Source organism: Anastrepha ludens, chromosome 6 (assembly GCF_028408465.1).
Source record: "Anastrepha ludens isolate Willacy chromosome 6, idAnaLude1.1, whole genome shotgun sequence".
In the NCBI taxonomy this organism is placed as follows: Eukaryota; Metazoa; Arthropoda; class Insecta; order Diptera; family Tephritidae; genus Anastrepha; species Anastrepha ludens.
The window spans coordinates 109,711,759-109,832,605 of record NC_071502.1 but is presented as its reverse complement, the minus strand read 5'-3'; the positions used below and the strand labels follow the sequence as shown (position 1 = coordinate 109,832,605).

Genomic DNA, 120,847 nt, shown 5'->3' with positions numbered 1-120,847 from the left:
GAATGCATCCAGGTCAAGGATAACAGATTACCAGGTTCGATGACAATCGCTTACCCATAACAGTCGGTTCTAAGTTACCGGATCGACCCGGATGTAAATCTGGCCAAAGAATGTCGCTTCAGCAGCATTCCTCGTGAATTTATGTATGAGGAATACACAATTTGTGCTGCTACAACAACAATAACAACTAGGTTTGGTCTTCAGCTATGGTCAAAAACGAAATCGAATTCTTTCCGCTCATTTCACATCTATTTAAACATACACCCAAGCAGTCGCTTTTCCAACGGCAACGAAGCAATATGAGTCTTCACTTATTGTATTGATTTTTTTTGTGTATACCACCTACCCAATCTCAATTTTTTCCTAACCAAACTGCCGTCATGACCCACGTTTATGTTAATCAAACAGCTGATTCTTACGAATTTGCTGAGAGCCGATTAAGGGTCAGCTTTTGGCTGGGTCTCTAAAATTTTTTCACCTTGCATCCCGGCGATGAGTTCTTCAGCATTGTGAGTTCCCTAATCTGGCATTCAAGCAGCGATAAATGTGCTTCTCAGTGTTTGTCATTCTTTGTTGCTTACTCTATTTTAGAATACTTTTGTGCCAAAATGCTTTGGCTTCCAGTGCTGAGAAGTTCCAGGAAATTATTTCCTAAAAAAGTACCTTGTAAAGTAAGTAAAAAAGTAGTGCTAATAAATGTACTTCATACATTAAGGTTCGTTATTTTTACGTAAAAATTTTTACGACAGTAAATTCTACATTCACATATGATTTCTTTCAAAATGTTTCGCCTCACTAACTACAACATAAGTGTGGCATAATAATTCTGCTTGAGGCTTTAATGTGATAAAAAGATTGTCATTATTATTTTTTGTTGTTGTTGTTTTTTTTGTTTTTCTAGTTTTTTATCTGTTATTCGAGTATTTTTTTTTTTTGAATTTCAATACGTATGACACCTATACTTTCGTATGATATTTGTTTAAAGTATTTATATTTTGTTCTATATTCATTTTTCTTTAATAATTTCAATATACACATATTTTAATACTTGTAAATGATTTCAATTCTATTAATGCGTTTGTTTTTTCATATCACATAAAACTGAAATTATATCTACCGAAAAAAGCAATCTTAATTCGGATATTTGTATTTTTTATCGCAAAATATGACACTTAGATTTGTATCTTAAATAAAATACAAATACAATTAAATGCAGCTCACTTATTACATGTGTGCACAGTGTGAACCCACCATAAGATATGAAGAGCGGCAGAGCAGACTTATGAGTGACCGAGAGAGAGCAAAATCCACATATAGTAAAGAAACAAAGAGTTGGAGTGATAGAAGAGGAATTAAGGCTAGTGCCTGCAACAATTTTAATCCTTTTCTTTAACATTATTTTTGAACTCTATTCCAAACCTTTAAAAAGTGAAGAAATGCCAAGAAATTTAAGAAGACATTCACGTTACAGATGGTTTTGATAAATTTGTTAAGGCCTTTAGACTGGTTATCAGACTTTGGTGAGCACGCCGATAAATGGCTTTATTTAAAAATGAAATCGCTGACATTTATTATTCAACATTACATTGAGACCCATTGTAAGATTACTACATTTACATCTAATAATCGAATATCTTCGTGTGTATTTACGAATTATCAAAATATTGTTATAATTTTGAAGTAACCTTCTGACGATTTTGTTAACTTATTTGCTTACGCAAAAAAAAATTAGGTGTATAATGTGATTGTATGAAAAAAATATGCTTTATGAATATATTTTAGGATAACTTTCGTTTTTTACAATACATTTATATAATATTCATTTATTTTCAAATTTTTTCTCTTAAGGAAATAATTTTTACTTTCATGTAATTTTTATTTGGTTTTTCTAAATTTTTTTTTAAACTTCTGTGTTTTTAAACCCAATCTGAAACTATTATCATCGCTACTATTCATCGACTAATCGATACACTCTAAAACGTTTGCACCGATTGTTTAATGCAGGGGCAAACATTACAATCGTCAAACGTTTATAGACACATTTCCTAAAGTACTTGGTTAGAAATTCTGCTTTGATGTTTTATGTGATATTCTTTCTTTTAAAATATTTTCCTGTCTTTCAAGTGGTTTCATGTTGCTATATTTACCACTTACACTTACTTCTGCTCTCACAAATTTATAATTTTTAATTTTATAATTATTATTCAATATTGGAATGTGATATATTTACCTTTATTTTACTTTATTTTTTCTGTAATTTTTTTTTTATTTTTTATGCTACATTTTCTAGTATATATGTTTTTTTTTTGCTTCGAGAAAATTCGGAGATGATCACAATAATATTCGAAATGTAGTGCAGGAAAAAGTGAACAGGAGTGAGGAAATCGGTAGCTTGAGGAAGACCAAAATAGTTAATATAGATGGAACAATGAAGAAAAAAGTTTGTTTTCTATGCAGCAAAAAAATATTTAAGTCCAATAAACAAAATTCCTACTAGAAGTAGAACCACTTATTGCTGCTTTAACAGATGTTATTGCTTTTGAATTAAAAAATAAGTTTTAAAACATTTTTTTCAATAGAAAATAATAGAAACCCATATAAATCTTAAAACATGAATCGTGGAAGGAGTAAGGTCACGTTTACACGTAGAGGCATGAGCAGTTTAAATCTTAAGTTGTTATTGCTTTTAAAGCAAAGTGACAAATTTGAGAGCGAGAGTGGAATTAGGTTTTCAGTGAATGCCCAAGTCAAAAATTATTTATGTTATAAAAGTAAGAAAAATGTAACTCCTCACCAAAAATGGTTTAACTGTTACTTTAAAGAGTTATGCTCAAAGAGCGACAGTGAGATGAGCATAAAAAGTTTAATATAAAAGTGACCGGATATCATAATGAGGCTTGTGTAAACTCGTACAACATTCGATTTAATTACAATTGATAAAAAGTAATAGTGTGAACCAATAAGCACTGAAGGGTTATTAAAAGTGTCACTTAGACTGACTGAACGAGTTGATTAATTTGAACAAGAAAAAAATCTTAAGTCAAGTAGTGACTGGTCACAATTCTCTTTAAAGACATAACAACAGATTTCTTCACCTAAAATATATTTTGGAGATATGTAAATTGAGCAATGCTTTAGCTTAAAATGTATTGCTTTATAGTCCTTTTTTTTCAGAAAAAGTTTTCATGCCTATCAATTGAATTTTTGTTGAAAATTTAAGAATCCTTCACATCACTATGTAGTTTCCGAAGGTATTTCCGTTAACGACCAACAATTTAATGAGAAATTGTAATGGCAATTCGATAACTCGATAACTTGATTTTCGATAAGTGTTATTTCGAAACTCCAAACCATTATTCCTGGTAATTAGCTGTGAGTGCCGCGAGAATAAATCTTCAAATTATAGTTTATCGCTACAAAAATGCATGCAGTTCTAAAAGTTTTATATTAGATAGCAGCATAGATTTCGACATTTGAATATTTAAAGTATAATTTGTAAAATTTGTCAGTGCACTCGTAAATAAAATTAAAAACAGAAAAGATATGTTTCAAAATATTGAAAAATCCATGTTTTAGTACGATAGTTTTAGATTATCGATCAACGATATTCAAATTTCGTATTTTTGTTTTAGTTTTCGATGAAAATATGCTGAAAATTTAAAATTTGAGTTCCCAATCTTTCTTTAACTTTAGCGCTATTGTTCATAAATAGACAAATGTTTTGAAAATGCTTAAAAATTAGCGGTCTGATACATTGAAATTGTGATGATAAATATTAATATTTTTGAAGAACGTTTTTTTGAGCTTTTAAAAAAATTGTTATTAATAAAAATTTATTGCATTCCATTTTTTTATTTATTTTTTTATCTAGTGTCTTTTCTCTGGAAATAAATTTTTTTTAATTATTTGTGTATTAAAAAAAATATTTATGCTGTAAAAAATTTTTCATAAAAACAAAACTATTTATATTTCAATGAAAAAATGTATTTGAAAAATTAAAATTTTGTACTCTGAGCATTTAAAAAATATTAAAGGTCCACTATAAATTTAAAAATTCTATCTTAATTCATGTAACTATATTCATGCTATTATTGAAAAACGATTTTTTGAGCTTTTAAAAAAATTATTATCTAATAAAAATTTATTGCATATAATTTTTTTCATTTATCTACTATCTTTTCTTCGGAAATAAATTTTTTTAATTATTTTTGTATTTAAAAAGATACTTTTGTATTTAAGTTGTAAAAAAATTTTCATAAAAACAAAAAAAAACATATTATAATAAAAAAAATATATATTTAAAAAAATTAAAATTTGTACTCTGAGCATTTCAAAAATATCAAAGGTCCACTAAAAATTTAAAAATTCGAACTTAATTCATGTTATTATTGAAAAACGTTTTTTGAGCTTTTAAAAAAATTATTATCTAATAAAAATGTTAGCACACATTTTTTTTTATCTTCTGTCTTTTCTTTGGAAATAAACTTTTAATTATTTTTGCAATAAAAAAATTATTTATGCTGTAAACAATTTTTCATAAAAATAAAATTTATATTTCAATAAAAAAAATTTATTTAAAAAATTGAAATTAGTATATAATATTCAGTGTATTTGTAAAAATATTAAATGTCCATTTAAAATTTAGAAATTCCGTATAAATTCTTGACATTGTATTAAATTTCTGAAAAACGAGCGAGTAAGAGCCCGCATTTGTCTGACGAATCAAATATTATACGCATCAGTAGGGCGTGAATAAAAAAACTGCCTGCTCCAGAATACGTAACGTAAATCAGCAATTCTACATTTTTATTATGAGTTGGATATTGAAGCTATTAAATTTAGTTCTTTACTTTGTTCCATAACTTTAGGCTATAAGCAATAAATGTTTGCAAAGAAATGCAGACAATTTTTTGGAGAAGTCAGGAAATTTGAATTCGTGATTAACGACTTAATGCGGAATTATCTTAGGAATTAAGTGCAACTAATGCGGATTGACAATTATACTTAATTCTCTTAATTTAAGCGGATTAGGGAAATTTTCGATAGCAACGTTGCCGAAAAATGACAGTTAATATCTATGGTGAATGAAAAATAATGCGGCTTTTAAAGAGAAGAACAAGAAAGACTAGATGCAATGCTAGTTTGCACTGACACGTTCGAAATTACTTTAATTGTTTTTATATTTCGGAGTAGCTTGAGAAATTGCAATGAAATTTTTTTTAAAATAAATAATTATTTCTCAGTATCAGGGCAACTAATACCCGTATTTGTTACCTGCGGTCCATCATTCACTGACAAAAATATGCAATAAACAAATCAGCTGTTCCCTAATCCGCGTAGCAACCGCCTGTTACACTACAATTTTAATCAGAATTAACTGAGCCGGTAATCCCGATTAACCCAGCCGTCTGCCTAGGCTAAATATAAGGCTATTAATTCAGTTTTATGTGGCGTCCCAGAAGTATGCAGTGTGTTATGCTTAGTTTCAATTCAGGTGCATACTTTTAGGGCTTTCAGGAAAACTAAACTTTTCCGTCATAGTTTTGTTCCTTTTATTATATTTTTTTCCTTTTGAACACACTGTACTGGTGCATACAGTAGTACAACAAGTCCGGCAAAAAACTTTTTATGTCTTAAAACTCTTTTATAAGTTTTTTTCTACTTAGTATGGGTGTGAGCACCTTCAAAGTTATCTTCCCAGGTTTTATAAAAAATAGTATAAAATAAAAAAAGAAAAAAAAGCCTAAAAAATATAAATGTATGACAAAAATTACTTAATTTTTTTTGAAAAAAAATAAATAAAAAATTAAAAACAAACATTTCTTAATTTTTTCTTTTGAATTTTTTTGAATTTTTTTTATTTTATTACTATTTTTATGAGCTCATACGAAAGAAAACAAATTATTTTTACATGCTGTGTCTTAAATAATATTTTTATTGCATAATTTCAATTATTTAAAAGTGGTTTAGTCAATTATTTAAATAGCCTAGCAATAAACACCTTTGTTATTGTACTAAAACAAATACACTCGATTTTCTTAATAGAAATATTATGACTAAGCGAATGTACGCAATTTTACTTATAAGCAAAGTGGAATTTTCTAAAACTTATTTTATAACTATTTTCGGTTTTTTTAATAATAGATTACTAAACTTAACTACAACGAATACAAAGCAACAACAAATAATAAGAATAATATTACGCAGGTATAATACATTTGCTTTCAAAACGACAGTATTGCTTTTCATAAAGTTTTTTTTTGAATGAAAAATTAAAAAACAGTAAGTTTTGTAAACGCACAATAAATTTCAATAAAAATTAGTTAACAGAGTTTGAACAAAAAGATTTTTAAAGTATATATATTTTACTTGTCTTTTCTTCAATCTTTCTATGTAGCGTTTTTTCAATCTTAAAGCAGAAAAACAGAAAAAAAAAGATTAACAACGTTCGAAAAAAATTTGCATTTCACATTTTTTTCTCTAATTTTCCATTTGTAGTATGGATTTCCAAATTTCCTGCAATGACGCTTTAAATTGCGCAAAAATTTATAAACTACTCAATATTCACACACACACGCACACGCCTACAAGTATGCATCTCTCCTGAGAGTATGTACGCGTGTGTGTTTCTTCGCTTTTTTTTTTTGGAAATTATTCTGAAAATGTTTATAATGGCACGCTGTTCACACGTTCGCACAGTGCGGTTGAAAAAAAACCATCTATACCAACACTCACACATCCAACAACATCGCAGCAACTAGACGCTTCATTTTCTGCTTCCCTTCTTTGCCTCTTTCACACGGTGTTCCGTACCTCTCTTTCTCTCTTGTACCCTTCATCTATCAGTTCCTGTGCCACTCCCACGCTGCTGCGCTTACCAAGTGCTGGCATGTATGTTTGTTTATTTTAACTGTACTTAAACAGGCACTGCATAGTCCGGATTCACGTAGGAGAAGCCAACAAATTCCGTTTGATCCAAATTCATCATGAATACTTTATCCGTTGGTGTCAGATCCGTTTTCTCCGACGTGAATTGCTTATCGAAGTTCGAGACATCCTTACGATGTTTCTGCACGCATGCAAGTGTATGTGTTCATGTGCGTGAGAATTTTAATTACGCATACATTAAAAGTATTTGCATATTAATTTGACACAAGTGCGCAGCAGCAGTTGATGAGAACATATGAAAGAAAAAAAATTGAGGGAAATAAATAAAAAAAAATAATAATTAAATATGCATATTTTAAAAAATTTCCATTTATATGCTTTTGGTTGAGTTTACTCACAATCTTCGGCTTAAATGGTGGCTGCACTTCACGATTCTCAATTTTCTCCCAATCGATTCGTCGGAAGAATGGATGAATGCGCACATCCGCTTCACCGGTGGGCCCACAGCCGAGCCGTTTGGTAGGCTGTTTGGTGAGGAACTGCAAGGAGAAAATGGTAAAAAAGTCAATGATATAAAAAGGTATACAACGCAGCTAGGTAGGTGTAGTTGCCTGCACTTTTTGCGGCGCATAAAGTAATAAGGAATCAGGTATAAACTGAGTATAATGCAAGTCCCTGCAGATTAGAGGTTTGACCGCAACAAACACGCAGGTAATATGGGCCTTCAGATGTGGCCCCAGAGGCTGTATGGTTTTGCCTAGTAATATGAGTTTCATATGTCTTTCAGAGTTTCTATCTGGAAACCTAGTAGAGTTTCAAGTACCGATTAGCATCAGAAGCTCTCTTCGAAATGTTGCGGTGGCATCAGGGTATGAAACCTTTATATTTATATTATAACCACAGGAAATACTTAGAGGAAGGAGCTAGTGAGAAATTTGAAAGTATCCTATAAACCGTCTATCATAAGGTAATATGATTTGGTAAAGTAATAAGAAATAAGGATCCTCTGAAATTACAAAACCGAACAGATTTCGTTAAAGTAATGTTAAATCTTCGTTAAAGTTAAATGTTAAATTTATCGAAGGAATAAGCAAAATAAATTTTTTTGACAAAATGGCGGTTCCTCAAAAAAAAAAAAAAATTTATCGATTTTTGACCAATATTTCGGCCTTTAATTGTTTACAAAAAAAAATATTTATCTGTGAGAAAAAATCTTCGATTAATTACTAAAAAATATATTTAAGAAGCTCGTGTTAAAATTTGAGACTAACCAGTTTAGCCGTTTTTGAGTAATGTTGGTCACCAACTTTGAAAATACCATTTTGAGATAAAAAGCGTTTAAAGCTAAAAGTAAGCGCTGCACCTCCGGCCTTGTACTTTCAAGCACTCTGAAACGCCTTTTCAAATTTGCGTGTAACTTAGAAAATATTCACGGGAAAGATATTCAATTTTCTGTGTGTATTCTTAAATATATGGGCATTAAAAAAAATTGATTTTTTGAAAATTCTAACCCCTTAGTATAACCCCTTAATCAGAATTTGAGAACATTTTCAAGTATGCAGTTTAACAGCCCATTGAGTTTTGGTATACTAGATAGTGCCAGTTGAAAGTTTAAAGTGGCTCAAAATTTGCGTTGATTTTTGATATTTTTTGTTTATAAAAGCATTTTCATCTAACTCAAATTCATTGTGAGCCTTAATAATCTTTCATCGTTTATTATAACAAAATATCTCTCAATATCTTGAAAATTAAACTTTTTATTAGGGCTTCAGACATAAGAAATTCATAAATTGCATTCGATTTGATCCGTGGTGCTGTTGACTGCCCCGTGCTTCTTGAGAGTATTTTCTTTAACATTCCAGGAAAAACTCTTCCTAGTTCAGAGCGTTTCTATGTTGGTCTCTCAAAATCTCTTTAAGCTCGAAATGCTCCTAGTACTAGAGTCCATATTGAGTTTAATAAAATCTTTAAAATTATTGAGATAGATTTTACTGATTAATTGCTTTCACAAACCATCGGCACGCATGATTTAATTACTTTGTGAATGGAAAAAAAAATATAGGTATATACGAGGGGTGCCTTTTATATGTCGGGATTAGAGAACAAAAACAAATTTTAATCATCGAAAATCACTTTGTTGTTTTTCAAAATATACTCTATGAAGATCTGTACACTTTTGCATGCGTTTGAACCAATTGTCGAAGCACTTTTGCCACTCTGAATGAGGTACCTCCAAAACATGCATTCTGAATGCTGCAACCGCTTCTTCAGGTGTCGAAAAACATTGACCTTTCAGTTTGTTTTTTACGTACGGGAATAAAAAGAAGCCATTCGGTGCCAAGTCAGGACTATACGGCGGATGACCCATTAATTCGATGTTTTGGGTGCTCAAAAATGCAGTTGTTTGAGCCGATGTGTGAGAGTTCGCATTGTCATGGTGAAGAGTGATCCGTCTTTGGCGATTGGTTTTCTAATTTCTTGGAAGACAACTGGCAAACAAATGGTTGTGTACCACTCAGAATTTACTGTTCTGCGTTGTTCTAGTTGTACGGTTGCGACATGTCCAGTTCTTCCGAAAAAACAGGCGACCATTTGCTTGGAAGTGCTTCGTCGCGAACAACTTTTGTTGGATTTGGCTCATCTTGAAACACCCATACAGTCGACTGCTGTTTACTTTCGGGCTCATACGCGTAAATCCATGATTCATCACCTGTCACGATGTCATAGACGTGTTTCGAAGCCCCGAGATCGTATTTTTTGAGCATTTCCCTCGACCAATCGACACGAGCCTTTTTTTGAGCGATTGACAAATTGTGTCGGATCCAACGCGAACAAATTTTTTTGACAGTCAAATGTTTATGCAATATTGAATGTATGCTGGTCCCACTAATGCCTAAGATTGCTTCAATCTCACGATAGGTCAGATGACGATCTTGCAATATCAGTTCGCGCACAGCATCAATGGTTTTCGAAACAACAACTGATTTTGGACGACCTTCACGAAATTCGTCTTGGAGTGAACTACGACCAAGATTGAATTCACCATACCATCGATAAACACTGGTCCTTGATGGAGCTTCATCGCCAAAAAATGAATTAAGTTCATCCATGCAATGTTGCTGAGTTAATCCACATCGAAAGTTGTAAAAAATAATCGCACGAAAATGTTCACGATTTAATTCCATTTTTGGACCGAGATGAATCTTTTAAGTTACTGTAAACAACACAAATAGCTCTGGTATTTCAAAACGTTCTGAGTACGTAAAAGCCAAAAAATTTCAAACTTTGCGATACTGCTGTCTGTTGCCAGATTGCAACACCAGGGTTGCCAAATCCCGACATATAAAAGGCACCCCTCGTATATTGGCGGATTGAAAATTATCGCGTTCGAAAGTAAGGGATATGCGCACCGTTTCTGGGCACCTTGCTTCCATTCGTATGATTTAGGAAATCCCAGATGAACACCACGCTGGATATTTAGCACACTAAGCAAGCATGGATTGAAATTTACAACCACTTAATTTTGCTCATCGCATTTGAAATAATAAAGGATTGTAATGAATAAATAACTTTTATTCGAATTTTTATCCAAGGATTTTGCGATTTCGGTACAAAGCGGATACAATTTTGTTTTTTTTTTCACTTAAGTGCGGCGTTTTAGTTATTAACATTTTAGCGAATATCTGCTTTTGTGTAACTACATGTGATTTACAACTCACAGGGAGACTCAGAAGCTCAATATTTTTTAAAGATATTTTTATGAACTTACGATTGTATGACACCTTGTGAACTATTAAAATATTTTATTTTATTTATATTAATATATTATTTTATTATTTTAGTTTTTCTTAGTTTTTAGAATCATTCACTAAAATATAAACCAAGGTAAAAAGTATACCCCCAATTAACTGTGTTTGTGTTTTATATATTGTAATATACATATATATATATATATACATATATATGCGGTAGAGCCTTCACAGGGTTAAGCTATCTACTCTCTAAATTTTGTGTTTATAATTATGGAATTTTTTTTATTAAATTTTTAAAAATTTTTTAAAAAAAATTTGCTATTTGAAAATATTATTTCTTTCATTGCAAACAAAATTATTTGCAAATAAATATAATAAATGACCGCGATTTGTATACATTTTACTTTTTTGCATTTTTCTCGAGTGAGTTATTATCATCGTGTTGTCGAACAAATGCTTTTTATTTTTAAATTTCGGCCGTAAAATTTTATTAAAACTAATGTAATTTCATTGTTTAAATTTTCTATTTCGTTTTGATAAAAAACTAGTAAGAAATTCTCTGGATTATGGTCATTCTCTTTTCATACAGTAAGCCGCTTAATCTACGACCAAGCGACGCGTGAATTATTTCGAAACTTAATTTTGCATCAGCATTAAATTTGTGGCCAATAATTTCTTAATCTACATACATATAATGAAAAAAAAACACAAAAACAAAAAAAACACACACACAAATACTATACTTAACAACTACTAAACCTACGCTTAACCTTGGAAATTCTCTATATCCGTAACATGCAAATTTTGGGACTTAAATTTTAGTGAACTGAAAAGTATACAAAGAGGATATAAAAAAAAGAACAATGAATATCTGGTACACACTTCCCATGTGTAAATTTTATATTGTGTCTGTATAATGCATTATTTATTTACGCCTGTGTGTGTGCGTAACTTTGCAGGACATTTAAAATTAATTTATGCCCAGCAACACATGTGTGCATAATTAAGGATGCCCAGCTTCAGCAACAGACTTCAGAACAAAACCAAAAAAAAAACAACAAAAAATGCATAAAAGAGCATTTGACAGCTTAAGGTCGTACACTTGCGTGTGCCAGCCTCTTCTTGCACAAAGTAAAGGCTGGTGTTAATTCAGAAAATTTAATTTTAAATAAATTCAACTCACCCCTTTGCACGCCTCCTTTGCCTCCTTGCTCAGACTCTTCGGATAGGAGACATTGTGATCGGTGATGGCAGCAAACAATTCCTCTTCATCTTCACCATCGAAAGGCGGCTGACCGACGAGCATTTCGTAAAGTAAAACGCCATAGGCCCACCAATCAACCGATTTACCATAGGGCTGATACAGGATGATCTGTTGAGGGGCGACGAAAATATACAAATTATTATATTAAAGAAAGTAAGAAAAGAAGAACGAGTAAACTTTTGTATTGCATTTTACTCATGAAGTAGGTATTGAACTAAAAGGGAGTAGAAATTTAGAAAAATATGTATGAGTGAGTGGTGCTTAAGGCCGGCGGGCCAATTAAAAGGTCAAAAAAATCGATTTTTTTTTTTTTCCTGAAATCAATAGCTTAGATATTCAAGAACATGAGACACAAATTTTCAGAGTTAAATTCCAAGTATTTGCAGAGCTACAGAGCCGAGCGTAGTGTGGCGTCGAGCAACCGTGCGCTTATTGTTGTAGTGTATTGTTTCTGTGTACGTCTCTGTAAGTGTTTGTTTCTCGGCTTTTCATTTTCACGATTTTACCTAATTTATGTACACGATTGCAAAAAAACTAAACGAGCTATCCATTTCATTCAAATTGCGTTATCTTCAGTATTATTTTCTCTTCTATGTGAACTAAAAAAACATATAAAAACTTTTTTTAAGCGACTTTTTTACCCAGTTGAAGAGTTTTTTTTTTCCTCGAAAAACCACTTTTTTTTTCTACCTTCCCCAAAAATTCGAATTTTACGTGTTTCTCCCAATTTTCTTAGTTCACATCGAAGATAATTACATCAAAATTAATAATCTTTTTTTTTTTGTTTTCAGATGAAAATTGCAAGTTGTATCTTGTACAGAAGTTGGATACTTCGGTGGCAAGGCGCTCTGGGAATCTATTGATAACTCGGCTTACAATATATTGTTGGAGATTGTACAAATTTTTTTTTTTAGTTCAAATATATATTAAACTATCCCCAAAACTTCATTTGGCTAATTGTTTTTTTTCTCATCCTACAACGCTTCGCGAAAACTACAGAATTTAGGACATCTAATTGGCCCGCCGGCCTTAAGTAAGCAGAAATTCGCGCTTGCTTAAACACTTGCAATTTCATTTGGCGAGCACAAGTCTGGACTTCTCAAAAGGCTTATGAAACGGTAAATTGCAAGCGTATACTGCGTACGCACGCCATTTTGTCTTGTATGAATTTGAGAATTGAAATGAAGGGACCTACAGTTCTATGCTTTTTCAGGATGGAAATACACTAGGAGGTTTGCTATTGCCTTCCGAGGTTAGATCGCTACTAGAAAAAACATTTCCAATCACTTCGTGTTTCATGCCTACAGTGGGACTCGAACCGGAACCCTACCGAATGGTAGCCACGCGCTAACCTCTCGGCTATGGCGGCCGCCAGTGAGTCCAGTATTCAGCTGCAGATCTTGGCGAGAAAAAATAACGCTATTCGAATATTTCTTGCCATTCCTAAAATTCTTTATGTCTAACCGTCAGCTGAACTTTTCCTTGAACCAGAGTAAAAAAAGTTCTAAATTTGACTTCTTTTAAATATCCCAGACCAGCTCTGCGACAAGCTAATCTAATACTGAAACAGAAAGTAATCTAGGTTTTCCTGTTGTTATCCAGAGGCTAGCTTATACTGGCCGGCTTGAAGCCACACATAGACTTTTTGACACCAGGTGGCATACATGAATTAGTAGTTATTTGTATTTGTTACTTAGGAGTTTTGTATAATTCGCTCTTATCTGTTTGGTTAACTACTTGCAGCTCGCAACAAATGATAGCACATCAATATTTTGCTACATTTTCACAATTTTTCTTTTTTTTTAACCCTCATTACTTTGTAACTTTAAAATATATTTCTTTCTTTCACAAAAGCCATATAAAATCATTTTTTAAATTTCATGAAGATATTAGAAAAAAACCCACAATTGATTTTTTTAGGCTTTTTTAAAAAAGTATTAATTTTTTTATATAGAAAGGATGCACAACATATTGCGATTTATTGTATATTACTAAAATTTAATAAGCTTAAAAGTTGCTTACCAAAAAACCTATATTATATAGAAATTTTAATTAAAAATGATTTTTATATGGAGAAAATGCGCAACATCGCAAAACGGAGAAATTATAAAAAAAAAATACCAGTAAATTTTAAGGGGTTGGGGTAGTCAGAATTTTCAAAAAGTTGATCTTTTTTTGTAATTTTCTTAAAGTATAATACCCTAAAAAAATTGTGAGAAAATTTGAAGTGAATCCGACAAATACTTTTCGAGTTATTCAACAATTAACAGAGGGCGCTCGGGCTCTACATAAATCGTTAGCAAAACTTTAAATGCGTTTTTCTCAAAACTATGTTTTTTGAACTGGTGATCACTGTAACTTAAAACCGCTTGGTAGATTTCAATAAAATGTGTGCTGCTTCTGGAAAACATAAAAAACTAGTGCCGGATCGAAGGATTTTTTTTTTCAAAAATTTTGATTTTTTTTAACAATTTGACAATTAGTCAGTTTTTTCTTGAAAATCTGAAAAATATTTCTGAGACTGCCATATTGTTAATTAAAAAAAACATCGATCAGGCACAAAGTTATCTATTAATAAAACTGATTTCCCTTGTCCGATTGATTTTAGATGAGTCTCCAAGGACTTGTAATGATCTCTGTAAGGGGCTGTTGGAGAAACGGGATCCACATAAAAAGCGATAACTTTTACTATTGTTTTTTTAATTTAAATTTTGCTAAAGTCGTGTTTTATTCTTATTTTATTCTGTGCAGACAACCACATGGAGACGGCGAAAGGAAAAAAATAAGGCAGCTGATAGATTCACCTTGGCTTTTATTATATAAAAATATAATAATTCAAAGAAGAAGAAGAAAAGTGGTGAAAACTTTTCAATATATTGACGTTCTATCGTTTTGTCGCCGAGGTACATCAAATCTATAATAAACCGGTTAAGAATTACAGGCAAACTCTGAATGATGAATGAAATCAAGTGCTTGTGAAGCAGTTTATTTTGAAACACATGGCATATTCTACCCTAAAAGTAGTAACAGAATACTCTAACCCTTACCAAATTGGAATTTAGATAAGAATTTTACTTAATCACAAAATCCTTTGCAAACCCTCTATCATTTTAAATTATACTTCCACACAAATGGCCCACTAGTCTCACCCACCTTGTGCGCATTTAGGTCACATTTTTCAACTAAATTGTTTTGCAGATTAAATGCACTTCGCACAAATCCACATATTGCCAACCATGGGTCGGTCGGAACTAATTAGTGTCACCAGAGCAACACACTCTGATATTTTCTTTCAAGCACACTTAGGGTAAATTTTGTTTATCTTTAAATTGAAATCGAAATTTGCTACCCATTTTGGTAGCTGCAAGTCACAATACAACAAACGCCTATAAACTTTCGTTCTGCTCGCTAAGTATTTATACGGGTATATCGAGTTTACTCACCTCGGGTGCTATGTAGTCGGGTGTGCCGCAAAATGTCTTTGTTGTCTTATCGCCAATAATATTCTCCTTGCACATGCCAAAGTCGGCAATTTTAACATGACCATCCGCATCCAATAGGACATTGTCCAATTTCAAATCACGATACAAAATGCCTTTGCTGTGTAGAAAAAAGAGGCCGGCGGCAATTTCAGCGGCGTAGAAGCTAATAGGAAAGTAGATAAGAAAAAGAAAATATAAATTCGAGAAAAAAAACTGGTTAAATTAAAAGAATGTGAGGACCAAAAAATGAGTGTAAATAATAGACTGCTGAGATTGGCCACTTCAAAAAAGTCAATTCATACGCACAAAAGTCGATTAACAGAGGTCAGTAAATACACAGAAATGGTCAGCTGTGATTGTATGTGAGTGTTTGCGTGTGCGTGTGCTTGGAAAATTAAGTATTTCCTTTTGCTATTTGCTTTCTCAATACTTACACAGCGACTGGCTCCTTGAATTTTCCGAATTGTTGTATTTGAAACATCAAATCACCACCATTGACGTACTCCATGACAAAGAAGAGGCGGTCTAGCGTTTGGAAGCACGAGTGCAACTGCACCAGGAATGGTGGCTTCTCGCCCAGCGCCAGCACGCGCTTCTCAATCATTGTACACTCGACATCATCATCCTGTATGATGACATCCTTTTTGAGTATTTTGATGGCGTAGAGATCTTCGCTGCCTTTGCGTTCGGCCAACATGACCTGAGGGTAGAAATAATAAAAAATACCCAAAAAAAAAATGTGATATTGTTGCAAAAAACTAGATTGAATTATATACTTGTATGTGTTTACATACATACATACACACATACATATATGAATTTAAAAAAAAATGATTTAAAATTTAGGAATTGTTGATAGAAAATAAATAATGCATAGCAATAAATAATATATGAGCTATTCACACACAAACATACAGTATTTCGCTAACACCAACATTTCCTTATATAATATATCCAACAATAACAATATCAAGAAATGTATTCCATTCTACTTTACTTCCATTCTTTTCTCCTCCTACCTTTCCAAATGAACCTTTGCCCAGCACTTTGATAAAATTAAAATCTGTAGCACGTATCATATCCTTTTTGGATTGTGTCTGTGTATTTGTATCGCTGCGCATCACCAGCGGTTTCTTCTGCGATGATTTCTATGAAAAAATGCGATATAATACAAAAAATATAAATGTAAGCAATAATATATCAATTTTTCTTCTTCGACTTGGCTGCTTGCTTATTTTTCTTTTAATTTACCCGCATTTGACTTTTGAGTTTAAGCAGATCCTGCGTGGCATCAGCGCATGGCACGTTGTAATATTCACCCTCCTCTTGTGTGAGTAATTTGAACCAACCATTGGCGGGATTCTAGAAAGATTTTAAGTGTTGTTTGAAAAAGGAAAAGAAAAAAAAAAATGAAAATTCTATACAGCAAGAAGGGACTAAAGTTAAATATTGTATTCGGCTGAGTTGTAGGCTGAGAACACCGCATGCAAATATCTATCAGCCCTGTTTTCCATTCCAATTTGGGTTGAAAAGCTTGCTCCTTACCAAGTTCGAATGGATTTACTTTATTCCAGTGATTTAAGGCAATCATTTTGAACCCAAAAAGTGGATTCAGTGCCAACTCAATCAAAACCGAAATAATATTTTTTACGAGGAAGTATAAGCTTCCTACTTTCCAGTCACCCTCTTCGAATGTAGTTCAGCTCAAACTTTTTACCGAAGTCAAATACCTCGGCATGATTCTCGCTACGAAGCTAAAGTGATATGAAAAATGAGAGATCGTTCGAGGAAAGTTTTGGAAAAGTTAAAGTCTGCAGCTGTGCATGGAATCTGGCTATCCGATCCATCCTTTTCTAAGCAGCCACTGTGAATAGCCCACATTAGTAGTAATGACATTTAGAAACAAAATAGAAACGGCGAAATGGGGGTGCTCCTGCTTTTTTCCGGCTTCACTTCGCTTCACCACACCGAGCCTGACAAGCCACAGGGTAACTACGCAACTAGGTTGGGTTAGGTTAGTCAGGCTGCTTGTCTAAGACCACTGCATTTCATTTCCATCCGCTAACTAACCTTAACCACTAACTAAGCTTAAACCACTCCCCACTCCCTTCAGTGAGACATATTGTAATTTTTTCAGGCCTTCAAAAAAATTAAACGCCAAGATATTCGGCACGGTTTCTCTGAGGAAGTGTTGTACCGATTCAATTTCTTCTTCATCTCCACACCTCCTGCAGAAGCCATTGTGAAGTACACCCATCCTATTGGCACTGGCTAGGGTGCTAATGCGCAGTAACTCGTTATAACACCTGTGAGAACGCGGGTAGTTGATATGTTGAATCCAACGAGACTGTTTGTCTCTGGAGACCCTGCAGTTAGTAGTCACAGAGTACCTTCTATTGGTTTCCGCGATTACGCTTAAGTCAAACGCAGTGTATAGTTCGTTTAAAGGAATGATTATGTCCTCTACCACTCGCTGAAGGTCAAGCTCAGAGCCTTTTCTTTTACACTCATCCGTTCTTTCATTTCAAACGCAACTAGATTGACCGCAACTTCCGAATGGAGGGAGTTTCTTTACTTTTTTCGGTGAGCTGGTTTATCGAAATTTTTTCTCGAATATGTTCTCCACAAGAATCTCTGAATTAAAGGGTTCTACCACAATCTACAAGGGTCGCGAAGGCAGACAAAATGGTTGGAAGAGGAATTTAGTCAAAAGAGCTCTCTCTGAGCTGCGGCCCACGGATCACCGATCATTGTAGATTCCTTTAGGCTGAGCAGGGAGAAAGTTCTCATAATTTAATTTCACAACCAGACTGCAATCAAATCGATGCTTTGCGATACTATTTTGCGACACTACTTTGAGATAGCTTTTGAGTGCAAGATCGTCTTAAAAGCGCTGCCTGTGAATTATGCTACGAATGTGGCACACAGGAATATCACTCAGAACTATGGCGCCGATGCAGTAGTAAGGAAGGGAGCCATGGTATAGTTAACAAACTCTGCGTATAGTGCAGACGTTCTTTTTTCGTGCAAGCTCCTGCCCGGACTAGCTTCTATTCAAATGCAGACAAATGACAGCCGGGTCGGAAATCCACGGGCTGGATATTAAGTCAGATCTAGGCAAGATTCCAAAAAATAAGACCTGAAGTGATATTTTTACTTGACCATTCCGCATTCGTGCTGTACTGAGCACTAAAATTGGAAAATACTCTTTGCCACCCACATCAGCCGAATGGACTTCCCCACAAATGAATTTTGCCGTAGCTGCAGAGCTTTGCAGAAGACGAGAAGCGTTGCAACCTATCTTTTCCAATGTCTCGCTCTAACAAAAACATGAATATGCGACATCTCCATCTTAGCAAGTATTTCTTTGAATTCTTAGAGCAGACTTGGAGCTAATAGACATTCGGAATCTTCAAAGCTTCTTAAAAGAAACTCAGCGGTTACATAACAAGGGAAATTAAAGGAATTTAATTAAAAACCGCTTGCCTGTTAGCACCTTTCCACACAGAAATGGTTGGTCTAAGTGTGCTTATCTGCATTCTGAGAAAAGTGGCAGCCAAAAACGCCAAACCTAGCCCTACTAACGGAGTGGCATAGAGAACAAAAAATAAATCGGAAACATAGCGCGAAGCAGACGTTCATTATTTTCCGCTCAGTTTTAAAGCTACATCATTATTTTTATCTGAACCTGCCTATAAATTATTACTAATCAAGCCGAAAATAATTTAAAAGAGTTTTTGATAAAAATTTAAAGAATGAATGAAAAAAAATTCTATAGAATCTCATTCAAAGCTATAGACCACTGTAAACGTAAACAACAATGCAAAAGATTGAGGTCGAACAAACATCAGAACCTTGAAAGTATTTCGTAATAAATTCATAAAGATGCTATATCATCTCAAGCAAAACTAACTCCAACTCAAAAAAAAATATTGCAATAAGAACCAATAAAGAAATTTTTGCCTTATTTGTTTACTCACCTTAATAATTTCGGATATGCCAAAGGATAACGCGCCCATAAAATCATTGCGCGATGTACGATCCCAATCCCACACCTCGATCAGTACACGACGATCTTTGTCTTCTGGTTTGAGATCACTAAAAGTACAAAAAGAAAAAATGTATGTTGTACAAAAAATATGAATAGAAAAGAATAAGTAGTTCGAGAGCAAAGTAGAGATAAAAAATAAACTAAGAAAGCCCCACAGCAGTTGAGAAAGCTTTTACTTTAAAACAAACTAAATATTACAATAATTTAACTTTTTCTCTTAGATTGCGTGTGAAGACTTCTTTTAGAAATCGTATGTAAATTGCATAACTTCTTAAAAGTCTCATTTCACTTGAACTTTTGTAAGATGGAGTTTAAACAGGTAGTGTGAAATTTTTCATATCAATTTAAAGCTTTCGAAAAGTGAAATCGTGTTAAAAATAATATCTATATTTTCAAATGAGTTTCATAATATGCCATTCAAAAATGTTAAATTAATTAGATTGCTCTCAAAGCATTAATAAACGTAATTTTCAGCAAAATTTGCAAACTTGAAATAATAGAATTATAAATGAGTTTTTTACATTATTGTCCTACCGAAAAGCTTGTCTTCATTTTCAAAAGCTTTCGCTTCAAGCAAAACAGCTTTCACATTGCAGCGTAAGCTTTCAGGGTTTCAAATAATTATTTAATAATGATAATAATTTCTAATATAATTAAAAGGTAGTGCGTAATTTTAAAAAATTTTCCATATTTAAAAAATAGTTTTTATTATTAAATAATTACTCACTATTTGATGGTCTCGTTCCACACAGGATTCAGACATGCCTTAATGGTGCGCGTCTTTTTCTTTGACTTTTCGTGCTCATCTGGAATTAGTTTGACTTTGACATATGGATCGCTGAGACCATTTGGATCCATTGGAATGAGATTGCGGCCTTCTTTGACTGAAGTTGAAAAAATAATATATTTTTTTTGTGCAAAAATATATTTTATGCGATGAATAATTGAAATTAGACTAAGATTAGAAAGAGAAATAAAATTTAATTATCCCAGGACTAATTAAAATATATTTTTTGATTAAAAAACCATATCCTAAATTGAGGTGAATCAATTTTGGTATACAAAAAATTTTTGAACAAATAGTTTCAGTAACTTCCATAGACTCCAAATTTTTTGTAAACATTTATTTGAAATTTAAATTGTAACATTTGTAGAATGAAAATTAAGAAATTTTTCAATTAGAATTTATATATATATGTATATACTAGCAAACCCCGCCCGCTTCGCTGGGCACACTAAAATAGAATAGATATGGTTTAGAACAGAAAAGATATGGTTTTCATATTATTTATTTCTTTATTCTTTATTCAAGCGCTTTGGCATAAACAATATTTTTTGTTTTTCTATTTTTTTTTTGAGTAAATATATAATGCTGTTGGCTTCCCAACACGTGAACAGCCAACGTATAGTTGACCATGGGTGAATACTGGTTCTTCTAAATTCATCCCGCATATTTCTAAAGTTTGCCCTTGTGATTTATTGATAGTTATTGCAAATACTAAACGAATGGGTAGTTGCAAACGCTTGAATTCAAATCGCAATTCAGGTGGAATCATTGGAATTCTCGGTCTTAGAACGTCTTCATTCTTGAATTTGCCAATTAAAATAGTTGCTTCGATAACATTATTCATCAATCGTTTGACTACAAGTCTAGTTCCGTTACATAGCAGCTTTGTTCAAATTGACGTCTCTTGGTCGATTTGATCTGGACCGTGCCATTCGTTGCCGATTTGCTTCATTTTCTTCTTGACGTTCTTCTGATGTCGCGTTATTCCGAGCATTTCTCATGCGCCTATTATTATTTGTCGAGCGACTAATATGAATACGCGATTGTCTTGGCATTTGTACTGTAATAAACATTATTGTAATTATGGTATTCTGAAATTTTGTGGATTATATTTTTTGTTTTTTTATTTTTTTTTTATCATTTGATTCACTCATGGTGCAACGTAGTATATCACGTATGAACCGAAAAAATAAATCTAATTTGATGAAAACTTACATTAATTAATTCCAATTTACCACGTGAAAATTCCTAAACGTATAAGAAAAACATAAGCACGTGAGCGATTGAAAAAATAATAAATTTCTTTTTTCTTTTTGACGATTGTTTCTTAGTTATTCATTTGCGTTGATTTGAAATTAAAAAAAAATCTTCTTTTTTCATGATCATCAAGTGTTAATAATGTGTGTAAGTTTGGTTTAATTCGGCGCAAAGACACGGCGGGTCCACGTTTTGGCATATATTTCGAGACCCTAGTCATCAATAGGTATGAAAATTACCCCGTATTAAAGCACTTATCGACAGCTTTCATTTGATGCCCATATTGTACATACACAACCAAAGGTTACCCGGGTCCACGTTTTTTTTTTATTTTATTTTTTTATTTATTTATTTATTGTCTTTGAATGGATACATTCTTACAGACTATATTAAGCTAATGTACAATAGTTTATTAGTTACTAAGAAAAGAACGATTTAAGATGATTGACTAAGATGCCATACGGCCATGTAAAATCAGCACCAGAAGAATTGAAAAACATATTTAAATCTGAACATGCCCTAGGAATCGGAGCATTCATCCCATAGTTGGTTCTCGAGAAGCCAATTTTAAAGGTTTCGTACTGTCGGAGCCTCATATTGGGTATATTAAATTGAATTTTACTTAAGAGGGAAGGACAATCAATAGATCCAGAAATAATACGAATAATAAATGAGCACGATAGAATAGACCGTCTGCTATCAAGTGGTTTTAAGTCAATTAGTAAACATCGAGAGCGGTACGATGGTACAGGTTCAGAAAAGTTTAAAGATCGGAGCGCAAAACGAAGAAAGACTTTCTGCACTCTCTCAATCCGATTAGACAGACCTATTTGGTACGGTCTCCAAATAATAGCGGCATACTCTAATCTTGATCTAACAAAAGCACAATACAATGTTTTGAGAGTGTGTGGGTTGGTAAATGCAGAACAATTTCGGCGAACGAATGCTAGCATCGCATATGATCGTCTTATGACGTGGTTAACATGGCTGGTGAAATTCAGCTTAGAGTCGAAAATAACGCCTAAGTCTTTAATTTCCTCAACGGATTGCAAAGGTAAGCCAGCAATATTATACGAAGTATGCAAAGTGTTGTTTGATTTAGCATATTTTACGTGAAAGCATTTGCTAATATTTAGTGACAGATGGTTTAAATAGCACCAGTTCCGGACATTGTGCAAGTCGGTTTGCAACTTTTCAGAGTCCCTAACACTGTTAATCACCGCAAATATTTTAAGATCATCAGCATACAACAAGTGTTCTGCAAATGAAAAGCAAGAACCAATATCGTTAATAAAGAGTATAAAGAGGAGGGGTCCTAGAATACTTCCCTGTGGGACACCGGAGGATGCAATAAATGCACGGGATGTCGTATTATCGACGGCTACAACGCAGTGTCTGTTGGACAAATATGATTTGATCCAAGACAAAAAAGTGGAGTGTATACCCAATGATGCAAGCTTCGACAAGAGTATTCGGTGCGATACTTTGTCAAACGCTTTAGAGAAGTCTGTATAAATTGCATCAACTTGAGATCTGTTCTGGAAGGCTGAAATGCAGTAATCATTGAAAATAGACAAGTTAGTGACAGTGGAGCGACTTGCAACGAAACCATGTTGGTTGGTAGATATTAGGCCTTTGACAGCAAAATATAACTTATCATTTACTGTTATCTCAAAAAGTTTTGAGACAGACGAAAGCTTCGAAATCGGTCTGTAATTGCTAACATCGTTTTTATTTCCACTCTTTTGACCTATATCTCGAGACCCCAGTCACGGAGCGGCATGAAGAATACTCTGTACTAAAGCATTCACCAACAGCTTCAATTTGATATCCATATTGTACAAACACATTCCAGGCTCCACGTTTTGGTCTCTATCTCGAGACCCTAGTCACGGAGCGGCATGAAAAATACTCTGTACTAAAGCATTCACCAACAGCTTTAATTTGATATCCATATTGTACAAACACATTCTAGGCTCCACGTTTTGGTCTCTATCTCGAGACCCTAGTCACGGAGCGGCATGAAAAATACTCTGTACTAAAGCATTCACCAACAGCTTCAATTTGATATCCATATTGCACAAACACATTCTAGGGTCCACGTGTTGGTCTCTATCTCGAGACCCTAGTCACGGAGCGGCATGAAAAATACTGTGAACTAAAGCATTCACCAACAGCTTCCATCTGATACCCATATTGTACATACACATCCGAAGGTTACCCGGGTCCACGTTTTGACCTATATCTCGAGCCCTATCCACCAATAGGCATCCAAACTATACGTAAACCATCTTCAATACCTACCTAACAATGTGTGTAAGTTTGGTTTAATTCGGTGCAAAGACACGGCCGGTTAGCGAACACACACAAAAAGTTGACTTTATTTTATATATAAGATATAACTGGCGCGTACACCCTTTTTGGGTGTTTGGCCGAGCTCCTCCTCCTTTTTGTGGTCTTGTGCGTCTTGATGTTGTTCCACAAGTGCAGGGACCTACAGTTTCAAGCTGACTCCGAACGGCAGATATTTTTTATGAGGAGCTTTTTCATGACAGAAATCCACTCGGAGGGTTGCCATTGCCTGCCGACGGGCGACCGCTATTAGAATTTTTTTTTCTTAATTTTGGTGTTTCGCCGAGATCCGAACCTACGTTCTCTCTGTGAATTCCGAATGGTAGTCGCGCACCAACCCATTCGGCTATGGCGGCCGAAATTAGAAATTACGCGGTATTTAAAAAATATTAAGATAATTACAGTCTGGGTTTTTAAGAAAACTCACAAACATTGTTTTAATAAACAATTTTAGTAATTTAAAGAGTTACTGATTTTTTGCAGACTGAGCTTTTTACAAAACTTGAATTTGATAATTTTTTACATGAATAAATTTAGTAATGCCAAAGAAACCTAAGCAAATTATTAAAACTTTTACTCAAAAATGCCAATCAAAATGAAACGGCATTCTTTTTCGATAAACAAAAATAGAATAGAATAGAAAAATAACCTTTTCTCCCAGAAAAAGCCTGAAGCTTAGAAGCGCAAAGCTTAAAGCTTTAAGGAGCTTGTAAGCAAGGCACATATTTGCGGAGGAAATTTTAATAAAACTTGTAAAAGGAATATTGTATTCACTACAAAATTTAGAGCTTGCGAAAATTGTCAATTGCATTGACAGGAAGTGCTTAAACGGCTGAAAAGAAAGCTCAGCCTCAACTCCAGAATATTAAAAACTCATTCAAATATTTACAAAGTTGGCTATTTGAAGTTTTTAATTTTCATACCAAAGTGCTAAATAATATTAAATTTAATAATAAAGTATTAAATAATAATAAACTAATTTTTTTTCAAAATTTCGAAAACTAAAAATTAAATTTGTATACACATTTGAAAAAACAAAAACAAAAAAAAAATAATAATGAAATTAAAATGAAAATATTTTATTTTTAGAAGTTTGAAAATTAAAAGCGAAATTTGTATTCTCATTTAAACAAATTCAGAAACACCTAAAAATGTGTACCGCATTTAAATAATTAAATTAGCCCACTTTTGAAGCGTTTTATATATATTTATTTTTTCTTACTTAATTATTTATTATTTCATTTAGATTTTTATCCACTTTTGAAGCTTTTAATTTCTATTTTTATTTAACTAAAACATTAAAACGCTTCACAAGTGGGTTCAAATTTTAATTAGTTTAATTGAAAAATTGTTGTAATTTAATTGAAAAACTGAAACTAAATTTTTTTTAAAACATTGAAATGAATTAGCTCCATTTTTTCAAATAAAACATTTTCAGACAATCCAACAAAACCAAAACGAACCAATAATCAGTGTGGTAACCAATACCCAATTCAGCTAAGGAACATAATTTTTGCTAATATTTTGCAAAACTTAAACACACTTCTGGCATTATTCGAGCAAAAATATTAACATATTTTGCCATCCAATCTAAATATTCTAGCGTACTATAAGTTTTTATTTAATTTACTTACTTTGCACCGTCAACAAATTCTCCTTCACATTCAACTCCAAATTGATGCGCCCTCGTCGTTCGGTATGATCGCAACCGCATAAGCTCGGCACATTCTCCTTGCATCGGGCATGAACATTCATGTCGCATGCTGCAGCATAGATGCGTAGGTGTGTGAAAGTTGTAAAAAAAATTATTGAAAAAAAAAGTAATTAAAAATACTATTACTGTGCTTGACATGGAGACTACAAACTTTTATGTAGTTGCAATAAAATTAAACTTCATTTGGACGAAGCAGAGCGCCAAGTAAAAGTGTAAAAGTAATACCAGAAAAGAACATAAAAACAAACATCCGCACGCACACAATAACGCAAGTACACAATAAATAAAAAGACGCACACCTAACGAACAATACTTGGAAAGACTGCAATTCTAGGGTGATTCTTGAACACTCACTCGTAGGTTGAATAATAAAATGTTTTGATGCAAAGGTCTAAAGTTTTATTAGTCTTACCTGTGAATTTTCATTCAAGCTGCTGGGAGTTCGTTGTTTCTTTTGGGAAAACAATATGAACTACATGTACAGTTATTTACTGAAATATGGATTCAAAAGTTCATACTACCTTCCAAGTGAATTTTAAAGTGACACTTTTAACACCTTTTCGTACATTTTTTTAATCACGTTAACATTTTTAACACTCTAGTCAGCGCACTAAACGTACCTTATTCTGAGAAAGCAGCTTTAAGTTCAAATAGGTCACAGCTTCATAGTTTTTAAAGATAGTCAATTTACTTTAAGGTAAGATTTCTGCGAATATCTTTTTTGTTTCTTGTGTTTTTTTTTTGTCAAGTAGCTTAGCTCGCTCGTATAATCTAGATTCATAGGTATAGGTGCAGCAGATGATTTTGTATAGCATACAGTGCTTAGTTTGATAGGCTTTTTGAAAGCGTTTTCCTAGTGAAACTCTGGTGGCTTCAAAATTCTCGAAAAAGTAGCGAAAATACTTCTCTCAACCACAGATTCTGTTCTTTATTAAAGGCAGAAAGGTAGAAAAGACATTAATTGCAAAACAACCTGAGTTAAAGGTCATTTAATTTCCCCCTGATAACTTTTCCATATCGATTCCCAGCTTGACATAATTACCAATCAATTTGCAATCGGCAAACTCTCCAATAATTTTCACTCAACGCGGAAATTAAACCGAAATGCAGTAAATTAGGCTGACGATTGCTCCGCGCTTCTGTATTTAACACTCAACCAGCTGGTTTATGCCATCACGATTTGCTATTATAAATCAATAGCAAATAAACTACATGAAATGCTCAGCAGGGGAATTTCATTTAAATGGCAAACGGAAATTATAATTCTAGTCAAGTTGGTTGGTTGGTGAGGAAATGCTGATATTATAAGTGAAATTTGTTTGCTGCAAAGATATTGCTGTTATTGTGCTATGAATTTGTGGCATTATTGCAATAGTATTTATATCAGTCCACAAGTGGGGTTGTTGCTATCGTTGCAACCGACATGAGCAGCAACAATCCTTTGGACATGCAACACGCTTTTGCCATCCGCTAAGGCAAGCCAAACCAAGCCAAACCGAAACGAGCTTTTGCTCAGGCTCGTTGCATTGCAATTCAATTGTCTGCTCGTTTCAATTCATTGCGACTTGATTAGTTGCCGTGCAATGAATTGGAATTTCGTGCGGAAATTGAAAACTCAATGAAAGCACACGCTATGCGTACTAAGCGAACATGAATGTGTTAGAGGTAGCTCTGCTTTGCAAAGTCATATGTGGGCGGAGGATTTGCAACAGGTCGCGCACGTATTCAGACTACATAAAAATCAGTTTTACCTTGTTTTAAATGCCTTGCACTACAGCTGTGCATTCATGTATTGTCATCCGACTTTTTATTATCAACCAAACAGAAGAAAAGAAATAAAATTAAATGTATAGAAAAATATATTTTCTTTCAGTAGCTTTTAGCTGAAGTTATTAGAGCGTGTCTAATGCGCATTCAATGCCGCTCGAGCCACATCACTGGCAGCTATGAAAAACACTTTGTGTATAGTTATAATCAGAATGTAAACTAGCCAGAATGACCGCTGTTGCGGTGAGAAGAAGAGTGCAAGAGAAAATTCTGTCACAAAAGGCACAAAGTAGTGGCAGCATAAATAGTTGCTAAATAGCGTGCACATAATGGACATCGTTGAGATGCTACGTAAAGTCCATCAAACGAGTGGCTTTTCACGCGACTAAGCAGAATACCATCGGACGCATAATGCAAGGAAGTGGTGGTAAAAAAATGTGGTATAATAGGAGTAAATAGTAATACAAAATGAGTTGTTGGAGAGTAGATCAAAGACGTGTATAGTGCGAAATTTAAGCAAAGGGTTAGACTGTTGGGTTTAAAAGAGGTACGAGTTTAAAAGAAATAATAATAAATTTTCTTATTATGTCTGCATAAATAATTGGCGGGTACATCCTTTGCTAGGTGTTAGCTAGAGCTCATCCTACAATTAGTGGTGCTGGTCTGAATGCTGTTCCTTAAATGAAAGAATCTGCTGTTGTATCCCTACCAAATGCTGGCTACTCACAAACTCATTCAGCTACGGCGACCGCCAAAGATAATTATATATATATTAATTGATTCCATTGTTTTTTGAATTCCATGGTTGAAAGCTCAACAACGATTATTGAATTTATACTCTTTTAACGCACACCACAAAAAGAAGGAGGCGATCGGCCAAATTTCTAACGGAAGTGTACGCACCATTTATTTATTCATTTTTATTAAATTCCACAAAAAAACAAAAAAAAGAACGAAATTCTGCATTATCCTAATTTACATCATACACCTTTATAAAAATGATGAAAAATTGAGTAATAAATTGTTTAACTCATTTTTATACCAGTTTTCTTGTAAAATTTATACCAGTTATATATCAGTGCAAGAGCGGAAATTTAGTTCAGCATTTTTGGTTGAACTATTATGATTTATTAAAACTTATACCAGATTTTATACCAGTTTCTTTTTTTTAATTTCTGATAAAGTTTTGATGAAAAAAAAAACTCACTATTTATTAAGCTCTCACCAGTTTTCAATAACTTTGCATACAGCTTTGATACTTGTAATATACATATTTAATTACATAGTTAGGTATATTCATGAAAAAAAACCTACCAGTTCTTACACAATTTAAGAGATTTAAAAAAATACTTTTATTCAATGCTTACTATCTTATATCTTTGGTGTTTTGCAGTAAATAAAATTATAAGTTTTAGACTAGTTTTCTGAAAGATTTTTGATTACAAAATTTCAATTATTTATCCATTTAGGAAATAATTCAGTGACTTGAGGAAAGACGCATTTCTGGGTAATTAAAAAGAGGGTTTACTTTAGGTGCAGGCATATTTATATATCAGATTTTACAATCGTTATTAAAATTATAAAGTTACTTGATCTGCAAATGCAGGTGCATAATTGGTTTATACCAAATTTGATTTTTATACCAGTTTATTTGATTTTGCACCAGTCTTCATGCTGCATTTACATAGTTTACAAGTATGTCCAGTGATGTATTTTCTGATAATACTTTTTATTAAATTTGGGCTTTTATACCAGTTTAAAAATAATGTATATACTAGTTCTCATGCTGATTCAAATAAATTTAAATAGTTTTCAAGTACAGTCACAAATTTTTCGATAATGTTAGATACTTCATACCAAATTTTGGGGTTTTATACCAGTTTCAAAAACACGTTTAGCAGCTTTCATGCTGCATTTACATAGTTTTCAAGCACACTTACGTATTTTTTGCTATTGTTTGATATTTTATACCAAATTTTGAGTTTTATACCAATTTCAAAAAACACATACATAAGCTTTCATGATGCATTTACATACTTTTTAAATACAATTATTATTATATTATATTATACATATTTTCTGCTGATGCTCGACATTTTATACCAGTTTTAAGACAAAACTATCAGTTTTAGTGTCGGTTTAAAGTAAATTAAATAATTTCCAGGTCAAGTTGCTGTATACCAGATTTGTAATTTTATACCAATCCCAAATCTTTATATCAAATCACAAATAACATAGTTTTCAAGTATTGCCATATTTTTTCTATGATGTTTGTTATTTATACCAGTTGTAAAGTGAAACATTTACCAGCGTTCATTCCGTTTTACAATAAATTAAATAACTTTCAAGTCAAGCTGCTTTATACCGGATTCTGAATTTTATACCAGCTGACAAATCAAACTTATAGCACTTTTCACGCTGATTAAAACTACATTACATAATTTTTAAGTGAAATTGGATATATTTTTATACTAAATTTTCACGTTCGTGCCAGTTTAAAATTAAACATATACCAGTTTTAAGGTCACTCAAAAACTAATTAAGCTTTGAAGTAAAGTTGCTAAATTCCCTTATACCAGTTGCGGATTAAAACCTATACAAGTTTTATACCAGTTTGAATGCGGATTTTATGCCAATATCAAAATACAACATTTAAAAGTTTTCATGGTGGCTTATATACTTTTTTCCCCCCTTCCATCCACTAGAATTTCTAAAAAATGTTGCTAACATTTTATGGGTTTTATATCAGTTTTTTATATTTTTAAGTAAAAAACTGAATACTACATATACAGGCAACAAGCATTACATTATGGTTTCATACATTCTAAATGCGCATTCTGAGAAAAACTCCTCCTAAATTATAAATAGAAGAAGGCCCTAACCACTGAACTTGAAATTGTTGCGAATCTGAAGAGTTTAGTAAAGATTTACAATGACTGAATATTACATACATATAATTTGAATTTACTCGTACTTCAAACCACATCTCCTGGCCTTTATTACCATATACTTAATATTAAATATTTATGAGTATATAAATATTTATAAATAAAACCAATACTTAAGTAAATATTCACTTATGCCTGTATCAACATACCTATGACCAGCATGCAAATCGAAGGACCCCACTTTGATTTTGACTTAACTCAATAGAAAAAGCAATCAAATCAACGTACCATCATCGCCCCTACTCTCTTACTTTCCCACTGACCCTACATATGTATCATACATCTGTATATCTATTTTTGCCCAAACTCACATCATTGCTCTATGGTTTTTCTGACTTTCCTAAGTTTTTGTTGCCTTTTTGCCTGCTGGCTATATTTAAAATGAATTGTTACATACCCACACATCGATGTATGTGCATATTTGTTGGCATATAGGTCATATTAGCGAAATTTCCTAGCCATGCGCAAAATTAGGTTCGTCATATAATGCCACGATTTGTAACGATGATGAGGTTGTTTGTGAGTGAAGGGAAATATCAGAACGAGCAACAGTGTTTCTTTATTTAACCCTGCTTTGTGTGAGGCAAACTGAAGCACCCGATGAGCCATATATGTACACATGTAGTTAGGTAGGCAGTAGTTTGAGGGGCAAAGTGCAAAAATGAGCAGATCTCTTTGACCAAAATGCTTGGGGCAACTTACTAACCAACCAAACCAACAGATGCCACCCGACGGGCATGCCACACAAACAAAGCAGCTAAATTGAAAGACTCTACCAACAAATAAACCCCTTAACTAACCGCCAACAACACAACATCGCTATGCTAACGGGTATGTCATCAAACCGAAATTTCAAACAACAAAGCACAGCGCCTGCCAACTAAACGAGGCTCATCAGTCGCTTGCATGTTCCGAAATCACCTCACCCTGGAATGAAAGCAAATAGGCAATGCAAATATTACTGCTGAGAAAGGACACGCAAGGAAGGCAGGTTGGGTATTGTGGTTATCAGCGTGACAACTCACCAGTCAGCTAGGGGGAACTTGCCAGTGCAAGAAATTCCTCTTGTTTGTTGCCAGTTTTGCCTGGCATTCATGCCATTTGAAGCATTTCGCCATTTGTTGAGCTCTTAGATTGTTGTGCGCAGTTTATAAATGTGTTGACAAAAGGCTTGAATTGTAAAAACACGCTACTGTCAAGGTATCTACCCATACATACAAAATATCATACCTTGAACCAGTAGAATAGTTGGAAAAGAATAGTAAAAGGTTGGTGTACCAGTAAAAACAAATTTGTATAACAATGGAAGCAAATCAGAAGTAATTTGCTGAAAAAAATAAATATAAAAAAATATAAATAAAAAATATAATAACTAAGGCGAAATTAGGTACATAACTATTTTTCGAACTGGTATAAACTCGTGCAAATCTAGTCTAAATTAGAGTAAGTATTTTTACCTGTGAATTGTGCTTCAAGGAAAGAAGTTTTTAACCATAGATGGTGGCTTTAGTAAAAAGTGATTGAGAATAAATAAAATTGGTATAAATGTATTAAAAACCTGGTCTAGATATGCATAATAATATAAGTGACAATGAAACTTTGTAAAAATTAGACACCAGAAAATGTCGGTTTAAAGTTACTTTAAAATCTTTTAAGAACACAATAAAACTGGTATAAAAGTAGAGAAAGTAAAATTTGTAAAAACCGGTTTACTAATATGAGCGATATTATACCATGAATTAGTGTTTCAGTTAATTATAAAATATTTTATATACTTATATGAAAACTGGTATAAAAATGAAAATCGTATAAAATTTACATAAAAAGTTATAATAACATAAACTTTCTAAAAGTCCAGTAAAAGGGAGAATTGTCATAACTTAACACAAATTTGTATTGAATATTGCATTAAGCGGGTATAAAATCTGGTATAAAAACTGGTAAATGGTGACAAATAAAAAAATTTGCTAATAAAAAAATTTGAAATTATTCCCCTAAAATAAATGAAATTCATGAGACAATTGCAAATCCTTTCGTTAAAACTAAAAAAAAGAATTGCCTAAAGCGCGACTAAATCCGATTGTTGCATGCTTGTACTTTCAAATTTTCTCACACTCTTTTTCCTTCATATTTTCTTATTAAATTTTCAACACATGCTACAGGTTCTTTGCTGGGCTCAGAAACGGAATTTGTATTGTCCTCAAAAGCGGAGAACAGAGAATGCCTGGAGGGTTCCAAATGTATTCCCATGCGTTTGAATGCGAACTCCAATGAACACTCATACGTGAAGGTATCTACTTGTACCTACAACTATAAGCCAATACAAATGCAAATGTATGCTTCCCTTTGTTTCTTCTTTCTGCACACACATTGACATACCTTTCAGTACTTGCTTAACGCATTACAGCTGTAAAATATACGTTTTGTTATTCCCCTAGCCAACTTTCAGGACGGTGCTCAAATGTGCAGACAAATTCTGAACGAACCTCTGTGCCTATTTTCAGCGTTTTTGTCATTACAAAAATATATTTAATATAGTTGTATAAAAATAAAAAAAAAAATGTATGCGAGTATGTATTTTTAGTGTCAGTTTTGCGCAATTTGTTCCTTGTAACGTTGACGATTTTCTCTCATATTTGCCGATTTTTTTTTACATTTACATGAAATATTATTTGCATGCAACATTTGTAAGCAAATTGTGGTTATTTCATAAAAATTGAATGTGTGCTTGCTCACTTGGGTCAGCTGTTTCTAGTTTTCTTGCTTTTGTGTTTTGATTAATTTTGCAGTAATATGTATTGAAAACGTTTTTTCAACTAACAAAAAAAGCTATAAATGGCTTAGAATTGCCTTTGAGTAATCGATATGAGGCAAGCATTTCAATTGCTTCGTATGCTAAAAGTGGTGATTTATCATACGCCGTGTGGCACCAGTTGGTTTCTATGTTTCGGGAAAATTGCAAGTTATTGCCTTTCAGTGTAGAATAAAATACTTGTAATTTATTAAAAACAGCTGTAAGCTATTTTCTTAGTCAATTGGCGAATATTCGGTGACATGAAAAATTTATTTGATATACTTTCAGAAAGTTTGGAATAAATTCTAGCATAAAATTAATATTGCTACTCAATTGCGAGGAAACGGAATTGCCGGCGGCACATAATATTATATCAAACAACTTGTTGTCGCAGGTTTGGCATAAACATAGAATTCTCTTCGTTAGGTTTCTAAAGTTATTTGAAGGGTAAAATGTCACGTATACGCCCCCGGCTTGATAGGAGTACATACGGAGAAGTTCTTTAATGTAAACGCTTGCTGGCCTGTTGCATTGTTTGTTTTTTTTTTTTTTTGAAGTTATAAAAGTGCGCACAAATTAAAATATTCCCAAGGGTGTGTTCGTGCGTATATATAATCAGAGGGAGCTGTATAATAAATGAACGAAGGCTTTAAGGTGAAGGTTGTGAAAAACTACGTGCTAAGCTGCGTTTTTCTTTCTTCCAAAATACCTTTATTGCAATAATTTTAATAGAAGCGCTATTACAGAGAATATTTCGTGAATATATCGTTATTGTTATTGAAATATTTTTTTCTTATTTAGGGATTTCCTTATATTTTTTGTACCACGATTTCCTTTACAGAACTTTATTTTAGCAAATATTAAAAGGATTTTATTTATTACTTGAAAAAAAAACTATACAATTCTTATATTATTGCACTTTACAACAAAATTCAAAAAATAAATAAATAAATAAGGAAATACGCCTCTGGTTCACGGAATATGGTTAAGTGAAACCAAGGAGAAAATCTGTCATACATCGTTTTTAAAGTTTACATTTGAGGTGCTTTTTAGTCAAGTCAGAATGTACTTCTTCTTGCGGTAAATCGGCATACAAAATTAGAGGATTTTTGCCCTTGAAGTACAAAATATGTTGAAGAATTTTATGTGGAAAAAAAAAAATTATTTATTGGCGCCTACACTTCTGTTGGGTGTTTGGTTCAGCTCCTTTTCCTATTTGTGGCGCGCGTTTTGATGTTATTCCACAAATAGAGGGACTTACAATTTTAAGCCGATTCCGAATGGCAGATATTTTTTATGAGAATCTTTTTCATGACAGAAATACACTTTGTTATTGCCGGCCTTTAAATATTAGAAAACAACTTTTTCATTTTGTTTCACGCACAGAGATTCGAAACTGCGTTATCCTATTGGTACTCACGCATCAACCCATATTGCGAGGATAATTTGTTTTTGAAAATAGTGGCAGCATAAAACATTTCTTTAAGATTTTGGAGGCAGGTTGTAAGAAGATAAAACTTGGGCTGGTCGTTCCGGTGTATTAGAACCGACAGTGGGACTTATTTGTTTCTCAAAAATTAAAAACTGCATAAAACTTTAAAATATGATAAAAAATGGTTAGGTATGCAATTTCAGCTCATAGTTCTAACTCCACTCGACTACTGAAAGTGTGAATGAATCTGAAGTGAACAGTTAATTGAAATATATCCCTAAGCCAGTCGTGCCGATTAGAATTTACTGAAAAAAGTTCTGAAAAGTACTATTTCACGCCAATAAGTGTAGGATTAATTAATTTCTTCAAATCATGAGTAGATTTTTTTGCAGAAAGCCTTTAAAAAGAGGGGAGAGCCTTTGAAAAAGAGTTGGAATTTTCTTGTTACCTTTCTACTTTTCTTTTTCCACAAACATTTATGTTCATTTCTTTTAAACTGCTGCAATTTTATAAGTCAGTCGCAATCTATGACTTGGTTTTAGGGCAATGATTTGTAGCAAAAATTTGATTTCAAAGGAAATATTTTTCTTAATAGCTGCTAAAAACATTTTGGCTGTTGTAGGAACTTTTTGTACAATAAAAGGTTTTGAATTTTTTTCTCAGCAGCTTTAGCAAATTTTTCACTTTCTAACTGGCAACACAATGCCTTTAGATACACATCATCATCATAGCATCCCAGTCCGGTGTGAACCATTGCTTCCATTACAATTCACCTCCACGTCACTCGATCGTTAGCTTTGCGTTTGATATCAGATATGCCTCCTATGCCATCTCTCCATCGTTTTCCCGGCAGACCTCTTCTTCTGTCGCCTTGTGGATTCGTTTCGAATATCTTTTTTAGAGTTCTAACGTTGCTCATTCCATTTGTGGAACAACATCGAGACACACACCACAAATAGGAGGAGGAGCAACGACCATATATACCATATATATAGCGTTGCTCATTCATAAAATGTGACCATACCCGTAAAATCTGATCATGCCATCGAATCCTTTGCGCTTTGATGTATCTCATTACATTTGAACCCCTGAGAAATCTATCTAACTCGTCGTTTTACCGAATGCGGTAAGTACCGTCTTCAAGTCGTACAGGTCCATATATTTTTCTTAGAATCTTTCTTTCTTAGGTCTTATGACAGGCTTGAAAATTCGTAGTTTCTTGGTTCTAGAAAGTAATCTCGACTGCATTAACTTTGCCTGCGCGAAGTAAGACTTATTTGTCGTTTGTATCCTGTCTTGAATGGCAATAGATGTATCTTTCTGTCCAAGATACTTAAAGTCATTGACCATTTCAAAGCCATAGCTGCCGATTTCTGAGTTTTCATCGATGTTTTCGAAATTTTCTCTAATATCAAAAGTGTTTGAATGGAATCTACGAAAAAAAAAATTTCACGCTATTAGCTGCAGCAGTATTGGTACCATAACCCCCATAAACCCCATTCACAATTTCAATTTATGACTGTGATCTACTGAAAAAATGAGATTTTCCACATAGATATATTGACTTCAGCGCCACCTAGCGTATACAATTGCTGCAAATATTTTTCTTCTGCTGTAATAACTAACAAACATTTTCAGACATTTTTTTGTGTTTTTTTAAGTGTGCACTAAATTGGATCATAAATATGGGGATTTCGACACATCTTAGCTCCAGTACCACCTAGCGGGTGTACTTTACGCAAAAGTATTTCTTCACAACGAAACATTTCTAGTGAGAAGTAAGTCGGACTATAAATGCGTTTTTACAAACACTTCTACTACAGCACCACCTGATGGCGACTATTTGGTATCTTAAAGAGGTGTGTGGCAAAAATAAAGTCCATCTGTTAATTTAATCAACCGTTTATTATCTATTTAGCAAAGCGCAAATATTTGATTCTCCGTCAGCTAGAAACTAAATGCTTACCTGATCTGGAAATTACCAGCGCATCATTCCTAAAATAACGAAAATATAATTCGCTTAAACTAAGCTGTGAGCCGCTGTCAGTCTCACTAATTCATTGCATTGTGCTACTTTGAAAATTTCTTTAATTTTAAATGGACTTAACGACGATCGAATAATGTCTTGAGTACAAACGAAATGTGTGAATTACAATACGTAAAAGTTTTAAGTAGAAACTGTGGCAGTGTGGGAAAGAGGAAAAAGTAGTAGACAAGACAGTAGTAAGTAGTTAAGTAGTCAATATAAGAACAGCAACCAAATAGAAAGTGATTGTGCGTAGCGAAAAATAAGTGCATAGTAAAGAGTAATAGAAATAGTTTAAGTAGAGTAAGAAGAAGAAAGTTTTAACAAGAAATCAAGAAATTGCTACAAGAACAAAGTTCACGCAGAAAAGCATTACAAATAAAAGGAAAAGAAGTGGAAATTAAGTAACTACCAAACGAAAGAAAACACAAAACAGTAAGTATTGTAGTAGGAAAAAAGCAGCGCCCGCCAGCTGCACACAAGTAATTTTAAATATCGTGCATATTTGGCTGGGGCAGCCACACTTTACCTCGACACTTGAGCCCTTTGTGGGTGATGCCATGCAACAGCGAGCCGCAATGATCGCAAAACATCGGTGACAGGAAGGAGATGTGCTGCCATTTGTGCGGCATCTGATGGGCCTGGGAATAGGTGAGAAAACTGATGGAAAATTAACATAAAGCTTAGCGGAAGTAAACGAACAAAAAAATGCATTGGAAGGTTCTTAATAGTCAGAAGGCAGGTGTTGTACTATAAGTAAATGGGGGAGAATCAAAACAAAATCATAATAATAGTAATAATAATAATTGAATATATTTAGTAGGTATGGCATATAAAACAGGTGGAGGTGGAGGTGAAGGTTCAATGAGCGCTAAGAGAGCATGAATGAGAAATTGAGGAAGGCACTACTTGAATGTGGAAAAATATATAAAAAATATTTCTTTGTAATTTTTAAGTTCAGGTATTCTTGAACTACACCATATTTGTTTTTTTTTTTGCTCATGACTACATACTTTTACAGTTGCATTTTCTTAGTGTTTGCTTATCATCATCTGACGTGAAAACTAAGTGTGCCTTTTCACTAGTTTATGTTAATATTTAAGCTATTTCCTGCCACATTTTTTGAGCTCTAATTTTTTGTACATTTTTTCTTTGAATTTCCTTACTAAGCACTTAACTTCGAAAATACTAGAGTTGTTGGCACTTTTTTTACCTACAAGTAAGAAAAATGAAAAAAAAAAATGAAAATAATACATGCAGTTCACATATTTTCCATGCTTTCTTCTTATTTTTTACTTGCCTTTTACTTCTACCGTATTTTTCTACTGTTTTCACTTCTTTTCTACGTTATTTTTTGCCTTGGAAAACATGACAGCTGGTTGAGTGTTTTTTATGTTTTAATGTAAACGTTTACTTTAACATTTAAAATACAGATGTAACGAATATTACGCGAAAATTAACGCCATTCACGCGCTTTGCACTAAGAGAAGCGCACCAATGCGCACATAAAGCTGCCAATACAGTTGCCCATATACATACAAATAGATATATATATATATATACAGACATATACACTCAGACATACGAATGGATGTTTGAAAAATGGCTGAAGTGATAAGAGAAAATCTACAATGGTTTTTGTTTTAATGGCGGGAAAAATGTAAGATTACATTTCTTCTAATGTTGCGTATACGCCACGGTGCCCACTGAGAGTTGATGCTGATGGAATTGGTAATTTGTGTGAAATACACTTAAATTCGATTGTGTTTGCTTATTTTGATAAATATATTTTTTGTATAAAAAATATTTCACCGTCAAGGCGGAAAATGAGGATTTTCTCAATTACTCCAACTTATTTTTTGAATAAATATTTTTAGAATAAAAGCTTTCACCCATATGCAGACGGTCCTGCTATTTTAGTGAAAAATAACGAGAAACATTTTTGTTTAACATTCCAATCCTCTAACTCTGCAATAGGTGTGTGGTTTTAGTCTCTTTTGCAGTAAAGGGCAAAAAATACTCATAACTGAGGAATATAGCGGGTTAAAATATACAACAAAAATATTTTCCATACAATATTGTTGTAAGACTCTTAACGCGCAAAAGTTGAAAATTCAACTTAAATACCAGAAATAAGTCAACACTTTTTTTCCATTCCGCATCCAAAAATTTTGTTATTTTGAAAAGGATTGATTGCTTTTGTCGTACAGAGTAATAAATTATAGTTGGATCACTAAAAGAAAAAAAAAAAAAAACTAAAAACTGAATTTATGTTGTTTACGTATGGCTCGGATTGGGACGGAAGAGTTGGTGGGTGCGTATTCTGTGAGCAGCTCCCCATCAAGCTAAAATTAAGGCTTCCGGACCACTATAGTGTTTTCCAAACAGAGGTAGCCGTAATTAATAAAGCAGTGGATTGTTTGCTCACTTCTGTAATTATTGTAAAAGTATTTACATCTACTCCGACAGTCAAGTGTCAATTAGAGCTCGTCGTTTATGCGTTTGAAATTAGTCGGGCCCCAGTCAAAGCGGCATAGAGGGATGCTGGGCTGATGAGCTGCCCAGACAGAGGGCGGTGAAGATAGTTTTATCGCAAAATGAAGAGATTGGGGTTTCATTGAGAACCTGTGGTCTGCTTCTGGAAAGATGGGCCTCGCGTTAAATCAGCGAGCGTAGGGCTAGTGCACAAACATGCAAAGTCGTGAGATCCTTCTATCCACTGACAGATCGGAGGTGCTTCTAAGGGAACTTCTAAGACTACCAAAGCAGCAACTCTCGAATTTGGTAAGCATCCTTACCGGACACTGTTCCTTAGGTGTCCATGCGGTGAGACTTACGATTGCTTTAAGTCCCTTCTACAGAAGCTGTCTGGAGGACGAAGTGGAATCATCTCAGCATTTTCTTCTCACCTGCCCTGCTTTCGTCGGGAAAAGTTTTAGACATCTGGGGCCTCACTTTTTCGCTACACCAGCGGATATTCCTGCTTTAAATATTACACATCTGAGAAAGTTCCTCAGTAGCTTGAAGCGGCTAATACGAACGTAAATAGCCCCTGTTGGTCGTCATCCTCTAATTCCAAAGCCCCTTCTTCTTTTTTTCGCCTGTCTAGTTCGTTTCCTTCTCCTTTCCCTTTGCAACGGACGAATTTTGAATATTTGTTCAAGTGGGTCCCTTGCGAGGGCAACCATTTATCCTAATAATAATCCATATTTAGTGGTTTAATATCGCAAAATGACGAATTCTTTATTTCCAAGGAATTGCAATTTTTGTTACAATAAGTTTACCAAAGATTGTACGTTTTGATGTAGTCTAGTGTTGATCATAAAATAAAACAGAGAAACAAAATTTATATTCATCAACTCTTAAAACACAAGAAGAATACGCTGTTATGAAACTTAAATGCCATTTATAAAAAAGCGAAGGTGGAAGCACATTTTTCCCCTTAGAAGGCTTACTTTGAAAAGTAAGGCCAAAGTAAAGAAAATGAATAACCACTTTGAGAACGAAAAAATACGAATTCACGCATTAATAATTAAAGCCAGACGTTTGTGGCATACACACATAAATACATACGCACATAAAGAGATTCCTGAAATCGTAAATACTATGCTTAGTGAAAGAATGATTGCAAAAATACTGAGCGAGCTGGTATGAAAATGTGTAGTTAGCCGTCTGCCTGGCCGACGACACAAGCCTTAAGTACTATAAATAGTTTGTGTCGCCGGAAAATCAAAAAAAAAAAAAATCATACAAATACAAAAATTCACATTCATAACATGCGCGTATACTGGCACATACCTACATAAATTAATGTGTGTTTGTGTATTAAAAATCGCGAACTATATCGTCCCCTTAGTATTAAAATAGCCTATAAATTTTTTGATGTTTTGAGAAAATGAATTTCAAACTTTTTGTCAAAAGTAGCTCTCACTCAAATCTCGTTATGTCTGTAAATATTTATTATTTTTTGACTGACGTTTTGACCCACTTTGTGGAACTAGAATTTGACAAAATTTTGACCACATATAAAATCGACGATGGAGAATCCAAAAATTCAATAAAAAAATAATAGCCTATGAGCACATAGGCTATTGTTATACTAAGGAGACGATATGTTGCATGCACACACTCATGTACACATTCTGATATTTATTCTGCCTGCCTGCGCTTTGACCTCATCGATATTGACATTGGCCCACCGTTTCCAACGTTTTCAACGTCTGATGAGCTGACTTTCGCCAGTACGCCTACAATAACCGCTTCATTGCCTACTAATCTTCATATTGCAAATGTCCTCGCCGTCGAGGCGAAGGTAAAAGAAAAGGCACGGACAAAACGAAAGGAATAATAAATCCAAATGCTTACTTTCTTACAGACTTGCATTTGCGTGGGTGTGTCCGTTGAAGTGTTTGTCTGCCGTATTAGGCGCCATTGGAAGCATTTATGAATGAGCGCTGACCCTTCAACTTAGTATAGGCCAAATATACTTCATATATTATTTTATTAATGTAGTACACAATTGCTTATGTAACAATGTATTCAGTGGAATGAATGTGTGTATATACAAAATATATCAGTTGAAAGAAGTAGATGTAAATATATAAAGCTGCGACAAAAGGGTTGAACACCAGTAACAGAAAGGCAACTTAAATGCCAACTTGAATTGGTATTTTTGCTGTACTTTTCTGCGTGAATATACGTTTAGCGATATTTGAATTTAATAGATAATCGAATTTTTGTTTGTTTGTTGTTTTTTTGTCGGGACAATAAGCAGGTACAACTCTTAGACAACATTAAGTCCATTGTACTGCACCCGGGTTCCCTTCTTAATTATCTTTAAATCTACCTGACCTCCGAAGAAATCTGAGTAGATATTTTGGTGTCAAGGAGCCAAGGTGGCCAGTGCCACAGACTTCAAGCCTGATTCGAGCCACAGACTTCAAGCCTGATTCGACGCATAGAAAGTGGTCTGCCGTCTTAACCTCCCCCACACGTGTTGGCCAGAGTGCATTGTCTGAGATGCCTACCGTTTAAATATCCTTCGCTGCAGACATCCATACAGATCTGCCACTCCACCTATTTTCTACAACAAATTTCATTGAATAATAGATAATCTTGTTTTTGAATGACTTTTTAATAAATTAACAAAAAAAAAGATTTTGAGTGATGCAATTTTTTTATTAATTTTGAGCTTTACGCACTCCTTTGCTTTGTCTGTTTGAATACTGTAGCTGTCTGGTTCACAAGTGTCAAATATTATTGCAAAAATCATGAATCTTCCAGTTCGGTGATTAATTTTGCGCCATATCAGATTTGTAACCAGTGTTGCGGATTCCTCGTATTTTTATAGTAATAATATTGAGAGAAGCATGCTGTTCCTATAATTCGTCTGAATCAAGCCTTTTGAATAATGATCTTGAACTTACAAACATTTTTTTTTTTTTTTATTTAAAAAAATTTCCAAAAAATTAAAAAAAATTTCCAAAAATTCAAAATGATCTTTAATTTACAAACATTTTCTTTACAAAAAGTTTAAAAAAAAATTCCAAAAAATTCAGAATCATTTTTAATTAAAATAATTTGTGTTTTCGAAAAGTTTAGAACAACTTTCAAAAAATTCATAATGATTATTAATTTACAATATTTTGTTTTTTCGAAAAGTTTACAACAATTTTCAAAAAATTCAACATGATCTTTAATTTACAAAAAATTTTTTTAATTCAAAATGGTCTATAATTTATAAATTCGTTTTTTTCCAAAAAGTTTCAAACAATTTCCAAAAAGTTCAAAAACATCTTTAATTTAGAAAAAACATTTTTTTGTTTTAAAAAAGTTTAAAACAATTTCCGAAAGATTAAAAATGATCTTTAATTTACAAACTTTTTTTTTTTTAAATTTCTAAAAAGTTCGAAATGATCTCTAATTTATTATAAATTTTTGTTTGGAAAAAGTTAAAAACCATTTTCAGAAAATTCAAAAATTCCTTAAATTACAATTTTTTTTTCAAAAAATTTCCAAAAAATTCAAATGATGTTTAATTTACAATACATTTTTTTTTTGAAAAAGGTTAAAACAATTTCCAGGAAATTCAAAATGACCTTTAATTTACAACTTTGTTTTTCAAAAATTAAAAAAAAACGCCAAAAAATTCAAATTTTGTATTTAATTTACAATACATACATTTTTTTTTCAAAAAATTTTAAATTTCTTTTTCTAATTCAAGAAAACTTTGCGAAAAAATTAAAAAAAATATACTTGTAAAGTAGTCTTTAAAAATTCAAAAAAATACGCTCTTAGCGTAAGCATTTGGCAGAAGGCAATATTGTAGCGCACTTGGCATGCCCCTTTCTTTTATCTCAGTTAAAGCCTCTACCTAAACTGCAGCAAAATTGCGTTTCATGAGCTTAGATCGATACCTAAAAAACTAGTCTTCCAACAAACAAAAGAACAAAAAAAGATTTGACTGTAATAAATGCTCAGAAGTTTAAGCTCTTTACCGCATTTGTGCCACAGCTTCAAATAATCTTGACTTAAAGCTTCACAACAAACTCTGGCTGGTTAGCTGGAATCCGCACCGAGGGTATTAGGAATAGCCTATACTTTTCTTTTAGGGCATATGTAATGGTCATCCAAGTAAATAAGTATTCCGCAAACACAAAGAGATTAAAAAAGCGACAATAAAATCAAAAAGTATATCAGTTAAGCAGTTAAAATATTCCACAAAATTCTCGTGAAGTTCTACTGTTCATATAAAATTTACAATAAAATTTTAGAAATCGCTTTATAACACTTTTTACGTGCAAGATAAAGATTTTTATAACCAAAAATTTTGGCAACTTTTTTCAACGTGGTAGACAATGACTTTGTCACTTTTCTGCTCCTACCAAAAAACTTAAATTCCTTTGTACCAATTTACACTTTATAATTATAACTGGAACATAAGCAAATATAAGTAAATCAAACTAACAGAACCAAATTTCAAAATAATCTCTTTCTCTCCTCTTGCGCCTAAGTGGGATGAAAAAAGACAAGCAAAACAAATATAAAAAAGGGCGACCTGTAGAATAATGGACCTCCCGCCGTTTTGTTCCTAGGCGTCACAATTTTTCGGCAGTGCATTGAAGTTATCCAAAATTGGTCTCAAGTTGATCTAAGTCATATGAAAAAATGAGTATAAAATTTCATTCGCCTTGGATATAGACTTCAAAAGTCAATGATAAAATTTAATATCTCTTCAATATCTCTTGCAAGTATGCGTCATTTCGACCTTTCTTTTTTTAAATTTGAAAAATATTAAGTGCTTTGGGCCGATGGAGGATTAAAATGTTCCATATAAATATTCCTTGGAGAATTTTCATAGGGGTCTTCTCTGACGAATAAAAGAACACTAGTACGGGTTGGAGTTGTTCAGTAGGAATACCGCTTTGTTGACTTCTCCGCTGCTTAATCAACTGTGTTTCTCGATCTGGTTGTACGACCAGTTTTGTGAATGTCTAACTGCCAATTAAATTTCTGACATGGCATGATTGTATATTTCAGTGTCAAAGTTGAGCATGTCGTAGGTCCGAAATACGCCCATGGAAAGCACAATTTCACAACTACACACACATAACCTAATGAAATATCACACAATGTGCAAAGCGAGCTAATGATCCTGCCAAGTTGAGCACTTCTAACACTGGTAACTACTTCCTATACCTCGCTGCTATACAAGAAGAAAAAGAAAACAAAAATGGCTTATACTTCGAATTTTCTTCTACCAGACACTTGCGAAACACTTTTGTTGCGCTCCAACTTCACATAAATCATTGCGTTAACACATCAATAAAATACACAGTACGAATTTCAAGTTGCTTTTAGCACAGCTGCGCCGAAATCCTTGAAACATTAGGCCCAGGCCAGTGGCTTTCAAACTTGAACAATGCAATGACAGTATACAGGCAAATAAATATTTTGAAATATGTTCTAAAAGTAGTGAACAGACAGATTTTGACCGAGCTTTTATGCCTGTGTATACATACATATGTACGGGTATACGAATGTTCTTGTTGCCAAAATTGCGACTTCAACGCACTTGTGGTCTTTGGTGGCTTTGTTGGTGCCTTTGCTTGTTTACTACCTTTGCTGCTTCACTAAGGCTTGATTGTTTGAAATACTTGGTTGGCATTGTGCCACCGGCATGTTGCGCGAAACAGAAGCGCTCATTCTACCGCCAGTGGTACGCTATTGTGTCTTATTTGAATGTTCGTTTTGTCACTGTTGTTTGGCCCCTTTGTTATTGAGTGGAAATTCAGTAGCGCAGAGTCGTTGTTGCTGCCTCCATTGTGTGGTTTGAAGTTACTCTTTCGAAGTTTCGTACTAAGTTTTATTGTTTGAATTTTATGTACATACTTACACACAATACTTGTTGCTTTAATTTTTGTTGCGCGCATGGCTTTTACTTCCATGTGGATTTGGCATTTAATTGAGCGATTTTACTGTTGCTTTGTTTCAACATTTTGTTGCTGTTGCTGTTTCAGTTAACGTTCATACTCTTCTTCTGCTACACTTTTGAGTTAATATTGGAAAAGTTTTGTGCTGCATGTGCGATTTCAACGTACTTTGATTTCTTCTTCGTTTTTCCATTTCAATGTTTTTCTTCACCTTTTCCTTGCTTTTATTGCTATTTTGTTAAAGTTTCCTTTTTATTTGTTGTTATTGCCTTTCGTGCTCCTCCAATTTCCCCATTAACTCTGGCACATTTTTCTTTCGAAATTACAATCGCAGTTCTTGTTATTTTTGTTCACTTTTCGTTGTTCCTGCTGCTGCTCGCGGCTTTTCTATAAGCGTGAAAATTTCAATAACCATTAACTCAATTGAAATTTGATTTTTCATTCATACTTTTTCAATTGGCATTATGCTGCTCTTTGGGTTTCTCGTGCAACTTTGCTTCGATAATTTCTTTTCAAGTTTATTTGGACGAAATTGTTTGCAATTCGTTTGCAGTCTGATAAATTTCTGGCGCCGAATATTCGTCTTGAAAATTCAGTAAATTCAGAGTAACCCAAAAAAGAAAATTAATAAAACGTACAATTATTTTTTATAAATATTTAATTTAATAACTTAGCGCAATTTACTCAGCTTACCGATGAAGTGGGCCCTACTAATCAAGTCGTTAAATTATTTTTAACTTAAAGTGCGCCCTACTGCATGGTCCAAAATTTCATAAGGTGAAAAGGTGAAAACAATTTTTGCAACCAAAATTCATTTTATTCTTCAACATAGGTCCCTTCTAGGGCGATACACTTTTCCCAACGGTCTTTTAACATTTTGATGCCTTTCGAAAAATGATCGATAGAAAGTCCTTCAAAATATGCGTCTGTTTCCCATTCAACTTCTTCATTTGATCGAAATCTCTTTCCCTGAAGTTTGGAAACAGCCAATAGTCGCTGGGGGCTAAATCTGGAGAATACGGTGGTTGGGGAAGCAATTCGCTATGCAATTCGTGCAATTTTGCCATGACAATCGTTGATTTGTGAGCCAGTGCATTGTCTTGGTGGAACAACACTTTTTTCTTTGCCGTTGAGGCCGTTTTTGTTTTTTGGTTTCGTCGTTCAAACGGTCCAACAAGCTAGAATAATACTCGCCGGTGACCGTTTTACCCTTTTCAAGATAGTCGATGAAGATTACACCGCAAGCATCCCATAAATTATAAATAAATAAATATAGATTAACTTTTATTTTATAATTTAAATACCAGATATTTTTTTGTTTAATTTTTATGTTTAACCCTATAATTTCCAAGTCAAACTGGTTCAAAAAAATTATTTCTACTTGCGCATTTGATGACAGAAAGTAATTAAGCAGGAAATTTAAAAAAATTTTTTAATAGATTAATAAAAAAAAATAAATAATTTTTTAAGCCTTCACCACCTGTGGGGAACACTGAAAATTAGCAGTTAATTTGTAATGCAGATGCCTGCATATATTAGTAATGTCGGCCATCGGCATCTCTCTGACTGTTGTTTTAAGGGGGTATTGCACAACTTATTTCTCAGCAAAGCGCAGGAAAGATGGAGCTCGATTTCTTTATGTGCTATTTTGAAAACTCAGCGGCCTCAGTACAATAGATGGATGACTCAGAAAGTCCCGAGAACTCCACGCCATTCAGTTTTCAAACTCGTAGCTGTGATTACCCGCAACTGCATGCTCGACCCATACGCGGAAAAGCCAGGTTAAGCATTTAATCTCCAATGCAGAAGCTGTGGTGACCTTTCAGAGAAAGAGGCTGTAGAGCTTTTTCTCTGTAAATGTCCGGGTGTGGTAGCTAGACGATTCAGGTCACTGGGTGCTCCTTTCTTCGACAGGCTGGCGCAGTGCACTAGCATAAATCCCATCAATCTGCTCCATGGCATCAACAGCTCTGGATGGCTGCAGATTTCTTCCTGTATTGTGTGCTACTGCTGTATTTAGTGCTACTTGGGGAGTGCCAGAGTGGTACTTCAACTATTTCACCTAACTGACAAATTTAAAAATATTTTTTTTAATATATACAAATTTTGAAATTCAAAGCGAAAAGTTCATTTATGGTTTTTAATTTTTAATTAATACATTTTATTTCTTAATGTATAAATAATTTCTTTTTTAAATTGTGTAATATTAACATATTTTTAATCTAAAATATTTTCATATACGAATATCAATTCTAATTTTTTGTTTTTAATGTTTAATTGCAAAATAACAAACCTGTACAATATTAAGTTTATCAAAACTAATTTATTTAAATTTTTTTTAATGTACATAATTTTCAATTTCATAATTTTATTTCAAATTTGGGAATTAATTTTTTGATGCTATTGCTTTAGACATTAATTTAAAAACACAATTTTCAGTTTTAATGTTTAAACATTTTTAAATTGCCATTTTAAAGGCCATTTTGTTTTTTAATTTGAATTTTTTTTTTTTTATTCTAAACTAAAAAGTTAAATATTTTGTTTATTCATAAAAATTTGAAATTCAAAATCGCAATGCTTAAGCTTTTTAATTTTTAAAATTTTGAAGTACTAATGCCTGGCCGCCGTAGCCGAATGGGTTGGTGCATGACTACCATTCGGAATTCACAGGGAGAACGTAGGTTCGAATTTCGGTGAACCACCAAAATTAAGAAAAACCTTTTTCTAATAGCGGTCGCCCTCGGCAGGCAATGACAAACCTCCGAGTGTTTTTCTGCTATGAAAAAAGCTCCTCATAAAAAATATTTGCCGTTCGTAGGTCCCTCTATTTGTGGAACTACATCAAGATGCACACCACAAATAGGAGGAGGAAATCGGCCAAACAGCCAAAAAGGGTATATATATATATATAATGCCTGGAAATCTGTGGAATATTTTCAATTTTAAAATAATTCGTTTCTTATAATTTCTAACATTTTGAAGTACTAATTTTCAGTGCTCAGCTTCTTTTGATTTTTAGTATTTAATTTGCATGTTTATTGTTAGAAAATCTGTGTAATGTTTGTAAATTTAAAACACATTTTTTTGTAATTTTTTTTCCACTTTAAAAAATAATGCATATTTGGGATATTCTACTGCAAAATAACAAAAAATTAAGTTTTCAAGCTCACAAAAAAATTTTTGATTTTTTAATAATAATAAAATAATAATCAAAACAAATATTCTTTCACCACAGACGGAGTTTTAATATCGGTGAAATGTTCAAATTGAAACCGAGAAATTATTTTACAAATTTTAAATATTTTCTTTTATAAAAATCATTTGATATGAACTCATCATGAAATTATTAGGGCGATTTAGAATAAACTGAATACTCATTGAGAATAAACAAATTATCATCATCATCGGTTCCTGTTTCCCCCACTGGAGCATAGGGCCTCAGTAAAAAACCTCTGATTCTATTTTTGCAAGAAGCTTGAATTCGTTCCAAGCTTTTTCTGACGTTTCAACTTCCTTCTGGACAGTTCTCCTCCAAAATATTTTTGGACGGCCAACCGTGCGAGCACGTTGTGGTTCCAATCCCGTGTTTGACGACAGATTTCCTTTGCGTCCTTGCGAAGCATATGCCCAATCCAACTCTACTTTCGCAGTTTTATCATGTGAGGTACGGACTGGATTTCACACCTCTCGAATAGAGCCAAATTATGATGGTCTTTTTTGCTCTGTTACCATCGAAATTTATATCTGCCAATATGCCAGGTTTTTTGCACTTAATGGTGAACTGCCCTATTACAATTTACAATTCACGGTTTTGAACCATTACCAGCTATATATTTTCAATATTCTAAACTTGCATCTTTTTTAACATTCCAAATATATATTTCTAGAATTATTCCCTCGCCACTCATTCAGTACCGTTTGAGCGGCGCCTTTTCACATTTTCTTAAATACCGCTTTATATCTTATCGATTGATTGCCATCATTTCATCTTCACCTCTATTTTGATTATTTGACAGTATTTGAACAATACTTGATTTCATTTATTCCATCAGCTTTTGTGCCCATGAACGAATGAATGCCTACTGCAGCCATTCACTGAGAGTTTTTCGTCTGTTTGTTAAATTGATTCAAATTGTTGTTGATTTGCGTAGAAAAAATAACAGGTTCAGATCAAATTTATATGATTCGTCTGTCGTATTTCACTTTTGAACTTTTAGGTGTAAGCAGTTGTAAAAAGTTACTATGGCAATCTGATTGAATTGGAAAAAGGCACAGAGAAAAGCAACAACAATATTTATGTGGAGAAATTTAATACGGGAGTAAGCGCACATCATCATTAAATTGCCATCAAATGCAGACTACTTGGAAGTGGGAGTGCATATAATTTCTGCTGAGAACATAAGAGGGTTTAACTGCAGTTATAGTGAGTTAATGAACTTAAAAAGTAAAATTGCATGCCATTTGTTGAAATTGTTGAGAAAAATATCTCTACAGCGGGCTGAAAAGCGAGATTCTTGAATTGATTTTTGAATTATAAAGTATTTTGAAAACAAAAAATGTAATAAAAAAATAATAATAAGGAAGTGTATGGCTTGCAATAACATTGGCAAAAAAAAGTTTATTTATCCGAACGACATGCAAGCGGACAAGTCCGTAGTCATAGTAGCGAAATCCCAAAAAGGGTAAGAATTCTTCCCTCATTCACCATTTGCTTAGATGTGGCAGCTGCAGCATTTTTTTCCATATTTAAGGCAAGCGTTCAGCGGTAGAAGATTTGGGTTAACTCAAGATCCTGAGCATAAAGCAAATGTCTGTTTCGAAAAGCTTAAAGAATGTGTGCTACTTGAAAAGCATACAAAAATTGGTTAATCGTTGAATAAAGTACAAAGTAAATATTTACTCAGTCCTCAGGTCAGTGACGGTGCATTCGAAACTGCCCAGGGAAAGCCTGGCCTCACTTTCGACTGCTTCCGAATTCTTTGACATAAGCCTCATCTGGGTTCCTAGTCGCAGCGACATTGCGGGAAACTGTGAGGCGGATGAGCTGGCCAGACAAGGGACTTGTGAGGCGATTTCCCCGTGAAGGGAGAGAATTGAGATCCCCTTACTACCTGCGGTCTACTCCTCGAAAGATGGGCTTCGCGCTAACTCATTGAGCAATTTTGCAATCTTGTAAGGTTGCAAAATCCTTCTGGCCACGTGTGATTAGGTTGACAAAATGTCAGCTCTCGAATCTCGTGGGTTTTCTCACAGAACACAATGCTCAAGGAATGTATGCTGTAAGACTTGGAGTTATCTTGAGTCTTTTTGCATCGGTTGTATGGAAGATGAGGTGGAATCATCTCAGCACTTTCTCCATAGCTGCCCTGCTCTGGCGGGGTTAAGATCTAGGAATCTTGGCTCTTACTTCTTTGCTACGCCTGCTGATATAGCTGGCGTCGACAATAAAAATCTGGTGAATTTAATCAGCAGCACAAAACGGTTCACGCAAACGCAGCACAGGCATCGTTCATAATCTCCACACTCTAAACCCATCCTCCTAACCATCCCACCACCACTTCTCCGCGCCCTCTCCTTTCATTCCATCGGTTTCCTTGTTCTCTCCACCTCCTTCACAATGGTATCACAAAGGACGAATCTAACCTAACCTAACTTGGATAAAGTACATCGAGCTAAAGGAGGTTATGTCAAAAATTAAACTACTTTTTTGCTGCATAAAGTAGCACTTACTTTGAATTTCATGACCCAGCCTCTTGATTCTATTGCTCTTCAGTTTGAATTTGAGTCTTGCTCATCTTGCGGAAAATCTGAAGATTTCTTGCTCTGGCACCTGCTATGACTCGTTTTTTTTAACTATAAGGCAAAGAAACTATAGTCGAGGATTACTTTATAAAAGTCAGTAGTTTATTAATGTGTTATACAGTTAACAGTAGTGCGGTCATTAAAATAAAAACATCCCCCTTATTTTAAGGCTTCTACATGGTAAATATTAAAAAATAAAAAAAATTCTATTTTTTTATCAACCATTTCTTGCATTAATGTTAATTATCTGCTATTGCTTTGCTGGCCTTGAAAGTTAATGGCAACTCGACTAAAACTGCTAATACCACTCTTTCGTAGGCTTGCAAGCTGTTCCAGAATTTAAGGATAAGTTCGACTGGTGGTTAATGAAAAAATACTTAAGCTTGGATAGTCTGACTTAAATGCTTCGAAAATCTAGCGATGTTAATTAGTTCTTCAGCGTCTACAAGTGGGGTATGAACCCGAACTCAGTTCAGTGATGTAGACTTATACTAGAGAAAAGGATTTTGGTGGGTAGAGGTATCCATTTGATGCCCTGAGCTGGCTTATTGAGCTCTAAGATACTTTTATAATTTTTTGGGAAACGTAACCAAAACATAAAAAAAAAAAAATTGTATATAAATACGTAAATAAAAAATTATGAAGGCATGACATGGACAACCAAATGGAAATCAATTTATAAATATAAACCGGATTCCATGCTACCGGATTTTTTGCTAAATTTTCTTCCAATTGTTTCATTCCATTTATTGCATGTCAGTTGCATGCCACACAAATGATTGCCAACTCAGCTTACAATAATTATGTTACATGGCAATTTTGAGTTTTGACATGTTCATTTGCCAATAAGCACCAGAAAAAATATCAAATAATAAATAAGTTAACAGAAAAGGCAAAAAAACGTAGCAAATTGCCATATTAACGTCGGTATCTATAGTCAGTGAGTTTTACAATTTCGCTGTTAGTTACTCATACGCCACGTATGCGCATTTACTTGCCCTGTAGGTAAAACCGGGAGTCGTGAAAGCAGCTCCTTGTTCAGAACTGGTGCAATTTTTTCAAAAAAAAAAAAATATTAATAAGAGAAACATTTTTAAATTTTCAATATTTTAAATATTAAATATAAATAATTATTTTTAAATATTAAATATTAAACATTAATATTTTTAAATATTAAAACTAATATTTGTAAATTTCAAAACTAACATTTTAAACATTGTGCTCCATGAACCGAGCGCAGGCACTGCTACATGGTATGCCAGTACTCCACTGAGTGACTAACGTAACTGCGCCGGCATTGTCAATTAGAATATAATTTATGTTTCAAATTTATCTATATATTCATTCCAATTTTTAACTAATTGAGATGCTTCGCATAGTACACTTGCTCTTGTTTGTCCTGTTTGACACTAGTTTTGTACTAATGAAAAAGGGTGCATGAAGTGGAGCACAATTTTCACTCCCCACATTCCAAATACGTTGAATGTATACTTTTACATACATATATTCGTAAATTGAGCTTAATAAAGCGCACTCAACAATACAGTTTCATAAAAAATTCAAAACGCCAAAGGCAACTAAAAAAGCTAACGTTGAGTGGCAAACACAAAAACAGTTAGTTGGTCGGCCCGACATCTTGTTTGCCTAGAAGGCTCGTAGACATGTCTTTATACGCTTCTTGCTTTCTACCTGACTTCAATTGTTGCTTTTGGGTTTGTGATTTTGTGTGTTGCTGTTTAGTTTTATGTGCAACCAGTTGGAGAGCTGAGGACTTTGTTGACTGTCATTTTGTTATGTTTTTTTTCCACACTTATATGCTTTTTTCTTCTACTTGCACACACTTCTATAAAATTTTCATGCGCTTAACAACAAAAATTTACATCCATAAATATTTGATGAGCATTTTGTACGCCATTTAGCTTTTGTACATTTACTAGTTGTCGGTCTCACTGACATAAGTATAAGTAAATTGAGTGGACTATGGTAAAGGCAGCGAAGTTGGCTAAGTCGTTTAACTTGACAATTATTGTAAGTTAGCCAAACAGTTACGTGAGCTGATTACTGCCATTAAATGCATATATTTACTGGTTATTAAATATCGTCTGCTAAGTTGAAGTTGAAAATATCTTCATGGGTATTAGAAATTTATTAAAAAAATCCATGATCCTGCAGTTGAATTATTTTTCTGTTTTGTTTATTTGCTAAGGACGACAATAATCGTTTACTTATCTGCTTTGCATATGCCCTAAATAAAGGTAAGGCGTTTAGTTATAAATAAATTTACTGATTTTTATCGAAGCGTGAGCTTATCAGGCTATATCCGAATATGGATAGTATCAGAGTATATCTTATATTTTATTGCAAATTTTTAATTACTAACATCTTTTTTTAAAAAAAAACTAAAAAAATTTTTTGGATTAATATACTTAGGATTTAGTTAGCAACTTCAACAAATCATTAAAAAATTATGTCCTACTGCAATTGCCACGATTTGTGTCATCGTCTGTTAACTATCAAGGAATTTTGAATACAAATTATGTTTTATGGTAAGCATAAGAAAATCATTCAACAGTCAGCTGAGCGTAACAAGAAAATTATATTAGAAATTGAATTAAATTTCACCCTAAGATTTGTGTTTTTTCTATATGCTACGTTTTATTCAAGTGATGCACGCTAGATGCTTTTATTGAACCATAAATCACGATGTATACATCGCCTTAGGTTATACCATATGGCAATTTAAAGGTGCAATTATGCCTCCGAAATGGTTCTTGGTATGCTTTGTATTTGGGGAAGTCAATTCTATATTATATCGCTCCTATTTAAAAATGCTATAAACTTTTTTAAAATTCTGCATATCATACATGGAACATTTAATAAATTTTTGTTGTTAAAACTTCTTTAAAATTGTCTAACATTTTTCCAGAGCGTAAATCTGTGTTATCGTTGATAGCAGACTGTTTTTATTAGCAGAGCATGTAACAGTAACTGTAGCTCTAGTAGTATCATATAACAATGAGTAGAACGATTAGAACGAACAGAACCGACGACTATCTAGAGAACAAAACTGTGTTAAAAACAGCGTGCAATTTTTGTTAGTAGAGAATGTAATAGTAACAGTAACAGTAATATCTCTGTTCATTAACAATGAATAGAACGTACAGAATCGACAAGTATGTTATGCTCAGAGAACTTATAAAAATTGTATAGTTAACAGCATGACGTTGCAGAGCATGTAAAGTAACAGTAGCTGTAGTAGTACAACAATGAATATAAGGAATAGAACGAACAGAGTCGACGACTATTCAGAGAACTTTGGAAAAATTGTGTTACTAACAGCATGTAACTTTTGTTAGTGGAGAATGTAATAGTAACACTAGCTGTAGCAGTAGCTTCTCTGTTCGGCAACAGTGGATACTCGTAAAACGAATAGAACCGACAAGTGTAGTATATCCAGAGCACTTATAAAAATTGTACTTGTATTCTGATTTACCGAAGTTGTGAGTGCGTGACCATGTTAAATATGTAAACAGCGCAAGTGCGTAGGCATATCGGATATCTGCGACTGCGCTGACGAATAAAATTTGCTTCTGTAGGAAAATGAGTAAGCAAAGTGATTGGGAATTAGTTTGTTTTGTGTGCTGTGATTTGGTTGTTACAAATATTTTATTTTTGTATATACATATATGTACATATAAGTGCATGGCTTTGCATAGAGCTGCATGCCCAGTATTGTTGATTACATGCTTTAATTGTTAAAATTAAAAAAAAATAGTAATAATTTAATTTTAAATTAACTTAATTAAAAAAATTTAAATTTTAAAACTATGATTTCAATCTTATTAAATTAATTGTTTTATATTTTATATATTATATTCAACTAATAGTCTCAAAAATGCAATATTTCTTACAGACTACGAAAAACAGACTAATGCTAAATAATTTAATCAAAGTAAAATTAATCCCATAACTAAATAGTTCAAATTGTAATGAGTTAAAGAAAAAGATAACATTTATTAATATATAAGTTACAGAGAAAGATTATTAGATAATACTAAGGATTTAGTTGAACAATTCATTTAGTACCAGTTTGAAGTGGTTCTTTGTTGAAGAGAAATCTAGGCCAGTATGATTTGAAAGCGAATTCAATTCTTCACACTTCTACAAATCGGTGCATTGAAAGCAAAATTAATTCATACCATCCCTAACCAGAAAAAGTCATGATTCCATAAGCTTCGCTGAGGAATATTGAAATTGATTTTCTCGAGTAGCAATGGGGAGCCAATGACCCCTCTCATCAATACGAAAAGGAAAGTGAGGAGAGAAAAGCCCTACTAATATCTAGTGTTTTTAGCAATCACCGGCTTTTATAGGATCGAATTGGATCAGTGAAATTAAAACAACGTAAAGCATAATGCACAATAGATTTCTGGACACGTTCAAGCCTACTAATATGACAAGCATTTTAGAAAGTATTGTCTCGTAAAAGTTAAAATTTGTTAAGATGTGTTTTAAATGCATAGAGTTTATTGCTTTTGCTTACTTTATCCTTCTTCATTAGGCCGGGTTGATTTGTGGGGAGGCAAAAAAATCGCCCATTGCTCTGTGAAAATCATATTCTAGGGATCAAAATAAGAAACTTTGTCGAAGGAGCCATACCTCTAAAACGAATTTCTATGTCCCCCAATTTGGGTCGAACTTTTTAGTTTCTTTTCTCATGTAAAGGCAAAAAATGGTGATATTTTGAAATTATTGTATGAGGAACCCCCCAGGGGAGTTCCAGGGGGTGTGCCACTGGTATGGGTGGATCGGCCGTCCAAAGTTAGTGGGGGTCGGTCATACATTTGGACTCGATTGGAGCACTCTAAATGGGTCAAAGTGGGATTTTTCGTTCGCCCCAAATTGGGGGACATCAGAATGCGTTTTAGAGGTATGGTTCCTTCGGCAAAGTTTCTTATTTTGATCCCTAGAATACGATTTTCACAAAGCAATTAGCGATTTTTAAATCGACCCGCCCTAGTCTTCATATAACTCTAAAAGTCTTCCCAAATTCATTAAAAGCAAGCGTGGCTTGAGCGCTTTCTGGTGCCACGTGCACTTCTTTCTAATTTCTATGAGAATTAGTACATAATTTAAGTTTTCAGGGTAGTTAAAGTTTTAATGGTATTTTAAGTTTTCCCTTCCAAACTCATGTCTCAGCATTTACTAATTTGCCCATTAAAGTTGTTGAGAAAGAGTTTTCTTACAATTTTTACCACGAAATAATATAAACATTTTCTTCTCATCTTCTTAGTGGATCTGCCGTCACCTGCAAAAATATATGCTCATAAATATTCATTAGGGCTGACGAATGTCAGAATTTCAAAAGCAGCGTCAAATTAGGCAAAAACACGCAAATCGTTTGGTAAAAGGGTTGGCTGAAGTGACTGATAACCAAAGAGGAAAGGTAATTTCCATATAAAAAATTATTGTTTTTCTGAAAAGAAGAGCATGAGTCAGCAAGCAATGTATGAATATCGTCAATCATATATGCACACATACGAACACTCATGCACACACGTTCAAGGCAGTGAAGTGAAGAAGGAATACAAAGAATTTTTTTTATTAGATGGCATATATGCACGGCTACCAAGTTATATCCAAGGTATACTTGCATATACCTATATGTATATACATACCCGTCTAATGCTTTGCGTACTACAATCTTCGCTCGCTGGATAAGTATTTGGCTCGTTTGTCAGCGCACATATCTCGCGCATTAAAATGCCAACAAGCGCCAAAAAGTGCTGACACGTGTACGTGTACGTGTACAGCTATGTGCGGATATGTATCTGCAGCTGCAGGAGGAACATATGCGTATTTGCTTTTGTATGACAATATTTATGGCATAGCAATTTAGCATTTCAAAAGCTGCCTCAGCAGATAAGCGTTGAGAATTTAAAAGAAAGAAAAAATTCAAACGAAGAAAGAGGAACAACTGGAAGTCTAATGGAAAGTAGCAAATTTGGTTATGGAGAAAATTTGTGTGGCATACATAAAGGCTGCGCCTGCGGTGAGAATTTAATGACGAGTTTTTAAGGTGTACTGTAGGGTTTTAGTGAAATGTTTTAGGGAATTGAGATTCAGGAAATATTTTTTTATAATTTTTGTTGAAATTAATTGAAAAATAAATTATACTTATCATATTTCCTTTAGAATAAACAATACTTGGTAGAATGAAAATAAATAATAAAACGTAATGGCCAATTACTGAAATCACATTTGGCTTGAAATTGTGTTATATTTAAAATACAAAAAAAAGTATGTCGCAAACAATAGGAAAATTGTTTGTTTATTCAGATGCTAGGCCACTGTAAGGACGGAAAATACGAGCATATTTTATAACTTTTTTTAAAGCGGGACATTAAAATAAGTCAGACTTCTGAAAAAGGTCCTCTATTGAACTTTTTTAAGCTCCATAAAAGAATTTGTCAGGGTATATCGGATGTTTCTTTAAGAGCTTGAGAACTTAAAATGATAATATAAAACAGAAATATTGAAGACAGAATGATTTGTTTTATTATAATCTAGTAGATAATTTCATGATATTTATTTTTCGAAAATGGTCCTCGGCATATGTCCGCCACGGCTACGAGTTATATAATTCAATCGATCAATTCGATTTTTGACTACTCTGTTCAATAAATCTGAACTATCGAGTCAATGGTGGCTTGAATATTGGTTTCCTCTGTTTAAAGAGTTGATGATTTGCCGGTATAAGCCGATGACTTCGTAACTGCATAAAGGCAATTCAGAGGCTTCTTCTTCTGGAAAGAAAGTTGTCACCAAACTGATTTTGCAATAAATGGATTCTTAAAAGGGATGTTTGACAAGTTACGCCGTGTTGTTGGAGCCAAATACCATTGATGTTTAGCTGATTAATTTTTGGAAACAGAAATTCAGTCAGCCATTCCTCATTTCTAAGGAAATAAGAGCCGATGATGTCGGCAGGGCTCTATGAACTTTGCGAACAGATTTAAAAGAAAATTTCCATAATTTGGAAGCGTTGATCTGGCGTTAAACGATTCATGATGCCTTGTAAGCTTTTACTGAATATAAAAGTCATCGCAGCTTGCCATTCTCAGCTATGAAGCGATGGTTATTGATATTGATAGTTTTTATGCAGTTAAAAGAACACCCGATATCAAGAAACTATCAGCAGTACGACTATTCTACAGACTTGTTCTGGAGGAACGATTACCGGCTATTTTTGTAATTCTTAATTTACGATGCGCAAAAAAAATGTTTTAAGCATAAATGCGAATAGCTATAGAGTTAAAGAAACAGCTTTGATTCATGGATTTTTGCGAAAACGATGCTTTTTATTAAAAAAAGGCCAAACATTAAAAAAGAATTAAGGCAGAATATAAATAAATAGTTGTTATTATAAAGTTAAGCTTTCGAATCCATAATTTTTAACCTTTTTTTAATTCTTCTCTTAAGGGTTTCGAAAAAACAAATTGTTTTTTAAGATTAAGATTTTTTTAATTTTTTTTTTTGAATATTTGGTTTAAAAAGTTTTTTTAAGATTTTTGAATACAAAAGTATTTTTGTAAATATTTTCTTTAAGATTTTGATTTTTCGAGTTACTAATCTCGCCGACTAGAAAAATAGTTCAAAGTTTATGGTATGGCACACAGCAAACTGAGAGGGTCCGGGCAAAAATTCCAAATAGAAATATGTCGAACTGTTTCTCCCTTTAGTTATCTCAGTATGAAATTTTTCTAATATTAAACATTTTTTGAGTTGTTGACTCTTACAATTTCTGCTACATCATTCAGTTCAAAAATTCACCCTGCAAAAGGCTCGTTAAACCTGCCTTTCAGGTTAAATACATAATTATTTTTGTCCAGCCCAAAAACTTAGCATGCCACTAAAGGTATTAAACCAATTTCTGCTAAGCTCTTAAATTTCCACGCTTTAGTAGTCATAAAGTAACAAATGCACCATGCATTTAATTCCAGTTTTGCTCTTTCACACCAACTTTTTCCACATATCCTATCCATGTATGTGTGTACATATGTTTGCATGTGACATGCCTAGTAAAAATTTTTCATTGCGGAATTTTCGCAGTCATTTGCATTCACAGCCGCAATTAAACTCAAATTAAATATGTAAAAAAATGTTGCCAAAGCAAAAGTAGCCGCGAATCATAGGTATTTAAGCGAGTAGGTAAGTAAGTAAAAGCCTCACTTGATGCACCTATCTCTATGTAAATGGATGTGTAAGCAAGCGATTTCAATGTAGTCGTAAAATGTTGTTTCTGCTTTTATAGTACTTGTGTACGCATAAATTTGGCTTTAATTAACTGTGGACACCCTCCGGTGATGGTACTGGCTGAGTGGATGGTTGGTATTTTGGATGACTGCTTCAGTGGTTGGCTAACTGGCTGCATGGTCGACTGTTGCTTTTCATGTTTGTTGTTACTTACATACCTCTATGCATATGTATGTATGTACATGTCTTTAAAAGAGTTGGTATGTTATTAATTTGCGCATAGATGCTCGATGCCGTTTTGAAGACCAAGCAGCTGGCCGCGTTCAGTAGGTAAGAAATAAAAAATGGAGAGGAAGTGGAGCGAGCGGCTATGTATACAAGCCAGACATTGTTTTAGCATTTATTGTATGCATATTTATGTCAGTCGTAGCATATCCTTGTGCAGACACAATGCCATGTGTGTAAACAAAGTCTCTCTTTCTCTCTCGCTCGCATTGCTTGTTTGCCTCGTTGCTGCTGACAATTTACAATTGTGAAACAAATGATTTTATTTGCCGTTTGCTGTTTGCTGTTTTTATTGCCTTATCTTCCAGTTGTTGTCTTGTGTACGCAACTGTTTAATCATGGGATTTTATGCGAAAGTAAATATATTATATTATAATATAATAAAGAAAACGCAAAAAAACAAAAAAAAAAAGAGAAAAAAAGAAAAACAAAGCCAGGAAACATGAAAAGCATAAAATGGTTTAATCTTAGGATGCTAGAAACTTCCATCATTCACCAGAAATAATCGACATTAATACAATAAATAAATAACACTGTGCAACAAAATTCAACTTTTTAAAATTAACAAAATGTTCTCAACGGAATACATATGTTAGTAGGATTTTAAGAAATCAAATAAATTAGTAAATAACTTAATAACACTGTGCAACAAAACCTTACTTTAATTTTAAAAACAGCAAAATTCTCAACGACTCATATTACAAGGGGTTTAAGAAATAATACAGATTAGTAAAATAATCTAATAACACTGTGCAACAAAACTCAACTTTTTTTAAAACAACAAAATTCTCAACGGCTTATGTTAGGAAAAAATTGAGAAATAATATAAGTTAGTGAACTAAATTAATAACACTGTGCAACAAAACTCAACTTTTTTTAAACAGCAAAATTCTCAACGGCATATGTATGCTAGAAGGGGCTTAAGAAATATATTATTATCATATAAATTATCAATTTAATTAATTGCATTCTGCAACAAAATTCATTTCTGTAGAAAACAGCAAAATTATGACGTTGGGGTCTAAGCAATTACATAAATTAATTAAATAAATTAATAACACGGTGCATCAAAACTCAACTTTTTATCGAAAAGAACAAAATTCTCAACGGCATATTTTAGAAAGGGGTTAAGAAATAATATAAATTAATTACACTGTGCAACAAAACTCAACGATTTTTTAAAACAACTAAATTCTTAACGGTATATGTTAGAAGTGGTTTAAGAAATAAATAAATTAGTAAATAAATGAATAACACTGTATAACGAAATTCACCTTTTTTGAGAACAGCAAAATTCTCAACGACATAATTTAGAAGGGGTCTAAAAAATAGCATAAATTAATCAAATAAATTAATTACACTGTGCAACAAAATTCAAATTTTTTTCGCAACAACCAGATTTTATCGGTGGTGTATGCGTGTAGAGGTCTCAGAAAAAAATTCTCTTATACACCTTTGATTATGTTTGTTTCTGATTCTTTTCGGGCAGGTGTAAAATATACTCCTTAACGTTAGATAGAATACTACGAAAACAATTTTTTAAACCTACGTGTATGGTATGATGCTCTCTAATCTAGTCACTCCGAGGTATGCCGTTCGTTGCCCAAATCATATCATCTTTAAAAATATTTTTGCTTATGTAACTTATTTTCGTACAACCGAAACATAACAAAAATCGCACCACTAATACAGTTTTAGAGAATATTTAGAGCGTCACTCATCGAGTACATTTTTTAGGAAAAATAAACTTTCTTCTCTTTATGTAATTTCTATATGTAAGTTAAACTTTTTACATAGTGTTAAGATTAAAAAAAATTAATTTTAGGGGAGCTATGCTCCTTTATTGAGTTGCATTAAGAACGAACTAAACTTAATACTTATTTCTACCCTACTTATATCTAAATGTAGCCGCTGCCGCTCGATGACTTTCTTTGCTGCTCTCGTTGTTCCCACGGGCGGAGTTGTTTACTTCAACGTGACCACCTTCTTCGTTGTCCGTTCTCACAGGTGATATTCAACGTGACCAAATATTTCCGAAGGTGGGAATTGAACTTGTAGGTGTAATACGTTGGCTTTTCGTAAGGGTGCCCTATGGCCAGACGTATCGTCAGCAGTTTTTGAAAATGCGCGATCTATAGAATTTGGTGCTTGGCTCTGCACGCGCTGCAACGTCAGCGGTTTTGTTTGTAGATTTATGTATTGTGTTATGCTAACAAGTATGCCCTGAATATGAAGCCAAGTAATCCAAATACGATTTTTCGGAATATTTTAATCCCAACCCCATCGAGAGGTTACTCTTGCTTCCTAACTATTGTTTAGGTGGGTAAAACATCTAATTAGTCCTCGACAGCATGGTTTTGTTGCTGCAAGATCTACGTTATCTAACTTATTCGTTCCCACTGATGATTGCCACATAGGCTTCCAGAATGGTTTCCAAACTGACGCGATATACACGGATTTCTCTAAAGCCTTTGATAAAATCTGCCATACGATTTTAGTAACTAAATTGGCTTGTCTCGGTTTTCATTCTACGTTCCTTGATTGGATTCGATCCTATTTAATAAAGGATGCTGTACTGTAGTTATCTATGGAGTTTCTTCGAAACAGTACACTGCCACCTCTGGTGTACCTCAGGGTAGTATTTGTTATTTGTTTTGTTTATTAATGATATTTGTTCATGCTTTTCCTTCGCTAATTTTCTTCTCTATGCTGATGACCGCCCTACAGTCCGAGCTGAATAATTTATTTTCCTGCTGCCTTATGAATCGTCTATTTCTTAATATTGAAAAATGTCATAAAATCTCATTTTCTAAGCTTCAAAACCCCCTCTATACCTCTTATCATATCATTTATACATATCTTGCTTCGTCTGATGTGATAAAAGATTTAGGGGTCTTCTTTGATTCTAAACTTAGTTTTATCGCGTACCTAAATTATGCCATTTCCAATTCACTTGCTATGCTCGCTTTTGTTAGACGTCACTCATCGCATTTCACTGACCCATATACTCTTAAGATTTTATACTTTGCGTTTGTGCGTTAGATTATGCCTCTTTTATTTGGAGACCTTATCATGCAGTCCATATAAATCGGGTGGAGAGGGTTCAAAAAATGTGCATGCGTTTCGCGCTATATTCACTCAATTTCTCACACCCCAAACCATCATACGACTCACGCTGTCCATTAAGTGACAGAGGAACGTTTCAGGCAGCTTTTCTTATCTTCGATCTCGTTAATGGACAAATTGACTGCCCGTTTCTTCTAGAAAGAATACATTTTAATGTTCCTTGCAGGAATTTTCGCTGTTGCAAAATTTTTCATGTTGGCTTTAGGAGGACATTAAATAGTGCCAATGCGCCTCTCGTTAGAACACTGTCTGACATTAACTATCTCGCCTCCCTTTTGGATTTAGACTTTTCTAGGGCGAAAGATGTATTTCAAACCCAATTAAAAAATTTCTTTCTTTGTAAGAAATCTAAATAATTACCTAGTATATATTTGTTAATTTAGTTTCCTAAGCTTTAATTTTGTTAATTACTTCTATATGAATACTCTTAGTTCTATGTAGTCTGTAAGAAACTTTGTATTTCTTGACTTACTAAAATGAATAAAATAAATAAATAAAACATGTTCACAGCAAAACAATTGTGCAATTCGTCGTTAATTAGCAGTTCAATTTTCTGTAAAAATATTTTTTATTATATTCGGAATATGAACCCGATCAGGCCAGAATTTTTTACAACATTTTGCTCCACTGCCATCTAGTGAGCCTGGCTTGGCTAAAAATATTTCCACTGAACCATGCCGTATCCTAAATATGATTTTTTTAACATTTCGCACTCAGCGCCACCTATCGTGTATATTTTTGTTGAAAAGTGCATATGCATGTGTATTCTGAAACCATAGACATATACGATTTTTTTGTCTTATTTATTTGTCTTATAAATAGTCTTATAAAAACATTGTTTTTTAAATAGTTAAGATAAATTCCAGTCATGAGGCAGGTAAGGACTATAAACATAATTTTTCTATAGCTCGACTCCAACTCCTCTTAAGAAGCAAAAAGATATCCAGGTGATTCTACAGTACCAAAGAAATTCATCAAAATGGGGCAAACCTACGAATTCACGAACACTGGAATTTGGTTTATATTTATTTGTTGTATAACATTATTGAGCAATTCATTTTCTCAACGTGCACCAAGACTACCCTGAATGAGAGCCATGCTCAAATCCACTCGTTTATTGCGAGTTCTTAACTAATAAAATTATTTAATTGAAATACAGTTTTAACCCCTCCAAAGGGCTTCAATGAATTCGCCGTGTTTTCCTCGAAAAAAGTGAAAAATATTTTTCATGAGCTCAGCCCTACTTTGCGCACCTGGCTATCGCCGATAGGTGTATCCAAGTACAGACGAGTACGTGCGCACATACAAGCTGCCCTTTTTGTCTGTAATTTAATTTAAATGCTCCCCTTTCTGTCGCATAAAAAAGGAATTGTGCATAAAATCCTGCGTGGGCGTAAGTCTAAGGTCACACGTGTTGTTAAGCGGCATTAAGGCACTTGGTGCAATTTTCACGCTTCGCTTTCCACTTCGTCGCCTTCACGCATTTTGCAATCGACAATGGAACACCTCTCAGCCATTGATGTTATACATACCAATCTTGTATATGAGTATGTAAAAAGTGCGGTTATCAAAACCATACTGGCACTTATTTGGTATGCTTGGTGGTAAACTAATTAATTGTGGTATTTAATTAAGCATAAACATAGTAAATCTACAGAAAAACCGTAAGGTGTGAAAATATTATGGATTAATTTTTTCACCAACTTAATATAATGATGCTTCTAGAAATATTGAGGAAAATATTTCAAATTGAGAATAAGATACGTAATGTAGCTGTGCTCATTTCAATTTGGTATGTATGCAGGATTTTTTGCTCAAATTGTATGGTAGAATAATTCTGCATAGTAGGAATAGTTTGCGGTACACCTTGTCGTATGAGTGATACACCATATAACTTTGCTTTGCAACTATAGCACCAAGATATATTAAATTATATATATTTGACCTTTAGGATAACGGTAATATAACGCGTACATAGTCGCAGTCACATTGAGCGCATTTCGACCTCGATGAATGAGCCCAGTTGAGCTCAAGTGGAAGTTTTCCGTTTCATTATGTGAAGAAAATTTTTGTTACAGAAATTATATTATCTGCTTTCAACGTAAATCTGTAAGAATTTTTTTGTTGTTTTGAAAGAAAAAAATTTTTAATTCTCAAAAGCTTATGCTAAAACATACACGCTCCTGCATTTGACGGCATACATTTGAATCGTTGCGGAAAAATTTGAGAAGAGTTCTTTTACACACTCCTTCTATGGTTTCCCATATATTTCTAGCCCCAAAAAAGTTGCTATTTTTTTAATTTAAATACCTATATCACACAACGAGTATGCAATTTAACAGTTCAATGTATGAATATTTAGAGTTCTGCTGGGACTCTTTTATCTAAACGCCGATTAGAATATGCAAACTGTCCTCTGAATTATGTCATTCATGCTCAAAATATTACCAAATATTTCCTATTTTTTAAATTAAATACTTCAACATATTTTCCACTCTCGCTTGGCGCTCCTTAAATTCAATATTTTTTTTCCTCATTCACACATTTCCAATTCGCGTGCGTTTACCTGAGCATTTGAGACCCTGATGATAGATGCCGTAGAGTAGCGAGCCGCAGTGGTCGCAAAAAGTTGGCCCACCAAATGTGAATGGTTCGAAATGATGCACTGTTTGTGGTGAATCCTGTGATGTGCAAGTGAAAATCATAGTTTTTTTGTTTCATATTGAAATTTGACAATTTGATTTTGATTTTTTTTTGTTTTTTTTGGATGTGATGAATTTCATTTAAATTATTTTAAATAGATTGGCCATTTATTTTTGCGTAATTTTGTTTTGTTTAGAGTTTTAGTAAATCAAAAGAATATTTTTGAATAATTTTTTTAAATTTTTTATACATTTTTTTCGGAAATATAATTTTAAAAATTTTGTATATAAAGCGTTGTCATGAATTTTTTGTTTTGTTATTACCAGAAGTGTTTTAAAATTTTTTCAAATATTTATTTAATATACATTGTTTTTCGAAAATATTATTTGCAAATTTTTATATAAAGCGTCATCGTACATATTTTTGGTTTTGGTGGTATTTCACGCAATGCAAATTAAGTAAACATTTTCAAAAAATGTTAAAAATTTTTAAATATAAAGTTTTCAAATTTTCAAAATTTTTTTTGAAATAATAATTTTTTAAAATATTAAAATATTTTTGTTTTTTTATATCAATTAAATTGAATTAAATTTTATTTTGTTATGTTATCATGAAACATTGCATTTATTGTAGTTTTTGTTGTGAAGATGGTGCATTGTTTGCAATTGCGTGGAGGTGGTTTCGACGTTGATTGTATTTTTATGCGCATAAATGATGACGAAATTTTTTTGAATGCCAAATTTTCAGGTTTTTGAGATTTGTTTTGGTCAATCGTAATTTGAGTTTCGTTTTTTGTAATATTGTAATATTTTATGGCGATCATTTACATATTAAATTTTACAATGTGAAGTTTGTTTTATGATATTTTTTTTAATTTGTTTTTTTGGTTTTCATTTTTATTTTGGAAATTCAAAAATCATAGTTGATTGAAGTCGCGTTTTTGCGCGGAGTTGTTGTAAATTAAATTGGCAATGCAATTTTGTTCAGATTTGAAGTAGTCAGTTTTTGTTTTCATTTTTCGTGGCGATGTTGATGTTTGTGTTGATTTGAAATTTTTTTGATGTTATCGTTGGTGAGTTGGTTGATGATTGGTGGTGATGTTGGACGCACAAGACGACACAAGACACGTAAGATATGTTGCAAGTTGCATGCAGCATGTTGTAGATGATGATTTTGATGTCGAATTGTTGTTGATGTTGTTGTGAAAAAGTATGGAAAACGAATACAAAAAGAAGAAGAAGAAAAAACACATGAGTGAGTTCAAGAATTTCTTTTGAAATAATAAATACTTATAATTATAATAAAAGAGACATTAAAAGCTGAAGATGAATGAGTGAGCGGCCAAGTATGAAATATTTTTGCTTTATATATCGGAGATATTCTTCAGCTTAATTCTAAAATTTCCGCTAGCGTATATAATTGAATGTTTGAAAAAAAAAAAACTATTAGAGGCTAATTCTATGCCAGTTTTCAATTTTTAATGAGAACCTTTAAAATAAATTTTCAATGCTGATTGAGCGCTTGAGTGCTGTTTTGATTTTTTTTATTTCTGATTGCATTTTTAAGCTTTTCTAATACTTCGCTAGTGCATTTTTATGTGAAGGAGTGTATTTTCAAATGATAATATATAATATAAAATTATGATGAAAAAGAATTAAACATTTTTTTATTTAGATTTTTTTTAATTTTTAAATTTTCTTTTCATATATTTTTATTAGACTATTATTTTTCTTTACACCTTTATTTTTCACTTATTAACCATTTTTTATTACTATTATTATTTTACAAAGAAAATGCATACTAGAAAATAAATTTAATTGAGTGCCACGTAATGCGACAAGTCAACTAAAAAGTTTAATTCCCCTTTGCATAGAAATAATGTTTAGGGTTTACCGGTAGCAGTGGATTAATATAGAATAAAACAAGCTGCGAGAGAGCTTTAAAAAAACTGTTTGTCAATGCCCTTTTATGCCCTTGTATGCTCTTATAACGAATGGACGATGCCTTTTTTATATGGAAGCAAAGGCGCAGCAGCTCGCAAAAAAAAGTTTTTAAAAATCAACGCAAATTTTGATTGACTTTAAACTTCCACTTTATTATACTAAAATTAATTGGGCTATAAAACTGTTTATTCAGAAAGTCCCATAAAAAATTCAAAATATCCGTTGGCTAAAAAAATTCGAAATGGTGACTAAAATTTGCCGAATTTGTATAAAATAAGTGTTGTACAAAGTTCAAGACTTTAAGCTATATGGTTTTTGTTGTAGTGTGAATAGTAAATTTCCCACTTTTCAAGTCATCACTGCGCGCTCAAAGTAGAAAAAAGTTGGTGCTTGAGCTTATAAAAAAAATATGGGATTCCCTGAAATTCCAAAACATTTCTGCAATTGTGTAATAATTACTTAAATTTTATAGCATTATAGCTGAAGTATTTAAAATCAATAATCTTCTGAAAAAAGAAACAAAAAAAAGAAATTAGAGACGTTTAACTGATCACTCATTTCTCCTCATTTTTATGACTCCTCTCATTTCTTGCTTTTTTTGTTTGATGTGACAGTTTGCAGATTAACCCAGCTGCGATTAAGCCACGCATCGACCTTTTGGTTTCTAGCAAACTAAATATGAACTAAGTTTCGAGCTTTGTATAAAATTTCTGAAAATTCGGTAAGCTTTCATTACAATTTCAAACTTTTACTAAGACCTTCCCGCAAAATACGGAAAATTTTAATCAAAATTTTACTAAGAATTTATAGAAAAATTTCGCGTATCCAGATTTATAGACCATTGAGTTTTAGTGGAATAAAGTACAAGTTGCAAGTAAAACGAAAATCACAGTGATTTTTGAGAGTTTTTTCGGTTGCGTTTTGTCCATTTTTTCCACTAGACGCCTACTCTGCTTTTTTTTATATGGAAGAAAACCCCTAACACCGTCAATAAAAAAATTTAAAAAAATCAACGCAAATTTTGAGTAAGTTGAAACTTGCACTTTATTACACCAAAATTGAGTGATCTATGAAACTCCATTGCCGATATTTTTCTCCTAATAAAAAGTTCATAATAAAATTCTGAACAAAATGTTTGAAGTTTTGATGAAAATAAGCTGAATTTTTTGTTTTATATGGCTTTTGTTGTAGTATTTACTATATTTTTATAACAGAAATAAACTAGAATTACAAGATAAATAGTCAAAACTTATCAATACGTGATGTATGATTTCTTTTGACGCTCACAGTATGTAGAGTCTGTATGGAAATTCATTTTTATTTCTAAAAAACTATTTCAATACTCAGTTAGCTGTTTAAATTAAGTGAGCTGTCTTGGATATATTTGCTTTCATTTAGAAGCGTATTTAAAATTCTTGAGCCTCTGCAAGTTCCAAATGAGACACAAAAAGTCTTCGAAGGCTGCGAAAAAACGTGTCAGGGAGATGTAAAATGCTTCGTTTTTCTCGCACATTTATGTATTCGAGTGTACATCAGTTAATGTATTCTTGAGCAAAGTAGAAAGTTATGTATAAAAAATGTGCCACCATTATTGTTAGTGAGCCACATACGAGTACACACAAATATATGTATTCCCTCAGGTAGTCCTCTGGTTAAATTTTTGGCGCAGAATTTGAGAGAAGACAAAAAGAAGAGGCAACAAACTGCTGATGACAGGCGAATATCTTACGCTGTGCAAGTCACTTTATCCTTGCTGTCGCCTTAAAAAAGCTTAAGTACAGAGCAAAATGACTTGCTCTATAGTTTTCTATAAAATGAAAATAAAAATAAAATAAAAGAAGTTACGTCAACCGTTCTTGACTCAACTTCCGCCTGCTAGCTTGCCGCTTCACATTTGACTTTCTTCGGCAACTGTTTGTGTCATGCAATTGAAAACTGCATGTGCGCGCCATCCAACGTATCACGTGTATCACACATGCTAGACTGAACGATGGCGCAACTTTATTGGAAACAAAAGTCGTAAAAATAAAATTTAAAACAAAACAAAAAAAACCAAATGTGAACGAAATTTTCAACTTCTGTGTGGCATGCAACACGTTTTTGCACTGCACCTGCATGTTTGGGTGTGTGTGTGCGTGTGTGCGAATATATTTCACTACACATGCGCATTTTCCAAGCGACTGCGCGTTCAAGTAAGAAATAAAAAAAATAAATAAAAAAAGATTATGAAGGAATTGAGGCGAAAGTGCGGCGAAAGTGCGGCATTGGAAAGATAAAGTTGTTCCTGGCAAGGTAAATATATTTTTGTTTTTGCTATCATTTGCTTCCTAAAATAAAGCCATGCCATTTCCATTTTATAATTTCATTGCGTTTTGTTTTCTCTAGAAAGTTTGTGTCTTCTCCCTGCATTTTTATGCCTCAACTATAAGCGTGCAAGAAACTTTCGCAATTCATGATGATGATTTAAATAAGTGTTGCGTGGAAAAAGCAATACGGTTTAGAACAAAGTAAAACTTTTGCAAAAACAAAAACTCGTTTAAATATAGACATAAATACCTACAGTTATTGCGAATGTATAAGTGTGTATCATAGACACATATTTACACCCATAATCGAAAAAATAGGCGCAATATTTTTAACAGTTTTGACTTCCTCTTTTTTGCTTTTATAATTTACAATAATGTTTTATAAAAATATAGTTCATTCTACAACAATTATAATATAAATTAAAATTTCCAGCCCTCTGAAAGATTTATAAAAATTCGAAAAAGTTTCATAAAATTTTGAATTTTTTAATCAGAATTAAGGGGTTACACACATCCAGAACTTTCAAAAAATCGATTTTTTTACAGCTTACTATTCTTTATAGTTTTAGGCGTATTTTGGTGGAAGCCGATTGCAAAAAATGTAGATACAAAGTAATGGTGGAAAATGTAACTGCCCGACGAGAGTTTGATGCGCACAGGTAGCTGTCCTTCGTCTGAGGCAGGTGGCCGTTTAAACTCGTTTTTCTCGAAACTACTTTTTCCGGCATGGTCTGCAAGATAACTCATACAGTTTTTATTATTTTTTGCTGCGGTTTTTTTTTGAATATTCGTAAGCGTTTTCTCTATAATCTGTCGGGCCGGATTTTTGATATTTTTATTTAAAAAAATTTATACACATAAATAAAATGTGCCATTTATGACGTAAAACTCATACATTTTTTAAAATACCGTAAATTGCAAAATTTTTCGGAATTCAAAAATCCGGCTCAGACTATAACTACAACTTTATTTGACAACAATTTTTGTACTTTTTACATATCCATCAACTTTTCAAAGAGAAATTATGCAGCCCACGTAGCAAGATTTTTTTCATTGCACTTTGGGCCACGAGATTTTCTATATACTATATTAATTTTTGTAAAGAAAAATTAAAATAAATTTTTTTGAAACGTTTAAGTACTAATGAACAATGTATTCAATTTTTTTCTATTTATTTCTATTGTTATCATTTCTAAAAATAGTTTGGACGTATGCAACCCCTTAAAAGAAAAATTTCTTACCCAGTTCTATGGCTCAAAATTCGGGTTGATTTTTGATAATTTTTTTCCTTGACGGTGTTCCGCATTTTCTGCATATAACGAACACTCGCCATTTTTTTAACTGGCCAAAATACAATATTCGGTATATATTAATTTGTTCAAAAATGTATTTGTGTACCCGTGTGCGGTAAAGAAAAAAATGCACTGGCGAAGTTTTGCGTTTCCATTATCTATACTTTGCACGCAGCTGACGCTTTCTCATGCACTGCACTCGACGAATTACTACATTTGTGTGTGTTGGTATTTATATTGTCTGCTGCACTCGTGTGTGTGTGTATTCTTACTTGTTGGTAGAGTGTAGAAGGCATTCAAGTGTCATTCTGTTTTTAAGGACTGCAAATGGAAAACTACAAAAATGCTATTTGTACGTATACCTATACAGGGTGAGTCAAATGCAGATATTGGTTTTGAGTGATGAATTCAATTTGAGAATGAGAACTTTTGCAGACTAAAAATCCTTATTGACAGCCAGTACTATGCCTCTGTGGACGAAATGAGTAACCCCAAATTTTAATTTCGATGAGAAAGAAATTTTCATCGAATGTCAGCTGCTGATTCATCAAGAATATCACGAATAGTGTTCAAAAATTCGTGGAAATTGTTTACATCGATAAAAATGTGGCTGTTGTGGTCACTACTGTACCCGCAGTCTAAGAATAGGGCTCAGCCTTATTGATTTAGCATTTGATGAAAATCTTGCGCAAAGTTCTCAAATAATACATAAAAATAGTCCAAGTGGCTCAGAAATTGCGGGCAAGTAAACGTTAATTTCATTTTAGCCTGCATTTTGTGTGTTAGAGCCGCTCAAAATGAACGTTAAATTTCGTCTGAAAAATAAAATTTTCTGTCCGTTGTAATTTCTCAACGTCTATGCTACCAAACCGAATTGTCGCACGTGGAGATTGCAAAACCTGCAAGTGACTATTTAAAGGCCGATGTATCTGCAAAGAGTGACAGGTTTGATTTTCGTCGTTTTTGTCGAAATACCATTTTGGGGAGTGGGGGAAAAATTATGATACGAGTTCAAAACCGTTGAAAGAGGAAGAGGAATGTGGCGTTACTTAGCAGAACTTTGCTCCCCTCAGAACTACATACACTCGGTTACAGTAAAGTCGATTGAATACCTTAGTTTTGGAGCTGCATAAATAAGTCAATTAGGAAAAAATTTTAATTATGAAGAAACTTACTTATGCACCGTATTTAAATTTGTCACTCATACACAAAAAGAAAAACCCAACAGATGCTTACGGAAGTGCAATAGTATATTTTGTTACTATATTATGTACTTTTGGTCAAGAAATACAGTGATTTTCAAGTGCTGTAGTCAATTTTATTTATTTTGCAAAGTTTGTTTAGTCTATTCAGTCAAAATACAGAGTTAGTGAAGACGCTCAGCGCTCAGGTCGGCTATTAAAAAGGTGTTCTGAAACATTGTCGTAGAAGTAAAAGGTTGTTGTGCGAAAGAAAGAAGCCACACAATTGGCTTAGACATCATTTATCACCTTTTTGATTATCCCACTTGCCTTTCTTGCGACTGAAAGAGATTTAGTAGAAGCCCTAAACATATCACTGGGCAGTGTAAGCAATATTTTGATTGGTTTTGATTTTATTGGGTTTCAGAAAGCTGAGTGCACAATGCATGCCGCATTCGCTAATAATGGAATAAAATACCATTCGAAGGCTACTTTCTCAGCTACATTTTGTTCATCGATTCTATGATCCTAAACCAAAACAAGAGACTAAAGAGTGGTGTGAACCTGATACATCAGCTCCGAAACGCGTTCGTGTCCAGAAATTGGACAAGAAGGTGTTGGCGTAAGTTTTTTGAGATGTGAAAGGAATTTTGTTTCGGGATTACTTGCAAACTGGTAACACAATAAATTTTGAATTCTATTGCGACATTTAGTTCAACTGAAAGAAGAAATTTCTAAGAAAAACTACTCAGTTTGCAAAAGAAAAAAAATTCAAAATTTTTAATGCATCATCTCGCAAGAGCATTTTGACAATGGCCATGAATTAAAGTTCGAATTGTTAAAGCATCCACTGTATTCACCAGACTTCGCCCTTAGTGACTTTCATCTGTTTCCTGACTAAAAAAATCTAATCTATGCGTGGACAACATTTTTTAACAAATGCTGAGGTCATAACAGCAGCGGAAGCATATTTTGCAGTCCTTCTAGATTCTCACTTCAGGGATGGATTTGATAAATTGGAATCTCATTGGAACAAGTCTGTTGATGTTCAGGGAGACAATACCGAATAATAAAGTGCATCTCAAACCATAAGTTTGAGTTTTTCTTATCGAACTGCAAAGTTTATTGAGCAGCCTAGTGTGTAATTCTGTCATAAATTTAATGGACTATACAATTGCATAACCAGGAAAATTAAAAAAAAAAATTCCCAAAATTCTTATTACAAAGGTGAAATTGTTTATGGAAATTTGCCAAATACTTTTAAATTTTGTATAAAATTTGAACCTTTTTCGCTATATTGCTTTTGTTGTGGTATGAAATATATTTCTATATAAAAAAAGTGATAATAAAAAAAATGTAAATAAATTGTCAAAACTTGTTAGTACAGTATGTGGTGTACACTTTATTTTGACACTGGCGGTATGTATGTATGTATGTACATATGTTTGTGCTATGTATAAGTACTACAAGTATATGTTGTGAAGTTGCATGTATGCGTGCAAGTGTATAATTGTGTGTGTGGGAGTTTCAAAAGCGGCGTGTGCAGCACAAGAAGAGATTTTATTTTAATATGCCAACTTTTTTTTACAACTAATGCTGCTATAACAAATGACTACCTACAAAATTTTTACTCACAAAATGGTTGCATAAATGACGCTAAATCTTTTGTTATTACTTTTCCTCATACAACTACAGCTTTTCAATTACTGACTCTAAGAGACTCTAAAAAAATGCCTCTAATGAAATACGCATAAAATAAAATTGATTCTAAGTGATTAAAAATGCGCTCATGATTGCGAAAATATTTGCTTTATATTAAGAGAAATTATTATTAATAAAAAATATGTATAGTAATAAAAATAATAGTATATTTAGTAATTTATTAAATGCTTCTCAAAGAAGTTAAAAGAAATAAATTATATATATTTCAGTTTCTGCGTTTTCGTATTTTTCAATTTCTTTTCTTATTTTTTTAGAAAAACTTACGGAATCGATTCCTTTATCCTTGCCCGGGCATATGAATGTGACGTACTCATGACAGCGCTTGTGCACAACATACGAGCAAACTGCAAAAATAGTAGAAGAAAGAGGGAGAAACGACATAAAAAGTTAGTGATACATGAAAAGTTGAAAACGCTGCAGTGCCTGCTGTCCTTCGTCAATATTAAACTGTGGACAAAAGTTTTGCCGCAGGCGTTTCTACAGTAAAGTCAGTTTGCTGTGACATGTCCTAAACTGTTGCGAGCAACTACTACATACAAATTTACACTATGTGTACCTATATATCAGTCTAAGTAAGTTTGTGTGTAAATGCGTTTCGGATAGATCTCAATTCATAAGTCCATTATGGGCTATACTGTGCGTGTATTGCATTAGACTGTCACCGATAGTTGGGTAAAAGTTTAAGTGATGGCTGCATATGCCTCTGCAAGGAAACTATTTCAATTGTGTGACTTTTTTGTTTGTTCGTAATCGCTTGTGTCTGTCAGTCAAGTAGAATATTTTGCAATAAATGTTTTGAACTCACCTTGACATTGAAATCCTTGTTTGCCAAAGCCCCTGAAAGTTTAAGAGCGAACGAGAAAGAGAGAGAGGCACAGAGAGATAGAAAAGAAATTATTAGTGAATTTATATTTTTATTCACAATTTAAACTTTGATTTTAATAACTATGACGTAAATATGCAGAAAAAAGATTTTTAATACAATTTTTGAAAAATATTTGGAATATAAAGTTGGCAACGCAATCGTTGGTAATTTGTCGCAGTACGATAAAAATTGAAATAAAATACTTATACAATGAAGTTTTATATATAAAAATTGAAATACATAGTTTGTAAAAAAGAAATCGATTATTTTTTCGGCAGATGGCTGTAGTGATGCCATCTAAAAACATGGAAATGCTAAGGCTGCAGCTGCCACTCACCCAGAGATGATATCACTAAGGAGATGGAATTCAAAAAGAAGTTCAGAATTGAATTGAAAAATAAGCTAAGCTGAAGTAGATCTGCATTTGAAAAGAAACTCAAGGACTGCACTCTGCACTGGTACGCAAACGGCTTGAAGACCCCAGAAGGTATAGGCGCTAGAAATTACGCCTCCAGAATCAAACGGTCTGTGCCGATGGGCAGTTTCTCAAGCATCTTCCAGTCGGCGATGTATGCCATTTGTCTATGTGCAGTGGTAAACTTAGACAGAAATGTCCGAAATGAGCGAATTGCCATTCTGAGTGACAGTCAGTCAAGTGGTATTCATTCTCACTCGTACTTGAGTGTACCGAGAAACTTAATTTACTAAGAATGCACAATTGCATCCGGCTTATTTGGGTTCCATGACACGGGGAACTGACAAAACTGGGAACGTAATAACAGACGCAATGGCGAGAGTGGCTACGGCCTCGCCTTTAATAGAACCCGAGCCCTTCCTTGTTATGGAACAACACACCATCAAGGAGAAGCTCAGGAGTGAAAAGCTAGAGCTAAGAGAGGTTTGCTGACACCAAACTATGGGGCTACGCTAGGCGAAATCCTTACTGGGAGGGTACAACCAAAAGAGGGTTCTCTCTTTTAGGTCCATACTTCCAGTGTAGCTCGTGAGCTTTTTAAAGTGACTTTTTATACTTCAGATTCCATGTTTTCTGCTTACATCTATTTCTAAAGCTCTGAAGTTTAGTTGGTCTGCAAAAAAAGCGAAACAGAACCCCAGGCTTTTCTCGCATACCTCATTATCCACATCGCTCGCTCTTAGATCCGGCAAAATTTTCGAGGCAAAACAAAGCATGAATTGAGCTTTGAACCATATTTTTCGAGTTGGCAGTCACAGATATAGCCGGTTTTACTGAACCGACCATTTGGAAACATAATGTTTTAGTATTTTTTATAACCTATAACCTGTTTTTTAACCTTTTTTTAAAAAAGGGTCAAAAAATGGGGTTTCATCTTTGAACGTCCGCCATTTTGTCAAATTTTTTTTTTAACATCGTAGTTCACAGGATAACGAGATTCATACCGAATAAGAATTTTGTTGTTTCTTTTTTGATTTCAGACACCGTTGAGTGCCAGAATCCGTGTCGCCAGCGACACACCATTTTTAAAAAGACAATTTTTTGAAGGCAGACAATTTTTTGAACGAACCTCGTATGGCCACAAAATTTTTTTTATTTATAATGTTTATTAATAGATCAAGAAATAAGAAGTGAGAAATACTCAAAACAAAAATAAAAAATATATTTGCGTTTCCGTTTTACGCGCTTTTAAAGAAACACCCAAAAACACCATTTCAAATAAGTCGAGGACCTTAAATGATATTAAGGTGGGCAACAGGTAGATGTGACTTATCATATATTGCATCAAAACCATAGCGGAGGTTGATTCTAATACTCGAACCGTCTTCCGACGAAATATGTACTTGATGGTGCTAGGCTTTCGATGCTGCTTTCTCGTAAAAAAAGAAAAACCTGGCCGCTCTGAAAATGTATTTCTAAAACCATTCTTATGTACTCCGTGCTCATATCTGAACTCGACTTGTGTGACATATTACATGATTTACAATTTAGAGCTCAAGTAGTGCAAATAAAACTAAAATATTAAGCGGACTATAAGAAAAGCGAGAGTCATTGAGCCTTCCCGACTCTGGTTGGAGTAGTCTGGACTCTGACATTAGCTAACCACCTATTCTCAAGAAAATCAGTATTATATTTGAAAAGTTTCGCAAGATCTGAAAGGCCGATCTCGCCAATTAATACTCTAATACTCAATGCAGAATGACAGTTGATAATTTGCAGAGTCACAAGCAAAGTCACAAGCAAAGCAAACTCAGGCCACCAACGCTTGTCGTACCTTAAAATTATCAACTGCATAAAATATTGAATTAATTTTACTGCCGATATTAGAGAGAATTGCGTAAGTAAAATAACATTTCTCAACCACAAAGAACTACATCCCCACTTATTAGAAAATTCACAAAGCAAACAACGATAAGTGCCCCTCTGAAAGCCAAATAATAAGCACAATAATGACAGGATCAAGAAGGTGGCAAGGACGCAGCCAAGCAAGACTAAATGTGACCATTTATCTGACTCGCCTCATAATAAGCGAGCTACTAGGTGCTAGATGGCTAATAAATATAAATATTCTCAGCTGACCGAAAACTTTGTAGCCGTCACAGCGATGTTAAGCCAGCCATGAAGCCAGCCATGCAGCAAAAGCAAACTCAAGGTCATAAGGCGAAATGATGGTTACCTAAAAGAATATTAAGCACGAAAATTGCAAAGTGAAATATGTCAGAAAACTTGTTTCATGGCAACACTTTAAAGCCAAATAATAGTTGCGTAAAGCTACACTTTAACGGTCATTGGCACTAAAAATTTAGTGCGTTAATTAACTTTGTGACTAGCCCAGCATATAAATGCGTTTTGCGGCAACAAAGTTTGTTCGCCTAATGCTTGTGCTTGATGTTCAATGGGGCGATGCATAAAAAAGAGACAAATTGTCAGTGGAGACAAATTGTTGGTAGTTAGTTTGTTCGTCTTCGTGATGGTGAGGTTGCGAACTTGGAGTAGGCGGGTCAAGTTCACGCAGCCAAATTGGCGCCAAATCGGCAATGACCTTGATTCATGAACTCGCTGACGCGGAGTTGACTGCTAAAAATGTGCATAAAGTTTATTGGAACGCAAAATAAATATGTTTTTACTATGCAAATTTTTCGCATGCGCGTGAGTCAAGCGTTAGCGTTGAGCGATGAAATGTTAGCTGCTACTGAAATGGTAATTTATTTAATAATATTTCATAAAACTTTGTGCTACTTTGAATTTAGTTGGTATCATCCAATGCTGGAAATCGATGTGGTATTGAAGAGGGTAGTGGTAAATTGATATGATGAGTGGTTATAATAGAAATATTACATATAATTCCTTAAGATTAATGTGCGCGTACATTCTGTGAAGATATTTTATTACGGATTGGCTGTTTGTGCACTGCGACCTGAAGGGATCTATTGTGCAGATGAACAGATTTTATGAGACAATCTTGTTCAAAGTAAAATGACTTCCCAAGACTTCTAACGCAATTCATTTCGCTTATATATTACTTATACTTATACTTATACTTATACTTATACTTATACTTATACTTATACTTATACTTATACTTATACTTATACTTATACTTATACTTATACTTATACTTATACTTATACTTATACTTATACTTATACTTATACTTATACTTATACTTATACTTATACTTATACTTATACTTATACTTATACTTATACTTATACTTATACTTATACTTATACTTATACTTATACTTATACTTATACTTATACTTATACTTATACTTATACTTATACTTATACTTATACTTATACTTATACTTATACTTATACTTATACTTATACTTATACTTATACTTATACTTATACTTATACTTATACTTATACTTATACTTATACTTATACTTATACTTATACTTATACTTATACTTATACTTATACTTATACTTATACTTATACTTATACTTATACTTATACTTATACTTATACTTATACTTATACTTATACTTATACTTATACTTATACTTATACTTATACTTATACTTATACTTATACTTATACTTATACTTATACTTATACTTATACTTATACTTATACTTATACTTATACTTATACTTATACTTATACTTATACTTATACTTATACTTATACTTATACTTATACTTATACTTATACTTATACTTATACTTATACTTATACTTATACTTATACTTATACTTATACTTATACTTATACTTATACTTATACTTATACTTATACTTATACTTATACTTATACTTATACTTATACTTAAACTTATACTTATACTTATACTTATACTTATACTTATACTTATACTTATACTTATACTTATACTTATACTTATACTTATACTTATACTTATACTTATACTTATACTTATACTTATACTTATACTTATACTTTCGGACAGAGAGCCGCTACACAAATATTTAAAATTGAAATATGTAGAAATTTTTCACCTTAGTCCTCTTAGTGTGTCATGTTTAGAGTATCAGCGCATGTCTTAAGCAAAAAGCAGAAAAATCGATCTTTGAATTTTATACAGTTCTACAGTTCTACCCGTAAGTGGCTCGCTTCATGTCTCAACCATTTCGACAAAATGTTTATTTAGCTCAACAATACAATTTAATTTTAATTCAATTTTGTACTTTTTTAATTTATTTTGTAATTTATTTTGTAATTTTTTTAGCTTATTTTTTGTGAATTTTATTTTTAATTTGCTTTATTTTACTTAATTTTTTAATTAGTTTCTTATTTCATTTAATCTTATTTTTTGCATATTTTTTTATTTCCCTATTATTTTATTTTCTTATACTCTTAGTTTTATTTTCTTATTATTTTATTTTATTTCTATTTTTATTTTCTTTTTCTACTTTTTTAATTTTCTTCTCTTTAACTCATTTCTATGCGCTTTAGTAGTGTAGTGGCCTATGTCTGTGTATTAAGTTTTTTTCATCTCTTCCAAGTGTGGCACTTAAAATCTTATCATTTGGCTTTTTAGCACCACCAACAAAAGCGAGCGACACCTGCATTGTGTGCGCCCTCATTTCATTTCCGCTCTTGCTACATTAAATGCTGTCTGCCACGGGTACCTGAGTTACTTACGGATGCAGCAACAATGTCAGGCCCATGAACATGGCACGCTCATTCATACGTGTAGAAGTACAAGTGCTGACATTTTCTCTCTTTAATTGCACACTACAGTGTTTATGTTTATGATGTGTACACTCACATGCACATTGTTTTATTTTCTCATACGTGTTGAGCTCACAGAAGCAGCTTTTTGGTTTTACAAAAATTGTGAGTTTTTGTTGTTTTCCGGCCGATGGCTCAGTTCTTAAATGAGCGCACCACTAAAGGTAATCATGAAGGGCGTACACCGTGAAATAACAAGTTATATGTAGAAACTTATGTAATGTCTACCATCGCTGAAGTAGCTGGGTGTGCTTGTGCAGGATAAACTGGTAGTATTTCCAGAGTGAATATAAAATATCAAAAAGTTTTTCTTAACAGCCTAAACGTTTCTTAAAAAAACAAACACCCAGTTGAAGTCTAAATACGCGGATGTAGCTTAGTCAATGATTTTGGAAAATGATAGTTGTCTTCTTGAAATATAGCGTTTTTCACTAAGAGCGCTTCAATTTTTTTTTTTAATAAAACACAAACGGTTTGACTTTTTTGACTTTTTTTTTTTTATTATCGAGTTTGAACATATACATTTAAGTATGAAATTCGATTTCTTTTGCATGACCACCGCGTGCACGTTTTACGAAGTCCAATCGTTGAACCCAATTTTCGACCACTCTTTTGCATAAATCGGCCGAAATTCCAGCAATTTCGCGTTCAATATTGGGTCTGAGCTCACAAATCGTCGCCGGCTTGTTACTGTAGACCAATGGCTTCACATAACCCCAAAGAAAATAGGCAAATACACGAGCGCGGCGGCCATTCGACCGGTCCATTTCTGGAAATAATGCGCTCATCGAACTTACTCTTCAACAAATCAATTGTAGCGTGTGCTGTGTGGCTTGTGGCTCCGTCCTGTTGAAACCACATGTCGTCTAAGTCCATACCATTCAATTGCGCCCAAAAATAATCGTTTATCATGTCGCGGTATCGATTTCCATTCACAGTAACGTGGCGATCGTTCTCGTCAACGAAAAAATATGGGCCAATTACGCCGCCGGCATGTAAACCGCACCAAACAGTGGGGTTTTCGGGATGCAACGGTGCCTCATGAATCACGTGTGGATTGCTTTCTGCCCAGTAACGCATAATTTTGCTTGTTGACAAAGCCGTTGAGCCAAAAGTGAGCTTCATCACTGAATGGACCGCAAAATGGCCGTAATGCTCTTAAAGTAGCAGCAACAGAACGATTTTCATAAAAAATTTGCACGATTTGCAATCGTTGCTCAAGTGTGTAGCGTTCCATGATTAAATGTATAGATACTACTGAAAATGACAAGCGAAAAATAAAAAATATTGCGTCGTTCGCCCTCCCTATCGGAAAAAAGTTGAAGCGCACCTATTGAAATACGCCTTATTTGTGCTCTGAAATGTGATGTAATATTTTTAGTTAAGGCACTTTTTATTGCTAAAAACAAATAAAAAGGAAATATAAAAATTTGAAGAAACTTAAAAAATGTTGCCGTATTTCAGAGCACTCATCGGCGAGACTTGACCGGAAAAAAACACAGGGTGAGATACTTTCTGAAAATAGAAATGGTGTCTACTGGTATTGGAGTGCTGGTAGGGCAATATTTAATAGATGGGCAAGCAAAAATGCTGCATAAACCTTTTTTAAGGTGCTACAGAAACTGCTAAAATTGTAAGAAAAATTAAATTACTTCACATCTCGGCTTCAAGGATATAATTTTTAGCCAATTCAAATTCGGTGGCTGATACTGACTTAAAGCCAGTGACTGGATTTTTCGGGGCCACTGGATGATTCAAGGAAAATTCTCAGAAAAATATTTGGCCCTATACGATTCGAAGACGGTACATCCCTTGTACGGTATAACCACGAGCTCAGTAACTTAATCGCGGGACGAGATGTAACGCGGTTTATAAAGTCGCAAAGATGACGATGGTGTGGACACATCCTATAAATGAGCAGCGAAAAAGTGACCAAAAAAGTTTTTGAATCAAATCCTAGGGAGCAAGAAGGAGAGGCCGGCCAAGGCGACGATGGTTGCAAGACGTAGAAGACAACGTACGTAAGATGAGAATCTCACAACATAGAGCGACAGCGGGCAGTCAAGAAGAATAGAGACTTATTGTAGAGGAGGCATGGGTCCACCCGGGATTGTAATGCTAATATGATGATGATGGATGATTCAAGGGGGAATAGTTAGTCAAACTATGGCAATGTGTCTGCACCTCTCGCTAAGAAGTAATATTGACTTCAGCGGCTGCCACATTCACCTAACCTGGCCTAACTCTTCTAAAAATGAAATCTTCAATGTATTGTTTTTTTTGGGAAAAATTGTGCTCATATAGAAAAAAGAAATGTTCTGAAAGCAAAGGCATGTCCTAGCCCTCCTAAGGAGGAGTATTGGTGTTTTCGGGGTTCAAATACTAGAATTTAGCATAAAATACCTGTCGAAAAGTTTTTAAAACCGCATTTAAGGTCCGGTTAAGCTCATATTTAGAATGGGTATTGGGTATATGAGAGCAATCAAAATACCCGCTAGGTGGTGCTGTGACGCAAATAATTCTAAAAATCGTAGTAAAAGACGGATTTAAATCACTATAAAGAGATGTGGGTATTAGTTGCATGAGAAGTAAAAATATACTCGCTAGATGGCGCTGAGGCCCAAATAGTGGATTTACCTCATACTCCATTTATTGTCAAAAAAATTTGGAAATAATAAAAAATCGTAGAATCGTAGAAATCGGCAGAAAGCCATTGGATTGAGTACCACATGGGCTGAAAAGTTCCGGAACTAACACAGAGATGTCACTAGTTTTATGGCATTCACTTTTTTAGTTAGTACTGAGCAGACAGCTGTTAAAATTTCATGATATTCTTTTCATTAGTTCGTGAGTTATTGTGCTAAGAGTGACGCTACTTTTGTTATTTTGAAAACAATAGATCAAAAATAATTTCATGTTTTAATTTCACTGCTCTTGATGGGGAAAAATACCGTTCAAGCGAAGCAATGGCTTAAAAAGTATTATAGGGACTCCGCTGCATCAGAAACAGTATTAAAATGATGGTATGTTGACTTCAAGAGTGGTCGTAGAGACACCCATGATGCACAACGCAGTATACATCCAAATGAGGCGGTAACACCAGAAAATATAAAAAAAATCCATAATCCAGAAAATATATAAAAAAATATAAAAAAAATCCACAAAATCGTTTTGAGTGATCAAAAAGTGAAGTTGCGTGAGTTAGCTGAGATCGCAAATACATCAAAAGAACATCAGCATGCTTTATATTGCATGAGCATTTGACTATGGGAAAGCTCTGTTGCAAGTAGGTGCGTGTTTGTTCACTGTTGACCAAAAACAAGTCAGTCAGAAGTCAATCAAAACAATGGCAAACTCATCCACCGTATTCGCCAGTTTAGGCTTCCAGTGTTCCAGCGATTTTCGCAGTCCTAACAAAAGCTCGAATGAAGAGGTTGTCGCTGAGTCCTATATTGGGGCAAAAGATAAATCGTTCTACACAAGTGGCATTGAAATGTAAGAGCGACGCTGGAATGATTGCGTTGTTCTTAATGGAAATTACGTTGATGAATAATGATAATTTTGAACAAAAAATAGAGGAAGGCTGGTTTTAACTTTGTAGAGCAAACCGTCGTGTCATACCCTGCCAAAAGCTTGGGTAATGTCGAGGAACGCTGCTGTACAGTATTTTTTTTGTTCGAATGCATTGTGAATGTATTCAACAATTCGATGAACTTGTTGTATTGTGCTGTGTTCTCTTTGAAAACAAAACTAATGATTGGGTATTATTTTTCGTTCTTCGTTGATCGAAAACAGTCTCTTAAGAATAAGACATTCCATAAGTTTGGAAGTGATCGGTAGCAAGCTGATTGGACGATACGATTCAATCGAATCTGGTTTTTTGCCAGGTTTGAGGCCCATTTTAATTTGAGCCACTTTCCATTGGGCAGGAAAATTTTCAGTTAATATATAATAATTGCATTAAATAAATACATTAACAGAGTAACTCCTATTTGTGGGAGCTCTTTGAGTACTTTGGCTGTAATAAGATCGTAGCCGGGCGATTTATTTGTGTTCAGATTTTTAGTGCAGATTTCATTTCAATTTTAGAAAATTTACGTATGGATGGGTCCATTTGATAGGTTTGTATTAGTACAGAATTTACGTCTTCTAGGGTAATGGGTGAAGAGGCCATTGTGTGCGGGGTAAATACTCTTTTTAGATGCCGGGCAAATGTCCCTGCTCTTTCGGAGTCGCTTTTAGCCCATTCATTATTTTCCATTCGAAGGGCAGGTAGCTGGAGTATAGGTCTTTTTATATTTCTAGCAGCCTTCCGGAGTGAATCTGCTGTAGCGTTAAGACTACTGAGACAACCATTAAGTTGTGTGCCTCGTTCATTAACAAAAGCTTCTTTGAGATGCCTTGTGAGTGTATTTAAGTTTTTTTATCTGCCGGATGTCTAGTTTACTGCCACTGTTTTCGTGCAATCCGTTTTTCTTGTAGTTTCTTTTAATACTGAGAGAAATTTGTAGTGCCTGTTTGGGCAACGAGAAAGGCGGGCTGAATTCCACGCTGCTGTAAGTAGCAGTTTAAATGTTCAACAGCTTCAGCAATATCAAATTCCGTTTTTAGTGGGAGTTTTAAATTTATTGTTGAAGATACTAAATATCGAAAGTGATTCCAGTCAGATTTGTTATTATAGAGGTAGCATTGAATAAAATAACGATCAAATTCTAATCTACGAAATCAACAAATGGCTGCTTCTAATGGACGATAAGCCACTTTGCGGTTGCCATAATATTTATTAATGTAGAGATAATATTTTTCCAATGCACTTATTTTTGATGCTCATACTTTTTACGCTAAGTCTAACACAGCACTAAATCGGATTAGATATTTATACATCTCAACTAAATAATAAAAAATAAAAAAATGGAAAAAATAGAATAAATAGAAAACAAAACTAATAGAAATAAAAAAATACAAAAGTATACCATTGACCTATTTACTCACCACCGACTCGTTTTTCCATTCACTCATAATCTCTCACTATACCTCCACAATGTATATAACTCATATAAAATATAAATTTTGCTCTCTTTTGTTCGCATTTAATTTATTAATCCCCTCTGTTACCACTTAAGCATGCCCACAAGTAGTCAAGCAAAACTGAACTGCAAAAGCAACGAAGCCAAAGTAGGCAATCGAAAGAAGAGAAAGCCATAACAAGCAGACATTTGCCACGTATTCTTGGCCACACACGTGCCCAACATGCATACTTGGGTATTTACTTGCACTCAGGCAACTTCAAGAGAAGTTGGAGTTTGTCCGTTAGCCAGTTAGTTGTTTCAACGCCAACGCAGCTCCTCTACCTACTACTCCAACTCCTACTACTCTCACTGCCACTTCGCCGTCTACCAATTCAATTCGATTCGTTTAAGCAGTTACGGGTTACCAACTTTAATAATGCTCGTAAAGGTTGCATACTTTGTGGCGTATATTCACACAGACCCATACGCATGCACGTATAACAGCTATAAACATCATTTTTAGTTTAATGCACATATTTTTTACGCTTACATGCGAATGTGTGTGCGGGTGCTTCCGCTTTGTTTGCTGGTATTTGTGAGTGGTCGCCGCGGATTTGCCGCTTGGCTGTGGCTATTCGCCGGTAAATGTGCTTTTATTTTTATCGATGCCTACACTCATTCGTTGGTGCGCTGGTATAGCTGGATGGCTGGTGCAGGGGCTGAACGGTAATGCCATAATAGCGTTATGAAATGAAAGGTATAATGCATTGTAATGCCGGGAAGTATGCAACGTTGTGCAATTTTTTTGTTAGTCTAAAGCGAATATTTCCGATGGAGCGTTTGTTGTCTGTTGTGGTTTTCCGCTGCGCTTGGAGGCTGTGGAAATCATTTTTTTGCAAAGTATTTAGAAGTATGCGTTGGATCGCCGTGGCCGAATAGGTTGGTGCGTGGCTACCATTCGGAATTCAAAGAGAGAACGTCGGTTCGAATCTCGGTGAAAGATCAAAAAATTAAGAAACAGTTTTTTCTAACCTCCGAGTGTATTTCTGCCATGAAAAAGCTCCTCATAAAAAATATCTGCCGTTCGGAGTCGGCTTGAAACTGTAGGTTCCTCCATTTGTGGAACAACATCAAGACGCACACCACAAATAGGAGGAGGAGCTCGGCCAAACACCCAAAAAGGGTGTACGCGCCAATTATATATCTATATATACAATATATATATATGCGTTGGAAATATGTTTTGTTACATAGTTAACGTGGGTAATAAATACTTTGAAAATTCCTAAAAAAAATATTTCAAAAATCTGAGGAGCCAAATGAAGACAAGAATGTGGAATAAAAATTATGGAAAAGTAAGACTGTAAAATATTGCAAATTCACGCCAAAAAATAAAAGGAAAGATCTGAAATAGTTTAGAGAACTTAATACTTGTAAATGCAGCGCAACACTTATGAATGAGGACCTAAGGCTCTCGCCTCATTTTAAATTTTGTATTTTGGGTGTTTCTTTAAAAGTGTCTTAAAGGGGCACGAAAAAAGTTTTTTATTTTGGTTTTACACATTTTATTTTTTTATCTCTTGTTAAAAAATAAAATTTTTTTTTTGGACGTGCGAGGTTCGTTCAATACGTTGTGAGCCTTAAAAAATGGTCTTAAAAAAAATGGTATGCCGCGGGCGATGCAGATTCCGGCACTCACAGGTGTCTGAAATCAAAAATACAAAATGGTTCTGGTTCAGGTTGTTGTTGTGTGAACTTCGATCCTAAAAACAAAGCAGAAATGGACAACGAATTTGGACTCAGCAACTCAGAAAATGTATACATGGAGTAATTTTTTGAAATTTTTACGCTGAATATTCTTGATTTCTCCTTGAAAAAATTTAGTTTTTAAGTTTTTGGGTAGTTAGGGAATGATTTTACTTCTTAAGGGAGCCTGGAAATTTGCGTACTTGCCGGAATGTATTACCGTTGAATAAATAACATTTTTTATTCATAAAGTTTTTCTGAATTTATCACAAAGTTACTTCTATTCAAATAATGTTTTGATATTATAAAAAAAATGAAAAAAAAAAATTGAAAAAAATTGAATGTAGACAATCTTTTCTAAAATCATTTACGAGCATTTTAAGAAAAACATTATTAAAACCGGTCAATAATTGCCTTATTGAGGATTTATGAATGAAATTAGTCGAAGAATCCTCATTGTGTATCACAATGGACCTATGAAAGGGCTAAGTGTGTCATTGCGAAAGCCACTCCACCTACCGACCTACCTCCTCAATGTGTGCTGTAGAATATTAGAATTTTACTCCAAAAGTTCACAAGTTGCCGAAAAATGTGCGTTGTGTGCTGTAGAATATTAGAATTCTACTCCAAAACTTCACAGGTTTTTTGCAGTGCATTGAAAATTTCCGATTTTCCAACTTTTTGGAATTTCGTCTTTTATCGCACACTGCTTTCGGCTGAGAAACCACGTATTGAAATATTTCGAGAAAAGTTTTTGTAAAACATTTTAACCCTCCATCTACAATATAAATTTAATATTTTTCAATTATATATTTGAATAAATACAAAAATTATATAAATAAAAAGAAATAGAGGTTAGGTTAGGTTGACCAGGCTGGCTGAAAACCATCACATAAACCTATAGGTCCTTAGTTGTACCAGATGGAGCTTGACTCTTACTAGTAGGTTTCTTGTAAGTAAGCTCTGGAGCTATAACCCAGAGAGACATTCTGACTTCTCATATTGTAGAGTTCCTAAACATTTCTTTCGGGTTCCAGCTAAGGGCAAGAACATAGAAGGGGTTCAAGAGTTTCCCTCGCTTCCAGTTCATTGCAAAATCTGCTGCAATCATTGTTTGTAATTCCCAAAAAAAAAATAAAAACAAAAAAATACATATATAATTTTGCAATAAGCGTTCAAATGAGCCACACGTATGAAAAATATTAGTTTGAAATTTTCCACAAAAATATGCGCCATTCAATTTTATTTTATACTCTTGAAGACAATAGCAATCGCAAATGTAGTTTCGTACAATTGTTTGCAAATAATTTAGATCCACTTGCGCCCTAATTAGGAAAACTTCTTTACACTGTAAAACGAATAGAAATATTCAGGTAAAAATCGGCAGGTGGCCCAATAGCCTGCAGCTCTTCCTCTTTCATAGTTATGATACGACATTCTTGTCTTGTTTTCGTCCCATTTTGACGCACAGCTTTAGTGGCTAGCTTCCCTTCGCCGTATGTGGCATTTTGCAAGCCAAGACCAGCATTGAACAAATTTCCTAAGTGCTCATAAATGATTTCGCAGATTTATATTTGCGCAGCATGTGGCGCATAGTTATGACAGTTCTTATTAAAAGTAAAAAATCAACTCCCAAATGTTTCCAATTTTCCTCTGCTCAATAAAATACAATGAAAAAAAGTACATCGTTTAGCTTCAAATTTATGCACAATTTGTGCCATTCATTTCGAACACGTTCTTTTTAAATATTTCACAAGTAAATTACTGAGAAAACAGTTAAAATAATGCCAGAAGTTGCCAATACAGGCAGAGAGAGCAAAGAAATTCAGCAAATTTGCAAAAAAAAAAGAAAAACAAAGTGAAAAAAATTAAGGTACACTTAAATATGCCACACAATATTATTTCCTTTTGAAATTCTTGGAAATGAGAGAACATTTTTGTAACAGTAAAACAGAAAACAGCACGAAAGACATCACCGCCAAATGACAACGTGAGTAATTACCGTTAACAAGTAAATTAGCTTAATTTTTTGCAGCAAATACGCTAAACGTGACAAGCGCATCGAACACGTACATACAACTAAGCTACACTCATATCCACGCATACACCCACACACCTATACACTCGCACACATGTGTGAACAGTACATATTAGCATAATCACTGAAAAGTACTCTACGTAAAGCAGCAGCGTCAAGCCGCAAGAGGTGTTAAAGAAGTTAGACGGATTTCACTGAGCACCGACAGGGGTAGTTGTGTCTGAAGTACAGGTGTAAATGTGGCTGGGGAGAAATTCTGAGAATTCGTTGTAGTACGTATGAGTTGTACAAAATGCGGATTTTTAGTGAGAAGTAAAATGTATGTAGTTTTGGAAGGAAAATCTACAGCTGCAAGTAAAATTTATGTATATATGCGCAAAAGTTATTTAAGAAATATTTTCCCACTTCACTTTTGAGGTAAACTAGTTACAGGTTTGCTTTTATTTAATTTATTTTTTACGTTTTTTTTATTTTGTGTGCTCAAGACTGGTTTAAGGATAAATTAAAAATATTATTATTGCTTTATTCATTTGCGTGTATTTTTGTATTTCGATTTTACTGAGAAGTCAACTTCAAAAACTTTGGACTGTGCGTGATCGACTGGTTACAAAACCGAGGTATTTTGTAGCTATTCTAGCAGTTCAAATCATATTTATTTAATTTAAGTTTACTTTTAAATTATTGTTTAAACATATTTGAAAATTAAGGCTGTCTTAAAGATACTTCTGTAAATGACATAATTTATATAAAATTTAAACCAGCCTAAATTTTGAAAAATTCATAAAACATTAAATATTAAAAACAAAAACGCTTCCTCACTCTTTTTCCTTTTTAGACGCTCTCTGAATAATACAAACACGAGCGCTTCAAAGTAAACATTTTTTTCATCGACTGCCTCTTCGCTTTACTTAAGGTCTTCGTCTCATTTGTGATGGTGTTTTAGTAAATGCATATAAAACAGAAACGAAAAAAGAATTTAGTTTTTGTTTTCAGTGTTTTATTTTCTGATCTATTCTTAAAAAATAAAAATAGTTTGTTGGCTATTCGAGTTCGTTCAAAGAGTTGGCAGCCTTCATAAAATGGTCTTCACAAGGACAATGGATACAGATACTAAACCGTTTTTCATGAAATAAAGTTTAAATGATGTAGAATTGATGTCGTTATCGTGTGAATTACGAACATTTGGAAAACAAAAGTTTTTTAATATTTTGTTTAAATCTTTAAAGTCAAAAAAAGGCCAAAAAGGGAATTTCATCTTTGAACGACCGCCATTTTGTCAATGTTTTTTAAGGGGTTTGGGGTGGTCAGAATTTTCAAAAAATTGGATTTTTTGTTTACATTTTCTTAAAGTATAATATTTGTAAAGGCGCAGCGTATGCGGTGGCTAAGTCACGTGCTCCGCATGCCTGCTGAATCCGCTGTAAGAAAAGCCATGACTGGAAAGATAATTGGTGCGAAGGCGAAGGGAAGACCGAGAAACCGATGGATAGACGCAGTAGGAAGCGATTTCACAGCAATTCGCAACTACAAAGGAAAAGCAAGCGATAGAACACTTTGGAGGAGTTTTGTGAAGGAAGCTTTGACGCACTCCGCGTTGTAATGCTGTGAATGATGATGATGATAATGTCTTAAAAATGTTGTGTGAAAATTTGAAGTGAATCCGACAAATAGTTTTAGAGTTATTCAACAGTTAACAAAGGGCTCTACATAAATCGATAGCAAAACTATAAATGCGTTTTTCTTCAAACTATGTTTTTTGAACTGGTGATAACTGTAGCCAAAAAACCGATTGGTGGGTTTCAATAAAATGTATACTGCTTTGGAAAGACATAAAACTGATGCCTGAACGAAGGATTGTTTTTTCAAAAATTTCGATTTTTTTAAACAATCGAAAATGTGAAAAATATTTCCTGAGACCGCCATATTGTTAATTTTGAAAAAAAAAAAAAAAAAAAAAGCTTCGATCAGGCACAAGATTATCTTTTAATAAAACTCTCGTCCGATTGATTTTAGATGAATGGACTTGTGATGATCACCGCAAGGGACTTCTGGAGAAACGGGCTCCTCACAAACAGCGATAAATTTTACAATTATTAACTTTTTTGTTGAAATTTTGCTAAAGTGAAGTCGAAACATGAAAATAAAGCAATTGACTAGCAAAAAAAAAAATTATTGAAGATCATCATTTTTTCAAGCTTTTGACTACCCCTAACCCCATAAAGATCATAGTTCACACGATAACGAAATTCATACTGGATAAGAACCTTTTTGTGTTTTTAATTTAAGACACCAGTGAGTCTCGGACTCCGTGTCGCTGGCGACATACCTTTTTTGAAAGATAACTTTTTGAAGGCTGACAACTTTTTAAACGATTCTCATATGGATAAAAAAAGTTTTTGTTTTTTAACAATGCTTGAGAAAATAAAATACTGAAAACAAAAATAAAAAATATTTTTTCGTTTCCGTTTTAAGACTTTCAAAAAACACCCAAAAAACACCACTTCAAATGAGGCGAGGGCCTTAAATCTACTACTTCCATGCCATTTTGTAATATTTGAAAACAAAAATATAGTCGTGAAGGGCTGAATCTAGGGAATACGCTGGAAGAGGGAGTGAATTTTAATGTTATTCAAGGCATTTTGCCATCGCAACAGCGAACTTCGTGATCAGGGAGGGAGACAAAATGAGAGTCGTTCAAGGAAGCCATTTCAGTGTAACTGTCATGGAAAGCCATTATTTAAAAATGGTGAAGAAATTTTCCTTCTAAAATTACGTCGAAAGAGAATTATTTTCAACTCTGCGAAACTTTGCATAATTTAGTCTATTATAGCAGAGTTATATTGAAAATTTCACGAAGAAATTATTTCGAAGAATTCCACATTTCTTTGGCGTTATCAGGCGTTTGACTTGAGTGCACAGCGTTTTTTATTGTGTGATTATTTGGAACAAAAGGTTTAGAAGATTATAAAAACGGAGTTTGAATAGCAAAATTTATCGGCTATTCTGTAGCACTGAGTAGGAAACTGTAATATTCAATTTACTTAATCTAAGGCTTGACTGAATCTAAGAGTGTTTTGCGATCTTATCCAAAGTCGAAGCTTAATTTATGTTGGCTGGCCCTTTACTCCCTTTCCGCCAGCTTAAAATGCAGAACTGGTCTTTTTAAGGCGCTTTATATATTTTTACCATAGTATTATTAGTCTATACGCAAGCGTTTTTGCATAATTATTTTTAAGTAACGCACACTTTCTTCCTTCTGCTCTGACTTAGTTCCGCCTGAGTATCTTCCTAACTTCCACATTTCCCTTCTTTGCTTTCATTGCTGTGCTTCCACAGTCTTATCCTTTACTTACTTATCTGCCACTAATTTTGTATGTTTGCACATAACTTAGTGACTTTGCATTTACTTAAGCAAACAATGGAAGCACAGCTGCCGTTGTTTTAAGACCTCAATTAACTTTTGCTTGCCTGTGTATTAAATTATTGAGTCGTGGTTGAGTGGCTTTTGGTATGTATGTCTCATATAAAGCTGGATGTGTTGCCATGCTTTTACTAATATTTGTATATGTTGTTGAAAATAAAGGAATGCCAGTAAACTGACAACAATTTGTCATTCAATGCACGAGAGGGTGGTGAAATATAAAGGGTGGTAAGTATAAAGAAATGAATTAATGCCTTCGCTGAAAGGCAGATTATTTTTATGAGAAACTTTTTCCATGTCAGAAATGTATTTGAAAATTTGTCTTCGCTTATTGAGAATTAGCGAAAAATCTATTACAAAAATCTGTTTATCATTTTGTTCCGTCATATTTGATGAGTTAGTGTAGAACTCTTCACCAAAGACATGAAAGTGGGCATAGAACGCAGTGATCTAAAATATGCTAAGGGTAGGGGGTGCGTTTCTAATAATTTATAACTTAGATTTCTCTGACCTTATTTTGTATGGTTTTTCAATTCTTTTGACGTTGCTGGATTTTTAAAATTAAAAAAATATTTTAGCGAGCTGTAAAATGCTTCGGGCAGGCCAAATAATTTTATTAAATTATTATTAGATATATAGAATATTAGAAACACTTTTTTCTATCATTTTGGTGTTTAATGTACGGAGATTCGAACCTACCTACTCCCGAATGGTAGTCACGGCGCAACCCATTCGGCTACGGCGGCCGGCACAACATGAAATGTCTTTATCTAACAATGCCATAGATGGGTCTTTCAGCTTTTGTAAGCATTTCACTTTTACTCTTTTGACCGACAGCTAAAAGTGTCCTCAGGCTTAAGTTGAACCAAACTATGTTTGCATTTTAAACAGTAGTGGCACAAAAAAAAAGCTGTGATTTTCAGATCAGAGGGATTGACTTGTATTACTACTTCTGCATTCACTCTTGCGACAGAAGTGACTGAGATTATGATATGTTTCGAAAACATGGAGACAAATTTTCTGAAGGATTAGATGGTTCAAAAATAAATAATGGAAGAGGATTTGGCGTTTTCCATAAGCAACTCTCATTGAGCGACGATTTCAAATTTCGAATCTGCATATTTCTGTAAATTTCTGATGTATATTCAAACCGAGCTTTAATGGTAGCTCAAGCATATAGAGACTCGCGCTTTCAATACAAAGTTTCTTTTTAAACAGTCAGGCTGTGATTAAAATGCGTGGCAAGAGTCTGCGAAGAAAATGTCTAAGCCAAGACTTGGTGACTCAAGTCGTGGCAAACACGATTTTCTGGGCTTTCTGTTGTGACGAAGTAAAGAGAACTTTAGAATAGCTACGTCAGGATGAGCTTATCTTAATGTCTGCAGCGTGTTCCCTTTGACCAACATTTTATGACTAGAACTGAGGCTTTCAAATGCAGCATGCGGCTTTTTGCAATACCTTACGATTATCGAGGTTGTAGGGGTGGAGGTGAGTATATTACATTTTGAAGAAGCTACTGGAATGAGAAAAAGGTAAACTCCTTTCACAACTTCTTCTGCAGAGGTCCTACACTTTGGAGCACGCTGAGAGACTACTTCTTCGAGACCTAGACAGTTTAGGCACCTTATCGTTAGAGGAGCTGATTGGTCAAAACCCATAACGGAATATAATTAGGGGTATCTCTCCTTTGAGTGAATTCTTTTATTTAAATATAAACTATTTCTGAATATCCTTATCTAAATATATCCTTGCGAAAATTTTGCATTTGCATGACTTGACATGTAATTTTGGATATCAAAGCATGCCTTTACTGCTGCTGCTTTTTATATTTGTATAAATTGTTAATATATTAATTTAAATCTAATTAAATCTAAGCCTGCATATCTAAGTTGGAGAGAAATCGCCTACATTTTAGTCTCCATAATTTGTGAATTTAATTTTAATTCGATTTTCAATTACTCCATAATTTACTTGAAACTGAATTCCGTAGTTAACATTTACCAAATAATCTTTTAAAATATCAAAATATGCGTATACAGCCTCTAGCCGGCATGCCTGACATGTTCATAGGCACTGGGGCGTATACGCAACAAATCATTACTTCTCATTATGCCTATAAATTTATGCTAAAATGGGAAATTCTCGGCGTGAACGCTTGATTAATTACAAATATTTATATACCTGCATGTTTATATTCAAAATTGGAGGTGTGCTTGGGTGTTGATCCTAAAAAATGGTTACTGAAGCTTAGTTTGAAAATTTCAATAATTATTTGTTATTACATATATAAATAGTTAAGTTTACAGTGTGCAGCAAAAGTGGGTCAGCCCAGAGGCTGAGGGACTTTAAATCCAAGTTAATTTAAGCCAATTTTCACTAACTTTTTGGTGCAAAAAAAATCCGAAATATATTTTTTGAAAAAAAACTTAATAAATTTGAAAAATATTTTTAAAATTTATTAATTGCAAACTGAGAAGAAAAACCACAACATTAAAAATGATTTTATTTAGAACTTATATTTTAATATCAGTTGCGCGTACTTTTTCTTTTTGTTTTTATATAATTATATTTTTTATCAAATGCAAGTAATTATAATTTATTTTAACTAAGTAATAAAAATTAAAATAATTTAAACAAATTAAATAAAAAAATAAATAATTTTCGAAATAAGTATTGCTCATATTTATAGTATATATTAAATATATATATATCTATAACACAAATACCTACATCCATCGATAGCCCACTTGATAACCACTGAAATAAAAAATTAAAAATAATTTTGTGAATACAAAATTTTGAAATTTAGTCCAAAAATTGTCCAAACTACAAACCATAGCTATACCACCAAAAATTAGAGATGAGCGCTGAATACTACGTGGTATGTAGATGAAATTACGGAATTTTTTGAAAAGTTACTAATTATGGACAAACTTTGGAGATGCAATGTGACAATGTGGTAGCCGAGTGAGTTTGCGCATAAGCATCAGTAGCTAAAGCGTGAAATAATCGAGGTGAGAAAGCTTTGCGTGAGAGCCGCCATTTTTTTCAGTGATGCCATAAAATTCTGAAGCCAAACCTCACATTGGAGTGAGACTTGATTGAAATATTTAAGAAAATTATGTAGGCCAATTATGGGTATACAATTGGAATATTTTTACCCACTAGCGACCCGCTACTTAAAGTTCGGTAAGGTATTTTGGGCCATATATGAGTGAAGATTAAATCTTCTTAGCTTTAGTTTCAAATGTAGCATAAATTTTTTTGGAAAAGACATGATGCTATAACAGTATTGTCGATGGAAGTCAACGATATCAAACTAAGCGAATAGTTTTATCAAGCAATCGATTAACTTAGCTCACCGTACGATGGCGGTAAAAGCGGTAATCTCGTGTGGTTCTACACTAGAAGAATAATTTATGACGAGTCCGATAGATAACTCTCTAATACGTAACTGCGCTGAATAAACGAAGCTGAATTTCCTCCGACCAGTACCAGCTACTCCCATCAGAAAAATTTGTCTATCGCAAAGGGCTAAACATCTTTAAGAAAAATTCAGACGAAGTAAGCTGAATGCAACATCGTTGATATGATTTTCTAGACGTGGCTTGGGAGCTATGAGCTCTTTATGAACAATTAAAAAAAAATGTTACTTCTGTTATCACGTCAAAGTAGTTATCTCTTTGTTGGTATACAAGCAGAATATTTTAAAAGTTCTATTAATAAGCGTTTTTTTTCTTTCTTCTTTTTTGAGGTACATAAGTATTTATTAAAAATGAATGAAAATACTGAGCGAGCCCTAAGTTTTGTCTGAGTTGTAGCTGCGTTTGTAAGAAACTTGATTTAACAGATATGCAGAAGTGCGCAATTTGGCTAGAAATCTATACATGTATTTAACAAATCTTACTTATTTTATTAGCTTTTTTAATGTATAATCAAATGAAAATGCGTAACTTTTTATAATTAATGTTTTACAGAAGTTATTTGGCCCGCTCTGGACCTTACAAAAATAGAGATGGTATTCCAAAAATCTGAAAAGTTGTTAGTGTACAATATATTGCACTAAAATAATTCCTGTACATGAAAGGTTTAATACACTCCATTTTGTAATCTGGGTTTCTTTTAAAAGTTCCCTCAGAAATAATAAAAAAAAATCTTAATTTTCGGCCTCTAGAGTGTCTTAGCATCTTAAATGCACTAATTTGCTTGAAATTGTTATTGTATTAACATTTATAAATTCTCTCTCGGAAAAGAAGTAACTGAACATTGTTGGTCTAACAGAAAATGTTATGTTAACTGCCACACCAGCATTGGAAGTGCTAACATTTTCACAAGTTGCTTTCAGGCGCTGCCTGCCATACCAACAAAAGAGTGATCATTAATTAAGTTTTTATTATAGGAAAACTATTTTTCACTTTATTTTCAGCATAAGAAATATTTTCTGTAACAAACAAAGTAAGTATTTCTACAAATTGGAAATATAAACAATTTGGAAGTCATAAAAAGAAAACGAAAAATATCGCACTTGCGAATTATGCTATTTACATAGAAATGTAAACTCTTTACATGACAATGTAAACTGTTTGCATGTATATGTTAAGAGCTCTGCTAGCCATCTGTTAATAAACCTGAAATGTAAACAAAAATGCACTGTTGTAGTGAACTGTGAACGCTTTATGTTTATGAAATTTAACAGTGCTGTTAATTGTGGTTGAGTTGTTGGTAAAAAGAGGATATTACGAGGGGTGCATTTTATATTTCGGGAGTAGAGAACAAAAACAAATTTTAATCATCGAAAATCACTTTATTGTTTTTCAGAATATTCTCCATGAAGATCTATACTCTTTTGCATGCGTTTGAACCAATTGTCGAAGCACTTTTGCCACTCTGAATGAGGTACCTCCAAAACATGCATTCTGAATGCCGCAACCGCTTCTTCAGGTGTCGAAAAACGTTGACCTCTCAGTTTGTTTTTTACGTACGGGAATAAAAAGAAGTCATTCGGTGCCAAGTCAGGACTATACGGCGGATGACCCATTAATTCGATGTTTTGAGTGCTCAAAAATGCAGTTGTTTGAGCCGATGTCCTGGAGAAGAGTGATCCGTCTTTGGCGATTGGTTTTCCTAATTTCTTGGAAGACAACTGGCGAACAAATGGTTGTGTACCACTCAAAATTTACTGTTCTGCGTGGTTCTAGTGGTACGGTTGCGACATGTCCAGTGTTTCCGAAAAAACAGGCGACCATTTGCTTGGAAGTGCTTCGTGCGCGAACAACTTTTGTTGGATTTGGTTCATCTTGAAACACCCATACAATCGACTGCTGTTTACTTTCCGGCTCATACGCGTAAATCCATGATTCATCACCTGTCACGAAGTCATAGACGTGTTTCGAAGCCCCGCGATCGTATTTTCTGAGCATTTCCTTCGACCAATCGACGCGAGCCTTTTTTGGAGCGATTGACAAATTGTGTGAGATCCAACGCGAACAAATTTTTTTGACAGTCAAATGTTTATGCAATATTGAATGTGTGCTGGTCCCACTAATGCCTAAGATTGTCTCAATCTCACGATAGGTCACACGACGATCTTGCAATATCAGTTCGCGCACAGCATCAATGGTTTTCGGAACAACAACTGATTTTGGACGACCTTCACGAAATTCGTCTTGGAGTGAACTACGACAACGATTGAATTCACCATACCATCGATAAACACTGGTCCTTGATGGAGCTTCATCGCCAAAAAATGAATTAAGTTCATCCATGCAATGTTGCTGAGTTAATCCACGTCGAAAGTTGTAAAAAATAATCGTCCGAAAAATCGTACGGACCGAGATGAATCTTTTAAGTTACTGTAAACAACACAAATAGAGGTGGTATTTCAAAACGTTCTGAGTACGTAAATGTCAAAAAATGTCAAACTTTGCGATACAGCTGTCAGTTGCCAGATTGCAACACCAGGGTTGCCAAATCCTGCCAAATAAAAGGCACCCCTCGTATCCACAAATAAAACTATAAACGGAGAGCAGGTTCATAGGCATTTAATTAAAATAAGTAAAAATAAATGAATAAATGGATAAATAAATAAATAAATAAATAGATAGATCAATAAATAAATAAACGAATAAATAAATAAATAAATAAGTAAATAAATAAAGAAATTAATAAAGAAATAAATAAATAAACAAACCAATTATTTTCACAAGCTTCTTCACTTTAATACTACATAGAAACGTATTATCACAATATTGTCATATAAAAAAACAACAAAGAAGCATAAGCACCAATTTTTTTTACAGAATTTTTCTGACCGCTACTCTATGTATGTAAGCTTAGAGTTCATCTCTTGTATTAAAAATTCGCTTTTATTCTACACTAAAACCACAAATCACTTTCTTCTCAACCAATATTAATATTGTATTTTCATTACAAAAATTGTTTTATTGTGATTGAGTAGCATGTAATGAAAACAGGAATTAATGTTTTGTAATGCCAGTTATTTATTTATGAACTACTGCTTAAATATCGCGTCGTGGATAATGAAATGTTTATATCGGTAAGTGGGATGATTTATGAAGTATGAAATAAAAATGAAACGTCAGAGCAAGCGTAGTAATTGAAATCTATGCAGTTTTTATTACAGCTACACATATTAGAAGACACAGACAATGAACCGCATTTTTTCCCTTCCAGGAATTTTAGTTAGTAAATTAATTATTTAATTAAAGTTGCACGCATATTTACCCATAGGAGTAAAGCATCATTAATTTATCCGCCATAATATTTGAATTTCCATACTTTTTTCATAAACATTTTCCATACATAATAAATGATCGTTAATAGTTAAACAAACACACAAATTGACATGCATTCATATATTTATTAAGTACTTTGCAATTCATTCATTACAATAAAAATTCCAGTTAACTTTCTCTATAATTAAATTTCTCGCTGTCAATGTGAATGAAAATGATTTATGATTATTATACGTGGATTATATGCATACGCAATTAAGTACACGTATACATGCCTGCACACATATGCATACACACACACTCATATATCCCTAACACATGTAATCTCATTGCTAACTATTCTTCCCATTTCGTTCAGTCATTGTTAGCTTTCTCCTCCACCATCAGCAGCACCACAGCTGTGCATGTAAAAATTAATAACGCAATTATCGATGAGCTTTTTGAACGCGCTTAAGCGTTGACATACGGTTTCATTGAAAGTGGTAATGTAAATAATATTCATTCCCACACTTGCTCCCTACCACACTTACCCTCTTCTGATCAACGTATTTTGTCACTAGCTGAAGCTTTTATATGCCAAACAGTTATAGGCTCGTTTATCATTTATTGGTTTGCTGGTTAGTTTGATTGCTTTGTTGGAGGGTAAGTGCGTGCACTTGGTGCGCCGCTGCTGTCAGAGAGAGAGAGCGTTAAATGGCATGTCACCAGAAAGTGTCAAATGTGATTATGAATTTGCTCACACAGCTTGGTAAACAGATGAGCACACATACTCGTACATAGAGAAGTATAAATATGTATGTGAAAAGCTTACATGCTAGAGAGGAAGTGAGTTAATCTATGTATTCTGAGTTGGAATATGATTTTAGTGGCGGTTATTCGTGATAAGTAGAAGGGGTATAGGAAATAGTGATAAGTCTATCTGTGCTTGGGTATCACAGGTGCCATGAGTAAGACATCTGGTGATGCCCTTAATGCCATTCTGAATTTGCAACCTCTAGATCTTCACATTCAAAATGAAGCAATGAAGGCGGCGTACAGGCTCAAGTTAAACGGAGTCTGGGGAAATGAAGAAAGCACTGTCCACTGTCAGATATACCACCAGTTGTTGGAGCGGTGCACACAGTTCTCGATGCCGGTGGACCATCGGGTGCCTGTCGTTAGCTTCGGTAGGAAGTATGATGTTTTGATCCCAGATAGAGATCAATGGTTAAGTCCAGAGAACCCATTAATGGGATATCAGCAGACTTTCTACACTGACGGATCCAAAACCAGTGATGAAAGCGGATCTGGAAGGTACTTAGGCGAAGACACTAAGTACTTCTATGCCACGGAAGTCTATGCCATCTTGAATTAGCCAGTACTAATTGGGAAAAAAGTGGCGGGGTAGCAGTATTGGAATTTGTAGTAACAGTCAAGCTGCACTGAAAGCCCTTGCTAACTTACGCTGCTCTTCGAAGTTAGTCGGTGAATGTAAGACAAAACTGAATAGTGTTGCAAAACACAACAAAGTTAGTCTTATTTGCGTGGCTGGACATTGTGGTATTACAGGGAACGAGTAAGCTGATAAATTGGTAAATGAAGGCTCTTCAAGTATGCAACTAGGCCTTGAACCCTTTCTAGGTGTCAATTCCGCTTCAATTCAACTATGGATTGACGACTTCGTGAGGTCTACCCATAGAGGACGTTGGTGTGGGTTGAACTCGTGCAGAGTAGCCAAGTGCTTTGTGAAAGAACCAAACAGGAAAACAGCGACCTTTCTCCTAAAACTCAGCAGAAAGGACCTGAGAGTATTGGTGGGTATAATCACAGGGCACAGGGCCTGTGGTCAGCCTATGGAGGCAATGGGAGTCGTAGACAGCCCGATATGCCTATCCTATATTAAGGATGACAATACTGCAGAACATTTTCTCTGTAGCTGTCTGGTGTTTTCTAGAATCAGGCATAGACAGTTGGGTTGCGATAAACTGAGTATGGATAAAGTTCATACTCTTCCTCTTCCGGTTCTTTTAAGATTCATCAATGAATCCAAGAGATTTGTGGAAGAGTGGCCTTAAACTAATTTATCCGTCTTACTACCCACTTTTTATCTTTCTTATCACTATTCTTTCTACTGAAATTTGTCCGGGTGTTGTACAATGATCTCCTGACTGAGTGCTTGGACTTGTCCCCCCCCACAAATCTAATCTAATATAATCTAGTACTATTTTATATGTATCTAAAATATTTATTTATGGTTAATTAATGAAATAATGGCATAAACTATTATTTATTTATAAACAACTGAAAAACACCCGATTTTTAGAGCTTCAAATTGAAAACCGCGCCATTTTGGCAAATTTGTTTTTTTTTTGTAGTAGCGGGACATAGCTACAGTCATACTGATTTTTTTTGATTTTTTGGTTTTTGTGTTTCAGATAAATAGAAGAGCCAAAATGGACAACACCGGCCATTTTTTTCCATTTTGTCCTAAAAAATTTAAATATTGTTTTTCGTTTTTTTGTTGGAAAAAAAAATTCCTGAAAATACCCTAGATTTTCGAGCTCTAGACCACAGGGACCCTTTAAAGAAAATTTTTCTAACATCCATTCAGAATTAAAAAAAAAAAAAATTACTAAATACGCAGTTTTTCAGAAATTTGAATTTTGCATATAAAGCTTAAATTTAAAGAGCTTGTTGTTTTTTGGCACTTTTTTATGCCGGTGTTGCGCACTTTCTATGATACTCCATGATATTTTTCGATAAATATTTTTAGTGAACATTTTAACCCTCCATCGACCCACAAAACCTAATATTTTTCAGATTTAAAAAAATAATTGTCAAAATGACCCAAACGGGAAGAAATAATGGGTTAAAAATTACTACAAAAATATGCGGCATCAAATTTTTTACAGGTTATCAAAGGAACAATTAATGGAAAATCTAGTTTTACACGAGTTTCTTTTCAATGAATTTAAATAACTTGAGAGGAAACTTTCAGGAAAATTTGAATATACTCTGAAATAAATTGTCAAGTTTGCACACAAAACGGCTGGCGGTCTATTATTATGTTACAGCTTTTCCTCTTTGCCGCGTTCATATCTTTTTTCGTCCCATTTCGTCTCAAAAAGTAATCAAGAAGCCCATGATTGTCATAGGATAGTTCTTAAAAACTTTTTACCACCGTTTTTTTTGGATATTGCGATTTTCTGTACCACATTTTTGCACACAAAGGCAATTTGAGAAAATTTGAAGCTGCAATTTACTTTGAAAAAAATTCGAGCGAAAAATAAAAAAAAACTTTTATGCAAATGTCTAACTAATTTTCATATTACAGCATACTTTGGGTTAAAGATATTAATTTTTGGTTAAATTTTTCTGATGAGGTTCTAGGTTAGGTTAGATTGAACCGGTTGCCCAAACTCAGGCTAAGAATCCCATTGTGATGTCAGGCAGGGAACTCTTCCTTATATCTTTGAAAATCAGTGCGATCGCTGAATTTCACAGTATTGAGATCTTTCGACTTATTAAAAAATTGTCTTCCTAAAAAGGTGATTCCAAGTCTTAATTGAGCACGATAATGGCACAAAAGGTGCGATATCGTCTCTTCCTCCTTCTCTTCCTCACTTCGCTAGCTTCAGCAAAAGCCATGTGTTGGCACACCCATCCTTCGGGCAGTGCCCCGTTATAATGGAGCTCAGTGTGCTAAGACTGTGCTTATTTTGGCTTAGTAGAGCTTCTGTGAGTTGAGCATTTAGAGTCGACAACAATTTTCATTATGCCATCTTTCATTCCCAGCTCTTACAATTTCCTCAAAAACAAGTAGCTTACAACTCTTTAAGCGTATGCCTATCACATTGTCTTTGTACTCATTAGTCAATTTGCTGTCAAGTGTTCAGGATTCAGTGGCCCTATCTGTCGGCCCATCGATGGCACAATGGCCAGAAATCCATATTACCTCTCGTCGTCTCAAAAGTAATCTCGTTAAGAGCTACCTTTCATGGCTACCTTGTCGACCACCGCCTACTGCTTTGTGAGGGATTTTATCGCAGCCCTGCTTTTAGCAAAAATGTAGATTTCATCTTCAGGTATCAAATCACACTCTACCAGTGTCACGGCTCTTATTATTGCCGTCAGTTAAGCCTGAAAAACATTGCAGGGCCGGGAAGCCAAAAGCTAAAGGAGTTCTCCAGATGCTTGGAACATACACCTCCGTTCACCTTGACTTCGAGCTTTGAGCCATCACCAGCAACAGCACAATTAAAGGTATAGTTTAAAACCAGCGCGTGTTATTATTATTAGCTGTTCTTAATAGCTATACAAAAAATCTGATTTAGGCACAAGAATCTTTTTGCCTTTATTTTCCTGCTATTCCTATACAGCGATCAAGCGTTGTTCAGTTATCCTATTAACTGCCAAAGTACCCACACAAGTTGGCATTTCCCAAACGAACACCTCCCACACTTCCCCGTAGTTTGGCTAATGAAACCCTTAGAAGAAATTATTATTGCAACACACAAAATTTAATAAATTCGAGACTAAATGGTATTAAATTCTAATTTAGCAACGAGCAGCGTAAAATTAAATGAAAATTTCGTAGGAAACACACAAAATGTAGTTAGTAAGGACAACTGCAAAAAAAAAACAAAAAGATTAGCAACAATGAGCGAGCGTGGGAGTAGCTCTAAAACGCAAGTAAAGGCCACGCAAAGCTACAACTAAACACACAAACAAACCTACGAACATAGTTTAAAGGGACCAAGCAAACATGCACTGCCACTTCAAAATTAATTAAAAACTAAAATCCTTAGCCGCCAACAGCTAACAGCGGCTAACAAGTTGGAAATATGTATGATTCGTGTGCGGCAGGCACGAACATCCACACATTCGCTTGCAAGTCACATACAGATGCATACATACATACACAGATATAGGTATGTGGACGAGAGAGCATAGTTTAGCAAGGACTGTGCGTAATGACTACTGTTGACTACCGTGAAGTGTCGTTGACTAGCTCCACTCAAGTGGCATTGAAGTTGCCAAAAGCGTCGAAAAACGAAAAAGGGATTAGATGAATGAGTGCGAAACGAAATAAAACAATACGAATTTAATTGTACTGCCCACAGTAGATTTTATTTGCTTTCATTGGCATTGTGGGTGTTTTGTGTGATTGTTGTTGTACAATAGCGCTGCTGACCGTGCGACTGATTGATTGACTATTTGCATGAGCGCTTGACGGACACATTGGGCGCATTGTGTGGCAATGCGTTACAAAACCTACTCGAATTCATTCAATGTTTGAAAGCCTAAGTTGCTGATTGATCGATTTGTTGATGCGTGAACGTGTGGGTGTTCGGATTTTAGTGATTTATAGAGAAAAAGAATCACAGGCGAATCGCTAACGTGCATTGTATCGCACCAATATTTTAAATACACATAACTAGCGCACCAGCGGCTGTCACACGCCTTTGACAGCCGCAATTTTTGAATGATATGTCGAAGTTTATGAGCCGTAGCCCGAAATATTTGTGCAAATGGAGAATAGGTATAGGGCAGGAGAATGGAGTATAAAAGGGAGAAGTTGCAGGAGTATAGGGCAAATGGAGAATAAATATTGAAGGATTATTTGTGGCGTTCGATAAATGTAGCCGAGTTCGCGTTTCATTGTTGCATATATTCAAAATCAGCTTTATTAGGTGTTTAGGAGATGATTCTCAAATTCCACTAATCAGGCCGATTCCCTGCAAAATTCACATGGAACATTTAGTTACAAAATATTTAGAATATACAAATTTTATTATATTTGAAAACAGTAAATCCCATTCGCGCCAATGCAAAATAACATCGGCAATTCAAAAATTTCCTTGAAGAATTAAAGTTGGAGGAACTTTCAAATGAACTTTCTGTTTTCGGTCTAATCTTAAAGAAGAAAAACTCAACGATTATATAAAAAATCTAGAAGGAATATTAGCGGATATTCAATGCTTGAAATATTTTAAATCGTCTCTTGATTTTTTTCTAAATCCATTTCAAATCAACATAATTCATGGTCAGTTTTTCATTTCCCATTTGTTTATAACCCAAAAAGCATTTGGAGTTTTAGAATTAATGGATATGCGTCGATTATTGAATTTGGGAAATTTGTATCAGAATCGAAGTATCCCGAATTAAGGGAGAAGTGCACGTAAAATTTTCAAAAAATCGATTTTTTTTATTTCGATATTTTGAAAGTATAGTATCTTACGAATATATTGTAAAATTTTCATGCGGAAATTCCTAATATTATAGCTTCTATAGCCCATTAACTGTGTAGAGAGCGGCCCGCGCGCTCCTGCACCTCAAACTTTAAACTCATTTACTCGAAACTGTAATTTTTAAAAACAGCCCGTGTTGTAACTCAAAAAGTTATAGACCGATTTGTTTGAAGTTTGGTGAGGCCTTTCTACATTACTATCGGAAGGATAAACCTCAAATTTCAGACATTTCGCGTGGATAAATTACTTTTTGGGGGTTAAAAATGTCAATAAAATAGTCCTAAATTCTGACTTTTTTTCAAAGGCTTATTTTATAACTAATTTTATACTTGTTTTTTAATTTTATAGGTTCATCCTTTCCGTTAATATGTTATAAAAAAAACCAATTATTTTTTTGTTTCAGATCGATTTAGATTAAGAGCAGTTTGGGACCTTGTACCGTAGGCAGCCGACAAGAAATGATCCTGCGCCGCCATTTTGAAAAAAAAGAAGTAAAATTTTTTTTTATACTTTCGTTAAAGCTTAAAAATAATATAATTATTTTATCACCTTTAAAAATATGTTTAAAAAATGACCGAATTTGAGGCTTCTACGTGGACTTCCCCCCCTTAAAAAAGACTTGTTGTCGAATTACTTCAATATTCGGAACAACGTAAAAGAACAATTCAAAGAATTACTGAGCAGTGATGTCACCAATTATTCAACAAATTTTGAAGAATTATCGAGATAAGTAAAATAAATGTAATTAATTTTTAATATTTTTATAGAAATAGTTTTATTTATGTATGGCTGTAGAGGTTTATCAATAACTGTTTATATCTGCACACAAATAAGTGCTTCCAACTTAACTTTTCTAGGTGTGTCAATGTCATTGTCATCTCAGTTTACTTGACTTGGGTATAATATTTGATTCGAGGCATACTTTTGCTGATCTTATAAATTTTATTATTACCAAATCTTACGGCGTGCTTTTATTAGGCGTATCAGCTCCGATGTCTTCGATCCATATACGCTGAAGCTTTTTTATGCGGCGTTTGCATGCTTGAAACTTGAATATGCACCCCTCATTTGGTTTCCGTATTATATGAGTAAGTCGCAGAATCCAGAAAATATTTTTACATTGTGCGTTGCGTAAATTACGCCTCGGTAGTCTAGTGTAAGTGCACTAGCCTGCCATCCCAGAGGTTGTGAGTTCGAATCCCATGTAAGGCGCGGTCCTCGCACTTTTCCAAATTTACCTACTTTTCCCTTTACCTGCTTCTAAAAAAACAAAAAAAAAACAAAAACAATTCTTTCCTCAAACCCAAAACCTTATCCATTCCATCCTTTCTCCCGCACAATAGTCAGCGCATTCTTTGTGGCTGCTAAAACAAGCAAAAACAAACAGCTATACATTGCATTAGTGGCGCCTGCAAGAGGAAGCGGGCAACCGCGGTAATAGCGCATATATGTCAACTTTAGCGAAGTCCTCAACCATCTGTTTGACCCTTCTGCCAGAAAAATGTGAGACACAGGTGGCGCTTCAAGCCGTAAAGAAGGCGTTGTTCTTAAGCAAAGGCAGGTGGACATTTCCACCACTTAGGACTGATAACGGCAGGCTAATCACCTACCCTGTCAGAAATCATATAGATTAACGAATCCAACGCAAGACAAATGCTTCCGAGAGGAGTGGACAAGAAAAAAAATTATGTTACGTTTCTCGGATCCTATCCCTTGCTATGTAGGGCGATACTTATTTAGTAGCTTATAATCATTGGAGAACAGAATAATAATCATATCTTTGCCTTTCATTTTAGATTTGATTCGCGGCACTGTTGGCTGGTAGGTATTTCTTGAGAGTGTTTTTTTCATATTCCGGCCAGAGCTGTTCGTAGTTCAGAATTTTTTTTTTCTTGGTCTCTCAAAATCTCTTTATACTCGAAATAGTCCTATTACTAGATTCCCTCTTGAGTTTAGTAAAATCTGTAAATCTCAATAAGATTGATTTTTGATGTTCAAAGGATCGTCTATTGAATTCTTTGAATATTTATTGTAAATAGTTTGTACTTTCTTGTTTTATGACTACTAATCTTAAAATATGTCTACATAGTCTATAAGAATTTATTATATTCATTCGCTTAATAAATAAATATATAAAGGGTAGCTGGTGTGTACTAACAAGCCAATCGAGGTACTTAGCTGAAACAACTAACTTCAACCCAAGAGTTTAGTAACTTAAACACTACCCTTTTTCTTTCTCTCTTTCTCTCTCTCTCTCCTAACTCTTCACTCTTTTCTTTCACTCATTCAAAGTTAACCATCGTTCAAGCTCACCAGCAGACAATTTCTTGCTATATCGTATGCTTAAATCACCGGAAACGAAAATCCTATGCAACTTTCTATTCGCTTGCCTGGTTGCCAAATGGAATTAAAGTTCCCAACTTTATGTATTTACATATAAACATACATACGTGTATGAAATCTGTGGAACACAATCCCTTCAGTTAACCGTAGAAGTTAACTCTGAAATGAATTTAAAGTTTTCAAAAGCTTTATCGGCGTTCGCTGTTGTGACACTTTGCGCAACAAGTAAAAATTCACACACATCCGGCAAGCCCGCAAGAAAATTGCGTAAATCACTGCAATACTAACTGCCTTTCGCAGGTCACATTCAAATTCGTCAAGAAAGATGGTCGATTGAATGAGGGATAATATACGTAATGCGAGTGTCGGGCTAATTTATTAAGTATTTCTTCTCTTTCAGGCATGATTTTTGGAGTAGATATGTCAATCCCGATAATTTTGGGCTTAGTTTATTTGGCTTATTTTTATGTTTTTCTACCAAGTTAAGGAAAATTAAAGTTGTGTGGTAAAATACAAAATAAAGGCGACCTTAATTTTCCTTTTTCACTGTTCTCGGGAGCATAGGGCCTCGACAAGACATTTGTCTTGCGTTGTTTAGGCTAATTTATTTGACTTCTGACATGGTAGGTGATTAGCTTGCCGCTATCAGTCCTAAACTTAGAAAAAACGTCTTCCTACTGCTTGTAGCGCCATCTGTGTTGAACATTTTTCTGCCAGAAGGATCACAAATATGGTTGAGGACTTCGCTAAAGTTGACATATCTGCGCTATTACCGCGGTTGCCCGCTTGCTCTTCCTGGCTACTGATGCAATGTGTAACTGTGTATTTTTATTTGTTTTTGCTTATTTTACCAGCCACAATGCAAATAATGCTCTGACTATTATGTGGGAGTGGGCATGGAAATGATAAGTTTGGGTTTGAGGAGTGAGTTTGAAATTGAAGTAATACAAATTACAAAATTTTCCGTTTTTGCCGTACGCCATATCTAATTTGAGAACATACACAAATCTTACTTACTTTCGGCGATAGTTTTTTCATGGTGTTTGATCACAGTTCGAATATTAAATTTTAAATGCTTTGTGAGATGAATTTTTAAAGCCACTGTAAACAAAAACAGTCAGTAAGTCATCAGACATCAAAACTTTCTGGCTGCATTTATGGTAAAATGTGGTATGCCGAACTTCTCAGTGGAAATGCCAGAAGGCGCTTGACAACACCAGAAGTACCCAAGGTCAGGTATATAAATAGTGTCCCTCCTATTGTTAGAGTTTTTCTCATATTAAATGTAAAATCGTATAAGTTTCCGATTTTTGAGGATGCAAAATTTAAAGAAATTAGGAGAGACTTTTTTGTTAATTGTAATTATTTTTGTCTTAGTGGGAATCGAATTTTTGTTTTTGCAGCTTTATGCGTATATTTAAAATTATGATATTTAAGGAATTTAATTTCAATAATTTCTTTCTTTGAAAGTGCCTGATTGGTGTGTCTAATCCTTACACATATATTAGTTTGGTGAAACATAAATCCATTATTTTTGAGTAAAAGTTTTGTGCAATTGACTTTTTATGGTCGATCTTTAGCTAATGGACGATGCAGAACTACTAAGTTGCCGATCAACTTTGATTATTTCTGTGATTTTAGTGACATTTTCGACATTATCGATATTTTCTCTAACTTTCAAGATGTCTATACGGACACGGAATCAACAAAACCAAAATGCACATAATTATCTGTTAGGGTATTGGCCCCATTAACACCATTGCATTTTCTCCTTTATCAAAGAAAAACTGTAAAATGTACCGAATTTTGTCTCTGTTGACTTCCATTGTTAACACCCAGTAACTCACAACTGAAGAGAACAAACAAAAAACCGGAAACGAGTTTTTTAGTGTGAAATGTCATATTGACAACGAGCATAAACCTTACGGGGGAACGCCACTGTGAAAATTCAAAACAATCGATTTTTGTTTTTTGCATAAATTGTTGGTATAACTACTCAAGAAAATGTGGTACAAATTTTAAAGCGAAATTCGCTTTATTCCCGATTCTATGTGCACTTAAGTGAGCACCCGTCGGTTCGGCCCCGTAGCACTTACGATGCGATGTTTTATTTCAATCGTGTTTTTCTCGAAACGACTTTTTTTGATATTTTTGATACGGTGGGAACGATTTCTCGAAGACTAATAAACCGATTTTAATTTTCCTTTTTTCAGCCGATTTTCAAAATTTTGACAATAACGATTTTTTTGGGCCTGTTGAAAATTAAAAAAAATGGTGAATAACACCATCGAAATTTAAATCACCACCATTTTGTCAAAAAAAAAAAAACAAAAAACAAAACGGCTACGTACAAGGATAGCCACTATTGTGTAGATTAATACAATTTTTGGTGTTTTGATTTCAGATGATTATTCATTGCTGTATCGCTGCCACCAGATGACGTTATTTTTTTTTTTTAACTCGTTAAAATTAAAATTTGTCAATTCTCAATATTTTTTAATACAAATTTACATCAACATAGTTTAATACATATATAATAAATTGCCTTTTGTCCGATCCTCGAATAATCATTCCTACTTACAAAAAAAAAAATTCCCAAAAATCGACTATTTTTTGACCCCCACAGTGGCATTCCCCCTTAAAGTGTTTGATCGATACTTTACGATATATCGATCACTGCAGCCATCTACCGAGAAAATAGTAGTTATTTTTTCTCCTAAATATAATTGGTGCTTGCACACTTTTTTGAGTATTTGGCCGTGCTCTTATTTGTGGCATGCGTCTTGATGTTATTCCACAAATAGAGGGACCTACAGTTTCAGGCCGACTCCGAACGGCAGGGGACTTATTTATGAGGAACTTTTTCATGGTAGAAATATACGCGGAACTTCGCTATTGCCATTGACTTTCGAGGGGCGACCGCATTCGGTGAAACGTTTGGTGTTTCATGCGCGAAGATTTGCACCTATGCACTGCCCACGGCTACGGGGGCCGTCGTAATTCTCAGCTTAGGAAAATATGATAAAAGAAAATTTCCAATCTATGACCTTAATTTCTGTTTTATTAATTATTTGTTATATGGATTTGAATTGAATAAATATATAAATAATATAAATCTTACTACTTAAAAAAGTTTTTATATTTACTAAAAATTGAATCTAGTTTTATATTTTACCGTTAAATATGCCTGTTACATTCAAACACTTTCATATATTTCTGTAAAAAATATTAGCCTACAGAAATTTTATGAAGTTTAAGAAATATATATTGGGAGTCGAAAAAGTCTTTTCGTATTTTGTCAATAGATGTCGTTGGAGTCATCTATCTCCAGTGCTACCAATCACATTGTGTCATATCATATGGTGTTAGAAAGGTGACATTTTAGGCTTCATTTAACCAAAAAAAAAAATATTAAATTCGGAGAAGTTGAAAAAAAGTTATAGCTGTTCAAAAATGAGAGAAAATAATGAAGAAATTCGCTATATTTTGAAATTTTTGTATAAAAAAGGGAAGAATGCCACGCAAGCCACCACCAATGAAATTTGTGAAGTTTACGGAGACGATGCTGTATCAGTTCGTGTAGCACAACAATGGTTTGCTCGCTTCTGTTCTGGAAATTTCGATGTGAAAGATGCACCTCGGTCCGGTCGACCTATCGTTGAAAATGTCGATGAAATTATGGAAACGATTGAGCAGTACCTTCACATTAGCTGCCATGACATCGCCACGGCACTAAACATTCATCATCAAACGGTTTTGAACCATTTAAAAAAGGCTGGTTACAAAAAGAAGCTCGATGTTTGGGTACCACATGAATTGTCTGTGAAAAATTTAATGGACCGAAGCTAGGCCACACACATTTACTGGGAGAGCTTGGCTGGGAAGTTTTGATGCATTCACCATATAGCCCTGACCTTGCACCATCGGACTACCATTTGTTTCGGTCAATGCAGAACTCCCTTAAGGGGTTATATACCTTGTGTTTTTCAAAAAAATCAAAATAAATTTTATTTCTTTATCGTAAAGTACAATCCCTTGAGAACATTTTCCAAAAATTTCACAGAGATCTGAGCAATAGATCGAAAGTTACAGCGTTTTAAATTGTGCGTCGTCACGTCCTGAGCGTACGGCCTCATGCGACGCTTGAAGCTTTAAACGCGATTATCTCAAAAACGTGTTTTTCCAAAAATGCTTTTGCGGTGGACGCGATTGCAAAAAAAGTATTCAACCGATTTTTATAATTTTTTTTTTAAATTGTTCGTAATTGATGTCGCCTTTTAGTGAACGATCAACTTTTTATGTATAAATTTTTATTTTGCAGATATGAATTTTTTAATGCCAATTTTAGGACTGTAGAAGTGGAGTTTTTTAAAAACATGTTCCTATTTTCACAAAAATCAAAATATTTAATATATTGATCGTTCACTAAGAAGATATAACCCTATACTAATGAAATCTTTTCGATTTTTTGATTTCAGTTGACTTGGTGGACTTGAATCGCGTCCACCGCAAGCCTCTTCCAAAAAAAGGGTCTTGGGGGAAAACGCCATAACTCCGCCATTTTTAAATATTTTTACACAAACAAAGCCTTTTTTTTTCTTTAAACATTGTAATATCCAATAATAAAAACTTGTATACAATAAAATTATTGCTACATATCTTTAAAAAAACCCAACTTTCGCTAATTTCACCGGACCACAAGGTATATAACCCCTTAATGGAGTAAAGTTGGCTTCAAGAGAAGCCTGTGAAAATTACTTGTCTCAGTTTTCGCCGAGAAAGCACAAAAGTTTTACACTGATGGAATAATGTCTCTAGACCAAAATGGTACATATTTGGTTTAATAAAGTTCATTATAAATATAAAAAAAATGAGTTGAAGTTTGATTAGAAATACGAAAAGACTTTTTCGGCTACCCAATATTTCGTGACAATTATCGGTTTTCCGAAATTTCGGGATCAACACTTACTCATATTGGCACCTCTACTATGCACACACCCGCATGCATAAGCCCGCATTGATGTATGCAATGCACCAACGCACTTTGCTGCAGTAAACGTAATTTTTTCCAGCTGTTCAGTGTCAATGCTGACATTGTCAGAAAGATTTGTAGTTACGCACTCACCCAAACGCATGCGCACTACTCCTGCTATGCTTGTGTGCTTATGTGCAGCAAAAGTTTCTACTTATCCAATACTCTGCATTCACCCAGCCATATTTTAATGCCCATTTTGATGCTTTGAAATACACTTGCGGAAGAAGCTTTGTTAGAGAAACTTTATATCTGTGCCTTGTGCGAGTATACTTATATTTTCCAAGGTGTTTTCGAGTAGCAACTTTCCACAAGCCAAGCTACCCACCGCAAGGAGCATATGTTGGCTGTGCGATTGCATAAGCAGGAGAAGAAGAAAAGAAAACTCATTTAAAAGGCTACCAGGCACTTAGTGCGCTGCGAAATGTATGCGTTGGAGAGATAAAACGCTTAGCTAAATGATATTGTGGCGCGTGGCGCACAGTAAGACATGAAGAAATTGATTCAATGGAAGTATTGGTTTTTTCGATTTTTTTTTCGTGTGCGTTTTCTTTTCTTCTCGTGGCTTTTGCGAACTCTGCTGGAAGATTCTTTTTGTTGCCGGTGTGCGATAGCTTATGTTTTTATAAATCCATTTCTGTTATTATTTGCGTTGCTGAATTGATTTTCTGCGAATATGAAATGTAGCCGCTGGGCTGGATTTCCGCAGTAGTTGGTTGGTTGCTCTATACAGTGAAGTAAACTGAGCTGCAATCAAAGTTATCAAACTCAGTGGGTATAAGAAAAGATATTTCAGTGAGCTGCTGACTTCACTTGCAGTAGTAAATTATGTTTTGGACAAGTGTATGGTTATTGGGTTGGATTGATATAAAAGTGGAAGAAAATGAGAATTGCTCTTTTAATCAGCGGATATTTTGATGATATTAATGAAACAAATTATTTCAGGTGCAGGACAATCGTGCAGGTATTTTAGATATTTGATCCAGAAGTAACACTTTTTGACTACTTCTTTCAGATAATACGTGAGACCTACACTCGATGTTAATGTAGTGGTCATAAGCATTAATCATTTAAAACGATTAGAGCCTAAATCGAGCTTCACCAAATTTTATAATGTACCTGTAAGTCAAATAAAAAGTTCTGCCCATTTTCCGCCAGAGGCCTTGTCGTGAGCCATATCTCAGAATACACATATTGCACTTGGTCCTATTATATGGCGAGTTAAAGATAGCCTTGTGCTCCTAAAGAGCGCTTTAATGGCTTGTTTTTTTTTTGGCGAAGCCAGTCCTGTGTTGCAGTGTTTCTAAATAAACGTAGAAAACTGAAAGTTCAACTCAAGTTCATTCGGCTCACTAGAACAGTCGAAGCAAGTAGCTACAAACATTTCTTTTATATATAAATCCTATACAGTTTTGAAATAACAAAGTCCTGATTCCAAAGATTACCTTTTGATATATAGGCTTTGGTACACCAACCATCCAGAATGTAGATAAAATGATAGATAGAAAGGTATTAGCACTTCTTCCATTGCTAGAGTGCTGAAGATTAGCTAGACAATCCCTTGAAATAATTTATATAAGGCAGGTCTTGAGAAGAAACAAGAAGGGATATGTACGGCTGCCACGAATTGACTCAAAACTGGCTTTTGAAAACAATTTATGTTTGTTTTAGTGAGACCAAGTAAACATTTTTGACGCGAACAAGTGCTGGAAAATGTATCACGTATGAGAACATATAAGAGCGTACGAGAGCAGTTATTAAAGGGCGTGGCCAAATCACGGTAAGTCGAACAAATACAACGTCAAGTTCTGAGTAACGACGAAGAAAGCTTTGTTGTGGATTTAGGAAAGGAGTAATTTTTGCTGTTGCTGGAACCTTTGCGCACCCAAAGCGATTATTAGCTTATGAAGCGTTTGAAAATGGTTCTGATAGAATAAAATATCTTAATAGAATATTTTATCCCAAAAAGTTATTTTTTTTTATAAAAATGTTAAAAAGGGTCCACGATATTTCATTAAAAGAAAAAAAAACTATACCAGCACTTTCCACTTTAAATAAATTTCAAAATTATAAAATTTTCTGAAACCTTTTTTAAGGTTACTTTTCATTATACTCAAGCCTATAAATAAACCAATTTCTTTTTAAACTTGCGACAATGTAAAAAATACACGGCTCACTTGATATATAATCTCATTAACGTACTGGATCCTTTTGCATGCCCGGATTTGTTGTTTAAATTAAATTTTGAACTTTGCTGCATTCAGAGGTTTATAATATAATTTTGTGCCAAATACTGTTATGGTACATTTCAACCGATTATTGACTCTGCTAATCAAAGCTGCTTAATAACTACAAAAATTACGATGTATAAATCTGTAGTCCCATCAGTTTTATGCTCCGGATTAAAGTAGCGGACATGAATTTAAATATAGAGAACCAAACTCGTAGTATTTAAAAAAATTTAGAGAAAAATCGTTGGAGTAGTCATCATGAAGCATGGAATCATGAACGTGACCTGCACCAAATAAAAACACAGAATGGTGTGGACTTCAACAAAAACCTAAAATTCAGATGACGAGAATGAACCCAACGAGAACTCAACGAAATATAATTGACGCTAAATTATTTACAACGAAAGCAAAAGTTAGACCAAGATCAAGATGGATTAACGAACTGGAGGTTGACATGAAACTTAAATCAAACAACTGGAATTAACCAAAAACCAGGTCAAATGGAAACATTTTGTGCGGCAGGCCAAGTCTCACACAGAGCTGTAGCGCCACAAAAATGAGTATTTCGTTGCTCATTTTCGAAGGAAAGAGAAAAGTACCATCAAGTGAAGAGTCATTGTTTTCTACATACATTTGCTGAATATATCGTCTATGTTAAGTGTAAGGCTCACATAGTTTCTTTTGCCGATTTGCTATAAGAATGTAGCCTTAAGAATTTGAACTATCAAAGATAGAATTCACACGTAAATTTTCAAATCGCTGAAGAAGAAAGAAAAATGTCCATCTATTGAGGAGTTAGAGGGTTAGATTGTTCCATAAAAATGTTCCCCATTGTTTTCTATATAAATTTGCTGAATATATCGTCTATTTTAAATTTAAGGCTCACATAGTTCCTTGCGCCGATGTTCCATAAGAGTCTAACCTAAACAATTTGAACTCCCAAAAAGAAAATTGAGACGTAAAGTTTCCAAATCGCTGATGCACACTAATTCTTTTTTCCACTTTTTAACTGAAATCGTTGCCCAACCGCGTGACCAACCCTAAATAATTATTTAGGAGTAAATTTTCAAATCGCCGATACAAGTCTATTGTGCTCCTCTCTACGGGAATCCATTGGCGGAACCTTTTTATTTAAAAAAAATAATAATTATTTTGTCGTACAATGATACTTGTTTAACTCAACCTGCGATTTTTCTTGCCCGAGGGGAGTATGCTATGAATAACTATCGGACTCATAAAATCAAGCCTAAAAATAGCAGAAGCCTCTACTACTTAGGAATTGCCAAATAGCGTGAAAAAGACACGCTTATTACATAAATTGAGTAGCTAAAATAAAAGTAAAATGTCTGCTTAACATTCCTCGCTTGAATTTCTTTCTTATAAATTTCATTTAATTACTTTCCATAACCTCCTTTCGATTAGTCTGCGCCATGGCGTATGAGTGACCTCAAACCAAGTCCTTGCAATTCACGCGAAAAACCGCTAGCATACAATTCTAATTAAAAGGCAATTTCAACAAAAGCGAAAAACGAAAAGACATATACGAATTCGCCGGAAAATTCGAAAGTGTGTCACTTTGCCAAACTCCTAGCAGCTTTTAGTCAGCCACATAGAAAATTGCAGCTGTGGTTTCAAAAGTCACGTGTTAAATGCAGTCAACGCCAACTGACAGCTGCCACTAGCTATGCGAGATGTCAGGTGGCGGCTGGCTGATTGAGCGTGCGCGCAGAGTCATAATTGTATGTGCATGTGTTAGTGAATTTGTTTGGCACCCGGGGCGTTGCTGGCACTGTTATGGTCGGCGGCTTAAAAATCAAAGCGTTACTGCGGCGATAGTAAGAAAAACAAAAACAATACAGGAGAAGTGCTAGCAACAGGCGCACCGCATGTGGTAATTAAGTTGCTTGTTGGCTGATTTTGTGTTTGAGTGTAATGAAATTGGCCGATGGCAATGTAGATATAAAGAAAAATGCGCTATAGCTTTGATTGCTTAAAAAATATGTGAAATATGGTTTTTGCCGCATTGCAAATAGTTCAGAATGAGAATTGGATTGCAATTTAAGGTACATTTTTAATTGAAGTAGCTTGTGCTGTCCGTTCTTAGTGAGGTTCACCGACCTAAAAATAGTGCAAACGCTGATGCTTCATTCATACTACCGGCTCATACCCAGACATACTTAAGGATAGGAAGCATTGTTACTTAGAAGTGAGTGGAAACGAGCTAAGCGATTTTTTATTGACAAAAGTCTACCGAGTCACTGAAATTTTTCCACCCAGATATAAGTAACAGGTAAATCAAGCATCATTGGAATTTCAAAATTAAATATTTTTAAAGAGAAATTTTTGAAAAATTCCAAGTATGAAGTTTAATAGCTCATTGAATTTCAGCATAAAAAAATATGAGTATGAGGCTTTATGAGACTTTTTTATTGACGGTATTGGGTATTTTCTTCCATACAAAGTACTTAGCTGCTCGAATTTGTTCATATGGAAGAAAAAGAAGAAAAATTTGCCAAAAATCTGAAGAATTTTGTAGTAAATCGTGACTTAACCAATTTCGTAGAACAATTTCATTCTCCAGGATATTTCAATATTTTTTTCAGAGGTTCAAAATTTTAAGATTTGGTATTAGACCTTTTTTTAGTAAGAAGCGCTATAAATTGATTTTTGATATGAGATTTATTGCCTCTCTTCTATAGCAGAGTTTCACACGAATCAGTTTTGTGTAACCCTTTAACCTGCTAACTTTACCTTTTGCGGGTCAATTAATTCCCTTTTAAGATAAGTACGAGAAGTCCTTTTAAACAGGACGTTTATGGACTAAAATGTTCTCCACAAATTTTTGTCAGGTCAGTGCTTAGTAAGAACGAGGCATGCGCTTAGCTAAGACTGCACTCAGCCCATATGCGTTTCGTAATTCTGCACTTTGACGTATGTTTGGGGTCTTTCAGTTGCTGATGGTTAATAAATATCAAACCTATTGATGCTGGAAATTAAACCTTGCTTAACAGCTTCAATAAACCCTTCTCTGACTAACTCAGACATCTATTCGGATGTGTTTATTGATTAGAAATTTTAATGTGGTTAGGACTAGTCGCTGGTAATATTCGATAATATTCCCTTTATTTAGTCAGTCCCGATTGTGTTGTGAAAAATGTTAGAGTAAAAATAGCAGCCAAAATACTTGAAGAAATGGATCAGCGCTTATTTCGAAGGTGTCGACAAGTGTAAGAACGTCTGCCTAGACAATACTAGCAAGGCTAAACAGATAAATATTGTATAATGGTTTTCTGGTTTCCAAGCAGTCAGTGTAAAGCCATCTAAGCCATCTGGAAGCTGCTGGTATATAAAAAATGGTTTCGGATATAGAAATATTATATAAAAGTGATAGTTTCCACACGAACATATCTAAAACCAGGTTCAGAGAGACAATGATAACTGCAGATTCTGCTTATGCATTGACGAAACATGTCTTACTGAGGTTATTGGCGGAAAAAACCCCATCAGACTTGCACGCCCGAAACCTCCACTGATATATTGAACTTTTTGTCTCAGTCAGATCCCGGCAGAAAATGAACTTTAAGAAATACAAATGCGAAAGTTTGGTTTGGAAAGGCGGTATATCATTAGTCTACTGCTTTTTAGAGGTGGCTAAAAGAGAAAACATGGTAGCAAGGCCCTTCATTCTTTCTTGTCATAAGCCCCATTCTTGGATGCTCAGAACAGCCACACACTTATTGCAGTGTGTGCAATAGAAAGATGAATAGAAAAAAGTCTCGTTATTTGCTTCATTTCGCGTTAAATTTGAATCTCATTTCTTTACTGTAAATTCGTTTCAATTGAAGGACTTGCAATTTTTTAATATATTCCCCAACTGAATAAATGCATTTGCTCATTCACATTTTATACATTTAAAACTTTGAATGCCAATTATATTATCACAATTATATTTCGCAGTGGCAACCGTCCTTCGCAGACTTAACTCAATTTATTAATTTTCGCGCAGCATCAAAAACTTTATAACTTCGTGCATTCAGCTTTCACAGCGTGCAATGCTTACATTTACACTCAAAAGGTAAAACAAAGAATCTGCGCGCAATGGAACAAATGTATTTTCTTATTATTCTATTTTTTTTTGCACTGATATATATGTTTTATATACGTACTCTTATACCTTTATTATTATTATTTATTTACTTATTTTTATTTTTATTTCTTTCATTAGCGAATAATGGAGCAAGCGCGCAAATTTTGTGCGCGCTCAGTGCTGGCGGTATAAAATTTCCCTAAAAAGCAAATATAAATGACAGTTAAGTGAAACGAAAATTTCAATTTGTGTGTGTGAGTGGGTGTAAAAGTGGACTAATTAAATCGAGCACATGCTGAAAGTGTGTTTCGTTGGCACGTTTTTATCGCCACATTTTGGTTTCTTTTATTTTAACTACTTTTCGTTCGCAACATGTCGCTTAATGGAACGACGAGGATGATGAGAAAAGCTAACTGACGTAAAAACTATGTGGAGAAATGTGCACATGCAATGAAAAAATGTGGGAAAAAATACCGGTAAGGTGCACAGAAATAAATATAAAGCAAATTGAGTTAAAAATTTAAATAAATAAAAATATTTAAAAAATTAAAATAAAATTGAAAAGAATTTACTTCGTTGGCAACGTGAACTATACGAACCTGCGCTGTTTTTCTTAGTCATATAGCGTATGGCAAATTGAATGTGTGCTGTACAAGCAGCTTAACAAGTATTTAAAAATATATCGGCAGCATTTTTTTAATAACTATTTCAGAGAATTTTTGTGAGCACCCAGGCGTATGAGTAACATATAGATATCGAGAATTCATAGCGGTTGGTGAGCGATTCATGTCAAGTGACCCTAATACTTTGGGAATTATTGTCAATGCTTCTAAAAACGGGAATATTTGTAGGCTTGAGTTTAATTAGAAGTAAACTGAAAATTTTTTGGAAAAAAAAATTATTAAAATGAATGAATAAAAAAAAAAAAATTATAAAATTTTATATTTTTGGAAGAAAAGGTAATAATTTTCAAATCTATTTAATGTTGAAAATTTGGTACAGTTTTTTAAAATATAATACAAAATAATAAGACTGTATTATAAAATATTTATATCTACATTTTTATACTGAATTTATAGTCTATATTAAGAGTTACAAACCGACGACCCTTGCGTAGCAATTATTTATAATTGTTTCTCTTTTATATAAATAAATAAATAACTAAAAGAAGTTTTAAAATTATTTTTACAATTTTTATATATAATGTGTTATATTTTAATTCAAATCTTTTATATAAGCAAATAAACAAAAAATAAAAAAATAAACTATAAAATAATGTTCAAAATTTTTATATATATTTTGAAATATTTAGGGATAAAAAGTACTTAAAAAGTTTTGCTTAAAAAATATTTGTTTTGTTTAAAGAAAAAGTATTGTAAAAATAGTTTGTTTGCAAAACTTTGAATAAAAATGTTCGGTTTTGTCATTTTTGAAAAACGATCATCTCAGAGAAAATGTTTTCTCTGAAAACATTGAACAAAAAATTAACATGTTGTTGCTAAAAAAAATTAGTGCAAAAAAAATTGTGTAAAAAAAAATTGTGTCAAAAAATTTTTTTTTTTAATTTTTCGTTGAAAAAAAACATTGTTTTTAAATTTTTTGTTCAAAAAAATCAAAAAAAATGTTTTGTTAACATTTTGCGTAAAAAAATTTTTGTTAAAATGTTTTGTTAAAATTGTTTATTAATTTTTTTTTAAATTTCTCGTTGAAAATTTGTTTTTTTTTTCGTTTCAAGCAAATTAGTAAAATTTTTGGTAAAAATGTTCGTTTTTGTCATTTTTGAAACAAAAATAGTAGAAATATCTGAGTGGATCATTTTTCAAAAATGAGAAAAACAATGTTTTCCCCATAAACTTTGAACGAAGTGTTACCATATTGTGTTTAAGAAAAAAACGAAACTGGAGTATATTTCATCCTTAACAATTAAAAAAAAAATTATAGAAAAGTTAAAAAAACTGATGATTACACTTTAAAAACTCGTTTTCAAAATGTTCAACATTTAATATTACAAAGTATTTTTACATATGTTTTCATAGTTTAATTCATATTCAAGCCTACAAATAAAGCTGCTTTTAGGAGAGTCGGCTAACATATCTAAAGTACTTGGATGACTTTCCACTGGATGGAATTGCTTTTCATGCGTCGTAAATACAAGACGCACTTTGACAAGTTGCTTAACCGAGCGATGCCAACGATTATATATATAAATAATATATATAAAGGGTGGTTAAATTTGAAGGGCCGATGTTGAATGTGAACCATACCTAAACGTTAAGTTTTTTCAGCATTTCATTATATATTTTTCAATTTCAGGCTAACTCAATTTGAACCATGGAAAGATACACAATTGAGCAACGGTCAGAATGGTGGCAGGAAATGGCAACAGTGAATGACCAATTTTCGAAGA

General features: G+C 33.8%; 1 protein-coding gene and 1 long non-coding RNA gene across 4 annotated transcripts; both read right to left on the bottom strand.

The window, feature by feature from the left end:
• Positions 1 to 5,926: 5,926 nt before the first annotated feature.
• On the bottom strand, positions 5,927 to 94,514 carry LOC128865974 (protein kinase C, brain isozyme). 3 transcript variants are annotated; one of them, XM_054106421.1, is made up of 14 exons: positions 94,493 to 94,514; positions 74,308 to 74,339; positions 73,767 to 73,846; positions 64,982 to 65,096; positions 25,468 to 25,596; positions 20,165 to 20,321; positions 19,367 to 19,484; positions 16,638 to 16,748; positions 16,406 to 16,534; positions 15,821 to 16,086; positions 15,348 to 15,549; positions 11,824 to 12,012; positions 7,287 to 7,427; positions 5,927 to 7,069 (listed from the first exon to the last, which is right to left on the bottom strand). In XM_054106421.1, coding segments are annotated over exons 1-14 (1,824 nt in total). In that variant the 5' UTR covers positions 94,495 to 94,514; the 3' UTR covers positions 5,927 to 6,916. The 3 variants fall into 3 exon arrangements, with proteins under 3 accessions (XP_053962396.1, XP_053962398.1, XP_053962397.1); XM_054106423.1 differs by lacking the exon at positions 64,982 to 65,096 and adding an exon at positions 37,044 to 37,174; XM_054106422.1 differs by lacking the exon at positions 64,982 to 65,096 and adding an exon at positions 37,044 to 37,155.
• On the bottom strand, positions 45,212 to 45,955 carry LOC128865975 (uncharacterized). Its single transcript, XR_008454910.1, has 2 exons — positions 45,395 to 45,955; positions 45,212 to 45,333 (listed from the first exon to the last, which is right to left on the bottom strand). It is a non-coding gene; the product is annotated as an uncharacterized LOC128865975 (long non-coding RNA).
• Positions 94,515 to 120,847: the final 26,333 nt, after the last annotated feature.

What these genes read in the sequence shown, in the direction of transcription:
- LOC128865974 (XM_054106421.1), bottom strand. An exon ending in GCATATCCGAAATTATTAAG is followed by an intron (nt 16,749 to 19,366) that starts GTGAGTAAACAA and finishes AAATCTTTCTAG; the next exon opens with AATCCCGCCAATGGTTGGTT. An exon ending in GCAAAGGTTCATTTGGAAAG is followed by an intron (nt 16,087 to 16,405) that starts GTAGGAGGAGAA and finishes TTCTACCCTCAG; the next exon opens with GTCATGTTGGCCGAACGCAA.